The sequence below is a fragment of the Ahaetulla prasina genome, chromosome 1 (assembly GCF_028640845.1).
Source record: "Ahaetulla prasina isolate Xishuangbanna chromosome 1, ASM2864084v1, whole genome shotgun sequence".
NCBI lineage: Eukaryota > Metazoa > Chordata > Lepidosauria > Squamata > Colubridae > Ahaetulla > Ahaetulla prasina.
Genome location: NC_080539.1, coordinates 3592 through 146559, shown reverse-complemented (window position 1 = coordinate 146559; position 142968 = coordinate 3592). Strand labels below are relative to the sequence as shown.

General features: G+C 45.1%; 3 protein-coding genes and 1 non-coding gene across 6 annotated transcripts; 1 reads left to right on the top strand and 3 right to left on the bottom strand.

Moving 5' to 3' along the window:
• Positions 1–28227: 28227 nt before the first annotated feature.
• Positions 28228–28334, bottom strand: LOC131189437 (U6 spliceosomal RNA). Its single transcript, XR_009153042.1, has one exon. It is a non-coding gene; the product is annotated as a U6 spliceosomal RNA (small nuclear RNA).
• A 35352-nt stretch (positions 28335–63686) lies between these two features.
• MYO1C (myosin IC) lies at positions 63687–110868 on the top strand. Of its 2 annotated transcripts, XM_058163862.1 has the most exons (32): positions 63689–63945; positions 77076–77228; positions 78002–78117; positions 78614–78812; positions 79224–79304; positions 79535–79714; positions 79962–80060; positions 80173–80286; positions 80710–80781; positions 80927–81046; positions 87441–87526; positions 87641–87746; positions 87972–88052; positions 88391–88482; positions 89624–89718; positions 89825–89871; positions 89959–90039; positions 90126–90231; positions 90539–90656; positions 90911–91024; positions 91111–91187; positions 91274–91342; positions 91559–91643; positions 92109–92268; positions 92617–92700; positions 100661–100754; positions 100858–100913; positions 102151–102286; positions 103146–103216; positions 103438–103535; positions 109222–109321; positions 109435–110868. In XM_058163862.1, the coding sequence occupies exons 2-32, from the start codon at positions 77103–77105 to the stop codon at positions 109459–109461; spliced, it is 3090 nt and encodes a 1029-aa protein (XP_058019845.1). In that variant the 5' UTR covers positions 63689–63945; positions 77076–77102; the 3' UTR covers positions 109462–110868. The 2 variants fall into 2 exon arrangements, with proteins under 2 accessions (XP_058019846.1, XP_058019845.1); XM_058163863.1 differs by lacking the exon at positions 92617–92700 and having other exon boundaries at positions 63687–63945.
• A 2135-nt stretch (positions 110869–113003) lies between these two features.
• On the bottom strand, positions 113004–129931 carry YWHAE (tyrosine 3-monooxygenase/tryptophan 5-monooxygenase activation protein epsilon). 2 transcript variants are annotated; one of them, XM_058163865.1, is made up of 7 exons: positions 129718–129931; positions 126174–126373; positions 123631–123737; positions 121919–122125; positions 121444–121580; positions 115465–115510; positions 113004–114513 (listed from the first exon to the last, which is right to left on the bottom strand). In XM_058163865.1, exons 1-6 carry the CDS (start codon positions 129779–129781, stop codon positions 115503–115505), a joined length of 723 nt encoding a protein of 240 aa, XP_058019848.1. In that variant the 5' UTR covers positions 129782–129931; the 3' UTR covers positions 113004–114513; positions 115465–115502. The 2 variants fall into 2 exon arrangements, with proteins under 2 accessions (XP_058019848.1, XP_058019847.1); XM_058163864.1 differs by lacking the exon at positions 115465–115510 and having other exon boundaries at positions 129718–129929.
• Positions 129932–134344: 4413 nt separating this feature from the next.
• Positions 134345–140893, bottom strand: CRK (CRK proto-oncogene, adaptor protein). The gene is made up of 3 exons (XM_058163859.1): positions 140556–140893; positions 139283–139815; positions 134345–137253 (listed from the first exon to the last, which is right to left on the bottom strand). Exons 1-3 carry the CDS (start codon positions 140785–140787, stop codon positions 137116–137118), a joined length of 903 nt encoding a protein of 300 aa, XP_058019842.1. The 5' UTR covers positions 140788–140893; the 3' UTR covers positions 134345–137115.
• Between the last annotated feature and the right edge of the window lie 2075 nt (positions 140894–142968).

The following is a 142968-nucleotide window of genomic DNA, read 5'->3' as shown; positions in this document are numbered from 1 at the left end:
ATCTATCAAAAGCTTTTCAGCATCCAAAAGAAGCCGCTGAGACTTGGTTGTTTTGTCCAAATATTCAAGTAATTTTACTATTTGCCTGACATTATATCTCATGTACCTACCCTTAAATCCTGACTGATCATTATGAATTATTTGATTCATCACTGGCATTAATCTATTAGCAAGTATCTTGGCAAATATCTTATAATCAGTATTTAAAAGTCATATAGGCCTATAATTCTCTGCTTTAATACCATCTCGATCTTCCTTCGTATAAAAGGCTGTCCTCCATGAAGGGGAACATCTCCCATTTGAATTTTATTAAATAACTCTTTAAGTGGTTCAACCATCTCATTTTGTAAATTTTATAATAAACAGCTGTTAAACCATCTGTACCTGGTGCTTTAGATTTGTTGTTTAATTGCTAACAAAATTTCCTGAAGTAATTAATTGATTCAGTTCTTCTTTGATTTTCTGTAAGCTCACAAATATTTTGTTGTTGTAAATATCTTTCTATCTCTGTATCATCAATCATATCCCTAGTATATAACTACTATAATACTCTAAAATGCTTTTTAATCAAGTTCTTTTGATAAACTTCTTACCCCTATATTCTATTTTATCAATCGTGATTTTCTGTTTTCCTTATTAAATAGGCCATCTTCCTGGCGTATTGGCATTATTAAACGTATTATGTTTTACATATTGTAAATTAATTGCTACTTGATCTGCCATCAACATGTTAAACTGACCTCTTAATATATTTATTGATTCTTTTATTTTACTATTTCCTGGGCTATTTATCAATAACTGTTCTTTCTTTTAATTTCCTTCCACCTTTTTTTTTTCTGCAATTTATTTTTATATTTAATATTCATTTGTATAAGATTTCCTCTCATATAAGCCTTACTAGCGTCCCAAATCATCTCTATAGATGTTTCTTTTTTCATATTCATAATAAAAAATTCTTTCATTTGCTTTTTACATTCATTTACATTTTGTTTCATATTTAAACAAATTCTCATTCAACCTCCATGATCTCCTAGCCTCCTTTTCCTGATCAAATTCAATCCAAACTGGACTATGATCAGATAGAGTTCTTGAACAAATCTTAGTCTTCTTCACTCTAGAATACAAATCATTAGAAATCAAAATAAAATCAATCCTCGAAAATCCAAGTCCTCCATCATTTCAAAAAAAGCCTTTGGTAATTTCGCCCGGCTTGACATTTTCCTTAAACTTTTTTTGTCTTTTTGAGTATCCAACACACCATTCCAATCACCCATTAATATATATGATTTATAATCCCAAAATACTATTCTTTTATGTAAAAACTTGAAAAAAAATTCTTGTTGTTGATTCGGAGCATAAACTCCTATTAATAATATCTTCTTTCCCTCCAACAAAAGTTCAATAGCAATGTATCTTCCTTGCTTATCCACCTCAATTAATTTTGCTAATATATCCTTCTTTATATATATAACTAAACCGTGGTTTTTTTTCCCAAAGAGGAGGCAACAAAATGTACTCCTAGTTTTGAGTTTATCAAATATTTCTGGTCTAAAGATCTAATATGTGTTTCTTGTAAACAGGTAATGTCATTCTTAAATTGTTTCAAATAATGAAATACTTTCCTTCTTCTGTGAATTCAAACCATTAACATTCCAAGATAATAGTTTAATTGCCATTGGCCAAAGGAAACTTTTGGAACACTAGCAGATCACATTTTGCTTTAGGCCTTGCCTCCCACTGTTTCCAGTAGTTGCCAGTTGTTGTGCCTTCATCTCTTGTTCCTTGCGTTAGCAGCTCTTGTCAGCCTTTGTTCTTTGAATCTGACCCACAGAGGTATTTCCAACACTTGTAATAAATCTTCTTCCATCACAATCTGTTCTTGTACCTGCTTCACTTCTTTCCTTCACTTCAGCCTCCTTCTTCTAGCTTCCAATGGGGAAGACTTCCAACTTTAATGCCTCAACATAAAATTCTCTTGCTTTTCCAACTGTATTGAGATGATGTACTTTCCTGCATAATATACTATTATACCAGGGAATATCCCATCTATATTCAATCTGACGTTTTTTAAGTTCATTCACCAGGAAGGCAAATTCTTCCTAGCCTTAACATTTTGGTGGAATTTCCTTTAATATTAAAATATCTTGACCAGCAATGAATCTTCTCCTTATATGAGGCTTGAATCTGATTTCACTGTTCTTTGTAAACAAATAACAACATCCCTTGGCAACTTTTTTTTCTTTGCAAGAATTCACGATATATTTTATCAATTTGATAAGCATCTGCTGGAAGCTGCTAATATCTCAGCAAATGAAAAAATTTTTAAATTATCTCTTTATTTTCTTCAATGATTCTAGAGCAAATTCCATATTTCTATATTGTATCAAAACTATTTCATCATCTGTTTTTCCATTTTACTTTGAAATTCATCCATTTTATTTTCTAATTTTGAATTATGTTGCTTAATTTCTTCAACTCCTCTAATAAAATCACATTTGTTGCCAAACTTTGTACTGCAATTACAAATCCTTCCTTAATTTCTTTTATTTCACTTGAATTTCTAATATCTGCTCTTTCATTTCAGATATCAGTTATTACTTTAAATTTTTCTTGCATAAAGTAAGTTCTCTTACCTCTAATTCAATGTTCTAGTCTAACTTTAAACATTGATCAAATGGAATTAGAATTAAAATCAAGATTATAAGTTAAGAGTTTGCAGATTTGTTTTATTTATTCAACCAATATTCAGCTGTATATCTAAAGGACAATTGATCAGTATATATCTAAAGTGAATCAACAGAAGACAAAATGATAATTAAAATATGCATACACATCAAAAAGAAAACTAGAAAGAATAACTGATATGAAGTAGTTAAAAGGTTAAATTTAGGAGTATATATTACAGCATCGAACAAAATTATATAAAATAACTATGAGGTATTGTAAAAGTAATTAAAGAAATGGAGAATTAAAGAAATTATCATGTTAAGAGTGGCAGCTATAAAAGAATGTTTCCTAGATTTTATTTTTGTTTCAAATGATCCAATATTGAAGAAAGATGCAAATTACAGAATGGCAAAGGATTAGTAATTTTGTATGGAAGGTAAAAACTGAAAATAAAGTTAAAATAATGCAAGATGTAGGAAAGAGGGGTTTAAAATGCCTAATTTGAAATTGTATTATGAATGTCACCTTATCTTTAATTTCTGATTGGATTAATTTAACAGAGGAAAGGGTTTTGAATATAGAAGGTTATGGTTTGTTATATGGTTGGCATGCATATATGTATTATATGATAAGAAAATTGATAAGATATTTAAGAATAATATGGTTAGAAGTGCTTTGTTGAGGGTTTGGAAAAATATCAATATAAGTTAAAGATACCAATATGGGCAATCCCCAGACATATGATAGAGAATATTATACTCCAAAAATGGAGGTTATACCTATAAAGATCTTTGATTATGGAAAAGAATTACAATTAAAATCTAGGAGAAATTGAGGGATGAAGGGAAATTATACTGGTTCCAGTATGGACAATTGCAAATTAGATGGAAAATAGATCAGAAAATTGGTATTAGGCAAAGTGATGATATCTTGGTAAAACAAATAAAAGATCAAGTTAATATATAAAGAGATTATATAATGTATGAAATTGATTCAGAAATGGAGTTGGTTAAAGATTAAAGATGGGCACAAAATTTTCAACAACCTATAATTTTAGAAACAGGGAAAAATTTGAGGAATGTTAAATTTACATAAGCACAAAATTTAGAAAATTTTATAAATTTTATAGATGGCATTTAGATCCAAAAACTGTCGTATGTATCCAAATGAAAGCAAAATGTTGGAGATGTGATTGTGAGGATGCTACTTATCATATGGTGGACTTGCAAAAAGTTAAAGCTTTTGGATTAAAATATGGTGGATTATGCATTTTGAAAAGAAGATCAAGTTTGTTTCACAGTTCTTTTATTAGAATAATTCCAGATTGCAATAGACACAAAATTGATTTTGAACTTAACTGCTGCGACTATTGATTGCACAATATTGGAAGAAAGAAGACTTACCACAATTGGAGAATGGATAGTAAAGTATCAATTTAGCAGAAATGGCAAAATTTCTGCCACTTGAAAGACATACAAGAAAATATATTTTGAATGGAGAAAGTGGATTGATTATATTCAAAATAAGTATCAGATTAAAAATACCAATTAGTTTTGAGTGAAGTTAGGATTTGTTTTGTATTAGTATGTTTAAGAATGAAGAATTGATATGTGAAGGTGTGAAAATTGAGGATTATGTTTTATATTATTTTAGATTATGTTTGTTAGTTATTATACCTGATTCTGTTCTAACTTATAAAAATTAAAGATTATAAATTGATTGAATGCCATTGTACAGAATAATTGTAGAACTAAATAAGTTGAAAAATCAGGCTGCTCAGCAACCACTCCAGAAAAAGGTAGAGAGAGGAGGAAAGAAAGAAGAAAGTAGGTAGGTAGGTAAAAGAAGGAGGGGAAGAAAGGATAGAGGAGGAGAAGAAGGAAAGGGTTAGAAAGGAAAAATAAAAATAAATAAAATAAAAGAAAATTGGAGTGAAGGAAAGCATGCAGATCATGATAAAGAACCAAAGTAAATGCAGAGATTAAAGAGGTAAAATTACAGAAATACTGAGCTTAATGTTGATAACCACGATAAATTACTGATCTGAGCCAGATAGAATGTGCAGTCAAGTCAGCCTTAGGAAATCTGAGCAAGAAAGCTAGCTGATTTATTAAAATCTTAAAACGATTAAATTTAGACTCAACAGCAAATTTGGAAAATAACAGTGGCAGAATTGAAAATCAGTTTAATTCCAATTCCAGAGGCAATGCTAAAGAATGTTCATGTTCAATATGCATATTGATTCATTTCACATGCTAGTAAAGTTATCTTATCCAAGCTAGAGCAGTATGTGGATTGAGAACTACCAGAATGTGCTTTTTCTTCCAGCCTAGCTCCTCCACCTCCTGGCCTTTCATGCTGTAGAACATTTTATTCACCTAAAAGAGGGGGTGGAGCATTTTACTCCATGCTGAGGCCTAGTCATCCAAGCAGGATTGGCTGCCTGTCTTTGTAGCACTTCTGTGGGTGACCATGTCAGCCTTAAAGTTGTCCTTCAGCTATTCTCATCCAACTTGGCCTACAAGAACACCTCAGAAGACATGCTAACTATGGCAGAAAAAAAGAAGAAGAAAGGTAGTCCGATCCTTGCTTCTTCTGGCTGGTCACTCTCCGCCTGCAAAGTCTGCCGGTAGCTGAGCCTTTGGCTCAAACCTCAAACCCTCCTTATATCTGGAGAACACCCCGGAGCAGCTGCGGTTTCAATCCGGTTTTAGCCCACTTTCCATTCTGACGCTCTGAAATTGCCAAAAGAAACCCAAGGAGCCCAGGAGACTATCAGAAAGTTATGATAAAGCAACTACATATTTAGTGTTACATATATTGACGGCAACAAGAATTATATATGTTAAATATTGAAAAAATATGAACACCCATTAGACAAGGATATAATTAGGAAAATTTGGGATTGTGCTTAAATGATAGACTAACTTTATAAATTAAAGATAAAGAAGAGTCAGAATATTATCGGACATGGAATAAATTCTGAATGAACAAGAGAAATGAGATAAGAGATGGATTGCATCCATCAAAGAAAACTGAGTTACTTAGCAACATTCACAGATTTTCTGGATAAACATTTAACTGAACAGTACAGAGAATTAACTGATATAGAAAATTTCTGTCCCCAGCAATCGAAAACTAAAAGGATTATCAGTGCATGTAACATAGATGTCTGGGTAAGACTATCAACCCTGCTATCAAGCAAAACCAAGCATTTAACAGTGCCACCATGTGCACTAAACCAACAGGTGGCAAGAAAGTAGGGCAGTCAACACAGGTTATGTAGACAGTAAACACAAGGTCAATCCAAATGGACTCAAATGTCTATACACCAATGCACAGAGTATGAGGAATAAACAGGGTGAATTAGAAATTCAAGTAAATGAGGTAGATATGATATTGTTGCCATTACGGAAACTTGGTGGGATGAAACTGACAAATGGAACATACAGCTAGAGGGATATAAATTATTTAAAAGAAATAGACCAAATAAAAGAGGAGGTGGAGTTGCACTATATATAAGAAATAACTACATCTCTACAGAATAGAGCACAACAATGATGAAAATCATCTTGAATGTATTTGGGTCAATATAAAGGGTGAAAACGATATTGCCATAGGTCTATACTATAGGCCACCCAACCAAACAGAGGAAGTAGATGAACTTTTGCTAGTCAGCTAACTAAGGTATGTAGGAAGCACATCACAGTAGTAATGGGGATTTTAACTACCTGACATCAACTGGGAAACAAACTCTGCACCAAGTGGAAGATCCAACAGGTTCCTAACAAACCTAGCAGACAACTTTGTTTCCCAAAAATAGACATAAGGGATCAGATATTGGACTTAATTCACTAACAGAGATGAAATGATAGAAGGTGTTGAAGCTACAGGAACCTTGGGGCAAGTGACCACGCAATATTGGAATTGACATTAAATAAGTAGTAGAACAAAGTCAAACTAGAGTCTTGGACTTTAAGAGCTAATTTCAATAAACTTAGAGAGCTTGAGAAGGATTCAATGGATGAGAATCCTCAGGGGAAAACAACTCAAGAAGCTTGGGAAATTTTGAAAAGTGAGATTATAAAAGCACAGTCTAACACAATACCAATGAAGAAGAAAAATAATAGATCTCAAAAGAAACCAGCATGGATGCATAAAGAACTATCTGACAAATTGAAAGACAAAAGGACAAATATAAAGTGGAAAGAGGGGCATACAAGGCAGAATATCAGCAACAGCCCGAGCCTGTAAAGATGAAGTGAGAAAGCTAAGGCTCAATGAACAAAGGCTAGCGACAAAAGTAAAAATAACAAAAAAGCATGTTAAAACAAGAAAAAGTCAAGGAAATAATTCTTGCTAGAAAGTCAAGAAGATGACAACAAGAAAGCAGTAAAACTCATAGAAAAAGCTTCAAGTCTCAGGCACATGTATAAGGCAATAGCAAGAAAAAGTCAAGAACAATCTGCCTCATTTTACCTAGGATGGAAGGCTGAGTCAATAAAACCTGCAGTAATTGCAGGCTCTGTTCAATAACAGGCTTTTGATTGTTTACACAAAAGGAAAAAACAATCCAACCTATCAAAAACAGCACTACAAAAAACAGATTAGAAAAACAAGTTAAAATAGGGAAGAAAATGGTAAGTGAACACCTGTCTACCCTAGACGAGTTCAAATCACCAGGACCGGATGGATTACACCCCAAGGTTCTGAAGGAACTGGCAGACGTGATCTCAGAACCACTGAACTATATCTTTCAAAGATCCTGGAGCACAGGGAGCTGCCAGAGGACTGAAAAGAGCTGATGTAGTTCCCATCTTCAAAAAGGAAAAACAGATCCAGGAAACTACAGACCTATCAGCCTGACCTCAATACTGGGAAGATTCTGGAAAAGATAATCAAACGAATCATTGAACACCTAGAAGCAAACAAAGTAATAACCAAAAGCCAACATGGGTTTGTCAAAACAGATCATGCCAGACTAATCTTATCGCATTCTTTGACAAAATGACAAAATTAGTAGACCAGAGGAATGCTATATAATTTACTTGGACTTCAGTAAAGCATTTGATAAAGTAGACCATAACCTACTAGATAAAGTAGAAAATGTGGTTAGACAGCACCACCACCAGATGGATTCAGTAACTGGCTGACCAACCGCACTCAACGTGTAGTCCTCAACGGAACTACATCCACATGGAGGGAAGTATGCAGTGAGTACCCCAAGGCTCTGTTTTAGGCCCAGTACTCTTCAACATCTTCATCAATGACTTGGACGAGGGATAGATGGGGAACTCATCAAATTTGCAGATGACACCAAGCTGGCAGGAATAGCCAACACTCCAGAAGATAGGCTCAAGTTACAGAAAGATCTTGACAGACTTGAACATTGGGCGCTATCTAACAAAATGAAATTCAACAGTGAAAAAGTAAGGTTCTACATTTAGGCCAAAAACAAAATGCACCAGTAGATATGTGGTACCTTGCTCAATAGTAGTACCTGTGAGAGGGATCTTGGAGTCCTAGTGGATAACCATTTAGATATGAGCCAGCAGTGCAGCAGCTGTTAAAAAGCCAACACAGTTCTGGGCTGCATAAACAGAGGATAGAATCAAGATCACGTGAAGTGTTAGCCACTTTATAATGCCTTGGTAAGGCCACACTTGGAATATTGCATCCAGTTTTGGTCGCCATATGTAAAAGATGTTGAGACTCTAGAAAGAGTGCAGAGAAGAGCAACAAAGATGATTAGGGGACTGGAGATAAAACATATGAAGATTGCAGGAACTGGGTATGTCTAGTTTAACAAAAAAGAAGGACTAGGGAGACATGATAGCTGTGTTCCAATATCTCAGGGGCTGCCACAAAGAAGAGGGAGTCTTGTTCTCCAAAGCACCTGAGGGTAGAACAAGAAGCAATGGGTGGAAACTGATCAAAGAAAGAAGCAACTTAGAACTAAGGAGAAATTTCCTGACAGTTAGAACAATTAATAAGTGGAACGACTTGCCTTCAGAAGTTGTGAATGCTCCAACACTGGACATTTTAAAGAAAATGTTGGATAACCATCTGACTGAGATGGTGTAGCGTTTCCTGCCTGGGCAGGTGGTTGAACTAGAAGGCCTCCAAGGTCCCTTCCAACTCTGTTGTTATGTTAATACTGTATTATTTAAGGTCCATCTGGATCTTCTCCTTTATTTCATCATCAGGGATTATATTGATTGGTTCCAATATCAATTTCTTCTATATTAGAAATCAATTCCGTTGTCATCCATATCATGTCTATTCTAGACCATGATAAATAGAATAGAATAGAATAGAATTTTTATTGGCCATGTGTGATTGGACACACAAGGAATTTGTCTTGGTGCATATGCTCTCAGTGTACATAAAAGAAAAGATACGTTCATCAAGGTACAACACAATTGATGGTCAATATATCAATATAAAACATAAGGATTGCAACAAGTTAGTCATACAGTCATAAATGGAAAGAGATTGGTGATGGGAACTATGAAAGATTAATAGTAGTAGATTCAGTAAATAGTTTGACAGTGTTGAGGAATTTGTTTAGCAGAGTGATGGCCTAAAAAATGTTCTTGTGTCTAGTTGTTCTGGTGTGCAGTGCTCTATAGCGTTTTGAGGGAGTTGAAACAGTTTATGTCCAGGATGCAGGGGTCAAATATTTTCACTCTTCTTGATTCGTGCAGTATACAGGTCCTCAATGGAAGGCAGGTTGGTAGCAATTATTTTTCTGCAGTTCTAATTATCCTCTGAAGTCTTTTTCTTGTTGGTTGCAGAACCAACCAGACAGTTATAGATGACAGACTCAATAATTCCTCAGAACTGAATCAGCAGCTCCTTGGGCAGTTTGAGCTTACTGAGTTGGCAAAGAACATTCTTTGTTGTCCTTTTAATGATGTTTTGCTGTCCATTTTAGATCGTGATATGATAGAACCTAGAAATTTGAAGGTTTCTACTGTTGATACTGTGTTGTCTAGTATTGTGAGAGGTAAGTATGGAAGGGTTTAAAGTCTACCACCATTTCTACGGTTTTGAGTGTGTTCAGTTCCAGATTGTTTTGAACAGTTTTCGTCACCTGCCTATATGGATTCCATTGTCTCAATGAGACCAATCACTGTTGTGTCATCTTAACTTCAGTAGCTTAACAGATGGATCTTGGAGATGCAGTCATTGGTATACAGAAGAGAAGTGAGAGCACACAGCTTAGCACAGGTATATTTGATGATGCTTAGCCACCTGCTGCTTCCTGTTTGTTGAGCAGATCCACTTACAAGTCTGTTCCTACCTGTAGCTGGTTTAGCTTAGTTAGAAGAATGTCTGGAATGATGGTATTGAATGCTGAACTAAAGTCAAAAAAGGACCCTTGCATAGGTCTTTGAGATTCAAGATGTTGTAGAGTAGAGGCATATTAACAGCATCATCTGTTGATCTGTTTTCTATGCAAATTGCAAAGGGTCTAACAGCGGATCCGTGATGGTTTTCAAGTAGGAAAACTATTTTCAAATTTTCACTACAGATGTTAGAGCAACTGGTCTGTAGTCATTCAGTTCCTTGATGGTGGGCTTCTTTGGCATTGGGATGATGGTAGATGTTACAACATCTCTAGTGATTTATTGATATGGGTGAAGATCCAATTGTCAGCACAGACTTTTAAGCAAGAAGGAGTTATTTGTCTGGGCCTAGCTTTTCCTGGCTTTTGTGAAATAGGTCAATTTCTTTTTCAGATCACTAGTTGTAACCCAATGAAATGTTGTAGGATTTGGCTGTTGTTATGTGTCTGAGATGGGTTGTGAGATGGCTGTAGTTTTCAAACCTGCAAAATCACAGGTCATCAGCATTTATTTATTTATTTATTTTGTACAAATCATACAAAAGATTATATAGTCACATATAAACATATGGAAGAAGAAAAGAAAACAAAGACAGAACTGCATTACGCTTATGCACTTTATGGTCTTAGAAATTGATCAAAGAAAGTTTTTGTTAAAGCTTGGATTATGGAAGAGACCACAGAGTAAAAAATATTCCAAGTTGATGATTCTGTTTTCAGAAGTCATATTTCTGCAATCCAGATTAAAGCTGTTTATTGTTTAAATCTATTGTTCTTTTTTATTGCTAATATCTTGACAGGAAGGACATTGTTATCTTTAAATGTTTTGGAAACAAGCACGCTGTTGATTGGTCCGTTAAACAGTATAAGGAGGTTTTTCCCAGCCATTGTTCTCACCTATACAAAAGATTGTCACTATCTCCAGCCTGTTCTGAACTTAACACTGTGATTTAAGGTGGGATTTTTTTAAGGAGACCAGAACTGATAAAGCACAAGAACCGAACCCAGCAACCCAGGGTGAAAGAGATGGCAGTTACATGAGTTGACCCAGCCAGAGAGAAATAAAACGACATGACCCGTTCAAGCTTTACAAACGAACTGCAAGGAGTTCCAGACAACCGCAAAGGGCATATTTGAGCCACTGCGTCCCGAGGTCATCGACATCGGAAGCTCTGGCAGAGCCAACGCTGACAATCGGTATCGTGGCAAACTCTGCAAACCCTGCTAAAACCATTTCGCGCCAGCCCAAACGTGTTTTGAATTTGGAGAGCAGCAGAGGGAGAATCCATCGGCGAACATGGCCGCTAGAAAGCCCAAAGACTGTGGGTAGAGAGGACGAGGCGCTGTTGAGCAACTCATCCGTCAGAGACATGCGCTTATGAGGCGGACAAAAAGCAATCTAACGCTGGCAAACGCCTGGACGAAGCCAGAGCATGAATGTCCAAAGCCGGAGACCCCAAAGCCACTCACACCAAGGCGAGCAAAATCAACTCAAGAAGATCCAGACCGAATCACGGTGAGGATGAGGAAGGGTTTGTCAACCGAGAAACGCAAAGAAGACCACGAATGCGGAAGTTGCAGGTCAACACCAGCGCCAACACTGCAAGTTCAAGGACGCTACATTGTGGAGAAGGCACCTAGCTCAAGTCTGTCGAGCCCCAACCTTCGTAAATAATCAGAGCGGATCGGCAAGACCCGTGATTCAAAAAAAAGGCGCAATTCAATCAAACGACGGTGATCATAGGTCAGCACTGGAGAAGAAGATCTTCAGCCAAATAGAAGGAGTGCCGTGACAGAAGTGGACCGGGTCAGCGATCACCATCATGTCCTGGGACACTAAAAGCTGCCATCAGTCGCAGCGCACCTGCAAACAACGCTACGAGTCCACGACTAAGGAATCGATCCCTGTTCGAGGGACCACCTCTGTCCGAGTCGAGCACGGACCACAAAGAAGACCCTGCCCATCACGAGCCAAGGACCCTGCCAGTTGTTGGGACTAGACTGGTTCTATTGGGCATGGGAGTGACTGGCATCTACAGAAGTGACTGTAACCTAAAAAGACACACTCATGAACGAGTTCAAGATGTCTTCAAGGACTGCCTGGGCAAGTACAAGGGGACCCCTATTTCCTTCAACTTAGACCCCAGGTAGCTCATTAGGTTAAAGGCAAGGAGAGTCCTTTGCCCTTAAACCTAAGATTGACAAGGAGATAGATGTTTAAAGGGGATTCTGCCAGTCGATCAAAAGTGGGACACCAATCGTCACCCCAGTAAAACCAGATGGGTCAATGACCACAACAAAGCCTTACAGAAAAGCGCTTACCCATTCCTGGTGCAACACTTGCTGCACTCTGGGGCAAGGGCAAGTCTTGCAAAGTTAGACTTGGCTCAAGCTTCAACAACTGAGAGACGCCAACACAGCCAAGCCCAAACGATTGTAACTCACAGAGGTGCTTTCAAGTGATTACAATTTGAGGTGGCACCGGGCTGTTCCAAAATTTAATGGAACGACTTGCTCCAGGGTAGTCTAGGATGTATTGATATCAGAAATTTAGAGGAATTGGGGAGCTTGAGAAAAGTTCTGGGCATTTTCCGTCAGGACTAAAGGTTAAAGTGAACAAAATGCAGATAGGTAGAATCCGAGTTCTTGGGCTACAGAATAGACAAGAAAGGAATTCACCCACTGAGAGCAAGTCAAGGCAATAAGAAAGGCTCCAGCCAAAAACAAAACAGAGCTACAGGCATTCCTGGGCTAGTGAATTTTACGCGGTCTTTTTAAAAACAATGCTGAGCTGCATAAGCTTCTGGAAAGAATACTGTTTGGTCTTGGGAAAGTCGAAGTAGGGCAAGCAGTAAAACCTACTCAGGAGCCTATTGATCCAGTATCATAGCTCATTATTGGTTTATATGCCTCCCACTGGGCTGTGCTCAGCCAGACTTCAAATGGCACAGAAGCCCTAGCTTCTACCCAGAACGATGTCCTCAGAGAGGAACTATAGCCAGTTGGATAAGAAGCGCTAGCAATTCAGGGTAAAAAGTTTCATGAATTTGGTAGAGACTTTGAAATTGTTACTGACCATAGACTGCTGTTAGGGATACTGGCACATCGCCAACGCCTGTGGCACTTTCCACGATTGACCCGATGGACTATCTTAGCCGCTTATTCCTACAAGCTGCAGCATCGACCGGAAAAGAAGTGGCATGCGGACGCTTTAAGCAGATGCCCACTACCAGGGGCATCAAGACCCACCGGGACGCCCATCCTGCTAATTGACTCTTTGACTCTGGCCCAGTCACATCTAAGGAGGTGGCTCGGCATCATACCGACATTATTTTGAGGACTGTACCGGTTGTACAAGAGGGTGGCCGCTAGGGCGAGCGCTGGGAATTTGTAAAAAACGGGGAACTTCGCTCAAGTGCCTGCTATGGGGAGATCGAGTGGTGATCCAGAAATTGAGAAAAGGTATTGGACCTCCACCAGGGTCACCCAGGGATCGTAGGATGAAGGGCTAGAGAAGCTATGTGTGGTGGCTAATGGACTCAGAAATTGCTGAAAGGGTAGGGAAATGCCAGGCTTGCCAAGAGTCCAGACCTCTACCCCAACGGCCCCAGTCAGGGAATGGGAAAAACCCCAAGGGCCCTGGTCAGAATCCACATTGATTTTGCTGGCCCTTCCACGCCAAACCTTCCTAGTGGTAGTCGACGCCTAAATGGTTAAAATCATTCTCATGAGATCCATGACAGCCGAGGCAGTAATCGCAGCTGCGGCACTATTTGCAACCCACGGGTTGCCCGGACGCCAGTATCCGAACGCCCGCACCACGGCAACCCAGTTTGAGAATACTTGGCAGATGAGGCATCCGATGCCCTCTCCTTTCCACCCCAAGGCCGAATTTTTGCAGAGCGTCCGTCCGAGCGCTAAGAGGCATTGTCCAGACTCAAGCCAGGCGACTGGCAAACAAAGATTTTTTCTGGCCGTCAGCACAGAACCCCAGCACTGCTACAGGAAGCCCAGCCAATTATTGATGGGACGGAAGCTGTGCCCACTGACGTTAAATCCCCATTACACACCAGAGGGTTACAAGGGGAACTGGAAAACAAGAGAATGGGCATAGGCGACGATGAACTATGGGGACGCCTGTTGGCTAGCAGGGCAAATAAAGCAACTGTCCAAAGTCATACTTGGTTGAGTTAAAAGACAACCAGTATGGAGGCGCCATAGATCAAATCAGAAAAGAATAACCAACAACCGATAATGAAACAGATGACCACATTATTTGAACCACAGCTGATAACCCGGGAGAGCAAGACTTAGCTGAGTCCCGAGGTCCAGCGACCATCAGGTTCCCTTGAAACAGCAGGGACATTTGCAATCCAAGGCCGGATGGCCTAGAAAGAACCTGTAATCCAGGGCCGGATGGCCTAGAGAAAGAGCTGAGGAGAACAGCCTCCGACCAGCTCAACCCACCCAGGACTGAACCGCAGGTCAAAGAATCAGGAGACAGGTTATTTGCGTGACTATGTAAAATAACATGTAAATATAAAATATAGGTAAAGTGTTTTCTGGGAGGGAGGAGTGTTATATCAAATGTTTTGGGAAACAAGCACGTATTGATTGGTTGCACTTAAACAGTATATAAGGAGGTTTTTCCCAGCCAGGTTGCTGTTCACCCTATTAAAGAGCTGTTGTCACTACCCTGGTTCCAGCCTCATTTTGAACTTAACAGACATTACAATAGATGATTCTGTGAGTTAAACTTATCTTGTCAAGGCAAGGAGTTCCAAGTTTTCTAAGCCTAGGATTTCAAGTCTGTATAATAATTTTGTTTCAGAGGACTGGAGAACTCTTCAAAATATTTCTGACAGTTCAATTGTATATTCAGAGATGTTGATTCCAAACAGGTGAGCTGTATTCTAGAATTCTAGCAAATGTTTTATATGCTCCTTAGTAGTTTTGGAAAAGAAGCAAGAAATTAGGTTTACAAAGAGCTTTTGTAGTTGCAGTCTTTTGGCACTTAGATCATTTGACATGAAAACCCAAGGTCTTTAACATGTCTCTGTAAGGTAATGTCCATCTAGTATGTACAGTTTTGGTTCTTTTTCCTATATGTAAGACTGAGCATTTGCTGGTTGAAATTTGAGCTGCCATTTTTCTCCAGATGGTCAATCTTTGAATGATAGAAGTGTTATCTGTGTTAAATAGTTTGACATCACAGCAAAGAACACAATTACTTGAGATATGGTCACAAAGATTTAATGATAGAATAAGAACCAAGGATGCCTTGAGGAATATGACAGGAACAGGATTTGATAAAGCATTGCCAATTTTGACCACTTGTCTGTTAGACAGAAAGCAGATATCCATTTGTAGTCCTGCCATAGGATGTTAGTTTAAGGAGAAGTTTATCGTACTACTGAGTCAAAAGCTTTGTAGAAGTCTATGTAGATTGCATCTATTGATTTGCCTTGACTAGAAAGTCCATATGTTTTGCAGTGGATTGTTACATGATAACTTTTCCTGAAACCAAATTGTTTGTTGGAGAGTAGGTTGTTAGTTTCATGTGAGGTAAATTGGTTGAGATTCCATGACTTTGCAGGTGACAGCAAAGGGAGATGGTCTGTAGTTTTCAAAGCTGGGGTCTTTTGAAGATGGGATGACTGTCAGACCAAAGTTTGGGAAGAGAACTGTAGAAGCTTATCAAAGATAATACTTAGTTCAGCCATTAATGGAAAGTTTTTAAGAAATATGCACATAGTCCATGGGTCCAATAGATTGATGGAAGTTGTGAAGAGCTTTACCAACTTGTCTTGAAATCTATATGAGTTAAATCATCATATGCTGGTCGTTGTGGAATGTTGATATGTGTTATCGAGACAAAACTGAGCCAAAGAAAATGTTGAAGAGGTTTGCTTTGACTGTTTCACATTGCATTTGTTGTTAGATCTTTTAGTGGTGGATGGATCTGAGTCTTAAGTTTATTGTTGACAAAAAATTAGGCATTGGAATTTGTGAGAAGGTTTTCTTCTGCTTGGTGTGGTAATTTGTGCATTCAGTTTTTATTTGGTTGCATATGTTTCGTATTTGAAGTTTGTAACATAGCTTTTTGTTTCTTTCCAGAGGATTTTTTTGATTGAAGCTTTTTATTGATATGGGTAGTTTGTTTTGGACATGGTAGTCATACATATAATTTAATGACTTTGATTTCAAGTAGGAAGACTTACAGGTATCAGCTTATGCAGGTTGCAAACAGATTTTGCCAGTTCAGAAATGAAAGATCGTTGTTTATAAGGAATTGGCTTTGAAGTTGTAGTTAGTTCTGTTGTTATGACATTTAAGTATGGACGATATTGAGACAAAATCATCATGCAGTGGTCACTGTTTGTGGTTCTTAATTTGTAGTCCAAATTGAGTTTGGATTGTTGCAGAAGATTCAAGGCAGTTGTTGAGTCTTGTATTGTTAGTTACAAGTTGTTCAAGACCTAGGTTTGTAACAGCATTGTATAGTGTAGTATGGATTGCCAGTTGAATATTCATTATTGTCCAGTTAATGAGAGGTAGATTTAAGTCACCCAGAAGATGAGATATGGGCAAGACCCATGTTATACTGAGGTTAGTATATTTGCGTAAAGATGGGGCTCTGTAGCATAGTAAGAATCAAGAGAAAACCAAGATAGGTGATACTATAGTTTCAGGAAGAGAGAGTTTATGTGTTTGATATTTTTTAGATTCAGTGTTTTTTGTAAAAGATAGTCCACCACCTCTTGGTTTTTATGATCGACAGACTTGATATTCTTTGTTTGAGATAATGGAGTCAGGAAGGATGCCAGCCATGTTTCACAAACAAAAACATTGTTGATTATTCAGCCTGAGATTTATCTGATATTAAGATTTTCACATGTTTGCTGGTTCATTGTGAAAACTGATTCAGCTTTTTCAGAGTAGCCTTTTGCTGCTCTGATCTTATAGATTTTCTGGCCTGATTGTACAGCATTTTATTTCTGAGGCTTCAAATGACTGCTTGTTATAACCAATTTGTTGTTACTGATATTCTTGTAGGTTTTTCTTCACAGACTGATAAATGATCTGTGAGTTCATCCAGGTCTGTGATATCTTTAAAATAAATCAGTGCAGTCAAAACATGCCTGTAGCTTTAATTTTGATTTAGGTTGATTTAATTATTGGTTTTGTGGTTTTAAGTCTTTCCTGATAGAAATTCAATTTGATTGAACCTTTGCATGAGTTAAGACATCTATATTATAGGATGACAGAATTTTAAATTTTAAATTGGTTTTAATGATATTTTATTGTGGTTTTATATAAATATATTTAATAAGTTTTTTAAATTTTTTAACTTTGTATTATATTTATGTTTTCTGAGCAAATTGATTTTAGATAGTAAAATGATTAAATAAATAAATAAAATGCAGGTACAAGGTGAATGCAATGATCAGATCCTACAGCTGCATGAAGACCAATAAGATTTAGTGTTGAGCAATGGTCTATATTCTTGTCTTAATTGACATGCTATATTTTGTAGCTCTTTCCAAGTTTGTTTGTTTAGATCTACAATCCAGGAATCATGTTTGAGAGACATTTGGTCAGCTAGATTAATGCCTTGTTATACATTGTTACATAAACAGCAATTAGAAGAATGAGGAAAATTCATTTTGAAATAGTAATTTTGCAGTTGATAATTAGAGTCTCAAATTATTGTCACAGAATTTGTAAATTATTTTAAAATCTTGACAAGTTTCTGAATATATACATAAGTTCCTTTCTTTTTACCAGATGTTAATTATCTTGTCTGAAAAATGTTCAGGCTGCAAATTGATTCATTTAATAGAATAGAGAATAGAATAGAATAGAATAGAATTTTATTGGCCAAGTGTGATTGGACACACAAGGAATTTGTCTTGGTGCATATGCTCTCAGTGTACATAAAAGAAAGGTACATCAAGGTACAACATTTACAACACAATTGATGATCAATATATCAATATAAATCATAAGGATTGCCAGCAACAAGTTATAGTCATACAGTCATAAGTGGAAAGAGATTGGTGATGGGAACTATGATTAATAGTAGTGCAGATTCAGTAAATAGTCTGACAGTGTTGAGGAATTATTTGTTTAGCAGAGTGATGGCCTTCGGGAAAAACTGTTCTTGTGTCTAGTTGTTCTGGTGTGCAGTGCTCTATAGCGTGCTTTGAGGGTAGGAGTTGAAACAGTTTATGTCCAGGATGAGGGATCAAATATTTCATGCCCTCTTCTTGATTCTGCAGTATCCTCAATGGAAGGCAAGTTGCAATTATTTTTCTGCAGTTCTAATTATCCTCTGAAGTCTGTGTTTTTCTTGTTGGGTTGCAGAACCGAACCAGACAGTTATAGAGGTGCAAATGACAGACTCAATAATTCCTCTGTAGAACTGGATCAGCAGCTCCTTGGGCAGTTTGAGCTTACTGAGTTGGCAGAAAGAACATTCTTTGTTGTCCTTTTAATTGTTTTTGATGTTAGCTGTCCATTTGAGATCTTGATGATAGAACCCAGAAATTTGAAGGTTTCTACTGTTGATACTGTGTTGTCAAGTATTGTGAGAGGGTATGGGTTTTCCTAAAGTCTACCACCATTTCTACGGTTTTGAGTGTTCAGTTCCAGATTGTTTTGGTTGCACCACAAGGCTAGTCGTTCAACCTCGCCTATATGGATTCGTCATTGTCTCGAATGAGACCAATCACTGTTGTGTCATCTGCTTCAGCTTAACAGATGGATCATTGGAGATGCAGTCATTGGTATACAGAGAGAAGAGAAGTGGGAGAGCACACAGCCTTGGGGCCTGTGCTAATTGTACAGGTATTTGATGTGATCTTTAGCTTCACCTGCTGCTTCCTGTTTGTTAGGAAGCTTGTGATCCACTTACAAGTCTGTTCCGTACCTGTAGCTGGTTTAGCTTAGTTAGAAGAATGTCTGGAATGATGGTATTGAATGCTGAACTAAAGTCTAAAAAGGACCCTTGCATAGGTCTTTGGAGACTCAAGATGTTGTAGGATGTAGGAGCCATATTAACAGCATCATCTGTTGATCTATTTGCTCGGTATGCAAATTGCGGGGTCTAGCGGATTCGTGATGGTTTTCAGGTAGGAAAGCACTAGCCTTTCAAAGGTTTTCATGACTACAGAAGAGCAACTGGTCTGTAGTCATTCAGTTCCTTGATGGCTTCTTCGCACTGGGATGATGGTAGAGCGCAAGAAGGAATAGCATCTCTAGTGATTTATTGAAAATATGGGTGAAGATGAAATTGGTCAGCACAGACTTTTAAGCAAGAAGGAGTTATCTTGTCTGGGCCTGGAGCTTTTCCTGGCTTTTGTCTGTGAAATAGGTCCTCCTTTTCTGTGATCACTAGTTGTGAACCCAATGAAATGGGGTCAGTTGTAGGAGGCTTGTTGTTGTGTGTCTGAGATGGGGTTGTGAGATAGGTGGCTGTAGTTTCCTTCAAACCTGCAGTAAAACTCATTCAGGTCATCTGCCAGTTGTTGATTACCTTCAGCCTGGGAAGGAGGTTTGCCATAGTTGATATTTTTAAGAGTTTTCCACATGTTTGCTGGTTCATTTGCTGAAAATTGATTCTTTAGCTTTTCAGAGTAGCTTCTTTTTGCTGCTCTTATCTCCCTTGTTAGTGCATTTCTGGCCTGATTGTACAGCATTTTTAATCAGGTTTCAGAGAAGCATAGGACTGCTGAATTGCGAAAATCAGAATAGTATTTGTTTAAGAGGAGTATTTCATCCATCTTATTTGACTTATTATAAATCCATCTTATTATTTCATCCATCTTATTAAGACTTATTATAAATGTCTATTTGAATAAAAAGTGTATTGTTTATTTTCAATATTTCTTTCTCTCCATACATCTTTAAAGTTTATTTCCTCAATCATTTTGAAAAAAGATTTCGAAAGGATCTTTCTGTTTTGTTTTGTTGTCTTTTGTGTATTATAATCTAATTTCTTGTTCACTGTACTGTTAAAATCTCCCATCATACAAATATTGTCGTAATCCAAGTCAATTATTTTCATATGTAATTTTCTATAAAAATCTTCTTGGCTATCATTTGGCGCATATATAGCTATTAAAAGTATTTTCATATTGTTATCTATTATTTCTACCATAAAAATTCTACCATCTTCATCTGCATATACTTGCTTCACCGAAATTGTATCTCTTATATATAAAGCTACTCCTCTTTTCTTACATTGTGGCAATGAGGTAAATATTTTACCTAGTTTTGGTTGCATCAATAATTGTTCATGTTATTTTTTAATATGTACCTCTTGTAAACAGATTATATCAAATTTTAATTTCTCTAATTTATGAAATATTTTTCTTCTTTTGATAGCTGAATTAAGTCCATTTATATTTATTGTTATCAATTTTTTCTCTTCCATATTCATACTTTATAAGAGGGATTTTTTGCTTTAGTCGATCTTGTTTCACGTTTTTCTCTAACTTCCAAATTGCCACCCACTGCACCTTCCTCTTTTTCAAGTATTAGTAGTAATTCTTCTTGTAATTCAAGCAATGAGACTTCTTTTGTTGTTTCCAATTCTTTCTCTCTAAAATAGTCTGCATAAAATGCTCTGGCTTTATCAATTGAATCAGTTCTGTATTTTTGTTGTTGCCATGTAAACACTAAGCCCTCTGGTATCAGCCATCTATAAGTCATGCCTTTCTGGAGCAGTATTTTGGTCAAAAAATGATATTCTCTTCTCATCTCTGTTAGATCGGGTGAATGAGGAGGCAGGAGACAGGTCGTGTGTAACAACAGCTCTTTATTGTATGATGTGAACCCAGCAAATAAACCACAGGAGAAGCTCTCCTTATATACTGTTCTGGCTGAGGCACCAGCCAATCAACAATGTGCATTTTCCCTCCAAATTTTCCCTCCAAAAGTCAAATACATTACACCCCTCCCTTCCCAGAAAACACTTGGTCAGAAATGTACAACTATTTACATACATAGTCACGCAGGTAACCAGGGTGTTCCCTATGTCTGGTTGACCTGTGCAACTCAGTTCTAGGCAGGGAGTTGTGCTGGTCAGAGGGACTTTCTGTTCCTCCCAGCTCATCCAACAGGCCCTGTTTATTTATTTATTTATTTATTTATTTATTTATTTATTTATTTATTTATTTATTATTTAAATTTTTATACCGCCCTTCTCCCAAAGGACTCAGGGCGGTTCACAGCCAGATAAAAAATACACAATAATACAATATAAATACGATTAAAATACAATTAAAAAACTTATTAAATTGGCCAAGATTAAAAATTTAAGATAAAAACCCATTAAAAACCCATAAATTTAAAAAAAACTAACCCAGTCCAGCGCAGATAAATAAGTGAGTTTTAAGCTCGCGACGAAAGGTTCGGAGGTCCGGAAGTTGACGGAAGTTGACTGCTCTTTTGCAGTGCTCTATTCAATGTCTCTTTGTAGTCAGCGCAGATGCGGACAGACCCGTCTGGTTTTACCAGGGTCACTATTGGCGTTTCCCACTTAGCATGATCGATTGGGATTAAGATGCCCTGCCACACTAATTTATCTAGTTCTTGGTCAATCTTTGGTTTGAGGAAAAGGATGTTAGCTTTTAATGCTACAATATCTAAACAAAAGAAATAGTACATACTGAGGCATTTTGAAAATCCAATTCCTATCTTTCAGGCTTCATTTTATCTGAATTCAAGGCTCAACCAGTCTAGTCAGGACTGAAATTTATTGAGATCTGACAGGCATCTTGTCATGCTCTTATTACACTTGAATGATGCTCTACAATTGATCTGTTAGTCTTGGACCTCATCTGCTTAGCTGGTTCTTTATTTGAACTGCTTTATTGCCCAGGTTAAATTGATGAGCTGTCTATGTATTGTACAGGAATGTTAATCTTGACCATCTGAATCTTTTTTCCTATCATCTTATCATTTGAAAAGCCCCAGAGTTGTATTTTGCACCCTTTGTGGTTGGCTCACAGAACATGCTTTGGCTGGCTTGTTGACAGCTCCAGTCTTTTCAAGTTGGTTTCTAAAAACAGATGTCCTTTCTCTGATATCAAATTGAATCACATTTTAAGTGTGAACCTCAACTAGCACAGCCATTTCATCTGTTGAGTTTTAAAATGCTTCTTATTGCCTTTGGGTTTCCTATGCACTTGAGTTGTTTTTAAATTGTGGTGGTTATCTCTGCATTTCAGCATTTTGTAGATAGTTATTTAGTCATCAGAGATATGCAAATAAATTAGATGGTAATATCTTGTAACAAATGTTATCAAATTATTTCTAAGCACATCATTGATCTGGTACTCATAATATGTCTTGCATAACACTGATTGTCTCCTCTAAAATCTTTGTCTAATTTGTAGCTGATTTCCACTGATGGTATCTCTAGGACCTCAGGGCACCACTGAATTCCTCAGAACATTCTATGTCAAAAACATGACAGTGTCAAGAAGTTCAGAATTGAATCGTTTTTAAAGATTTTCTGTAATCATTTTCATCAACTCCACACATGACTTTTCTGACAATTGTTGCCACTCTGACACTTTGTTCTGAAGCTCTCTTTTGGGGTCTCACTGATAATCCTGATCATCGCAATTTAGATTGTTCTGTTCTGTTTCTTCCCCAATACTCCCAGCAAAGAGTCCGTCAGAGGCCTTCCTTTTTTCCTTTTATTTACATAGATACATGTCCTGGCCACGTCTACCCACGCGCCTGCCAAGTTTCTGGAGATAACGAGGAAATTATAGATAAGGCCAGAATTACTCACGAATATATTCTTCCTCCATGAAATAGTTAGCTCGCAATTCTTTGTCCAAGACAAAACCAGGAAGTCCCGCCTCCTATTTATAGTCTCTGCAGATGTCACTGCATGACAATTATGACTTGGCTTTGTCCCAACTCTTCCGCTGCTGCGCACGCGATCAAGTCTTCGTAATCTTGCCACTCCAAAACTGTTCTTGGGGCGCTACAAATCAGAAGAAGGCCTGGAGAATCAGGCTTGCCGCCCCTCCTCCCTTTGAGTGGGTGCCAGGAGGAGAGCTCAAGAGAAGCAGGGCTTGCCAGGTCTTCTCCTCATTTTCTGAATCATCCGAGTCCAGGAGTCTGGGTCCAGGAACCTGGGTCACAACACTATCCTCACCGCAGGGCCCTTCCCCGGGCTGACGATCGGGATGCGGTCGGGCTGGGTTCTGCTCATGGAAGGCCTGCACCAGGTCAGGGCATGAACGGAGGCATCTACCCAGGAGAAATCAGTCCCATCCCTTCCACGCGATCAAATATTGAAACGACCCTTTAGCCAGCGAGAGTCTCGACGCTGTGGACTTCAGATTACCCGCCCTCAGCGACAGTGACGGTGCTGCACCGGGACTCGTGTGGCCTCAGGAACCAGAAGGGACCGTGAAAACGGGTGGATCCGCATGGATCGTGGCAGGTCAGTCGGTAGGCTACCGGGTTGATGACTGCCTCGACAGGAACGGGCCGATGAATCGGTGGTCCAACTTCTACCGCGGTCGGACGGGAGGTGTTTGGTGGAGAGCCACACCGGTCTCCAACTGCCAGCGGGGCGTTGCCCGTCGAGCGGTCGGCGGACGTTGTAGTCCTCCTTTGCCCGATTCAGCTGCTGACGATTAACTGTTGGACCGCATGCAATTCCGTCAGGAAGGTCTGCGCTTCGGGAACAGGAGAGTCCGTGGTGCCAGAGGGAAGAGCCGCGGATGGTACCCCACATTGGCAAAGAACGGGTCATCTGAGTAGAGGTGTGCTGAGAGTTGTTAAAAGCAAACTCCGCCAGGACAGGTAGTCGCCCAGTTGTCCTGTTGCTGGTTGATGAAGCAACGGAGATACTGTTCCAGTATACCGATGACCTTCTCTGTACCCCGTCTCCGGATGGTGCGATGACGACAGACATACCTGCACCTCCAACGCCCATCAGGCTCTTCCAGAAGCGGGCTGTGAACTGAACTCCGCGTCCGAAACCACCCTGTCCGTAGACCATGGAGGCGGAAGATGTGCTGCAGAAAGAGACGGCTGCTTTTGCGGCTGTGGGCAGTCCGCGCATGGGATGAAGTGTGCCATCTTGGTGAGCATGTCCACCACCACCAGCACTGGTGAACCCAGAGGACGGCGGCAGGTCTGTCAGGAAATCCATAGAGATCGCCCCCAGGGTCTGTCGGGTGTCGGCAAGGGCTGGAGGAGCCCGGGAGGCCCTGGGTCTTGGCTTGCCGCAGCACGCGCAGGATGTCACGAGGCATGTATATCATGCCGCACTGGGCCACCAAAAGGTCCGTGTCACCAGGTGGAGGGTCTTGAAGAACCCAAAATGTCCTGCTGCAGGGTTGTCGTGGCACTGGGTCATGACGAGGGCTCGGAGTGGTCCTGTGGGCACATATAATCGCCCAAACTTGAGTAAGTCCTCCTCCAAGGTCCAAGGAGACGTGGGGCCCACCTCCGCCTCCTTTGCTGCGACCAGGCGCCCTGGCGCTGCGCCTCGCACCTGGGCCCGCAAGTCCACTGGCTCCGTGCTGCGGCCAAGGCTTCTGCCGCACTGTCCGTGGAGGAAGGGGTCCTTGGCAGAGGTACTCTGGCTATGCGGACAGGGCATCCGCCGTTGTGACCGCTGGGAATGTAGGTCACGCGGAAGTTGAACCGGCAAAACAACGACCACCGGATCTGCCGCTGGTTCAACTTCCGAGCTGTGGTGAGGTGCTCGAGATTCCGATGGTCCGCTCGACCTCCACCTGATGTCGGGCCCTCCAGATGGTGTCGCCAAGCCTCGAATGCAGCCTTGATAGCCAGCAACTCTTTTCCCAGATAGTGTAGTTGCGCTCGGAAGGATTGAGTTTCCGGGAGTAGTAAGCAGGGAAAAGTGTGCCGCCATTCGCCGGAGCCTGTAGCAGCCGCTCCCAGAGCCACATTGACGCGTCCGTTTCACCACAAAAGGCCGGAGCGGGTCGGGATGCCTCAGGACGGGTTCCGTGACGAAGGCTTTCTTGAGGGCTGTGAATGCTTGCTGCGGGGACCCCACCGAATGCAACCTTCTTCCTGAGGAGCTGGGTAAGTGGAGCTGTCAGTGTGGCGAAGCCCGGATGAAGGTCCGGTAGTAGTTGGCGGCCCAGCAGGCGCTGAACATCCTTCACCCGACGAGGGCTTCCCAGCTACACAAAGCTTCTACTTTACATGGGTCCATTATGCCTCGGGCGAGATGATATGCCCGAGGAATTCTATGGAAGTCCGGAAGAAGACGATTTCTCCAGCTTCGATTGAGTTGTTGCTCCGCAAGCGTTGCAGAACCAGACTGACGTGTCAAGGTGGCTTTCCTGGACCGGGAGTAAATCAGGATGTCGCCGAGGTAGATAACCACGAACCGATCCAACATGTCTCGGAACACGCTGCTCATGAAGTGCTGAAAACGCGGGAGCATTGGTCAACCCAAATGGCATGACAGTGTATTCGTAGTGTCCGTAATGCCGCCTTCCATTCGCCTCCTTCTCGTATCCGCACCAGGTTGTAGGCCCCGGAGATCGAGCTTGGTGAAGATCGTGGCCTCCCGCAACCTTTCCAGTAGCTCCGGGATGAGCGGCAGGGGTAGCGATTCCGCACCGTAATGGCGCTTAGCCGGCGGTAATCACAGCATAGGCGCAAGTCCCTGTCTTCTTCACAAAGAGGACCGGGCCGAGAGGGACTTTGAAGGCCGGATGAACCTCGGGCCAGGTTTTTGTCCAGGAAGTCCCTGAGGGCGCCAACTCGGCCCGACATGGAATACAGGCGTCCCACAGGCAGTGGTGCGTTGGGCAGAAGGTCCACGGGCAATCGAGGGGCCGGCGTAGTCGGTCCGCCTCCTTCTCGCTGAACACGCCGGGCGAAGTCCGCCAGCTCAGGAGGCAAGGTGATGGCAGCGGTGGGGACGTTCTGGCCGGCACAGGTGTGGCGGATGTGATCGACGCACTGCAGACTCGGGAAAGAGATGGCGTCCACCAGGCCACCTGAGGATCGTGGGTCCAAGCCAGGCCAACCCAAGGACCAAGGGAAAATGAAGGTCCGCCGTGACATAAAACTGGATCGCCTCCTCATGGTCCCCAATAGCCAGGCGCAAAGGCTGGGTGGCGAATTTAATGGGGCCGGACACCAGTTCTCGCCCATCAATTGTCTCTACCGCATCGGAGGGTCCACCGGAACCACGGGACCGCAAACTGGGTCACAAAGGCCTGGTCCATAAAGTTTGTTGTGGCCCCTGAGTCCACCAGCGCATGCGCCTGGAGCCCGTCCGACTGGTTCCCCAACCATATCCGTGTGTCCAGAATCAGATGCCGAGGGGCCCAGAGTCTACTTCCGCAACGCCCAGTGGGGCTTAGTACGCCGACCTAGGGTTTCCAGGTCGGGCCTGCCCGCTTCCGATTGGTCACGCTGTGATTCGGGACCGCATGCGCCCCCACTTCGCTTTCTGGGGCAAGAAGCATGGCCGGGCTCCCACAGTACAGGCACAATCCCCTTGGCGCCCGGTTCCGCCTCCTGGGCTGTTAGGCGAGGTCTGGCTCCCAACTCCATGGGCTCTTCCGCAGCGGTTACAAAACGTGACCCTGGGTGCTGGTGGTGCAGGAAGTGGGGGTGCAGATGTCACGGAGGGTCCCGGGGTGCGACGGACGGTCGCTGCACGGGCATCGAGGCGGAGACAAAGGCACCAAGTTGTCGAGGGTCCGGCGCCCACGCGGGCCAGCTGCCTTGCAATTCCTCTGAGAGTCCCTCCTGGAACGCGTCCACCAGCGCTGCATCATTCCAGTCAGAGTCCTGGCACAAAAGACGAAATTGCGATGTACTCCTGCAGGGGCGCTTTCCTTGACGGAGTTCCTTAAGGCGCCTGGTTGCCGCCAGCATTCGAACGGGTCCTCATACATGGTGCGAGGTGCTGCCAAAAACGCTGTTGGTCCGCCAGCAGGGGCTGTCCTGGAGCAAGAGGGCGTGGCCCATCGAGCAGCCGAGCCGGAAAGAAGGTTAATCACGGCCACCTTGGGTCGCCTGGGAAATCCTCTGGCCTCATAGCCATGTAGAGCTGGCACTGTCCCAAGAAGGTCGGAACATCTCAGGCTGCCCAGAAAACTTATCCGCACGGTTATCGGGCACTTGACGAGGAGGAGGAGGAGGATGGGGGCTGCAGGCACATTCCTGGCAGCAAGTTGGCCTGCCAAGTGAGCCACTTGCTGCTGAGCTGTTGATTAGCCGCTTGTAGCTGCTCTAACTGCTGTACCTGCTGCTGGTCCATCTTTGGTGGAAGATGTTTTAGTCAGGTCTTGGACAAAATGTTCTGTTTCCTTCCCCAATACTCCCAGCAAAGAGTCCGTCAGAGGCCTTCCTTTTTTCCTTTATTTACATAGATACATGTCCTGGCCACGCCTACCCAGGGCCTGCCAAGTTTCTGGAGATAACGAGGAAATTATAGATAAGGCCAGAATTACTCAAATATATTCTTCCTCCATGAAATAGTTAGCTCGCAAATTCATTGCTTTGTCCAAGACAAAAAACCAGGAAGTCCCGCCTCCTATTTATAGTCTCTGCAGATGTCACTGCATGACAATTATGACTTGGCTTTGTCCCAACTCTTCCGCTGCTGCGCACGCCGATCAAGTCTTCGTAATCTTGCGTCACTCCAAAACTGTTCTTGGGGCGTTGCCAAATCAGAAGAAGGCCCGGGAGAATCAGGCCTTGCCGGCCCCTCCTCCTCCCTTTGAGTGGGTGCCAGGGAGGGAGAGGGCTCAAGAGAAGCAGGGCTTGCCAGGTCTTCTCCCTCATTTTCTGAATCATCCGAGTCCAGGAGTCTGGGTCCAGGAACCTGGGTCACAACAGCAGGAGACAGGTCGTGTGTAACAGCAGCTCTTTATTGTATGGTGTGAACCCAGCAAATAAACCACAGGAGAAGCTCTCATTATATACTGTTCTAGTTGAGGCACCAGCCAACCAACAACGTGCATTTTCCCTCCAAAAGTCAAATACATTACAATCTCTCTCACTCTTCTCGGAATTTGCTTCAGAATCACAATTTTCTTAACTTTGTATTTCAGTGTTTTATCTCTTGCGGCCTGAAGTATTTGTGCTTTAATCGATTTTTTAGTAAATCGTATGTGGACTTCTCTTGGTAGTTTATTCCTTGTAGCATATCTTGTGTATACTCAAAATATAAAAACATGGAACGCTTCATGAATTTGTGTGTCATCCTTGTGCAGGGGCCATGCTAATCTTCTCTGTATTGTTCCAATTTTAGTATATGTGCTGCCGAAGCGAGCAAGGTTAACAATTCTTAATGCCTTTTTGGCAATGCTGTTACAGTGAACTCTGGGGCTTAGGTTGTTTGAGATGAGTACTCCTAGGTCCTTGACAGAGTGAGGGTTGTCTACAAGGTCGTTTCCACCCAATTTGCATTTGGTGTTCTGATTTTTATTGCCAATAGAATAGAATAGAATAGAATAGAATAGAATAGAATAGAATAGAATAGAATAGAATAGAATAGAATAGAATAGAATAGAATAGAATTTTTATTGGCCAAATATGATTGGACACACAAGGAATTTGTCTTGGTGCATATGCTCTCAGTGTACATAAAAGAAAAAATACGTTCATCAAGGTACAACATTTACAACACAATTGATGGTCAATATATCAATATAAATCATAAGGATTGCCAGCAACAAAGTTACAATCATACAGTCATAAGTGGAAAGAGATTGGTGATGGGAACTATGAGAAGATTAATAGTAGTGCAGATTTAGTTAATAGTTTGACAGTGTTGAGGGAATTATTTGTTTAGCAGTGTGATGGCCTTCGGGGAAAAACTGTTCTTGTGTCTAGTTGTTCTGTTGTGCAGTGCTCTATAGCGTCATTTTGAGGGTAGGAGTTGAAACAGTTTATGTCCAGGATGTGAGGGATCTGTAAATATTTTCACGGCCCTCTTCTTGATTCGTGCAGTATACAGGTCCTCAATGGAAGGCAGGTTGGTAGCAATTATTTTTTCTGCAGTTCTAATTATCCTCTGAAGTCTGTGTCTTTCTTGTTGGGTTGCAGAACCGAACCAGACAGTTATAGAGGTGCAAATGACAGACTCAATAATTCCTCTGTAGAACTGAATCAGCAGCTCCTTGGGCAGTTTGAGCTTACTGAGTTGGCACAGAAAGAACATTCTTTGTTGTCCTTTTTTGATGATGTTTTTGATGTTAGCTGTCCATTTTAGATCTTGCGATATGATAGAACCTAGAAATTTGAAGGTTTCTACTGTTGATACTGCGTTGTCTAGTATTGTGAGAGGTGGAAGTATGGAAGGGTTTCTCCTAAAGTCTACCACCAGTTCTACGGTTTTGAGTGTGTTCAGTTCCAGATTGTTTTGGTTGCACCACAAGGCTAGTCGTTCGACCTCTCGTCTATATGCGGATTCGTCATTGTCTCGAATGAGACCGATGTATAGGACAGAGCATTTATTAATTGAGATTTGGAGTTGCCAAATACACGACCATTCTGACACATGGTCAAGGTTGATTTGAAGGGCAGCAGCATTGTCAGTGGTGTTAAATATTTTTATATCATCAATGAAGAGGACACAGCTGCTTTTAATTCCCCCGGAGCCATGGAGTACCAAAAAAACCAAACGATGAAAGCGGCGAAAGAGAGGTAAACGGGCTAGCAATAAAACTCCTCTACCTTCAATTTTCCTAACAAATGTACATTCACTTGCAAATAAGATGGATGAAATACTCCTCTTAAACAAATACAATTTTGATTTTCACAATTCAGCAGTCCCATGCTTCTCTGAAACCTGGTTAAATGAATCAATTGAAGATAGCAGCCTGCAAATTCCAGGGTTTCAGATTGAACGATCAGACAGAATTACAGAAACATCTGGTAAAAAGAACGGAGGAGGCTTATGCCTATATATTAACAGCAACTGGTGTCAAGATTTAACTGTAATTTACAAATTCTGTGACGACAATTTAGAGACTAATTATCAACTGCAAACCATACTATTTGCCTCGTGAATTTTCCTCATTTCTTCTAATTTATGTCCCACCACAAGCCTGTGTAAACAAGGCATTACGAACTCTAGCTGACCAAATCATGGAGGCTGACGCCAAATACCCTGATTCACTGGCCATTATTTTGGGAGATCTAAACAAGGCAAACTTAAGGAAAGAGCTACCAAAATACTTTCAGCATGTTAATTGTCCCACTAGAGGCAAGAATACTTTAGACCATTGCTACACAACACTAAAAGATGCTTATCGGTCTTTACCACAAGCAGCTGTAGGACACTCTAATCATTGCATGATTCACCTTGTACCTGCTTACAGGCAAAGACTTAAAACCACATAACCAACAATTAAATCAGTGAAGACCTGGACGGAGGAGGCAAAATTAGAGCTACAGGCCTGCTTTGATTGCACTAATTGGAATATTTTTGAACATACCTCTGCAGACCTGGATGAACTCACAGATACAGTGAGGTTACACGACAGGAGGTTATACGAGGCTGGCTACAGGGAATTGTCAATGCTTCCTTGATGGAGGGTGTCTTCCCTACCGCCTTGAAAGAGGCAGTGGTGAGGCCCCTCCTCAAGAAGCCCTCCCTGGACCCAGCTGTTTTGGGCAACTACCATCCAGTCTCCAACCTTTGTTTTGTGGCGAAGGTTGTTGAGAGTGTGGTGGCACATCAGCTCCCCCAGTACCTGGATGAAACTGTCTATCTTGGCCCGTTCCAGTCTGGCTTCAGGCCTGGGTACAGCACAGAGACGACTTTGGTCGCGTTGGTAGATGATCTCTGGAGGGCTCGGGACAGGAGTTGTTCCTCTGCCCTGGTCCTATTAGATCTCTCAGCTGCTTTTGATACTATCGACCATGGTATCTTGCTGCGACGGCTGGGGGGTTTAGGAGTGGGGGCACCGTTCTTCGGTGGTTCTTCTCCTATCTGTCTGACCGGTCGCAGACGGTGTTGGCAGGAGGGCAGAGATCGGCCACGAGGCACCTCATGTGTGGGGTGCCGCAGGGGTCGGTTCTCTCACCTCTTCTGTTCAACATCTATATGAAGCCGCTGGGTGAGATCATTCATGGTTTTGGGGTGCAATGCCATCTGTATGCTGATGGTACTCAGCTGTTCATTTCTACCCCTAACCACCCCAATGAAGCCGTCGAAGTGATGTCCCAGTGTCTGGAGGCCGTGCGGGTCTGGATGGGGAAGAACAGGCTTTGACTCAACCCTTCCAAGACTGAGTGGCTGTGGATGCCGGCATCCCAGTACAGCCAGTCGATTTCATCGCTGACTGTTGGGGGCAAGTCATTGGCCCCTATGGAGAGGGTTCACAACTTAGGCATCCTCCTGGATGTACGGTTGTCCTTAGAAGAGCATATGATGACCGTTGCCAGGGGAGCTTTTTATCAGGTTCACCTGATACGCCAGTTGCGTCCCTTCCTAGACTGGGATTCCTTATGCACGGTCACTCACGCCCTCGTCACTTCCTGCCTGGACTACTGTAACACTCTCTACATGGGGCTCCCCTTGAAGAGCACCCGGAGACTCTAGCTGGTCCAGAATGCGGCTGCGCGGGTAACAGAGGGAGCAAATCGAGGCTCCCATATAACACCTCTCCTGCGCAAGCTGCACTGGCTTCCGGTGGTCTTCCGAGTGCAATTCAAGGTGTTGGTTATCACCTTTAAAGCGCTCCATGGCATAGGGCTGGGTTATTTACGGGACCGCCTGCTGCCACCAACAGCCTCCCATCTACCTGTGTGCTCCCATAGGGAGGGCCTCCTCGGGGTGCCGTCAGTCAAAGAATGTCGACTGGTGACCCCCAGGGGGAGGGCCTTCTCTGTGGGGGCACCTGCCCTCTGGAATGAGCTCCCTCCACTACCCCCATCTCAGACACACCAACAACAGCCAAGCCTCCTACAACTGACCCCATCCCACTGGGTTCACAACCCCTAGTGATCACAGAAAAGGAAGTGCAGGACCTATTTCACAGACAAAAGCCAGGAAAAGCTGCAGGCCCAGCCAAGATAATTCCTTCTTGCTTAAAAGTCTGTGCTAACCAATTGGCCCCCATCTTCACCCATATCTTCAATAAATCACTAGAGATGCATCCCGTGGATGGCTCAACAGACTAAGACAGTCTGTTATTAATACTGTGCAATTAACAGACCAGTTGCTTTAACATTTGTAGTCATGAAAACCTTTGAAAGGCTAGTGCTTTCCTACTTGAAAACCATCACAGATCCGCTGTTAGACCCCTTGCAATTTGCATACCGAGCAAATAGATCAACAGATGATGCTGTTAATATGGCTCTGCACTACATCCTACAACATCTTGAGTCTCAAAGACCTATGCAAGGGTCCTTTTGTAGACTTTAGTTCAGCATTCAATACCATCATTCCAGACACTCTTCTAACTAAGCTAAACCAGCTACAGGTACGGAACAGACTTGTAAGTGGATCACAAGCTTCTAACAAACAGGAAGCAGCAGGTGAAGCTAAGCAGGATCACATCAGATACCTGTACAATTAGCACAGGGCCCCCCAAGGCTGTGTGCTCTCCCCACTTCTCTTCTCTCTGTATACCAATGACTGCATCTCCAACGATCCATCTGTTAAACTACTGAAGTTTGCAGATGACACAACAGTGATTGGTCTCATTCGAGACAATGACAAATCCACATATAGACGAGAGGTCGAACGACTAGCCTTGTGGTGCGACCAAAACAATCTGGAACTGAACACACTCAAAACTGAAGAAATGGTGGTAGACTTTAGGAGAAACCCTTCCATACTTCCATCTCTCACAATACTAGACAACACAGTATCAACAGTAGAAACCTTCAAATTTCTAGGTTCTATCATATCGCAAGATCTAAAATGGACAGCTAACATCAAAAACATCATCAAAAAAGGACAACAAAGAATGTTCTTTCTGCGCCAACTCAGAAAACTCAAACTGCCCAAGGAGCTGCTGATCCAGTTCTACAGAGGAATTATTGAGTCTGTCATTTGCACCTCTATAACTGTCTGGTTTGGTTCTGCAACCCAACAAGAAAGACACAGAGGATAATGAGAACTGCAGAAAAAATAATTGCTACCAACCTGCCTTCCACTGAGGACCTGTATACTGCATGAATCAAGAAGAGGGCCGTGAAAATATTTACACATCCTGGACATAAACTGTTTCAACTCTTACCCTCAAAATGACGCTATAGAGCACTGTACAACAGAACAACTAGACACAAGAACAGTTTTTCCCCGAAGGCCATCACACTGCTAAACAAATAATTCCCTCAACACTGTCAAACTATTTACTAAATCTGCACTACTATTAATCTTCTCATCGTTCCTATCATCTCTTTCCATTTATGACTGTGACTGTAACTTTGTTCTGGTAATCCTTATGATTTATATTGATATTGATTGTTCCTGATTGCTTATTTGTACCCTATGATTATCATTAAGTTTTGTATCGTTAAGTGTTAATTTTGTACCCTATGACCATCATTTGTGTTATAAATATTGTACCTCGATGAAGGTATCTTTTCTTTTATGCACCGAGAGCATATGCACCAAGACAAATTCCTTGTGTGTCCAATCACACTTGGCCAATAAAAATTCTATTCTATTCTATTCTATTCTATTCTATTCTATTCTATTCTATTCTAATATGATTTCATAGGTTGTTGATGTTAACTGAATGAATTACCACACCAAGCAAGAAGAGAACCTTCTAAATTCCAATAATAAACTTAAAGACTCAAGATCCATCCCACCACTAAAGATTCTAACAACAAAGAATGCAATGTGAAACAGTCAAAGCAAACCTCTTCAACATTTTCTTTGGCTCAGTTTTTGTTAACTCCGATAACACATATCCAACATTCCACAAACGAACCAGCAATGACTATGATGATTTAACTCATATAGATTTCACAGAAGACAACATTGGAAAGCTCTTCACAACTTAAAACCATCGCTTTCTACTGGACCCGATGGACTATGTGCATATTTCTTAAAAAAACTTTCCATTAATATAGTAGAACCCCTAAGTATTTTCTTTGATAAAGCTTTCACTACCAGTTCTCTTCCCAAACTTTGGTCACTAGCCACAGTCATCCCATCTTCAAAAAGGAGACCCCAGCTTAGTAAAACTACAGACCGATCTCCCTTTGCTGCGTCACCTGCAAAGTCATGGAATCTATCATCAACCAATCCACTACCTCACACTTAGAAATTAACAACCTACTCTCCAACAAACAATTTGGTTTCAGGAAAAAGTTATCATGTAACACAACTTCTCCACTGCAAAACATATGGACTTCAAATCTAGATCAAGGCAAATCAATAGATGCAATCTACATAGACTTCTGCAAAGCTTTTGACTCAGTAGTACGATAAACTTCTCCTTAAAACTAACATCCTATGGCATCTCAGGACCCCTCCACAAATGGATATCTGCTTTTCTGTCTAACAGACAACAAGTGGTCAAAATTGGCAATGCTTTATCAAATCCTATTCCTGTCAAGAGTGGCGTTCCTCAAGGCAGCGTCCTTGGACCAACACTCTTTATACTATACATTAATGATCTTTGTGACCATATCTCAAGTAATTGTGTTCTCTTTGCTGAGATGTCAAACTATTTAACACCACAGACAATACTTCTATCATTCAAAACGACCTTGACCATCTAACCGCTTGGTCTAAAATTGGCAGCTCAAATTTCAACCAGCAAATGCTCAGTCTTACATATAGGAAAAAGAACCAAAACTAAGTACATACTAGATGGACATTACCTTACAGATGACCCCATCCCATTAAAGACCTTGGAGTTTTCATGTCAAATGATCTAAGTGCCAAAGCCCACTGCAACTACATAGCAAAAAGCTCTAAGAGTTGTAAACCTAATTTTGCGTAGCTTCTTTTCCAAAAACACCACACTACTAACCAGAGCATATAAAACATTTGCTAGACCAATTCTAGAATACAGCTCACCTGTTTGGAACCCTCACCACATCTCTGACATCCATACAATTGAACGTGTCCAGAAATATTTTACAAGAAGAGTTCTCCAGTCCTCTGAAAACAACAAAATACCTTATCCCACCAGACTTGAAATCCTAGGCTTAGAAAACTTGGAACTCCGTCGCCTTCGACAAGACCTAAGCTTAACTCACAGAATCATCTATTGTAATGTCCTTCCTGTCAAAGACTACTTCAGCTTTAATTGCAATAATACAAGGGCAACCAATAGATTTAAACTTAATGTTAACCGCTTTAATCTAGATTGCAGAAAATATGACCTCTGCAACAGAATCATCAGTGCTTGGAATACTTTACCTGACTCTGTGGTCTCTTCCCAGAATCCTAAAAGCTTTAACCAAAAACTTTCTACTATTGACCTCACCCCATTCCTAAGAGGACCATAAGGCGTGCATAGCGCACAAACGTGCCTACGTTCCTGTCCTATTGTTTTCTTTCTTCTTCCTATATATATTATATGTTTTATATACTATATAATCTTTTTATGATGTTGTGACAAAATAAATAAACAAATAAAATAAATATACAGAAAAGTGAGTGAAGTCTAGAGGCTGCTTTGGAAGACACCGCTGTTAACTGGTGCCGGATTTGATAGGGCCCTCCCTGTTTTGACTACTTGTTGCCTGTTTGACAGGAACGCAGCTATCCATTTGTGCAGGAATACGGAAATGCTGTAAGAACTTAGTTTTAACAGTAGTTTATCGTGCACCACTGAATCAAAGGCTTTGCAGAAGTCTATGTAAATTGCGTCTATTGCTTTACCCTGGTCAAGATGTGTGGTCCAAATGTTTCTGCAGTGTAGGAGTTGCAGATTACAGGACAATTTTTTCCTGAAACATCACCCAGGATCACCATACTTCCTCAGGATCAATAAGCTTACTAGAAGACTTCACGTAGAGAAGCTCCAAAATGCTTTTGCAGCTACTGCCCGAGGCAGCCACAGAGTCAGGTAAAGTATTCCAAGCACTGATGATTCTGTTGCAGAAGTCGTATTTTCTGCAATCTAGATTAAAGTGGTTTACATTAAGTTTAAATCTATTGGTTGCCCTTGTATTATTGCAATTAAAGCTGAAGTAGTCTTTGACAGGAAGGACATTACAATAGATGATTCTGTGAGTTAAACTTAGGTCTTGTCAAGGCGACGGAGTTCCAAGTTTTCTAAGCCTAGGATTTCAAGTCTGGTGGATAAGGTATTTTGTTGTTTCAGAGGAATGGAGAACTCTTCTTGTAAAATATTTCTGGACACGTTCAATTGTATTGATGTCAGAGATGTGGTGAGGTTCCAAACAGGTGAGCTGTATTCTAGAATTGGTCTAGCAAATGTTTTATATGCTCTGGTTAGTAGTGTGGTGTTTTGGAAAAGAAGCTGCAAAATTAGGTTTACAACTCTTAGAGCTTTTTTGCTATGTAGTTGCAGTGGGCACTTAGATCATTTGACATGAAAACTCAAGGTCTTTAACGGATGGGGTCGTCTGTAAGGTAATGTCCATCTAGTATGTACTTAGTTTTAGAGTTCTTTTTCCTATATGTAAGACTGAGCATTTGCTGGTTGAAATTTGAGCTGCCAATTTTAGACCAAGCGTTAGATGGTCAAGGTCGCTTTGAATGATAGAAGTGTTGTCTGTGTAGTTTGACATCGTCAGCAAAGAGAACACAATTACTTGAGATATGGTCACAAAGATCATTAATGTATAGAATAAAGAGTGTTGGTCCAGGGCGCTGCCTTGAGGAACGCCACTCTTGACAGGAACAGGATTTGATAAAGCATTGCCAATTTTGACCACTTGTTGTCTGTTAGACAGAAAAGCAGATATCCATTTGTGGAGGGGTCCTGAGATGCCATAGGATGTTAGTTTAAGGAGAAGTTTATCGTGTACTACTGAGTCAAAAGCTTTGCAGAAGTCTATGTAGATTGCATCTATTGATTTGCCTTGATCTAGATTTGAAGTCCATATGTTTTTGCAGTGGAGAAGTTGTAAGTTACATGATAACTTTTCCTGAAACCAAATTGTTTGTTGGAGAGTAGGTTGTTAGTTTCTAAGTGTGAGGTAATGGATTGATTGATGATAGATTCCATGACTTTGCAGGTGACGAGCAAAGGGAGATCGGTCTGTAGTTTTCGACTAAGCTGGGGTCTCCTTTTTGAAGATGGGGATGACTGTGGCTAGTGACCAAAGTTTGGGAAGAGAACTGGTAGTGAAAGCTTTATCAAAGATAATACTTAGGGTTCAGCTATATTAATGGAAAGTTTTTAAGAAATATGCACATAGACCATCAGGTCCAATAGAAAGCGATGGTTTTAAGTTGTGAAGAGCTTTTACCAACGTTGTCTTCTGTGAAATCTATATGAGTTAGATCATCATAGTCATTGCTGGTTCGTTTGTGGAATGTTGGATATGTGTTATCGGAGTTAACAAAACTGAGCCAAAGAAAATGTTGAAGAGGTTTGCTTTGACTGTTTCGTCATTGCATTCTTTGTTGTTAGAATCTTTTAGTGGTGGGATGGATCTTGAATCTTTAAGTTTACTGTTGACAAAATTATAAAAGGCACGATTGGAATTTGTGCGAAGGTTTTCTTCTTGCTTGGTGTGGTAATTTGTGCATTCAGTTTTAATTTGGTTGCATATGTTTCTGTAACGGTTTCTGAAGTTTGTAACATAGCCTTTTTGTTTCTTTTCCAGAGGATTTTTTTGATTGAAGCTTTTTTATTGATATGGGTATTTTGTTTTTCTTGGACATGGTAGTCATTCGTGGTACATATAATTTAATGACTCTATTGATTTCAAGTAGGAAGATTCTATAGAGGTCATCAGCGGTTATGCAGGTTGCAAACAGATTTTGCCAGTTCAGAAGTGAAAGATCGTTGTTTATAAGGTCGTAATTGGCTTTCTTGAAGTTGTAGTTGGGAGTTCTGGTGTTATGACGATTAAGTATGGACGATATTGAGACGAAAATCAATCATGCAGTGGTCACTGTTTGAAAAAGGTTCTTTAATTTGTATACCGTAAATTGAGTTTGGATTGTTGCAGAAGATGAGGTCAAGGCAGTTGTTGAGTCTTGTATTAGTTACAAGTTGTTCAAGACCTAGGTTTGTAACAGCGTTGTATAGTGTAGTATGGATTGGGTCAGTTGAACATTCATTGGTTGTCCAGTTAATGAGAGGTAGATTTAAGTCACCAGGAAGATAAGTATGGGCAAGAGGTTGTCCATGGTAGCATTGAGGTTAGCATATTTGCGTGGGTAATGTCATAGTCGGGGGCTCTGTAGCATAGTAAGAATCGAAGAGTAGTGTCAAGGGATGGAGTCGCATACTATGGTTTCAGGAAGAGAGTTTATGTGCTACTTGGATATTTTTAGATTCAGTGTCTTTTGTAAAAGATAGCCACTCCACCACCTCTTGGTTTTCCGATCTGATCGATAGACTTGATATTCTTTGTTTGAGATAATGGAGTCAGGAAGGGATGAATTCAGCCATGTTTCACAAACAAAAATGATATCAAATGTGCCACTGTTTAATAAGAGGATAAATTCAGGTAATTTGTTGACTATGCTTCTTGCATTTATCAATTTGCATTTGAGATCTGATATGATTGGTGTTGAAGAGGTAAGGGGCGTGCATACCTAGTTTTGGGTGTTAGTAGGTTGGGGGTTGTGGACAATAGATGGTTGTATAGATGGTTGGATGGTAGTTTGGGTGTTTGGATGGATGGTTGTTTGGATGGCTGGTTGGGTGGATTGTTGGGTGGCTGTTTGGATGGCTGGTTGGATGGCTGTTTGGATGGCTGCTTGGATGGCTGCTTGGATGGCTGTTTGGATGGTTGGTTGGATGGTTGGTTGGATGGCTCGTTGGATTGATTGGATGGCTGTTGGTTGGATAGCTGGTAAGATGGTTGGTGGAGGGGGAGGTAGGGGGATGGGTACTTGGTTGAATACTGGGATGGCTGGTTGATTGTTATGGGTGATGGGGGGTTTGGAGGTGATTTTTTGATTGCAGGTTTTATTTTTTATGCAATCAGCATGGTAGTCGATGTATAGGTTGGATTCACCATTGTCTTGTCTTCTTTTAAGTTCTGTGCGAAGTTCACGAGGCGTATCCTTTAGAAAGGATAGGTCAGGGCGTGATCTAAGTTTACTGTAGGTAGGGTTGGATTTAGCAATTGAGTTTATAGTCTTTATGAATTTGCGTTTGCTGTCCTCATTAGTGCATATAACTCTACAAAATCTTGGTGCTGTTGTCCCATCGCTGTTTTTATTCTGGTCCATCTCTGGAGACAGCAATTATTTCATTTGGGAGATGGTTGATGAATTATAATTTCCAATGATGTTGTGAATCTTATTGATATCTGGTTCATTTGTGTTTTCAAGTCCAAATAATATTGCATTATTTATTTTGTCCTCTCTCCATTGCATCTCTGATTAGTTGATTAGTAGTTGTTTGTTGATTGGGTTGTGTTGTATTAATTTGATGTCTAGGTTGAGTTGTAAGTTGTATATTTTGTGGTGATAGATGAGTTTGGAAGAGATTTAGATCATTAGAGTTTTCATTTTTTAGTGTTGGAATTTGTTTTATCAAATCTGTGAAAATTTGTTCAATAACTGATAGAATTTTTTTCTAAGTTTTGTTCAATATTTTGAATTCTTTTTTCTAGGTTTTGTTCAATATTTTGAATTCTTTTTTCTAGGTTTTGTTCAATAGCTTGTAATCTTTTATCTATGTTTTGTTCAATAGTTGTTAATCTTGATGCTAAGATTTTATCAGCGTTTGATTTTCTGGCTGGCATAATGATGATCTTTCTTATTCCTTTGTTTTATTTTATTTTTATTTTATTTTATTTTATTTATTTATTATTTTATTTTAGTAATGATTAAGTGTCTGTCACTTAATCAATTTTCAATATCTTATCTTTATTGCTTTAAATTTAGTCAATTTGGCAGTTTTATGGTATAGGGCTGCAGTGTAGGAGTTGTGGCGGGAAATTTTGGTGAGATAGTAATAAGCTTCTTTGGGTGGCTGTAATGGCGGAGATCAAAAGTAGAGGCCGGAGACAGACTCACGAGAGAAGTCCAATGTAGTCCTGCAGCAGTGCCCTTGAGGCAGGGTTTAGAGTTGGCTTTTTCTCCTTGGTGGGAAATTTAAAGTTTGTAGCAATGTGGGAGGGCGATCTTCCAGTTGGCCTCAGTGGAGGCCCCATCCCAGCATTCTGAGAATAGTTTCACTTTCTCTAGAACATGCAGGATGTTATGGCCCTCAGTAGCTTTAGTGAATAGAATAGAATAGAATAGAATAGAATAGAATAGAATAGAATAGAATAGAATAGAATAGAATAGAATTTTTTATTGGCCAAGTGTGATTGGACACACAAGGCATTTGTCTTGGTGCATATGCTCTCAGTGTACATAAAAGAAAAGATACGTTCATCAAGGTACAACATTTACAACACAATTGATGGTCAATATATCAATATAAATCATAAGGATTGCCAGCAACAAGTTATAGTCATACAGTCATAAATGGAAAGAGATTGGTGATGGGAACTATGAGAGGATTAATAGTAGTGCAGATTCAGTAAATAGTTTGACAGTGTTGATGGAATTATTTGTTTAGCAGAGTGATGGCCTTCGGGAAAAAACTGTTCTTGTGTCTAGTTGTTCTGGTGTGCAGTGCTCTATAACGTTTTGAGGGAAGGAGTTAAAACAGTTTATGTCCAGGATGCGAGGGGTCTTCTTGGTGTCCTTTTAATTTCATGCAGGTGTTTCACTAACAAAGTAGGTCACATCATCCTTGCCTAGCCTGTTGGCAAAACATTTGCAAGGAAACAAGAACACCAAGAACTCAACGGTTCAGCCCTGAGTTGCAGATCTTCTCTGCCACTGAGCATTTTTCCCCTGCTGCCTGTTCTCTGTCCACAGCTGAACTGATGTGCTCTCTGGCTGACTGTGGCATGGGGGTGAGACCACCATCGCAAGATGGGACACGGTGGAACATGCCAGAATTTATATCAGTGGAATGGAGCTGCTTGTAATGGCAGTGAGAGAAGGGTTTTGTTCCGCAACCAGGAGGTGAATCCCTCCCTCTCCCTCCTTCCCTCCCTCCCTCCCTGGCATACAAGCCTTTCATTCTTTGGCCCTTCCAAAGTATCCTTCCAAGTTTATTTATTTATTTTGTCACAACATCATATAAAAATATTATATAGTATATAAACATATATATGAGTAAATATTGGGAGGTATAAGCATCTATATATATATAGGAAGAAGAAAAGAAAAACAATAGGACAGGAACGGTAGGCACGTTTGTACGCTTATGCACGCCTCTTATGGTACTCTTAGGAATGGGGTGAGGTCAATAGTAGAAAGTTTTTGGTTAAAGCTTTTAGGATTATGGGAAGAGACCACAGAGTCAGGTAAAGTATTCCAAGAACTGATGATTCTGTTACAGAAGTCATATTTTCTGCAATCTAGATTAAAACGGATAACATTAAGTTTAAATCTGTTGGTTGCTCTTGTATTATTGCAGTTAAAGCTGAAGTAGTCTTTAACAGGAAGGACATTACAATAGATGATTCTATGAGTTAAACTTAGGTCTTGTCGAAGGCGACGGAGTTCCAAGTTTTCTAAGCCTAGGATTTCAAGTCTGGTGGGATAAGGTATTTATAAGTTCTCCAAGTGGAAAATGGTGCCCACTTCAGCGGCCAGCTGAAGTTCCACTGGCAGCTCTGGAGGGTCTCTTAGATGTGCAAGTTGCTCTTGCAGATTTCTTGCTGCAGCAAATGGGCATCTTTTTCCCGCCAGGACAGCTGAGCCTTTCTGGCCAGAGAATCCTGACCCTCTTTGAAATAAGCAGCCCGGGAGAGCCCTGCCTTTCCCAGCGCAGTGCCAGGTAAACAGGAAAAGTTTCCAAGATATTCCGCCTGCTTTCTGGGCCCTAAATTTAGGCATTGATAAGAGCCATTGTTTCTGTCATTAGAGTTTCCTGCAACCTGAGTTATGTTTTCCTCTCAGAGAGAAGGATAAGCAGAAACGGAGCTTTGTCTCCCTTATCCTGACCTGAGGGTCCTGCAACAAGACCCAGAGGAGATGGGTCCTCCTAAGAGCACAAGGCATTGGCTCCTGCAGGTTCACTGACACACAGGAATCGGCTACACCCGCCTCAGCACGGAGCCTGGCTGAATTCCCAGAGAAAGCAAGGCGTCCCTGCAGGAAAAAGGGGGAGGAAGCCACGGGGTGTGGGGTGGTGGTGGAAAAGATTAGCAATGGAAATCCACATGAGGGGTGGAGGGGATGGGACAGGCGGAAGGAGGGAGGGAGGTTGGCCTTTTCACAGGAACATTGGTAGCTCTTTTGGGATTTGCATAAAACCAATAGAGACGAGGCAGAGGAGGCAGAGATGACAGGGACGTGCACAGATGATAAGCAAAAATAACAACAATCCATTCGATGTAGGCACCACCCAACTCCACGACAATTCTTGGCAGGTCACAACCCAGCATAAAGCCTTAAACACAAGAAGAATGAGAAAGACCCAGCTCAATAAAGACAAAGTGAAGAAGAGAACAAGATGTCAAATTCAGTCTAGGCAGACCCCCCCCTCCCTCGCCCGGGTCCAGGCCTCCGTAAGTGCCAGTGTTGGGCTAGGAGCCATCCAGGGCTTGGGGGCTGGGGGGTGGGGTGATGAAAGGCAACCCTTTTCACTGGCTCCCCTCCCTACACAGGATGAAGGCTTGCCTGGCCTCCTTTGTAAGACATTCCAATGCTGAGCTGGGAAATGGCACCGGCAGGATTTGTCTAGAAGTTGGCAGATTTTGATTTAATAACAGACAAGTTTATACATTGTACACTCAGCTGAAGGGCAACCTTGTTTGTTTCCAGGCCTGGACACAGCATGGCTTCTTCTCCAGCAAGAGCTGATGAACTTCAGGAGATCAGTGAATTTCCATAGGAAGAAAAAAATGACAAGTCTCAGTGCAGCTTTCTGATCAATAATGTATGTAGGCAACAAAGTCCTCTGGATTTCTAAATTGTTTGTAAATTTCAGTACACCCCCCCCTTTCTCATCTATTAAATTTATGCGTGACCCACCTCATGACAGTATCTCTGGGTGGCTAATATAATAAATTAAAATTATTATAACCTAGAAAAGGTATTACTTGCTATGAATTAAGTGGATTAATTTAGATCACCATGGAGAAAACCTCAGTGGTCACTAGGAGTAAAAAATGATGCTCTTTAAATATGAAGAATGGTTACATGAACTGGGCATGGCTGGTCTAGTGAAGAGAAGGACCAGGGGAGACGTGATAGCCGTCTTCCTACTTGGAACAGCAGTTGGGATGACAGATGCTTATTGGCTTGGACTTTCTGGGATTCTGGAGTTTCATGGAGGGTCCGTTTCACATTCTCCCAGGCTTTTCTTAGAGAGTCCATCCACTCAGCTAGAGCAACCGAGGAAGGTGGCTCCTGGGGAAACTCGAGCATAGGGACAGAATCCATCCCTGTGGTGATTTGGAATGGGGTGAATCAGGGGTGAAATCTAAATTTTTTTGCTACTGGTTCTGTGGCTTGGTGGCCGTGGCTCGGTGGGAGTCATGTGACTGGGTGGGTGAGGCTATATGACTGGGGGATCAAAAGACAGAAACTCACTAGCAATGTCCTGCTGGAGCAGGGTTGGACTAGATGACCTCCAGGTCCCTTCCAGCCCTGGATTATTCTCTGAAGCTGCCTCTAGTGCCAGATTTGTACTCCTTCCTTCCTCTCCTTCTTCCTTCCTTCCTTCCTTCCTTCCTTCCTTCCTTCCTTCCTTCCTTCCTTCCTTCCTTTCCTTCCTTCCTTCCCTGCCTCCTTTCTCTCTTTCTCAAAAACGAACCCCTCACACACCCCGTTTTTCCTCCCAGCAGGCTTCCCTGATAGCCAAACCAAAAAACGGGGGGTGGGGGGAGAGTCCGTTTTTCCTCCCAGCAGGCTTCAGGGAAACTTCAGGGAAGCTGGGGGAAAAAACGAACTCCCCCCTGTTTTTTGGTTTAGCTAGCAGAGCCTGCTGGGAGGAAAAACGGACTCCCCCCCTTCCGTTTTTTCAGCTGCTTTTTTTTTTTACTTTTAAAAGCATTTTTTCAGCTGAAGAAAAAATGCTTTTAAAAGTAAAAAAAAAACCCTCTGATGATCGCTCGGGTCAGCTGGGCAGGGATTTTTGCTACCAGTTCTCCGAACCACCCACTGCCATTGCTAACGGATCGGGTGATCTGGTCCAAACTGGCAGCATTTCACCTCTGGGATGAATCCTGTGCTGCTGTGCACCGCATTATTGTATGCCACCTCAGCAAAAGGCAGTTGGTCTGCCCAATTGGTTTGCTGATTGTGTTAGTCTGTTCCGCCATCCTATTGGTACTCGGATGAAAAGCTGAACTGAGCCCTTGGGAGGAGCCAGTTGACTTAATGAACTCCCTCCAGAATTTGGCGGTAAATTGAACGCCACGATCTGAGATGATTCTCTGGGGCATCCCATGCAGCTGGTAAATGTGCTTTAGGAATAATTTGGCTTGTTTAAGGGCTGACAGGAGACCGGAACAGGCTATGAAATAGGCTTGCTTAGCGAAGAGGTCAATCACGGTCCAAATGACTGTTTCCTCCACTCTCCAGAAATCCATGGCGATTTCCTCCAATGGACAGGATGGGTCAGCTACTTGTTGAAGGAGCCTAGGAGGGTTTCCTGGTTGTTCTTTCATCACGGCACAGTTGCACAACTTTTTTTTTTTTATTGAAAGAGTTTTAAAAAAAACAAAAACATTTTCCCCCCTTTTTCCCCCCTCCCTCCTAAAAAACCCCCCTTCCCCCCTCCCTTCCTCCCCCTGGCTTCCCGGGTCAATCACAAGGTATTATTATACATAAACCAAACATAGAATAAAATTTTCCCTTCCAATCCAATTAACCACATCCAAAGCTTTTCATCTCCCAACCCCTCCCATTACATAAAATAACTTTCTAATTATTCAAAGGCAATCTGATATTTCTTAATCTGATATCTGTTTTGTAGATAATCAATCCATTTTTCCATTCAATTAAATATCTTTCCTGCGTATTGTCTTTTAAAAACGCTGAGATTTTAGCCATCTCAGCCAAATTAATAACTTTCAATATCCATTCTTCTATTGTAGGTATCTCTTCTTTCTTCCAGTATTGTCCAATCAACAGTCTTGCTGCTGTTATTAAATTCAGAATCAATTTAGTCTCAATCCCTGTACAATCCGTTATAATTCCCAAAAGGAAAAATTGTGGCAGGAACTTTATCTTCTTCTTCAGTACATTTTGAATAATCCACCAAATTCTTATCCAAAAGACCTTAATTTTCTTGCAAGTCCACCAAATATGAAAATATGTAGCATCATCACAATCACACCTCCAACATTTCGCTTGGATATTAGGATACATACGTGATAATTTTTTGGGATCTAAGTGCCATCTATAAAACATCTTATAAAAATTTTCCCTTAAATTCTGTGCTTATGTAAACTTCATTTCTAACCCAGATTTTCTCCCATGTTTCCAACATTATTGGTTCCTGAATATTCTGTGCCCATTTTATCATACAATCCTTTACCAAATCCTTTTCCGAATCTATTTCAAGCAACACATTATACAATCTCTTTATATGCTCCTGGGTCTGATTTCTAATTTGCTTTATTAAATTTTCCTCCCTTTGCATTATACCAATTTTTTGATCTTCTTTCCATCTAGCACTTATTTGCCCATATTGAAACCAAGTATAATTCCTCCCTTCTTCATTTAATACCTGTAATGATTTTAATTGCAATCTACCTCCTTCAGCATACAAAAGTTCTTTATAAGTAATCATTTCCTGTTTCTGTTCTATATTTATATTCTCTATTGCATGTCTAGGGCTCGCCCATATAGGAATCTTGTAATCTAATTTATAAGAATATTTTTCCAGACCATAAAGAGCACTTCTCAACACATGATTCTTAAAAGCCCTATCCACTTTTTTTTCATAAAATAAATACGCATGCCATCCATATAACAAGTCATAACCTTCTATATTCAAAATTCTTTCCTCTGTTAAGTTAAACCAGTCACTTATTACTGAAAGGGTTACTGCTTCATAATATAGTTTAAGTTAGGCATTCTTAAACCACCTCTTTCCCGTGAATCCTGTAGTATTTTCATTTTAACCTCGCCTTTTACCCTGCCATATAAATTTATTAATCCCAATCTGCCAATCTTCCAAATTTTTATCCTTTTTAATTATAGGTATCATCTGGAACAGAAACAAAAATCTAGGTAACACATTCATTTTAATAGCCGCAATCCTTCCCAATAGGGATAACTGCAATTTCTTCCAGCCACTCATATCATTCTGAACTTTTTGCCATAGCAAGTCATAATTATTCTTATAAAGTTTCTTGTTCGATGAGCTAATATAGACCCTAAATATTTAACCTTTTTACTACCTCAAATCCTGTCATTTCCTCTAGTTTTTGTTTCTGTTGTATAGACATATTTTTAATTATCACTTTTGTTTTATTCTGATTTATTTTAAATCCTGATACCTTTCCATATTTATCAATTACTTCCAACAAAATCTACTTGAATTTATAGGATTTGTTAAAGTAACCACTACATCATCTGCAAAAGCTCTAACTTTGTACTCATATTGTCTAATCTTAATTCCTCTATTTTCATTAATTCTCGTATTTTATCTAATAATGGTTCCAGAGTCAAAACAAACAATAATGGTGATAAGGGACATCCCTGTCTTGTTCCTTCGCAATCTTAATAACTTCTGTCAAACTACCATTTACTATAATCTGTGCTGTTTGCTCTCCATAAATCGCTTTAATTATTCTAATAAAACAGTCTCCAAATTGCATTTTCTCTATTAATTTAAATAAAAATCCCAATGCAATCGATCAAAGGCTTTCTCTGCATCCAAAAAATAAGTGCTACTGAAGTATTCTTCTTTTCCAAATATTCCAATATATTAATAATCTGTCTAACATTATTCCTCATCTGCCTCCCTTTTATAAAACCAGATTGGTCAGTATGAATTCTTTGTTGTAAAACTAACATTAATCTATTTGCTATTATTTTTACAAAAATCTTATAATCATTATTTAAAAGTGAAATTGGCCTATAGTTACCGGGTTTAGAGCAATCTTGCTCCTCTTTTGGTATCAGTGAAATAAAAGATGTTTTCCATGACGGGGGTATTCCCACTCCTAATTGTATCTGATTAAATAATTCTTTAAGTGGGCCTAATATTTCATCCTGTGTTTTTTTATAATAAGTTGCTGTAAGACCATCTGTACCAGGGGTTTTCCCCATTTTTAATTGTTTAATTGCCTCCACTATTTCTCCAGTAGCTATCGGCCGATTCAGCTCCTCCCTCTGTTCTAATGTTAGAGTATTAACCTTATAATCTTTCAAATAATCATAAATGTCCCTATTCAATATTTTGTCTTCTGCATATAGTGCAGTATAAAATTCTGAGAATGCCTTTTTAATTTTATCCTGTTGATATATCTCTTTGCCTTTATATTCTATTTTTTGTATGACACGTGCTTTCTGTTTTTTCCTTAAGTTATATGCCAACCATCTCCCAGGTTTATTTGCATTACAAAAGGTATTATGTTTAGCATATTGTATATTCGTTGCCACCTGGTCTGCCATTAACATATTAAATTGACTCTGTAATATTTTTATAGCCTCTTTAAGTTTGTGATCTTGTGGGTTTTGAATTAATAACTGTTGCTTCCTTTGAATTTCTTCTTCCAAGTACCTACGCTGCCTTTGTTTATTATTCCTTTGCCTATTGTCCAAGTAAATCAATATCCCTCTAATAAAGGCTTTACTCGCCTCCCACACAGTTCCTATAGGTGTCCCTTTGTACATATTAAAATCAAAAAATTCTTTCAACTGTTTCTTACAATAATTTACATTATCCTCATATCTAAACAGATTTTCATTCAACCTCCATGTTCTACCACCTTTTTTCCCTTGTAATAATTCCATCCATACTGGGCTATGGTCAGTTAAACACCTCGGAAATATCTTCATTTTCTTCACCCTAGAAAGCAAGTCATTAGAAATTAAAATAAAATCAATACGTGAGAAAGATTGGTGCCTATCGGGAAAAAAAGTAAAATCTCTCTCATCTGGATTCCGTAACCTCCATATATCTCTAAACTCAAAGTCTTCCATCATTTCAAAAAAGGATTTTGGTAGTTTTGCATGTATAGGTATCTTCTTGGAGGAGGTTCTCTTATCACTTCTTGTATCAATTACTCCATTCCAGTCTCCTAATAAAATAAACGAACTATAATCCCAGAGGATCAACCTCTCGTGTAACATTTTGTAAAACTTTTCTTGTTGCTGATTAGGTGCATAAATACCTATCAGCAAAGTCTTTTTTGCATCTATCACCAGTTCAATAGCAATAAATCTTCCTTGAATATCTGCCTCAATTAACTTAGCTGGTATATCCTTCCTGATATATACAACAATTCCATGCTTCTTTTCCAAAGCTGATGCAACAAAATGTTTACCTAATTTTGAGTTAATTAAATATTTTTGGTCTGATAATTTTATATGTGTCTCTTGCAAGCAAATCACATCATTTTTAAATTGTTTCAAGTAATGAAATATTTTCCTTCTTTTCTGAGCTGAATTCAAGCCATTAACATTCCATGACAAAATTCTATTTGCCATTACTGGCCTCCTGAAGCTTTGAAGCAGAAAACGGCAGCTCCTCCTCCGGTATCTTTCGTCTAGCTCCTCCCACAGCTTCCATACTGGGATCCTGACTTTTACTTTGAGACTGTTGCTCTTCTTTACGCTTAAGAGCTCCTCTTGTCACCCTTTGCTCTTGTGGTTCCTCTGATACTGGCAGCAATGAAGGCTCTTGGATCACCACGCCTTCTTGAATCTCTTGAAGTTTTTCTATCACTTCTATTTCGACTTTCAAAACTGTAGAAAGAAAATCCTTTGCCTTTAAAACAGTGTCAATTCTATATCTCCTTCCTTGATAGAATACTGTCAGTCCAACTGGCACCTCCCATCTGAATTGAATCTGATGTTTTTTAAGTTCTTGTGTAAAGAAAACAAATTCCTTCCTATCTCTTAACATCTTTGAAGGAATCTCTTTCAACACCTTCAGCTCCTGTTCTCCAATTTTTAAAGTTGTCTGATATGAAACTTGCAGAATCTGATTTCTCATAGTCCTTTTCACAAAATAAACCACAATGTCCCGAGGCAGCTTTCTCTGTCTCGCAATCCAGGAATTAACTCTATATATTTTATCAATTTGGTAAGCTACCTCTTGGGGTTCCACTTCAATAAATTCAGCCAATGCTTCTGATATAATCTTTCTTAAGTCTTCTCCTCGCTCTTCTTGCATACCACGGATTCTAAGAGCTCCTTCCATAAGTTTATATTGTAATATCACAACCTGATCTTCATTTTGATCCACTTTTTTCTGAACACCTTTCATTTTGTCTTCTAAATGCTTATTTGACTGAGAGATCTGTTGCATTTCCTCTTCCAATCCCTCAATTTTTTTACTCAGTCCTTGAACTGCCATAAGAATATCTTCTCTTATTTTTGCATTAAAATTCTCCATCATCTCTTTTTGCCTATCTTCAGAAAGTTTTAATTGTACTTTCAATATATCCTCAAGACTTGGTTCAGATCCCCTTCTTCCAGAAGGCTTTAAAGGTTTAGCTGCCATTCTGTCTTCAAAAGAATCAGGAATTTAAACTTAACAACTTTCCTTCACTCCTTTCAGTATAAAAGAACTCCGTTTGTAACAATCCACAGATAACGCTGCTTTATCGTACTAAAAAATTTTACTTTCACTTTCAGACGCCATTTTAAAAGTCAATTAATCAAAGACAAAGAAAGGTTTCAGGTTTCAGAAAGGGAGTCGGTATACTTGCCGTGCTGATTCTACATCAAAGATCGAACGCTTGTGAAATTCCCGTCTGCTTAGAAAATCAATCAATTTAATAAGTCCTTTTGAGCAGAAATGACCACCTACTCCTTTTTCCTGAAAAAAACAGGAGCGTGTTTGAAGTTGGAGATAGTGGAGTTCGGCGGGACCATAAATCCAGGAAAATTCGCTCTTAAGAGCAAACCCCCTGTCAGGTCTACCACTTTTCCACAACTCTGCATAACCCTTTCATTCCCAAAGGGCATGCTAAGCTCAGTGAACAGTGATTTTTTCTGTTTCACTGACTTTTACAATCTTCTAACACAGAGTGCTCTATTAGAGCACCCAGCAGGAGCGGTGACGTCACTGGAGCCCCAGTTGCACAACTTTTTACATAGCTTTTACATCCCTTTTCATCCTCGGCCACCAGAATTTCCTCCTCACCAGATGCAGAATTTTCACTTTGCATCGTGGCTTTCCTTGAGCACTAGAAGACGGAGGGTGTTAGGGACAGGCAGTTTCGAGCCCTTCTAGGCCGGGCCGCCCACCCTTTCTTCTTTCTCCCGCAGCAACTGCTGTTCAGACCAGGAAAGAGAGAGAAGTGTGTGAGAGAGAGAGAGAAGAAAGAAAGAGAAAGAAAGAGAAAGGGAGAGAAAGGAAGAGAAAGGGAGAGAAAGAAAGAAAGAAAGAAAGAAAGAAAGAAAGAAAGAAAGAAAGAAAGAAAGAAAGAAAGAAAGAAAAGAAAAAAAGTAAGTAAGTGACGTGAGTGATGCCATGTTAGCCATGCCCACTTGGTCACGTTACCATCAGGCCACACCCACCACGCCCACAGAACTGGTAGCAAAAATGTTTAGATTTCACCACTGCCTAGAAGGCAGTGGGGCTCGTGATTGGCGGCCTCTACATTCAGCTTTTGGCCGCCTCTCCCCAGATCCCCGACACATAGCAGCTGCCTGCTTCTCCCTCTCTGCCTACTGCCCACCCTGAGCCCTGCACCGAAGTTTGGGAAACATCAGGGAAAGTTTGTGCACCGCACTCAGGGCAGGAAAGCAAGCCCCCACTGTCACTAGCATCGTGGAGAGCAGTCCATCCGGGTTAGAGGAGACCGCCTGACCAGCTCCCTGCTCCTCCGGCAGCTTGCTTCTTCCCCGGAGAAGGGACGGCGGCATACAGCAGAAGTGCTCTCGGCCCCAACAGGGAAGCTCCAAATGCACGACTTGCGTGGGCTCCTTTCTGCTGGTAGCCGCAGGCTGCAGGGTGAAGGGCAAGAGCAACTGGCTCAGGTACATGGGGCTGCATTTGCTGGCTGGGTGGCTGGCTGCCCCGCCTGCTGCTCCTTCCCCGGCATTGGCTCGGACAACGGCACAGCAGCGGGTGTAGTGGGGGTCGGGTGATGAGCCCAACCGCAGGCAGTGTAGTGGTGGGAGTCGGGTTGGGGTGCTTTGCCGAGCCAGGGAACGATGGTTCCCAACAGGGAAGGAGGCCAGGCAAGCCATGCGTTCAGAGCTCACTGGCTGCTGGTCTGCCAAAGCCCTGCCAGCTGCACCTACTCCTCCTGCGGCTCCCAGCAGGGAGGAATCCAGGCAAGCTGCGCGTTCATAGCTTCCCCGATGGGGCTGAGAGAGCAGCCATCAGCCAGGGAAGGGCAGTGAGAAGGAGCCCAGCAAAACTGCACATTCAGAGCTTCCCTGGCAGCGCTCTCAGCCCTGACATCTTGGCAGCGCCATGCGCTGGCCAGGGAATGGCAGTCTCACCAGGGAACAGGCCGGTACCTAGTTGTCCTCCGGTGAGAGGTATGCCAGCCCTCTTAGAAAAAGGGGCATTTTCGTGGGGTGCACATGCGCAATGTGGTGCATGGACAGGGAGAGCATGGGAGGTATTATTTGCGCATGCGCAAATAGGGGTGCGCATTGCATTACGAATGCTGGCACACGGGAGCGCAGGAGCGCTCGTGCGCTCAGACTTTTGGCACACAATGCCAAAAAGGTTAGCCATCACTGCTCTAGGGCCTTTTTAAATGTCTCTGTTATTCTGGTAATTGAGCTTTTTCCAAATATTGTTTTGTTTTTTCTTCTGAGATTATCTCTTTTTTTATATAATTTTTCATAGTAGTAATGGATCATTCCCTTTTTCTCTTCATTTCTGTAGTGTAAAGTCCCTTCCTCATTGATGAATTAGCTCAGTCTTTATGCCAACCATCTTCCTGGTTTATGTGCATTTTCAAAAAAGTTTTGTTTGGCATTTTTATGGTTAGGGTTAGGGTTCTTCTTTTCTATTATCTTCTTTTTCTATTAAGCTTAGTTTGTTTTTCTTCAAGTCCATTTGATTTTTTTATGTTCTTTTTTTGTGCGTCTTTGTGTAGTTCAATCTCTAGCTTCTTATACTCCTCTTCTAATTACTTTTGAGTTTGTCTTTTCTTTTTTTCCTCTTTCCCACATATGTTATTGCCAGTCCTCTAATGCATGCTTTTGCTGTATCCCATACATTTTGTAATGATGTTTCTTCAAGCCAACTCTTTCCATAAATTGTATAATTGTTGCCCTGTCATGATGGTGGCGATGGCTGGAACTTTAGTGCAGGAGTGAAGCGCCCCTGCACTTGCCAAAACAGCATTCCACCTTCATCGCGGTGCATTTGCTGTTGCTACCTCCATAGCCTGTCCGCCTTGTGCAGCACAGTAAAATTTAGCGCACTTCACAATGGGGGAGATGGGGTCTCCTTCTTCTGGATCCCATTACGATGCAGAGCATCATCATCGGCTCGCTCTCACCTCTCAGATGTCAGATCCTTTTACTGCAGAGCAACCAGTGTTGTGATGCCCCACCACCCAGCTGGTCTTCGACTTTCTGCCGACCAGCTGATCATCGGCGAGCTGCTCCTGGATTCATCGTCCTCTGGACGTCAGATTCCCACCACCCAGCACCAGTTCAGGGGTGCCTTTCCCCCACTAGGGAAGAGAAAGAGAAAGAGAGAGAGGGAGAGAGAGAGGGAGAGAGAGAGAGAATGTCTCATATGACTGGGTGGGGAGTGAATGACATCGAGTTGGCCATGCCCACCCAGGTTGTGTGGCTCCCGGATTTTTCTTTTCTGTAGGAAACAGGTCCAAATGGCTCGTTGAGCGTTTAAGGTTGCAGACCCCTGGGTTAGACATTTGGCCGCTGGATGCCCTTGGTGGCCACAGTGGAAGCACTTGATGGGCGATCCTGAGGCTCCACTGGAGGGATCCACGGCTTGTCCAGGGGTTGGTTGCCTGCCCAGTTGGCTTTTTTTTTGGCTGGCCTTCGGGTTTTGCTCCGTGGCTCTGTGCTTTTTCTATTGCTTAAGTTCGAGGTCCATTGCCACCGCCATCCCATACCACTTGTGGATCCAATCAGAGATTCCTCCGCAGATGCACGCATGAAGTAGTTCGCGTGTCAAGCCCAAATTTGACATATGTGTAGCCATTTTATTTAGCTATTATACTCATTTATTCCTTTTCTTTCTCTTTACTAATAAAGGGGGTTTCCGGCCTTGCCACATTCTTGAGGTGGAGGGAAGGAGCAAATAGATAGCGAGTATTGTTTGGGCTAGGTGACTTTCTTTCCTGTGGGAACAGAGGCTGCTCCTGGTGAGAATAGAAGGGGGAGTTTGAAGACACCAGGGAATGTGGATTGAGTGTTTATTGGAGAAAGTGGCTTTTGAGGAATGTTTCTAACTTACAATATTATGTGGTGTAATTCCGGTTTGTGTCAGATCTGGAATTATAACAGATTTTGCCAATTTGATTCTTATCTAAATAAAAGAATTTTGTTTTGGAAGATGGACTTTGCCTAATTCTTTTTTGAATGGGTTTCATCACTTGGAAACCTGACATCATGATCCAGGCCCTCCTTAAAGAAGCAGACTGGTAGTCTCTTGCCGCAGCTTGCCAGCCACCCTCCGAATTTCCCGGACATACTCCTTGGTGGGTCTGCCCCTCTGCTTGAGCTCTCAGATTTCTATTTCAGCCTGCAAGTGGCAACGTCTGGAACCCTAAAGTCTAGTATGGTATGAAGTTCAGTTTTGGAATTTCACTCATCGTGTGCCAGTTTCCTCATGCTAGTAAACAACTCTGAAAGACAATGGCTTCTGAGTTTTTTTTATGCAGAAGAGGTTTTTCTGGAACCTTGACAGTAAGGCCTGGAAGTCATTCTTAATTCTTGAAGGAAGGTATCTGTCAGCCTGCCCCAGATCAGTGTTTGAGAAAATAAAAACCCAACTCCATCACGTTGAAGAAATTGGTAATTTATATCATACAAGTCTGGATGCAGTAAAAGCAAAGCTGGAACTGGAAGTAAATCTAAACCCCAGATTCATATTCTCTCCTGAACCCTCCCCCTACTAGAGGTCAATGCAGAAATAGTCCAATGTCTTCTTCCTCCTCAGCCACGTGTAGTTTCACTTCTGATATTCTCCCTCTGTCAGTCTTCTGGATGGAATGTGGAGTCAGCAGCTGCCGTTACATTCACGTGCCAAAACAATTCAAACATCTATTTTAAAAAGGGCTTTTCCCCTCTCCCACACATGCAATGTCAGCCGACGCTGGGAACAGTGAAAACCTCCCCCCTCCTCCATAAAGCATGTAAGACATTCAGTAGAGCAAACTTTTAACAAGGTAATAAAACAGTCAGATAATCTAGTAGGAGAAATACACTAAATTAAAGCGGAGGCTGACAGTATCGATGTTTCCCAGCTCTGGCGCGCCCTCGTCATAAAGCTGGGTCACCCACTCTGCTGCCTTCCCCTCCAGATTTTCAGTCACCACCTGAATCATCGCCTGGTGCATGGTCATCCAGGTAAGCCCACACCTGATTTAGAAATAATGCATAGGGTGGAAACGATATGGTGGGTTGGCTCAGGATCACTCTGGGTGGTTCAAACCAGCACACCTATCCCATCCCCTTAATGCTCTTCTGGTTGAATCTCTCCTGCAGGTTCTCCACTGTCTGGCCAGAGAGGGTGGTAAGATATCGCCACTACCCCAATTTGTCCAACTCAATGGGTCTCCTTGCTCTCCAGCTTGGAGTGAGAGCAGCCAAGTCCTGCGTGGATGTCAGCAGGGACCCCATTCCAAATCCCTGCCCTGAGCCCTGGCATGTGAGGTCCTACTCAGCTCAGTACAGATCTCCAGTGCCCAGGGGCCTCCTTCCGGACCTTCGGCCAGGTCCCTGCTGAGAGTGCAGCCTGTTTCAGCAGTACCGCAGTTTGTGGGCTCTCTGGAGGGACAACGCTGGTGCTGGTGGCCCCCTCTTGCTCTTTCTCCATCTTCTCGGTCTGTCTGAGTCTTCTCTGCCCCCTCAAAAACTGGGTGGGCAGCCAGGGCTCAGGACCCTGGAAACTGGCTCTGGATGGAGCGGAAAGTTAGCAGAGTTGGTTTAATGTCAGCATACTGAGTAATGCATCCAAAGAAATCAGAACCCGAAGGCAGGAACATTCCTCAGAGAACATGTTTATTATAGATCAATTACATCAATGTAATTAAATGAGCAAAAGTTTCTCTCCCCAGGTGTCACAGGTCACATTGTCCAATCAAATCAGGTGGCGGGCTCCCTCAATCACTTCTGCTGCTCCTCCAACTGTCACCTGTTGGCATGACCTTGGTTCCCATGGGAGGGCTCTTTATTTTGTCTATGATACAAAATCTAGCTATTTCCCCCTCATCCTCCCTTCATATTGCATGGCAACTATGAAGCAGCAAAGATGGCTTCATCCAGGTTTGATTCAGAGTTAACAATTTTTAAGATCACCCTGCTTTCAAGATAAGACAAAGATCCTGAGCTCCTTTGTATTGGATTTTTATAAGACAGCATTTAAAATGGGGAAAATAGCAAATTAATTTTATAAAGCTTACATGAGACTGATTTTAAAACTGAGAAAAGATTCCAGTCAATAGCCCAGTAGGCTATTTACAGTTTGCACTGCCTTCAGGTCCTATAGGCTTACTTATTGACTTGTTAATAATAATACAAAAGAATTTAAGCTGCAGATCATAATATACAAGATGCTGCAAAGGTCTTTTATATACTGCAGCTCATGCTATTTTCTGAAACAAGTCATGATTAGATATGGATTCCTTGCATCCATTCTTACATGGACATCTAAGAGCAAAGTCAAAGTGTCAGCAAAGGCTACACCTAGTGAGCAACAGTGAGAGGTCACCCATTTCGAGAGCTTTGCATTTAGTTTATGGGGGAAATTCCTGGTCACATTCATCAGCTCAGTCACCAAATATAAAAACTTCCAATACTTTTACAAGCAAAAATAAACTACTGGTATTTTTGGAATGCTTATCTCTGGGGTAAATATTTGGACAGCTGCAGTACACAAGACAGCTCTTTCCCTTGTCTCCGTTCTCCTTTTCTCTCTGCTCTGCCCTGAAATGTTACTGAGTTGTTATGTTTGCAAGCTGCTTTTTGTTATTCCACTAATGGGTGAAGGTATTAATAGGTAATAATAATAATAATAATAATAATAATAATAATAATAATAATAATAATAATAATAATAATATCAGAGTTGGAAGGGACCTTGGAGGTCTTCTAGTCCAACCCCCTGCCCAGGCAGGAAACCCTACACCATTTCAGACAAATGGCTATCCAACATTTTCTTAAAAATTTCCAGTGTTGGAGCATTTACAGCTTCTGCAGGCAAGTTGTTCCACTGATTAATTGTTCTAACTGTCAGGAAATTTCTCCTTAGTTTTAGGTTCTTCTCTCCTTGATTAGTTTCCACCCATTGCTTCTTGTTCTACCCTCAGGTGCATTGGAGAATAGTTTGACTCCCTCTTCTTTGTGGCAACCCCTGAGATATTGGAAGACTGCTATCATGTCTCCCCTAGTCTTTCTTTTCATTAAACTAGACATACCGAGTTCCTGCAACTGTTCTTCATATGTTTTAGCCTCCAGTCCCCTAATCATCTTTGTTGCTCTTCTCTGCACTCTTTCTAGAGTCTCAACATCCTGACAGGCATCAGGAAGAAAGAATAGCTGCTTAATTCATTCTTTGTTTTTGTCTTCAAGCAAAAGAAAGAAACAGTCCAACCTTGCCTCCCAAAGTCGTGGGGGCTCCATCCCTGGAGGTTTTTAAGATGAGGCTGGACAACTACTTGTTCGGAATGGAACAGGCTCACCTGCTCGAGCTTCAATCCTTCAACTTGTAATTACAAAATACTCCAAACAGTCTCTGTGGTTTTAAGCCATCACTTTCCTTGATTAAAGTTTTAAAAATTAAATCCCATTTCTTTTAGTTTAGGAGTATTCCATGCTTTAATGATGTGATGGAAAGTCCAGTGAGATTTTCTTGTCCCACTGTTGAACATTTGCATGTTTTTATTGATCTTAACTTCAAGAAGCTACATTCTCTACTAGGCCATTTCTGGGCAGTTAACAAATTTATAGAGGTATTAAAAGATGAGCTTGTCTTCATAAGCTCCAGGACTCCAAGACTAGAAAGTTTCTTAAATTGTTTTGAAAAATCAAGCTCACCACATAAATACTTCTTGAACATTCTGATTCAATGTCCACTCCAATTTTATACCTAAATCTCTTATATTTTCTTCTGTAAGCTGTAGATATCACACAGAAAGCCAAGGAGACTGTTGAAGGAAAAGCGCCATCAAGCACCAGGAGGTGAAACTCAGTGGGAACTTGGCCAAGTTGTGTGAATGGTGGTGCATTGACCTAGAAATGGTGCAATCAGTCCAGACGCAAAATGCTGCCGAAAGGCCCTTTCTTCAGCAAGCCTGAGGGTCAGGAGAAGAAGGATGGGGGTGTGGGGACACACACGACACTTTTGTTTCTGCAGCATTTACACGGCAGAATGCACCTCCGTGTCCTTTTCCCAGAGCTGCTGGCTAACGAGGCTGGATTCAAAAGGACATTGTGCCCAAATGAGCCAAGTACAATTTTCCATGTGGCAGTGCCAACTGCAGGACCTGCCAGATGACCTGGGGAAGTCAGATCACAACCATAAACGTTCCCAAGAACACAAAGAAGTGCCAAAGGACCACCAGGGGTCTCGCCCAACACCGGATTTCTGCTGGCTCAGAGCTCCTGGTCAGTGGGGCCTATGGTTCAATGCAGGACCAATGGTCTTCCTCCCTTCCCCCCCCCTCCAGGTTTTGCAGCTCTGTCCTGCCGCACTTGCAGGAACTGGGTATGTCTAGTTTAATAAAAAGAAGGACTAGGGGAGACATGATAGCAGTGTTCTAATATCTCAGGGGTTGCCACAAAGAGGGAGTCGGGCTGTTCTCCAAAGCACCTGAGGGTAGAACAAGAAGCAATGGGTGGAAACTGATCAAGGAAAGAAGCAACTTAGAACTAAGGATAAATTTCCTGACAGTTAGAACAATTAATAAGTGGAACAACTTGCCTGCAGAAGTTGTAAATGCCCCCAAACTGGAAATTTTTAAGAAGATGTTGGATAACCATCTGTCTGAGATGGTGTAGGGTTTCCTGCCTGGGCCTAGAAGGCCTCCAACTCTGTTGTTGTTGTTGTTGTTGTTGTTATTATTATTTCCTTCCAACTTAGCCACAGTCCCTTCCCCCACAGGAGCAGACAGTTAACCTCCAAACTTGGGCTGCTGCTCAGCTTGGATCCAGGGGCAGCCCATAAAGACCCGGAAGTCAGCACCGTGTTTCCCCCACATCTCCTGGCCATCCTTTGGGCTTCAGCTCCTGTGCTCGCCTTCGGTTCCTGCAGTCCTGCCAGGCATTTCTTTCCCTTTCTAAAAAGACATCTTTAGGTCGAAAGCACACACCGCAACGAAGCTATGTAGTTTCTTTGTTTTTACCGGCCGTAACTGTCAGTTCTTCATCGCTACAAAGTTTCTACCGATCCACCCTGGAAAAAAGGAACAAAGTGTCCCCTTTGCTTTAATCAAACATCACCGGCAAGGAGTGTCGAAGGAGAATACCCAGGAAGAGGTATGACCGCCCCCCCACCCCCCACCCCCACCCCCACCTTATCCAAAGATCTGAAGGACCAGGGGGAGGGGAAAGGATCAGCCCACGCGTGGCAGCCAGTCAATCAACCAACCGGCCTTCCCCGCCTAAATGGGACGGATCAGACGCAGGAAAGGGCCAATTGGCCCCGCAGCCTGGGTCGGACTTGTTAAGCCGGTTTCGGGATCTTCAGGAGCCGCCTGGGAGGTGAGCGGCGCAGTTGCTCCACGCAGCTTCCCAAGCAGAGAATGAACAGGGGGCAATTTGAGGTCGAAGAAAACAGGGTCCCCCAGCCCATTGCCTCCCGTAGCATTACTGAGTGCGCCCCCCTCCCCATTCGGGGAACATTCGGCTCGGAGGAACATGAGACCCAGACTGATTCCGCCAGTCTGCATGATCGCTCCCACGGGCGTCTCCTGGCCTAAGTCGTGCTCAGGGATAAAGGCCTCGTTTCAAACTTCGCTAGAAAAACTTCGCTGTTACAAATGCTGCCGTCTTTTGCTTTGGTGGCAGGAAACCTAAAAAGTGACCAGCGCTTGACTGCTACCTTTCTACATCCAGAAAGTAAATTGTCATTCTTTGTTCAGGTGACTCATATCTGGTTCAGGATCCCTGGAAAATATTTAGTAGCACAGGAAGCTTTTAAAGAGGACTTCTAATTGCAGATACCAGGGTTTTAATCATTCATTCTTCTTGGTAAGAATTTATTATATTCAATATTCCATAAATGCTCATTCATGAATGGATCCAACTGCTATAAGACACTATGATCTAGTCAATACAGGAATTCAGCCAGGATGTGGCTGCAACAAGAATATGGCTCTAAAACAGAAGCCTACTCTCCAAATTTCAGAAAGTACCTGTAATTGATTGTTTCTCTCCCAGCCCCCACCAGGAATAGTGCCCTGTTGTTACCAAGCAAAACAATGGAACATATTATCAAGGAAACTTTCGTGAACATGTAGAAAATAATTAATTTCTTGGCAGGAGCCTGAAGGCTTAATCAGGAACAAGTTATGCCAAGCCAATGCAAACTCCCTGAGAAGATATTGACCAGAGAAATGCAGCGGGTGTTACTGCTGCATGTCTGGACTTAGAGCCACCTATACGAGGAGATCTAGCAAGTGCGATCCTAATAGAGAAGGTGGCAAAATTTGGGCTGGACTTAAGCTACCATCAGATGCATCCAGTACAGGACTGGTTGGGCAAGGGCATCCAGGGCGTGTTTGTCAAAGGCTGGATGTGAAAACACAAGAGAGTGTTGAACAATGCACTGTAAAATGCATTTCTAAATAAGTGTTATTCAATACATTTGTAAAAGGCTCAGAAGTTAGTGCTGTAAAATTGGCAGATGCCACAAGGATAGCAGGACAGAAAACAGTTTTCAAGGCTTCAGCGTGACCTTCCCGAGCTCAAGCAATAAGCAGAAAATGAGTGTTGCGAACAGCTAACAGACGTAGGAAAAGGACCTCTGGGTGCTTGTATATACACTTAATATTGTAGTATACCTACATAAGAAAACCCAAATGCACAGCTATAGAACAGGTGGGATTAGGCTCAACAGCAGTAACTGCAAGAGGGATCTAAGAGTCCTAATAGACAATCGCTTAAGTATGAGCCAGCAGTGTGCTGCAGCCTCCAAAAAAGCCAACGCAGTCCTAGGCTGCATTAACCGAGGAATAGAATCAAGATCACTTGAAGTGTTACTACCACTTTATAATGCCTTGGTAAGACCACACTTGGAATACTGCATCCACTTTTGGCCACCACAATATAAAAAAGATGTTGAGACTCTAGAAAGTGTGCAGAGAAGAGCAAGAAAGGTGATAAGTAGTCAAGTGGAGGCTGCACAGTGGCCCAGGGAGTTAAGAGTTGGTCTCCAAGCCTTGGATCATCCTGGCAGCTCTTCTGAGGAGCCACTCCGGGTTCTCCTGTTCCCCTTCAAAACTCCACACAGTGGTCCAAGGCTGGTCTAACCGGAGCAGTGGGCAGCGAAACAGGGATCGCCCATGACCTGGATGCTTCTGTTCACACAGCTTTTAAGCTGAGAGAGAGAAGCACATTCACACATACTGGCATGCACAATCTCCACGCCACTTGCCAGGCAACTGATGGTCAAGTGGGCATGTTCAGGAGGGTTGAAAGGGCCCCCATCTTCCACCTCTTTCTACAGGTAGTCCTTGACTTAAAATGGCAATTAGGAGTGGAATTTGCACCACTAGATGATGTGACTGTAAAGTGTGAATCCACTGCTTAACAACAGCAGTCCCTGCAGGCCTGGTTGCCAAAGTTAACTGAATGCCATGGTCATTAGGCGAGGCAACTTTCTTCAGCTTCCACCGATTGAAGTCACTGGGAAAGCTGCGTGTCCCAGTCCGGGCTGTGGGGGGGAGGGCAGAAGGAAGGAGGGGGGGAGGGTTAGTTGTGTGGGGAGACCGTGTGAAGGTGTATAAGAGGCACCATGTAGGCTAGGGAGGGTGTGTATGGGGTGAGAGGCACCATGTGGGTCAGGGAAGGTGTGCAGGGCTGCAAGGGGGCACAAAAGAGGGGCCGGGATAGCTCAGGCAGTAGAGAAGCCTGTTATTAGAACACAGAGCCTGCAATTACTGCAGGTTCGAGCCCGGCCCAAGGTTGACTCAGCCTTCCACCCTTTATAAGGTAGGTAAAATGAGGACCCAGATTGTTGGGGGGGCAATAAGTTGACTTTGTAAAAAAATATACAAATAGAATGAGACTATTGTCTTATACATTGTAAGCCGCCCTGAGTCTTCAGAGAAGGGCGGGGTATAAATGTAAACAAAAAAAAAGAAAAAGAAAGTGAGGAACCGTTACTGCTAGGGGAGTGAGGCACACGAGAAGCATGATGTGGCACTGGGAGGGTGCCCAAATGGTGAGTGAGTTGTGTGTGCGGGGGCTGGGGAAGAGTCTGGGGGAGGGAAACACTGAGCAACGTATAATCATCCCTGCCATTCCCCCATTTGACTTTCTGGGAAGCCAGCATAGAAAGTTGCAAATGGTGATTACAAGAATGGGGGGTGCTTGGCAACCGGTCATAAGTGTGAATGGACTGCCAAGCATCTCTACCTCAATCATGATCCTAAGGGTGCTGTGACGGCTGGAACTCTGAGGACTGGTCAAAGCCACCATTCATTCAGTGCCCTCTAGCTACAACTGGTCCTGAATGGGGTGACTTTGGTTCCCCCACATTTCACCACTGGCTCTGTTTCTTTCCAGATTTGGATAGAGTTGCTACTTATCTATCACCTTTAAAGCCAAGAATGTCACAGAGCCTGGTAATTGGCAGGTCAACCTCTCCCAGGTTGGAGAGGGAAGGTGTGCTCTAGGTCCCTCCCTCGAAGGTGGTGTGCCTTCTTCTCCCTAGCTGCCCTGACCCTTTAGAGATCCAGAAGGCCAGGAAGATGGGCTTTGGCTTGGAGGGGCCAGTGGTGGTGGAACTGATGGGGAAGATGCTGCTTTGTGCACAGCTGACAGAATTGTTTTACTGTTTTGTATGTATTGGTTTTGTTGTGAACAGCCTAGGATTATTGTAAAAGAGGAAGGAAGGAAGGAAGGAAAAAAGAGAAGGGAGGCTCACCTAGTTTTGGCAGAAGTAACCTCCTCTCTTACCACCATTGTGAGCTTTCAGGAAATCCCCCGGGCTCGAGGTGCCCAACCGCAGGGGGGCTTGCATCCCTCCTTTTTATTTTTTTATTTTAATTATTTATTAACAGCATATATAAGCATAAGTATGAAGTATCTATATAACATATAAGTATATATATGAGTATAAGCATGTAATAATTATATAAATTGTATATAATGAAAGGAAACAGTAGGACAGGAACGGTAGGCACGTTTGTGCTCTTATGCACGCCCCTTATAGACCTCTTAGGAAAGGGGTGAGGTCAATAGTAGTTTTTGGTTAAAGCTTTGGGGACTTTGAGAAGAGACCACAGAGTCAGGTAGTGTATTCCAAGCATTAACAACTCTTGTTACTGAAGTCATATTTTCTGCAATCAAGATTGGAGCGGTTTAAATCTATTGTTTGCTCTTGTATTGTTGTGATTGAAGTTGAAGTAGTCTTCAACAGGAAGGACATTGCAATAGATGATTATGAGTTAAACACAGGTCCTGTGGGAGGCAGCGGAGTTCTAAGTTTTCTAAACCCAGGATTTCAAGTCTGGTGGCATAAGGTATTATTGTATTCAAAGGAGTGGAGAACTCTTCTTGTAAAATATTTCTGGACACATTCAATTGTATTGATGTCTGAAATGTGGTATGGGTTCCAGACAGGGGAGCTATATTCAAGAATTGGTCTAGCAAATGTTTTGTAAGCTCTGGTTAGTAGTGTAGTGTTTCTGGAGAAGAAGCTACCTAAGATTAGGTTTACAACTCTTAATGCCTTTTTTTGCAATGTAGTTGCAGTGGGCTTTGGCACTTAGATCATTGGATATGAAGACTCCAAGGTCTTTGACAGGGTGGGGGTCATCTGTAAGATAATGTCCGTCGAGTTGTATTTAGATTCTTTTTTCCAATGTGTAAGACAGAGCATTTGCTCTGTCTTACACATTCTTCCTTGGCAGCGGGGTTCAGAAAGGCACGCAACCAAGGCCGCGGAGCGGAGCCTAGCGGTTCCCGGAGGCGCAGCACAGCGCATGCGCTTGGGCCCGACCGCGGCGGCCGAGGGAAACGTCCTCCGGGGTCCCGTCTCTGCGATCACCCTGTAGCGGGAGTAGCCGCGGCCTCAGAGAGCTCCGGGCCCAGGCGGCGCTGCCGCGCCTGCGCGCTCCGCCCGTCGCTCCGCCTGGCTGGGACGGCCTCCGAGCCGTCGCCGCCCGCCCACCGCCCCGCGTGCCCACCTCCCCGCCGGGCGCCTCTGGCCGGCGAGAGAGAAGGGCGCGGCGGGCAGAGCGCAGCTGGACCTCGCGCGTCTCGCCTCCCGGACCAGGTAGGCCGCGTCGGCGGGCGAAACCCTGTCCCCGGGCAGGGCAGCAGCCCCGCCCCTCCACGTGCAGCAGCCGCCGCGGCGGTCGGGCCGGCCGCTCGGCGCAACGTCGCCCTCGGAACCTCTGCGGAGCGGGCCGAGCAGTAGCCGGCCCCCGAGGCCTTCCCGCGTCGTCCGGGGAGGCCCCCCTCGCCCCAGCCAACAGCTGGCCCGCGAGCGGCGGGAGGAGCCTGGCCGCCGCCCTGCCCGAGCGGTGCCCATCCCTCCGTCGGGTGCTCCCGCCTGGTTCCGCCTTGGCCGCTGGGCTGCTCGCGTGGCCGAGGGGACTCGTGGCGAGACCTCCCTCCCGGCTTCTCCTTCTGCTGCCGCGTCTGGCGGGGCTACTCCTCCCGCTGGGCCTGCAGGGGCCGCCGCTCTCCGAGCCCGGCGGCGGAGGGAGGCCGGCCCGAGCCTGCAACGGGGTCCGCCCGGGGCGAGCGCGACCAGCCGAGAGGCGGGCCGCGGCACCGAGAGCCTTGCCGGTGGCCGCAGCGCGGAGGAGAGGCTGGCAATTGTAGCGCGGCCCCGTCAGCCCTCTGGGTCGTCCGGGAGAGCGAGCCACTCTCTCGCTTGTTCTCTCCGGCCAAGCAAGGCGGCGGCGGCGGCCTCCTCCTCTCTTGCCCTGCCAGCCTTTTCTCGCAAAGGCAGCGATGAGGGTACTCAGTTTGGGCGCGGGCGCCTGGCCGGGTGCTCTACTGGGGATTTGGCCGTTTCGCATCTTTGGGATGGAGCAGAAGCCGGGCCTTGCCGGACCGAAGCTCCGGCCCATCTTTGCCAGCGGTCTCTCTCCTGGCGCCCGGCACCTGCTCCAGGAAAGCTCCCGGAGTCTCCTGGCGGAGGGCTGCCGGCAAGGCTGCTAGGCTTCAGACTGCTGCCGGGGGAGCGCCAGGTGGAAGCGCTCGGTGCTCTGGCTGGTCTCGAGGGGCAAGGCAGGCAATGGATGCCAGAGCGACGGGAAAGCCGTGGGCGGTGGGCTCGCTGGAGAAGGTCGGAAAGTGTTCCTGGAGAAGCGAATGGCGCCGGTGAAACTGCGGAGGAAGAGTCATCAGGGCTCCCCTTGGCTGGCGATTGTGGTCTCACCAGGAAGTTTGGCACAGACTAATAGGATGACCCCGGCTGAACTCTTTGCAGGGTGCCTCTAAGGTTAAGCTGAATTTCACCCTGAATGTTAGAAAGAGGTTGGGCAGCATGACCTCCGGGTGGGTTAGCTTCATCACGGACTGAATGTCTGGGTGGGGAAATTCTGTGAACTCTAGTAAGAAAGATTCAGGCCACCACATGCCCCCCTCCCTATTTTGGGTGGGAATGCAAAGGAAGCCTTTGCCACCAGGGTGTGGGTCTAACTTCCTAGTAGCCCAAGTGCTTGGGGTTCCCTGGTGGTCTCCCATACCAGGGTCAGCATGGGGATTGTTGTTGGTTTTTTGCTTGCAAGTGAATTACTTGTCCTGTTTTTTGAGCACCACTTGAATAGTTCAGGTGGAGGGAAGAGAGCCAGGGAGGGTCACGGAGGGGAGGAAGGAGGGGAGGAAGTCCAGTCGGCTTCCAGACTTTCTCCCAGGATGAGCCAAATAGTCTTGTCTTCTGGCGGGAGCCCCACCCTGTTGGATTCAGGCAGCCATGAATGGGATCTCTGGCTGAAAGGACCAATGGCAGCTTTGGTGGGGCTCCTGGCCCTCCAGGCTGGGGTGATTGGGGAGAAAAGTGCCCTGTCCCTATGAGGAAACCTTGGATGTGTGGGTTGAGAATGTGGGGTGAGCAAAAGACTGCCCCCCTCCGGTGGACCTTGCCTGGAATTTGACCCTGCCCAGGGTTTTGGGGTGGGGTGGGGGAGGAGGAGCTGGGGTTGCTGGGTGTGGCTGTTGCTGCCTGTGTGCTGAGGCAGGTTCAGCATTCCAGTGGACCGCCCCAGAGCTGGGACGTTCTGACTTTAGTAAAAGCAACCACCAAGTGGGAGGGAAGGTGGCTCTCCTGAACCCTTGCCCCTGCCTTTCCCTGCTGTTCCTTAAGATCCCCTCCCCATCTGCTCTGTGCTCTGGCTCAGCCTGACAGTGAGCGTGGCAGCAGCCATTTTTCCTCGGACAGAGTGCCCCACACTTGCTCCTTGGTGGATGCAGCAGCACCTGTGTGAGGGTTGTGCCCCAAAAGGGAGGTTGCAAGGATTTCTGACAGCCCCTCTTCTGCCCACAGCCTGCCCCCAAGGACTTGTGCACCTGGGCTCTGCTCCCCGCTGCCTGTCAAGTGGCCCCTGGGCCGCTCCCCATCTGATTGGAGAGTGGGATTAATGTCAGCCGGCACTATGGCCTCCCCCCCCCACACACACACCAGGGAGGGAGGAGGCGGCTGCATTCCATGCGTTCCAGGGGCTTGGCTTGCGGGATTTGCTCTGGCAGCAGGAAGGTTTTTGTATCTCATCACTCAGTGAGGCGCCCAGCAGCTGCTTTCTCTGCCCGTGACCAGCCCAGGACTTTGCTATGCCAGGGAGGAGCCCCCAGCCACTGCCCTGCATGAGCTGCCCAAACCATGGCTGTGTGTGGGGGGGGGGTCGCAAGGGGCTGGCCAGGAGTTTGGCAGGCTCTTGGTCTAGCTCAGTGGGATGGGAGAGACTTGAGGCCCCTTAGAAAGGAAGAAGCCCCCATCCTCCATGCCTGTGCTTAGGCCAGCAGAGGCCGTCCCTGGTTGACACTTTTATTCAGGCGGTGCGTCATCTTTGTGGGCAGGGCAGGTGATGGTTTGGCAAACCCTTCAGGCTGGTGATACATGCAGTGGGCAGGGCCCTGATGAGTGACAGGGGGCGGGACATCCAGTCTGTTCTGCCTCTGAAGTGCTCTAGCAGCAGGGGGCAGCACTGGCTCAGAAGTGGACTGCCTTACCCAGAGATGTCAGGAAGCTCTGTGGGTCTCATGGGGGGGTGGGGGGAATTGGTCCCCATGGCCGTCATGCCCTGAGCCACCATGCCCCGCCCAGTCTTCCAAGTCAGAAACACACAGAGGCACCCCTGCAATCTACCTCTGAGTGTGAATGAGAAGTGACCTTAGAGAATCTCCCCCCCTCCACAACTGGAATCTCTCTGTCCATCAGAGGGTGTCCCTTGTCTGTTGGAAGACTTGCGGGGTGGGGGACCACCTTCACACAGTCAGGAGGTCCTTCCTGACCTCTTCAGACCCTCTTTCCTTCAACTGTTGTGTCTGGTCCTGCCCTCTGGGGCGACATCTGCTTCCTGTGCCGAGAGCTGAACATGAACCAGGGCAGAGCATAGAGGGACAGTTGCTCTCTGCTCCCAGTAGTGCCTCCCAGGATCGCATTGTTCATTTTAGCAGCTGTGTCACAGTCCTGGCTCACAAGGGAACCACATTCCTTCCTATTGCTGTCGAAGTGCTGTCCCGGTGCCTGGAGGCCGTACGGGTCTGGATGGGGAGAAATAGGCTCAAGCTCAATCCCTCCAAGACAGAGTGGCTGTGGATGCCGGCATCCCGATACAGTCAGCTAAATCCGCGGCTGACCATCGGTGGCGAGTCATTGGCCCCGATGGAAAGGGTCCGCAACTTAGGCGTCCTCCTGGACGAACGGCTGTCTCTAGAAGACCATTTGACGGCCGTCTCCAGGAGAGCGTTCTACCAGGTTCGCCTGGTACGCCAGTTGCGCCCCTTTCTGGACCGGGATGCCCTATGCACGGTCACTCACGCACTCGTGACGCCTCGCCTGGATTACTGCAATGCTCTACATGGGGCTCCCTTGAAGGGCATCCGGAGGCTGCAGTTAGTCCAGAATGCGGCTGCGCTGGTGATAGATGGAGCCCTCGTGGCTCCGTGATAACACCCATCCTGCGAGGCTGCACTGGCTACCTGTGGCTTTCCGGTGCGCTTCAAGGTTTTGGTGACCACCTTTAAAGCGCCCATGGCATTGGGCCGGGCTACTTACGGGACCGCCTACTGCTACCGAATATCTCTCACCGACCCGCGCCTCACAGAGAGGGTCTCTCAGGGTGCCGTCGGCGCGGCAATGTCGCTCTGGCGACGCCCAGGAAGGGCCTTCTGTGGGGGCCCCCACCCTCTGGAATGAACTACCCCCCGGACTTCGTCAGCTCTCGGACCTCCGGACCTTCCGCCGCGGGCTTAAAACGTATTTATTTAATTGTGCAGGGCTGAGCTAGATTTTAAATTATTGGTTTTAAATTGGGTTTTATTTGATATTTTAATTCTAAATTTACGGGCTTTTTAGAATCAGTTTTTTAATTGTTTTATATTGTATTTATATGTCTTTTAAATGCCTGTACACCGCCCTGAGTCCTTCGGGAGATAGGGCGGTATATAAATTTGAATAAATAAATAAATAAATAAATAAAAATTGCGCTGCTATCAGTTGAGTATGTATTTGTGGGATTCTCAGTGCCCTCCTACCCCCCCCCCAGCCAGGCTTGGGCCTATGGATTCTGTTTGCAGAGAGGATCAGCTGTCTGCAGAGAATTGGCCTGAGCCACTCAGAGGTGAAGGGATCTGTTGGACGCCAACCCTGATGGATGGCAGGCTGAAGGACTAGCCCTCTCTTCCCCTGCCACATGCTGCCTCTTTCCACTGCTCCCCATTGGGAAGTGGGGCAAAGGGGGCTATTCCCTGACAAGCCTTATGTGGCTCAGAGGGTTGGGGCCCGGCCACTGAAGAACCAGGGACAGTGGCTGAAGGGAAGCGGTCAGAAGAGGAGGGCTGCGGTCTGGGTGTTTTCACAGTTGCCCTGCCTAGGTCTTGCATTCAGGAAGCCCCTGGCTGACTGGGAGAAACCACATCTTCTCTTCCAGCAGGTATATGTAGTCTTCAACTTATGACTGCAATTGGGATGGGAATTTTGGTCATTAAGCAATGTGGTAGTTAAGTGAATCATCGTGTGACCAATCTTGATTTTACGACCATTTACTGCCACCTTTAAGCAAAATTAGCTCCCTCCCATTGACTTGGCTTGTCATCAAGCCATCTAGGAAGATTGCAACCTGCAGTTGCCTGCCTGGCTGCAAGCCTCTGCAAGCGTCGTAAATGCGACACAATTGCAGAGCATCCAAATCATGATCTCAGGCCTGCGGGATTGGTGGTTACTTCAAAGATGGATAATAAGTGATTTTTTCTGGGGCTGTTGTGCTTTTTGTTTGTCATTAATAGAATAGAATAGAATTCTTTATTGGCCAAGTATGATTGGACACACAAGAAATTTGTCTTGGTGCAGATGCTCTCGGGAGTACATAAAAGACGCATTCGTCAACAATCATAAAGTACAACTCTTAATGATAGTGAATAGGGAAACAGTCAATATAACTCTTAAGGATACCAGCAGCAAAGTTACAGTCATAAGTGGGAGGAGATATGTGATAGGAACAATGAGAAGATTAATAGTAATGCAGACTTAGTAACTAATTTGACAGTTTTGAGGGAATTATTTGTTTAGCAGAGTGATGGTGTTTGGGGAAAAAATGTTCTTGTGTCTAGTTGCTCTGGTGTGCAGTGCTCTATAGGGTTGTTTTGAGGGTACTGTAGTAAAAAACTGTCATAAATTGAGGACCGTCTGCAGTTGTCTTAGATCTTGCTGAAGAAGGCTTGGCCAGCAGGAATGGTAAATGAAGGTGGCAGCGCCAGCCGTCCTGGGAGGGGGCCTGTGTGGAGGTCTTCCAAACCACCAATCATGGCTTTGAGCCGGGAACATTTTCTGGGGTGCAACCAATTGACCAGCCTCTGGTCAGAGAGCATGGATATTCCTATGGCTTGGTCATGGTGTCTGTGTACGTGTGTGTTTTGTGGAGATAGATTTTGCGCACTCGGGTTGGTCTGCGTCTGGCTGCAGGCGGGGGCCCTAGGAGTTCTGGCCTGTGCCTTTGGCCTTCTGGTTGACTGGGGGCAGCTTGCAAAGTGGGACCTAAGCCAGAAGAGAGCCTGGGGGTCGTCTGGGACAGCCTCCCGCATCTCTGTCCGCTGCTCTTTAGAGAGCTCCTTCTTAGGCAGCTGAAACGTTTTATGTTCTCCAAGCAAAGTCTGCTTCCTTGCTGTTTAAGCCCAAGCTCAAGGCAAGAAATATTTCTTGTCCTGCTCTCTGAAGTAATTTTGAACCATTCTAGTTGCCTTCTATATAGCAGTTCCTTCAGAGATGCCATGGCACCTGTAACGTTTCCCTGCAGTCTTCTCTATCCCACGTTCAACATACTCAGAGCCTCCACCTGTTGTTCAGGTTTTCCCTGTACGGAATTGTGCTTGCTTTTTTTGCAGCTGCAACACGATTTTGGCTCACATTCAATTTGTGACCCATCAAGACAGATTCGCTGCACTGATCCCTCCCCTCTTCACCTTCTATGCCTTCTATGCTCCTGGCTTTGATTTTCCTATGAAAATAGGAAAATCAAATCAACTTTGCATTTGTCCTTATTGAAATTTGTCTTGTTGGATTTGATCAATTGTTCCAGCTTTTCCTGGTTATCTATAGAGATTCTCAGTCATCCAGGTCACGGTTGTCCCAAAGGTGCTTTTTCAAGAGGCAACTGAATCTGGATACTTTCTTCTAAGGAGTTTGCAAGTATGTGTCTTCTGCAAATTTAGTAAGTCATATTTCTAAATCTTCTTCCAAGTCATTGAGGGAGATCTACATGCCAACAAACATCATCTACAGCTTCAACAAAGCTCAGGAGCCATTCAAGAGTAGCACATTTTGCTCTCTTCTGTAGTGGGATCTCCTCGGAGACCTTCTTGACAGCTTTACTGATGTGAAGATACAGGTCTCTCAGCGTCACTCCCTGAGAAAGGAAAGGGGTTTGGGCTGATTTTTATTTTATTTTATTTTATTATTTTATTAATTTTATTTTATTATTTTATTTTAATTTTTTGCCTATCTCTCTGTGAGAGGTGTGTGTGTGTGTGTGTGTCGTAAAATAACAATTGCAATAAAAATAAGGTTATAACTAAAAGATGGGCGGAAGGGAGCTGGCTGGGGGGACGTGGGAGCCATTGTTAGTTGATCAACACCCCCCAAGACAAGCAGCAGAGCCAGGTCTCCAGTCAGGCAGGTGAGACTTGATCTGACCTTGCGGGGGAGGGAAAAGTGTTCCCATTTATTTTTATGAACGCACAACATAGCATGACACAAATACTGAAAAGCTGCCATGTAATGGACAGGTTGCAGTGGACTCCATTGAGGAGGCCTGTCTGAAGACCAAGATAAGTTTGTCTTTTTTTGGGCGGGGGGTGGGGGGGGGAGGGCTGTGCCAGTCCTCCCAGATCAGTCACAGTTCCACAAGCTGATTCATGACCAGCCCATCTCACTTTCCAGTAGGGGGTTTTCTCCCTAGAGGCGGCACCCTTCCAGACCTCCTGGGATCTCCCCTTCAGGAAGCAAAGCTCGCTGCCCCCCCCCCCCCGGCCCCCTCCTTGCTAAGCTCTACTCCAGTGGTGAAATTCAAATTTTTTTACTACCGGTTCTGTGGGCGTGGGTAGGTGAGCATGGTGTGGCTTAGTGGGCGTGGCTTGGTAGGCATGGCAGGGGAAGGATATTGCAAAATCTCCATTCCCACCCCATTCCGGCGGGATATAAATGTAAATTAAAAAAAAAATCCTGGGGGAAGGATATTGCAAAATCTCCATTCCCACTCCACTCTGGGGCCAGCGAGAGCTGGTATTTGCCGGTTCTCTGAACTACTCAAAGTTTCCGCTACTGGTTCTCCAGAACCTGCTGAACTTCACCCCTGCTCTGTTCTCCTTTGACCGTTAGGCAGGGTGGATAAAAATTGATGTCTTTTTTAAAAAAATATTTAAAAAATCTGATTTTAAAAAATGTAAATTAGACTTTTTAAATTTAAATCAGATTTTTTTGATTTTTATCAAATTTATTTTAATAAAATGCTTTTGGAGTAAAAATCTAAAGATAGTTTTCTATTTAAGATACATTAATAATTTAGTTTATTCAGCATGAAATGGAGTTTAATTGTGTAGCATGAGGCTGTATATTTTGCAATATTGGGACTGTTGGTGAGTCAACAGCAAGTCAGAGGAGGAGCCACTGCGGGACAGAGATGACAGTTGCTCTAAAAATTATGATTTAAATCGAGTTGATTTAAATCAAGCCTTTTTACTAGTGATTTAAATCGTGATTTAAATCCACTTGATTTAAATCAAATCCACCGTGCTTGCAGGCCTGCTACTTGCCGTTTCACAGGCTCTGAATTCCTGGTGGGGGGTCAAGGATGGGCCCCCAGCGGACCCTGAGTGACCTCAGCGGGGAGGGGGGCAGATGTGGGGGGGGGACGGGACAACACCCTGAGGGAATCCCAGGACTAAGCTGGGGAGGTGAATCAGGGTCTCTTTGGGAAACCGCACCCAACCGCTTCCCTGTTGTGGGCAAGGAAACTCCACAGATGGCTGGTGGAGCTCGGCTTCCCCTGTTGCTGCCACAAGGGTGCCCCCACCCCAGTCTGTCACCTGCTGCCTTTGCCTGGGGAGTCTTTTGGTGCGGGGGGGGGCGTGCCTGGCCGGGGTCTCCTGGGCTTCTCCACTCTGGAGATTTGGTTGTTTGTGTGGGTGTGGCTACCTTTTGTCTCCTGCTGGGAAAAGGCTGCTGGTGCTGAACAAACCAACCCTTGGGTGCCCAGAGGCGGCAGCTGATTGCCAGTCTCCACAGGGGCAACATGGCAGCTTTTGAGTGGGGCTGCTTGCTGGGGGCTTTGGAGAGGAGGTGGACTCTGGTCCCTGGAGTTCTAGCAGCCGGAGTGGGGAGGCCTCCCACATCCTGCCTGGATGAAATCTGGTATGTCTGCCGCACGAAGGGGGCCCCTTTTCAGAGCTCCCCTCTGGGCTGCAACCCTCCTGGCTAGGTGCTGGATGAGCCCTGGGCTGCTTCTTCCTGTGGACCGGAACCAGGGACCTCACCTTGCTCTGCTCTCCCCCCTCTCCCCGTGCTGACCAATGGCTCCTGCCCTCCCCCACCAGGAGGAGCCCTTTGCCGTCCTTGGCTGATCTGCCCTTATACAGCCATGGCTCTTCTTGGCACCTTCCCTGGGACTGTGCTGGGTGAGGAAATCCTGTTTCCTCCCATGGAAAATGCAGCTCAGAGTCTCTCTGGGGATTTCTTGTGGCCCTCCCTGGAAAGGAATGGAGGCTGCCGAGGGTGGGGGCGGGGCCTGGAGAAAGCTCCTCCTAACAGCTCAGATTGGTATGCCCCTCAGCGCAGCCCCAGGGACCTCAGGGGCGTTTGGGCCAGCAAATCCCCTTCGGTAGTCACTTTGCATCCCCCCCCCCGCTTGTCTTTGAGATCCTGAGGACTGGAAGTCATTTCATCCGATTGCTGGAGAGCCAAGCAGCTGAGGATCCTGCCGTGTGGGCTGCTGAGGACTGCTTCCATGGGGAAGGATTGCAGCCACGCAGAGTCTTCCTGCAAAGGCATTTTTTCTCCATAAAAGGAAAGTGTTGGCTGGCCAGGAGGGGAAGGAGGCGGCTCTAGCTCGGCCGGCTGTGCCACATCTGGCATGCCACAGATGACATTGCTGAAGATGGTGGCGGCAGCGGCTTCCGTGCTTGGCTAGGGAGCCTCAGAGGAGCGGCTGTCTTACAGAATCCTAGGCCGTATGAGTGAGCAGGACCAAGGAGGTCATCTAGTCCAACCTCTGCCCAGTACAGGAAGGAATCCACAGAATGTGGAGCTAGCCATCCAGAGAGGAACTTTACCGCAATTTTAGGCAGGCTGTTCCTCTGAGGAGTAGCTTGCATCGGACTGACTCCTCTCTTTTAATTTTATTTATTTATTGAAATAATTTCGTGGTTGCCCATATACAATATGATTAAAACCAACTTTTGGAAATAAGGATCCCCATCGCCCGAGTGAACTCACATTTCCGTCATCCAACCCCATCGCCAGCAGAGTTCGGCTCACCTCCTGGTGGCCAAAGGTCCCCCGGCTGGTGGTCCTACTGCTCTCTGGTCCCCTCTCTGACCCCCGGCCTTCTCTTCTGCAGGCTAGATCAGCTGCCCCCTCTTAACGCTGCTCCTGGAAGCTCTCCTCTGGACCCAGACTGTCTTCCTCGGTTCCCCTTTAAAACATGCTGCCCAGAACTGTGTTTGGCACTGGCAGTTTCATCTAACCAGCCTCGAGTAGACCGAAACGGGCACTTTCCACAATTTCGATGCCCACCCTGATCATTTTTGTCTTGCTAGTTGCTGCCTCGCAGGGTCTGCTCCTGTGTAGTGGGTGGTTCCCTCAGCCCTTCTCCCAAGGCAGGTTCCCTGGTTATTGCCTCCAAATGAGGAGCTTGTGGCTGATTAGCGCCAACCTATTTGATTTGGCCTGACCTTGAAGTCTGCAGAGGCCATTTTGTCATCTAAGCTGTTTTCTGCAACTCCCAGACGGCCCTTTGATTCGGCCTCTGGATGATTTGTAAAGAAGCTGAGTGGCCCAGGGAGGGTGAGGGTGCAGTGTGTTGTGTGTGTGTGTGTGTGTGTGTGTCTGCTCCACCTCTCTGCAGGGACGGACTATTAGCAGTTATTTGGGGGGGGCATAGGGTTCAAACATACGTTGACCTTTTGGACTGCAGCTGTTCTTCTGTAGCCTGTCACCAGAATATTGTGTCTGTGGCATGTTTTATGGAAGGTGGGCAGAGTTATTTAGATTATTGAAAAAGAGAAGGTTTAAATTGCAAAGCAGTGGCTGAGACCTCAGAGGGCCTCCTCTGAGCAGGAATGAAGGTTTTCCGGCCCACATTTGGGGCTCCTGAGTCGTGGCAAAGCAGGCTCTATGGAGCAAACCTTTGGGGTGAGCTGGCCAGTGGCCTGGCAGCCCTCTACTCCCCTCCCCCCAATGAAGTTGGCCGCCATCCTCTTGGCTTCTCTCAGTGGTTTGGGAGTTCAATCCTAGTCCAACCCTCCTCGTTACTTCCCTCCCTCCTTTGGGTTGGGGGGGTGTCCCTCTGCAGCAGCCCTTTTCGGCATGGTCTCCCTTCTCCAGAAGGCCACACCAGCTAGGAGTCCCCCTCTTGGGGGATGCCGGATGGGCACCCATCCTTCTCTTTAGTTGAAGGCCTCCAGAGCCTCTTTGGAAAAACAGGGCTCCTGATTGTCAGGATGTGGGTTTTGCTATTGATGGTTTATTTCAGACTGCTCTGATATCTAAACTGCCCTGGGCTCCATGCTGATGAAGTGCAGTTCCCCTCCCTGGGCCTCCTGGGGACTGCCAGAGACACCCTCGCTTCCCTTGTCTGCGGCGCATTGTTGCCTTCTGGGCTTGGGGTTGAGGTGCCAGCTTGAGTCAAGTGTTCCTGAGAGATCCTGGGGTGGGGGGAAGAAACCCATAGGGAGCTCACCTCCCATCCTAAAGGCCGTCTTGGTGGCCATTGAGAGCAAGGCGGCTGTGCTAGACTTTGGCCTGGAAGGTGGTTCAGATGTTGCTTCCCCCAATTTGCTGGGGAGGAATGGGGAGGAGACAGCAATGAGTCCCGCCCACTTTGGCAGAAGATGCCCTGGCACACCTGGGTGAGAGGAGCAACTGGGTTCCCAGCCCTCAGTGGGGAAAGCAGCTGGCAGATGGTGGCCTCTGTGAGGACCGCAGGTGCACCTCCTTCCCCTGAAGCGGCTTCTGGGATTTGGTGAGGGCAGGTGATGTGCTGCTCTGCACAGGGGAGGTTTCCCTCCAGGGCTGCTGCTCTGTGCCGGCTGCTTTCCTGAAATGCCTCCATTGCTGCTGGAACAGGGGAGGAGGAGAGACAGGCGCTCTCTGGGTGGCTTCTGGCACGGCCCTTGGCCATGGATGTGGGGGGCTTGTGGTCGCAGATCCAGCAAAAGCGCTCTCTGATTCCTTCTGGGTACCACTTGTTCCACCATGAGGTGAGCTGGGAGGGAGGGGGCAGGAGGGCAGGTGGTTGGAGTCGGTCAGCCAGGGAGGAGGGGACCTGCTGTGGTGTCTTGGACCTAGCTCTGCCTGCCTTGGGAAGGGCCCCCTCTGGCATTAGTGCCGGTTCTCTGGGGAGAGTGGGCCAGGTGGGGGCCTGATTCCTTACAACTTGGGACACCCCCCTCACTCTCACATTACAAGTTGTGGCTTCCCTTTAAGTAGTGCCCCCTTGCTTCACCATTCCTCCCCCCCGGGAGCTTTCTGAAGAAATGGAGGTGCCAGGTGCAGCCTCCTCATTGGCCTACCCACCAATTCACACAGAAGCTGGACAGAGATGGGGGTATTTGGCAGTTGGGGTGGGGGCTGGATGCCAACCTGGCCTTTCCTACTCCGGGACCCAGGAAAGATGTCAGGGACTGCATGTACAGTATTCAATCTGGCAGGGAGGGCATGTTGCAGGTCCCATCTGCCAGGGACTGACAGCTGATGGGTGCCAGGAGGCAGGCCTTCTCTGCCCTGGCACCCACCCCATGGAAGCCTCTCCCTGTAGTTGGGTTGCTCTGCCCCTGTTAATAGCAATAACGCTTAGACTTACGGTATATACCGTTTCACAGTGCTTTACAGCCCTCTAAGTGGTTTACAGAGTCAGCATGTTGCCCTCAACAATCTGGGTCCTCATTGTACTGACCTCGGAAGGATGGATGGCTGAGTCAGCCTTGAGCTGGTCAGAATTGAACTGCCAAACTGCTGACAATTAGCAGATGTAGCCTGCAGTACTGCATTGTAATCACTGCACCACCACGGCTCAGGAAATGCCTCAAGACTGGGTTTTGTCAGCAGGGCTGGGGGTGGTCCCAGGGAACCTGCCATATTTTAAGGTGTCTCCCCTAATGTGGGTGATAAGGGGTTGCTATATTGTTTACATTGTCTATAATTTTAATATTTAATAACTATCCATATTTTTATAATGATTGTTTTACTTGACTGCTGTATGCCACTCAGTTACTTCTGGTGAGATGGGTGGCTGTGTGTGGAATGGGTGCTCAGAGACGGGAGTGGCTTATGGGGAGCAAGGAGGGAAAAGTGGCCAGCTGGACCAGTGGGGGGCAAACAGGGAAGCCTGGGTGTGGGCAGAAAGCAGACCCATTTGGGGGCCTGGCAGCCTGTGAAAGGGGAGCTCTGCCTGGCCATCGTATCGGTCTGAGTGCTGGGCTAGGCTCTCATGTCTCAGCTGGGCTGTTCTGTGCCCCTGGCAGGCAGGTGACGGTGCCCGCTTGGCAGAGATGGAGAACGCCCTGACAGCCCGGGATCGGGTGGGAGTGCAGGACTTTGTCCTGCTGGAAAACTTCACCAGCGAAGCTGCTTTCATCGAGAACCTGCGCAGGCGGTTCAAGGAGAACCTCGTCTATGTGAGTGTGGTGTCTGGTAGCCACCTTATTCATTTTTTATTGATTCATTTATTCAATTCTATAGCTGCCCATCTCAGTCAATGACTGGGCAGCTTACAATTCAAAAAATACATTGCAATTAAAAATATTACAAACATTTTAAAACACTAAAAACATTCAGATTAAATATACATAGGAGCAAGATACTTGAGCAGTGAGCCATAGAGCCAGGAAAGACATTGGGGGCCTCAGGCTCATCAGAACAGAGCCGGCTCTTGAGGGCCTTACAGAAGGCTAACTGGGCTGGGCCCATTTTAATCTCCGAAGGTAGAGGGGTCCACCGAGCGTCTTGCCTGGCCTAGTGGGGGGAGGGCTCCTTCTTTGAGAGCCCCCAAATCAAAACTCTCCCTTGGGTGCCTGGGGTGGTCTCCCTGCATTGGGGATCAGGGTAAGAGATGCTCGGCTCCAGGGAGCCCCCTTGCTCTGAGTGGCCTGATGGCTGCTGAGGCTGATCAGCGCTGAGGGTCAGTGGCCCGGGGGAATCTTCCTGGGTTGTGGGGGGTGGTCTTCTTGGGGAAGGCAGCCCACTGCAGGTGCTGGATTACAATGGAAGCTGCTGCTGCTGCAGGGGAACCAAAATATCCTTATGGTGCCCAGATCACATAAGGAAAGGAGACAGGATTTTGGTCCTCAGGCTAAGTTGGGGGGCTGTGGGCCCCCTTGAAAGGAGCCCCACTGAGCCAGGGCACCTGTTGCCCCCTCCTTAACCCTCCCTGGGCTGGCTTCCTCTTCAGACATACATTGGCTCAGTTCTGGTCTCGGTGAACCCGTATAAGGACCTGGAGATCTACAGTAAGCAGCACATGAACCGTTACCGTGGCGTCAGCTTCTACGAAGTCTCTCCTCACCTGTGGGTATTTGAACAGGCGTGATATTCTCCTCACCCCCTTTCCCCCTCCACTGCACTGCCAAGGCCAGGTAATGGTGCAGAAGTGCATTTGCATCCCTTGGCCTAGCAGCTCAGCAGGAACAATGGGGAGAAGGTCCCCCATGCAGAAAGGGCGGGAAGCATCTGGCAGAAGGCTGCAGGTCAAATAGATGGGGGGTGGGAGGGAAGCAGTGGGGGAGTCCAAGCAGGGCTCTCCCTCCTGCTGCTTCAGCATTGACACCGCTGGGCTTGGTGGGAGCCAAACCCTGCCAGGCTATCCTGCAATTCTGGGCTGCTGCTTCCTGTGGCCCTTTGTGGCAGGAAAGACCTGGAGGTGTTGCTCCTGCCCTTGAGAATGCTAAGTCTGGGGGGGCGGGAGGCAGGCATTTGAACAAGTAGCCCTGAAACTGCAGCCAGAGCCTCTGTGCTCCTGGGGGAGAACAGAGCAGGCAGCCTCTTGCCCTCCCTCCCTCCTCAGCTACGCCATCGCTGACAACGCCTACCGCTCGCTGCGGACGGAGAGGAAGGACCAGTGCATCCTCATCTCGGGGGAGAGCGGGGCGGGCAAGACGGAGGCCACCAAGAAGATCTTGCAGTACTATGCAGTCACCTGCCCTGCGAGTGAGCAGGTGGAGACAGTGAAGGACAGGCTGCTGCAGTCCAACCCAGTCCTTGAGGTACTTCTCGCAGCTCACTGAGGAATGGGGGTGCTGGCCTTGCTTTGGGGGTCCCAAGGGTGTCGTGGCTAGCCTAAATCTTGACCTCCTTGGTGGCATGCACAGAGCAGGAGCTCACAGCCCCTGACAGCTCAAGAAAGCGCTTCCTTGCATGGAGGAGGGGGTCTCCTTCGGAGAGTGCTCCCTGCTTGTTTGGAGGGAACTGTGGCCCTTCTCCTGGCCTCGAGACTGGGGGACTCCAGTGTGAATAATGGCTTTGCATTCCTCCCCACCCCGCAGCCCCTCTCCTCTTCCAGGGAGTCAAGCAGCATGTAGTGCAGGTGCTTCTGGCCGGGAGGAGGGCCTGGGTCTGAGAGGGGCAGTGGGGCCGCAAGATCCCCATCTGGATTTTTCTGCTTTCTGTGTGACCAGGCTTTTGGAAATGCCAAGACTCTTCGGAATGACAACTCCAGCCGGTTTGGGAAATACATGGATGTCCAGTTTGATTACAAAGTACGCAAGTGGATGGGGCGCTGGGCTGACAGTCAGGAAGGGAGGAGGGAAATCCGGCCTTTGCTCCAGGGTGGGGGAATGTGCCCAATGACTCCAGTTCCCATCCCTAAAGGGCTCCCCGCCTGCCCGCCCGGCCTGCTGCTGCCGATTTGGCTGACTGTGGGACCCCTGCAGCCCCATCCCTGGGGCCTCTCGCCAGCAACACCCATGCCTTCTCTTGGGTTGCCTAGGGGGCTCCCATTGGGGGCCACATCCTGAACTACCTCTTGGAGAAGTCACGGGTGGTGCACCAAAATCACGGTGAGAGGAACTTCCACATCTTCTACCAGCTGTTGGAGGGGGGAGAGGAAGATCTGCTGCGGAGGCTGGGGCTGGAGAAGAGCCCCCACCAATACCAGTTTCTGGTGAAGGTAAAGGGAGCTGTGGGTGGTTGGTGGTGAGGCCCTGCCTCCCCTGCAGGGCTGCTGCCACCGGCTCTTTGCCACCTCAAACCATGCTGGTGGCGATCACAGAGGCTCCCGTGGGAATGTGCTTAGCGTGTCTCCTGGTCTCACCTTGCTTGTCTGACCTGCGGCCACCTGTGTATCGGGAGTGGGGGTGGGTGGGAAGCAGGAATCTGTTCTTCAGGAGCCCTTTCTGCCCCCCCTTTGCACACAGGGCCAGTGTGCCAAAGTCGCCTCCATCAATGACAAAAGCGACTGGAAGGTGGTGCGCAGGGCACTGTCTGTCATCAACTTCAGTGACAGTGAAGTCGAGGTAAGAGGCCTGGCCCTGCCTCCCTTCCCCCCTCTCTCTGGTGGGAGAAGCCTTTCCTAGGGATACCCCTGCCACAGGGCTGGATTTACAAGACTTTTCCTTCCTTTTCCAGGATCTGCTGAGTATCATTGCAAGCGTGTTGCACTTGGGGAATGTGCAATTTACAACCAATGAACATGGCAGTGCGCAAGTGACCACAGAAAACCAGATCAAATACTTGGCCAGGGTGAGTGACGGGACCTGTTCCAGGCCTCCATTTTATCCATGATACATTGGAAGTGAAATGTACCAACCGCCTTCAGAAGCGCTTTCGAATCTATTTTGAAATTTCTCAGAAATGTTTACTAAAGTCATCTCTGGTTCAGCTGAGGTTGGCTTAGGAGGCGAGTGCAGGCCATCTGTGATCAGCCGGCATCCCCTCCAGAGGGCCGACTGTGGTCTCTTGCGAGGAAGGGGGGCCTGAGGTGGGGCAAGGCAGGTGCAGGAGAAAGAAAGGATGGGTGGCCAGGTCGCTCCGGGAGCAGCCCAGCCACAGCAGCTCCCCTTCTTGTTACTGACTGACCTTCTCTGCCCAAGACTCAGCCCTGCGACCCGGGCGCAGGAGAGACCGGCTGGTGCTCTCACACGTTCTCTTTTCCTTGGTTTGAAGCTCCTGGGCCTGGAGAACTTGGTGCTGCAGGAAGCTCTGACTCACAAGAAGATCATTGCAAAAGGAGAACAGGTGAGAGAAGAGTTGCCAGCAGAACGATGGGGGTAGGGGGTAGCCTGGGTAGCCTACGAGGACCAAGCTCCTCTAGGTCCTGAGGAGCTTGGTCCTCGTAGCAAGAGTTCGGTTGGAGACTGGTGGCCTCTCTTCTTCCCTGCAGTTGATCAGCCCTCTCAGCCTGGAACAGGCCTCCTACGCTCGTGACGCTCTGGCCAAAGCTGTGTATGGGCGCACCTTCTCCTGGCTGGTGGGCAAGATTAACAAGTCCTTGGCTTACAAGGTCAGTTGGTCTCTAGCGCCCCAGTTGCTGGCCTTCGCAGGAGACTCAGTCAGGCCCAGGCAGTGCCTGCAGGTTCCCCACACTTATCTTGGGGCTTCTTCCCCATAGCCAGAGCTCACCTGTCATTGGTTCTGAACTCGGAGAGGAGATGTGAAACTGTGGTTGTTTAAACATCTCCGTGAAGCAGCCAAATGTCCCAGGCTGGAATCAGGATGCCCACCGGCTGCAAGGCCGTTGGTTTGCTAGCATGCAAAGGTTAGAACAGGTGCCTGGAACGGCAAGGATACCCCCCCCTCCCTGCAGACATAGTGGGCCACAGCCGTGCAGTGGCAGAGGGCTGGCCCAGAGGGGGCCTCCAGAAGGCGGCAGACTTTCCTCTCCCTGATGAGGCGGCCCTTGACCGCGGGTGAGAGGAGCTGCACTGCCTCCATCGGGTAGGGCAGGAGGCCAGGGCTGCTTGGCAAGGGTGCACGTTGTGTCTCTTCCTTGTGCAAGAGAAGCTGGTGCTGCCACTGCCACCAAGCCAAAAGGTCAAGGACTCACCTGTGAGGAAGAGCAGCCACCACGGTTAGTAGAGCTGCCGCCCGTGGGGTGAATGGGAGCCAGATGTTCCCTGAGGAGGAAGAGCTTAGATGGAGACCCTTATTTGGCAAGAACCACTTTTTCCAGAATGGGGAGATTGATGGCGGGCAGCCAGTGGAAGGCCATCCTGATGCAGCCTCCTAGGGAGCCCCTACTGGAAGGACTGTCTCGTCTCCAATTCTGGGCGGGATGATCCATCAAGCGAGGAGGCTACAGGCTGTCTTGGACATGGTACGGGCCACGTGGGCTGGTCAGGAAGGCCCCTGTAGTGCAGAAACCCAATGGGGGTTGAAAAAACATCTTCATCTGGCACACAGGGAATTTTTCTGAAATGCGTTGGGCTTTCTAGCAGCTCCCCTTTCTTGGGGCGGGGGGATGCTTTTCAGTGATTTCCAGGTGAGCCCCCAAAGGTGTTACCTTTAAAAACACTTAGCAGCTCACACTCTGAAGGAGACGCCCTTTTTCCTGGCCAGTCCCTTGGTTCCTCTTCCCCCTGGGAGGTAGGCCTGCTTGCTTGCCCGCCCGCAACAAAACAAAAATGCCTGCCAGGTGTGATTTGCCCAGCCGCAGGTGTGCCAGAAAGAGCTGCAGAGAGACCAGTCGGTTTGCTTTGCTATAAATTTAGTGAATTTATAGGCTTCCTTTGCTGCATTATTTGCTATGGCTAGTTTTCTCCTCTTATTGTCTTTATATGCTGCTTTCGTAGTTTTTAATGGGAAGTTTTTTATTTAAGTAGCAAGAACAATAAAGAAAAAAGGCACAGACATCAAAACCAAACAACCCCCAAAAGGTTGGGTAAAAACATGTTATTTAAAGCACTAAGCTACAAACCAGGAGACGGTGAGTTCTAGTCCTGCCTTAGGCTCAAATGTTCAAAGCCTTTATTGTCATTGCACATCATGTATATAACGAAATTGGTTCCAAAGCCAGCTGGGTGATCTTGGGCCAGTCATTTTGCCTCAGTCCTAGAAAGGAGGCAGTGGCAAAGTACTTCTGAAGAACTTTGCCAAGTAACTGCCCAGACTTGCCCCAGCAGTCTCGAGGAGGGAACATTGACTCAAGGGTGCGTGCACACACACACACACACACACACACACACATGCACACAGAGGTAAATGAAATAAAGCACAGAGGAAATGCAGATTCTCCCATTGTTCGAGCCTTTAGGGCTCCCCGGAGGAGCCCTTGGCATGCCAGAGCCTTACTAGTTCCAGAAACGCTGGTTCTCGGGCAAAGCCGCCGGCTGCTGTTGTATCTCTCTCTGGAGGCTGCTTCCCCCTGGTGCTGCTCTTTTTCCTCTGGGGGGACCAGATTGTGTTTTCCTTCTTTTCATCAGAGCGCTGCAAACTCTTAGTAGGCTGCCATTCTGTTCTCTGTTCCCTGGGGCTGCATCATGCAAGACACGATTGGTATTTTGAAATGGATTCCACCATTTATACCCTGCTGAGGCTGTATGTGCTCCCAGTCATTTTGGGGCAAAATCTGGCATGCAAAACTAATGCGAAATGCCAGCCTCTGCTGTGTTGCTGCAGCTGAGCAATTGCTGGCTGGCCTCAGGTCCAGCCTTCCGCAGCTCAGCAAGGGCCCCCCAGCCTTTTCTCTCCTCCCTGCCTTTTGCTGTGACAGGAGAGCCTGTCACAACCAAAGCAGGGAGGGACGCAGCAAAGACATCCCCTCTCCTGGCCAGGAGCACTCCGGGTCCAGTTCAGCGTGCTTTCCTGGAGGGGAAGTGGCTTTCACGGATCTCTGATAGCCCAGGAGCCCAAACCGTGGGTGGGTTGCTAGGGACTGCTAGGCACCTGCTGCTTTAAGGAACATTGTTTTCCACCTGGGCTTTTCTTTCACAGACTGCTTTTCCCAGGGTTTTATATATTGTTTTGACTTTTTGGGGGGGGGGCGCGGGGGGGGTGTCTTGCTTTAACTGTGTTGCTTGATTACGGTCATTTGATGGTTTTATCATTCTTTCCACCTTGCTGACTGCGAGTCTAAACAATTGTCAATTGATGGGAGAACTGTCTCCAGAAATGCCAGTTCCTGTCTGACTTGGTCAGATTAAGTGCAGGACTGGTGGCCGCCTTGCAGTTCTTGGGCTAATCCCAAAGGTGCTTTTTCAGGAGGCAACTGGACTTTCTGCTTTTTCTTTGAAGACATTTTCCATCTTATCCAAAAAGCTTCTTCAGCTCTGACTGGATGGTGGGGAATAGAAGGACCATCCAGTCAGACCTGACCTTCTTGGATGAGAAGCGAAACATCTTCAAAGAAAAACAAGGAAGTCCAGTTGCCTACTGAAAAAGCACCTTTGGGACAACCATGACCTGGGTGACAGAGAATCTCCATAGATACTCTTGGGCTAATGGGAGAAGTAGCGTCCACTGGGCAGCTGCAGTCATCTCTGGGGAAAGCTTGGCATGGGCGAGGGTCTTCCTGGGGCTTGGGCAGAGTCCTCTATGCTGGCCTGGGCAGCCTCCCCTTGAAAAAGGCACTCGGGCTGCCTTTGCTTAATAATAATAATAATAATAATAATAATAATAATAATAATAATAATAATAATAATAATAATAATAATAATAATAATAATAATAATAATAATATTTTAATTTTTATACTGCCCTTCTCCCGAAGGATTCAGGGCTGTGAACAGCCAGATAAAACAATACAATATATTACAATAAAAACACTATTAAAAAACTTATTCAATATGGCCTAAATTTAAAATAAAATACATAATATAAAATAAACCCCAGTAAAATCCAATTAAAAAACCTATTAAGCCAGTCCTGCTCGGAAGAACAAATATGTCTTCAGCTCACGGCGAAAGGTCCGGAGGTCAGGAAGTTGTCGAAGTCCTGGGGGAAGCTCATTCCAGAGGGTAGGTGCTCCCACAGAGAAGGCTCTCCCCCTGGGGGTCACCAGCCTACACTGTTTGGCTGACGGCACCCTGAGAAGACCCTCTCTATGGGAGCGTACCGGTCGGTGGGAGACATGTGGTAACAGAAGGCGGTCCCGAAGATATCCCGGTCCTATGCCATGGAGCGCTTTAAAGGTGGTAACCAACACCTTGAAGTGCACCCGGAAAACCACAGGTAGCCAGTGCAGCCTGCGCAGGATCGGTGTTATATGGGAGACACAGGTGGCTCCCTCTATCACCCGCGCGGCTGCATTCTGGACCAACTGAAGTCTCCGGGTGCACCTCAAGAGGAGCCCCATGTAGAGAGCATTGCAGTAGTCCAGGCGAGAAGTGACGAGGGCGTGAGTGACCGTGCATAAGGCATCCCGGTCTAGAAAGGGGCGCAACTGGTGGACCAGGCGAACCTGGTAAAAAGCTCTCCTGGAGACGGCTGCCAAATGATCTTCAAAAGACAACCGTCCATCCAGGAGAACACCCAGATTGCGCATCCTCTCCATTGTGGCCAATGATTCGCCCCCAACAGTCAGCCATGGTTGCAGCTGGCTGTACTGGGATGCCGGCATCCACAGCCACTCAGTCTTGGAGGGGTTGAGCTTGAGCCTGTTTCTCCCCATCCAGACCCGCACGGCCTCCAAACACCGAGACAGCACTTCGACAGCTTCATTGGGGTGGTCAGGGTTGGAAATGTACAGCTGGGTATCATCCGCGTACAGTTGATAACTCACCCCAAAACCACTGATGACCTCACCCAGCGGCTTCGTGTAGATGTTGATCAGGAGAGGCGAGAAAACCGACCCCTGTGGCACCCCACAAAGGAGGCGCCTCGAGGTCGATCTCTGCCCCCCTGCCAACACCGTCTGCGATCGGTCGGAGAGATAGGACGAGAACCACCGAAACACGGTGCCTCCCACTCCTAATCCCCCCAACCGCCGCAGCAGGATACCATGGTCGATGGTATCAAAAGCCGCTGAGAGATCTAGGAGAACCAGGGCAGAGGAATAACCCCTATCCCGGGCCTTCCAGAGGTCATCCACCAATGCGACCAAAGCTGTCTCCGTGCTATATCCGGGTCGGAAGCCGGACTGGAACGGGTCTAGATAGACAGATTCATCCAGGTACTGGGGTAACTGATGTGCCACCCCACTCTCAACAACCTTTGCCACAAAGCGAAGGTTGGAGACTGGATGGTAGTTGCCCAAAACAGCTGGGTCCAGGGAGGGCTTCTTGAGGAGGGGCCTCACCACCGCCTCTTTCAAGGCGGTGGGAACAACACCCTCCCTCAAAGAAGCATTGACAATCCCCTGGAGCCAGCCTCGTGTAACCTCCCGGGTGGCCAGCACCAACCAGGAGGGACACGGGTCCAATAAACATGTGGTATTCAGTCGCCCCAGCAACCTGTCCATGTCCTCGGGAGCCACAGGATCAAACTCCTCCCAGATGGTCTCAACAAGACTAGCCTCCGTAACCTCACCCGAAACTACCCAATTTTGGTCCAAACTGTCCCGAAGCTGAGCGATTTTGTCAAACAGATACCTGCTGAAATCCTCAGCACAACCCTGTAAGGAATCATCGCACCCCTCCTGGTGAAGGAGGGAGCGAGTCACCCTAAACAGGGAGGCTGGGTGGTTCTCTGCTGACGCAATGAGGGTAGAGACATAGGCCCACTTGGCCTCCCTCAATGCCACTAGATAGGTCTGGGTGAAAGACCTAACTAGTGTACGGTCAGCTTCAGAACGGCTGGATCTCCAAGCGCTCTCTAGGCGTCTTCTCTGGCGCTTCATCTCTCTCAGCTCCTCAGAAAACCAAGGAGCTGGTTGAGACCTACGCCGGGTCAGAAGCCGCAAAGGCACGACACGGTCCAAAGCGCCCACTGCGGCCTGTTCCCAGGCCGCAACAAGCTCTTCGGCCGAGCCGTGGGCCAGATCGCCAGGGAGCGACCCAAGCTCCATCAGGAACCTCTCCAGGTCCATCAGTCGCCTGGGACGGAACCAACGTATTGGTCCCATCTCCCTGCAGTGTTGAGCGGCGGTCCAAAAGTCCAGACGAAGGAGAGAGTTGTCTGACCATGACAAAGGTTCAGTGACTAATTCTCATACTTCCAGATCACTCAACCACTGTCCAGAGACAAAAATCAGATCCAGTGTGCTTCCCCCGACGTGGGTGGGGCCGTCAATTAGTTGGGTCAGGTCCATGGCTGTCATGGAGGCCATGAACTCCCAAGCCGCCGTTGACGACACACCGGCTGATGGCAAGTTGAAATCCCCCATGACCATAAGCCTAGGGGTATCAACTGCCATCCCGGCTATCATCTCCAGCAACTCGGGCAGGGCTGTTGCCACGCAGCAAGGAGCCAGGTACGTGATCAACAAGCCCACCTGCATCCTACTTCATGTAAAGGGATTCACAACCGGCTATCTAAGGAACAGTGGCCTCCATCGGCTCCAGACTCTCTCAAATAACCACCGCCATCCCTCCACCCCTACCTTGGGCCCTTGTTAGGAAGGCCCGTTCAGAGGAATTGGAGAGTTGCCAGGCTTGCCTTGGGATCGGGTGGGCTTGGTGTTCCAACTGCGGGCATTGCTGGCACGCCTGACACTTAACAGTTTCAACATAAAAGCAGAAGAAACGAGCTGTTACACTGTCCTCTACAATGAACCGCGGGGTCCGTCAAGCAAGGCGCTGCTTCTGTCCCACTGGAGAGGAGGGGGAAGCGCTGGGTTCAGGGCCCTGGTTGGGGTGTGTGTATTGCCTGCTGGCGTGATTGACTGGGCTCCTGTTGCCTTGGAGGAGGACCCCTTTCACAGAGCATACTTGAGAAGGGAGGAGGGGCCGCTTTTCCTCCCTCAGATCTCCAGAAGGGGAGAGCTGAGGGTTCCCATCTTTATTCTCTCTCTCCTTTCCTAGGAGACGGAGAACCTGGGCTGGAGGAAAAGCTCAACTGTGCTGGGACTGCTGGATATTTACGGATTCGAAGTTTTCCAGCACAACAGGTGCGTTTCCGGGCACCTTGGGCATCCCCTTTATCTGGGAACCCTTTGGCAGCTGGATTGGCAGCCCATACAAAGCTCTGCCTGACATGTGAAGCGCCCTATGCTTCCTTGCAGCTTTGAGCAATTCTGCATCAATTACTGTAACGAGAAACTGCAGCAGCTTTTCATAGAGCTCACCCTGAAATCCGAGCAAGAGGAGTATGAAGCTGAGGGCATCGCGGTAAGAGCCCGCTCCCCTCCTGCAGTGACCCCCAGGTGGGAGACCCCTGCAGGGGAGGCAAGCTCCCCCCGCTTTGGAGATTAGGGGTGGTTGGCGGCTTGGAGATTAGGGGTGGTTGGTGGTGCTTGGAAAGGGATGGATGGGGCAGCTCAGGTGGGCTGGGGCTGCGGAGGTGGCTGCCCCCTATAACCTAGGGGAATTGGATCTCTCTTTGTGAAATGGCAGTGGGAACCAGTTCAGTATTTCAACAACAAAATCATCTGTGACTTGGTGGAAGAAAAGTTTAAAGGCATAATTTCCATTTTGGTAAGTTCTCCTCGGAGAAGCAGAACCCCGAAACAACCCTGGGACAGCTGGGGAGCCCCACCCAGCCCAAAGGGGGCAGTGTAGCCTTCCCGTGGCCACAAGGTCCCTTCCAACTCTGTTAATCTGTATACCTTCTGTTCCTTGGGCCTTTTCACCTGCCCCACAAAGGGAGAGTTGGCCTGCTTCTGTGCCTGAGCTGATGGCCTGTTGGAGCTGTGGGGCACACTTGTGGGGAGCTGTCCCCCTTCTGGCCTTCTGCCAACACGGGCTGCTCATGAGTAAAGCAGCCAAGGAAGGCGCCTGACCTCCCCCACCTCCTCACTTGGCTTTGTCTGCAGGATGAGGAGTGCCTGCGGCCTGGGGACGCCACAGATATGACCTTTCTGGAGAAGCTTGAGGAGACCATCAAGAGTCACCCCCATTTCCTCACGTGAGTTCAGAAGAGATCCCCCTCCCCCCAGGAAGAGAAGGGGATAGCACAGTTTTCAGACCAAGGATGGCTCTTTTGCTGTTGGCTTTTGATTGATTTAATTATTATAGCTGCCCATCTCACATACTATACGGACAGCTTACAAATTCAAACATGAACAACACACAAAAAATTTAAAAATAAAATAGCCATAGGAGCTTGAAAAGTACAAAACCGTGCAACCCACTCTGTGGGAGAGCACAGTCCATTCAGGAAGAGTTTTACAGGCTCCACACCCCCTGCTGTCTGACTCCCCGCCAGCTGGCCAAGCTGGGGTCCTGTCCTTAGGTCTTTCTTCTTGTCACCATGGGCACCCCAGAGGGGAGGGGGGCTTGCAGTGGGGTGCCCCGCAGAAGGTACTTCCCAAAGAAGTAGGAGAACCCAAAGCCTTTGGCATTAAGGAGACCCTGACGATTAGAACAATTACCCAGTGGAACAACTTGCCTCCAGAAGTTGTGAATTTTCCAACACTGGAAGTTTTTAAGACAAGATTGGACAACCATATGTCTGAAATGGTATAGGGCAATGGTGGCAAAACTTTTACTCACTGTGCCGAACAGGTACGCACTTCACATGCGCGGGTGCTATCTGCGCTAACACTCGGTTCCATCTGCGCATGCACATGGGTTGCACACACGCCCCCGTGCGCTGTGCATGCAACCATACAATTTGCACATTTGCACAGCTTTTGTGTGCACAATGTGTACAAATGCCATCTACACATGTGCATGTTACACGCAAGTGCTCGCACATGCACAAGAGAACTCCGAAGACCAGCTGGGTCCCCTAAATTGCACACATGTGCACTGGAGGCCTGAACAGCAGTTGGGAGACAACTCGCGTGCCTGGAAAGATGGCTCTGCGTGCCACCTCGGGCACGCGTGCCATAGGTTCGCCATCATGGGTATAGGGTTTCCTAACTGAGCAGGGGATTGGACTAGAAGACCTCCAAGTCCCTTCCAATTCTGTTATTCTGTTACCCTATTATTGACCCCCTCCCCTTTTGCCACAGGATTTTCTTCACCCTCCCTAAGTCCTTGGCTGAATTATTCTGGCCAAGCTGCAGGTGCGATACTGACCCTCTGCCGTGCTTTCTCCGTAGGCACAAGCTGGCCGATGCCAAGACCCGGAAGTCGTTGGGGCGGGAAGAGTTCCGCCTGCTGCACTATGCCGGGGAAGTCACCTACAACGTGGCAGGTAAGCCTTCCTGCAGCACCGCAGGACTGGGACCCCTCCTCGCCTGGCCCCTGCACAGGGGGTCTTCCTGCTGCTCACCTTGTGGGTTTCTGACCTTCTTCCCTAGGTTTCTTGGATAAGAACAATGACCTGCTCTTCCGGAACCTCAAGGAGGTGAGCCTGGAGAGGCACTCTGGCTGAGGGGGGAAAACCCCCCCAGAAAGATGCAATCTCCCATGGTCTTGTTTGCTGCCCTTACAGGCGATGTGTGACTCGGAGAACCCCATCATCACCCAATGCTTTGACAGGACGGAGCTGACCGACAAGAAGAGACCTGAGACGGTAAGGCCTGGCAGAGGGGCTCTACATCTCCCTGCCTTCTCCCTAGGGGGCACTCAACCAACTTCTCTGGCCATCTCGTCTCTCAGGCCGTGACCCAGTTTAAGAACAGCCTCTTGAAGCTGATGGAGATCCTCATGTCCAAGGAGCCCTCCTACGTCCGCTGCATCAAGCCGAATCATGCCAAGCAGGCTGGTAGGTGGGGGGAGGTCAGCAGGGGTCCCCCACCCTCCCTCCCCCCACCCAACGCTTTGGGTTGGAGCCCAGGCTGAGAACGGCCACTCCTGTTGGGAGAAGGGCTGCCGCTGGCAACCCTGCCTGGTTCTCTTTGTCATGCACAATGGTGGCCGCTTCCTCAAGGGCTCTTGGCCCACCGGGGCCTGAATCATGGCTGAAGTTGAGGCTCGGCTGCCCAGGCCCCTATTCTGAGCTGGTGAGGGAGAAGGATGGCTGTCTGTCTGGAACTGGCTCTGGATTCCAAGACGATTCCATATTTTCCCAGGCAATTTTGATGAAGTTTTGATTCGGCACCAAGTGAAATACTTGGGCTTGATGGAGAACCTGAGAGTGCGCAGGGCTGGTTTTGCATATCGGCGGAAATACGAGGTTTTTCTGCAAAGGTACAGCGCTAAGACAAGTGTCCAGGCTGTGCTTCCAGGGTATTTAGATACACAGTTTTCAGAAGGCGCAAGTGGGTGGGTACAGTCTAGTGAGGAATAAAGAGATCTTTATTGGCTGCCCAGTCTCTGCCCTGGCACCTCTCCCACTCTTGCATCCAAGGTGCCAACCCAAGCCTCTTCTGAGGCTACCCGGTGGCCGCCTTAGCAGCAAGTCTTTTGAAGGCATTCTTTCCCTCTCTTTCCTCTCTGACCAGGTACAAATCTCTATGTCCTGAAACATGGCCCACCTGGAATGGGAGGCCTCAGGACGGAGTGGCAGCCCTCCTGAAACACCTGGGCTTCAAGCAGGAAGAGTACAAGCTGGGCAGGTAATGGTTTGACAGCGGGAGTTGCTGTCTGTCTGCGGAAGCAAAAAAGGGGCTCTTCTCTTTTTCATAGATGTGTTTATTTCCAGGACAAAAATATTCATTCGTTTCCCTAAGACTCTATTTGCGACAGAAGAAGCCCTGGAAATTCGCAAGCAAAGTCTCGGTAGGTCTGTCGGGCATTTTTAAGTAAGTCAGGCTGACCTGACCTGTTTGCTTGGCTTAACCCCCATCTTTTCTCCCCGATTTAAGCCACAAAAATCCAAGCTGCTTGGCGAGGCTTCTATCGGCGAAAGAAATACCTTCAAATGAAGCATTCAGGTAGGAAGGCAGCCCTTCAAATAACTTGTGGGGCACAGTGCAACTGGATGTCATGCCCAGCTTTGCCTTGGAAGGGAAAGCCGGGCTGGGCCTCGTCACTTCTCCCTATGAATGGGCCATGAGGGGCTGCTTTGAGACCATGAGGGGAATCGGAAGCAGGTGCAGGGTGGCTCTTGGCACTTAGCCCTTGAGGTTTCTTCCTGTTCTTTCATGCAGCGATCACTATCCAGGCCTGGTGGCGTGGTACTCTGGGACGCCGGAAGGCTGCCAAGAAGAAGTGGGCAGTGGACATCATCCGGCGGTATGTAAAAGTTGTGGTTTTGCTATAAGAGTGGGCCCTCTTTCAGGTCACAGAGACCCTGCACACTTGAGTAAAGGGTTGGGGGATGCAGAATCCTTGAGTGGGGGTCTTGAGTGAGTTTTATAGCCTGTATTTTAATTTTATTATTTTCATATTCTGAACTGCCCATCTCTCTCCAAAAGGAACTCTGGGTGGTGAGAGGGACTCTTTCCTATTCCTGACCCATCGGGGCTTATTGCTGAGCACAGTTGCTGGTGGGGGGGGGGGAGGAGGCAGTGGGGATATTTATGCACCTAGCTGGGCTGCTGCCTTCTCCCCAGAGACCCGCCTGTGCTGCATTCACTGTTCCCTCTGCCTGAGACCTCCCCCCCCCCCGGGCTGGTCCCCTGGAGTGGAAAGCTGGGGTCCCTGGAGTTTGTGTGGTGGGGGTTGAGCAGCAGCCTTCTTGATTGCTCCCACCAACAGGTTCATCAAAGGTTTCATTTACCGAAATTGCTCCCGCTCCCCTGAGAACGAATACTTCTTGGACTACATTCGTTACTCTTTCCTGATGAACCTAAAGCGCAACCTGCCAAAGACTGTTCTAGACAAGTCCTGGCCAGTGCCGCCGCCTTCCCTGCGAGAGGTAGGTGTCCAGCTGTGTGAAGGGATGGGAAGAAAAGAAGGCCTTGTAGCCTGATGGAGCGTTATCCCAGAAGTCCTGCTGGGTCAGAATGATGGTTGCTTAAGGAGCTTTTTCCTGTGAGTGGACAAACAAACCATGGTAAACTGCATTTAACACATGGATTGCAGCAGTGACAGCGCTGGGGTATCTTTGTCAGAGTAAAAAATGCCAATCCATGCCACCTGGTGTCTTTCTCATACGAAGCCTACCTCTCCTGTATGCGTGTGCTGACCCAGGTGGGGCTTTTCTGGCAAAGCGAGCCCCTCCAGCCTCAGTGGTCCTGCCTCAACTGCCCCCCTTCTTCTTCAGGTGTCCCAGCTATTGAGGGAACTCTGCATGCAGAACCTGGTTTGGAGCTACTGCAAGAGAATCAGCCCCGAATGGAAAGGGCAGGTGGGTGGCCATCAGGCTTTCCTCCAGGACCAGGTTGGGTGGGGGATGATTCTGATCAGCAGTTTTGTGGGTAGAAGGTCTTATGTAGTGAGTTTTATGGATGGTTACTGGAACTCTTGAATTCTGATGATAGCCAAGGGTATCCCCTGAAGGAACCCAGTGCTGTGGCCAGTCAGGAATTTCCGAAGAGCATAACAGAATGACAGAGTTGGCAGGGACCTTGGAAGTCCTCTATGCCAACACCCTGCCCAAAGAGGAGACAAATGGTTGTCCAGGCTCTTCTTAAAAACCTCCAATGATGGAGCACCCACAACTTCTGGAGGGAAGTCCTTCTACTGATTGATTCTTCTCCCTGTCCAGAAATTCCTCTTTAGTTCTAGGTTGGATCTCTCCTTGATAAGCTTCTATCTTGTCTTGCCCTCAAGTGCTTTGGAGAATATGTTGACCCCCTCTTCTTTGTGGCAGCCTCTCAAATACTGGAATATGCTATCATATCATCCCTAGTCTTTCTCTTCTTTAGACTAGACATCCTGCCACTGTTCTTCATATGTTTTAACCTCCTGCTCCTTAATCATCTTTATTGCTCTTCTCTGCACTCTTTCTAGAGTTTCTCAATATTTTTTTGTGTCATGGTGACCAAAAGTGGATGCGGTATTCCAAGTTTGGTCTTACTAAAGCAGTATATAGTGGTACTAATACTTCATATAATCTTGATAATATCCCCCTGTTGATGCAACCTAGGCCTGCATTGGCTTTTTTGCAGCTGTGACATACTGCTGGCTCACACTTAAATGGTTGTCCACTAGGACATCTTGATTCTTCTCACAGTTGCCACTATTGAGTCAGGTAACACCTTATATACTATGTCTGTGCATTTGGTTTTCCTTGTCTAAGTGTAAAATCTTACTTTTCTCATCATTGAATTGCATTTGGTTGAATAGAACCCAATGTTTAAGTTTGCCTAGATCAGGGGTGTCAAACTCAATTTTATTGAGGGCTGCATCAGGGCTGTAGTTGACCTCAGAAGGCTGGGTGGGTCTGGCCGAGTGGGCGTTGTGGCCAGCTTGCCTCCACTTACTGGGTGTGGCCGACTGGGTGGGCGTGGCTAGCCTGACACCACTCCCCATACTGCTGCAATGTGTTCTGTTTCCCCCTCCCAACACTCCCCAACAAAAAGTCAGTCAAAGGCCTTTTTTTTTTTTTTATTCAAAAAGTTTTACAAAAAATTTTTTTTTCCCCTTTCCCCCCAACCCCTCTCCCTTCACAAACCCCCTCCCCCCTCCCCCCCTGGCTTCCCGGAACAAACACAAGCTATAGTTAAAAATAAAACAAACATATGCTAAAAAAAAAATTTTTTTCCCAAAACTATTATACCAATTCTCCCTCTCTAGCTCTGACTTCCTCCTTACATAACCAAAATCCTTCAAAAAATTAACAATAAACAGTAATAAAATATATAGATCAGTAGAACAAATTAATCCTAAAATATTTAAAACCAGCTAAAGCATAAAAATCCAATCCAGTTCAGAGAATATCTCCTTATAGCTTCTATAACCATATAATTTTCCCCAAGTCTTTCTTACATAAGATCTTTCGAGAATATTCTATTTAAAATTCAATACAACAGATTATAAAATTTCAATACAGGGAAATTACAATATCTATTCAACTTTAGTCCTTCCTCGTCAAAATCCAGTATAAATCCAAATATCTAGTCTTTTATGATGGTTATAAAACATATAATCAACCCATTTCTTCCAAATCTTCCTTACGTATTGTCTTTCAGAAACGCTAAAATCTTTTTCTGTTAATATTTAAAAAAAAAAAAAATTCTTTCAAAAGTGATACTTTTGTCTCTTGCCATTTTTGATGCATTAGTCTCTGTCTTTCCTTCATTATTCCTTTTGAAAAGTCAGTCACAATATTTCCTAATAGTTCCTTATGTCCAAGAATCCACGAGTTACTGCCGTATATTCCCTCAATCCAAAAAGAGAACTCTTGGAAAGCATTAACCCTGTGAATTTTTCCATTTCGGGAGACAGCCTCCTGTAGCACAAATTCAGGCTTTTCATCCAAACTTTTTAAAAAAGGCTTCTTTACATCCATTCCATATTCCAAGTCCTGATTACTTTGGTTAATTTCCTCCAAACTCTCATCCAAAACGCCTCCATTTTTTTCCAATTCATATTGTTGAGTAATTAAATACATTCTTTCTGTATAATCCTGTATAAAGTCATGAATCCATTCTTCTGAAAAAACCTTCATGGCAAAGTTCTTGCTGAAAATCCCCTTATAAAATACTTAAACAAACTAAAATAATCCAACAATCCACAGTCCAGTACAATAAGATAAAATCTCCATTCAGTTTCACTTTCTCAACAAGTAAACGCCATTTTATTTCATTGTGTTGATTGTAGATGAGAGAAAAAAAAATTTTTTTTAAAAGAAAAAATAGAAGTCAGATTTAATACTTGCAATTTAAATGACTGATCTCCTGTGTTTTATTCCGTCTGCTTATAAATATCCATAACAATCAATTGAAGCAGAAGTGGTCGCTCTCTTCTCTGTCTGCTTAAAGCAGAAACACGCTGGGGCTGGAGCTTTGCAGAAGGAATTCCAGGGAACTTTCCCTTTCGAGTTCCCCAAACGGGGCCTCTAGAGAGAGCTCTACCTTTCCTTCTTCTTGCTCTTTCCCTTCCCCTTACCGGGGAAGGTACTTTCAGCCGTTGATTTCGCCGGCTTTTACAGAATCCCAGCGCGGGCGCCCTTAGGGCGTCCTTCAGAGAGAGCGGAGCCACCAGAAGCCCTCAAAGGCCTTCTTCAAGTTTATTTACACTTGGCTGGATTCCTTCTGGCACAGAGATGTTCTGGCCACATCTCCCCACGCGCCTGCCAAAATCTCTGGAGATAACTAGAAAATTATAGATAAAGCAAGAGTCACTCACGAACAGATTCTTCCATCCATGAAACAGTTTGCCCGCGCAAATTCATTGCTTTATCCAACGCAAAAAGCCAAGAAGCTCCGCTTCCTGCTTTTATCCCCTGTGGGTATCGCTCCCTGACTCATCATTCCCTGAGCCTGTCCCAAAGCTTCCTCTGCTGCGCGCGCCGGTCATGTCTGCGCAGTCTCGCATCGAGCCAAGATTGTTCTTGGGGCATTGCCAAATCAGAAGAAGGCCTGGGGGAATCAGGCCTTGCCAGCCCCTCTTTCTCCTCCTGGGTCGGTGCCAGGGAGGGAGAGGGCCCAGGGGAAGCAGGCCTTGCGAACTCCTCCTCCTCACTCTGAATCATCCTCCTCCAGGAGTCTGAGTCCGGGAATCTGGGTCACAACACTATATTTCCACATTGGGTAGACCGGGCCAAAGCGATGCAGGTAGACGGGGCTGAAGCAATGCAGGCCAGACCCTTACATTTTCCAGGACAGCCCTGTGGGCCGGATCCGACCACATCGTATGCCAGATGATGCCCGTGGGCCTTGTGTTTGACACCCCTGGCCTAGATCCTTGTGGATTTGAGCCTATCTTCTAAAGCAGTGGCCCCAACCTTTTGGGCACCAGGGACTGGTTCGGTGGTGAGAAGGTTTTCCTTGGACCGGAGTGGGCATGGTTTCCTGTGCTGCCTGCATCCCATGGATAGTGCTTTGCTTGTTTATGCAGCCTGGTTTCGGGCATGCCACGGCCTGGTGCCGGTCCACGGCCTGGGGGTTGGGGACCCCTGTTCTAAAGTATTGACTATTCCTCCTAGCTTGGTGTCATCTGCAAATTTGATGAGTTCCTCTTGTATCCCCTCATCTAAATTGTTTAAGAAGATGTTGGAGTACTGGGCCCAAGACAAAACTTTGGGCCCACTGCCTACTTCTCTCCTTGTAGATGTAGTTCTGTTGAGTCTGATCGGTCACCTGGTTACAAATCCATCTGGTGGTGATGCTGCTTACCCACTTTCTTCTATCTTACCAAGGAATAAATTGTGGTCTACTTTGTCATATGCCTTATTGAAGTCCAAGTAAATTATATCCATAGTATCTCACTAGTCCACTAATTTAGTCACTTTCTCAAAAACTGCAATAAGGTTTGTCTGGCATGATCTGTTTTTGACAAAGCCATGTTGACTTCTAGTAAGAGTTTTGTTTTCTTTTAGGTGTTTGCAGGTCTGTTTTTTTATTATCTTTTCCAGAATCTTTCTAAGTTATTGATGTCAGGCTGTAGTTACCTTTATTCATTCCCCCCCCCTTTTTTTATTAAAAAAGTTTTACAAAAATTTTACCCCTTAATTCCCCCCCCATCCCCCCCACCCTCCTCCCTCTCCCTTTCCCCCTCCCCCCACCCTTCCCTCCCCCCCGGACTTCCCAGAGCAGAATACAGGTTATTGCATCTATCAATGATAAGCATCTATTATTACACCAATAAACCATAATCTCTCTTCTCCCTTTAAAACCTTAACTCCCCTTTCCCTTATGAACAAATACATTAATACGATACAATTCTTACAATCACTCTTAAACTATTTAACACTTCAATCTAAAATTTGGCTTAAATGTAGTCGATCATTTTTCATTCCAGTGTATATCTTCCTTGTAGATTCTTTGAGTACATTAAAGTTTCTGTTTTCTTTCTTAAGTCCATTAAAATCCAATCTTCAAATCCATTAAGTCCATAAAAATTAGTCCAATCTTCAAATATAAACAGTGTAACATCTTCCAATATATCAGTAACAAAAGTCCAAATACCAATATTGGATTTAAAGTCAATTTAGTCCTTATTATTCTTCAAATTAATGTCTTATATGAGCCACCAAATTTATTATTCTGTCACACTTGTTAACAAATAATATCATTTTTCAATCCTTAATATTCCATCTCTTATTCTATTTTTCTCATTACCTTATTTAATCAAGTTTTATTCTAAATAATTTTTATAAATTCAAGCAATACCATTTAACTTTAATCCAAATTCTTCCCCATACTTCCATCACTTTGTCACTTAAAATTATTAATTCAAACAATACCATTTACATTTAATCCTAATTATTCCCCCTATTTTCACTATAAATTCCCAAGTATTTTATAACCATTTTTCATACATTCCCTAATAAAATTTTTCTTTCTATTTTTATCAAGACTCTCCCAGATCAAATAATAGAGTTATTAACAATTCAACCATATATAAACCAATAACCTCACATTACAAGTTCAAACAGATACATATAAATTTTTAACAATTATCCAATAACTATCCTTACAAAAACCATATATAACTTAACCTTTCTTATGTTATATTCAATTTCAGTTATAATTTATCCTTTTCCATAAAAAAAACTTCTGACATAGCGCCGTTTTTTATTTCCTCTTTGTACCTTTTTAGTGGTTACCCACCCCATTTGTTCCTCTACTTCACCTCTTTTTCCTATTATATTTTCTTCAGCAATTACAGGCCCCTCTTTACCTTGTATTTGTTCTACTTCCTTCTCCCACCCATTTGCCTTCTCGTCTTCTATTCTCATCTTAGCTTTTAACAATAAAGGATTTCCACCCTCTAGTACATTAGTGTAAAAGTCTCTTGCTTTGAAAACTGTACTAAGACAAAACTTTCTTCCCTTATAATTCACTGTTAATCCAGCTGGAACATCCCATCTATCCTGTATCTGATGTTTCCTAAGTTCTTCCACCAAAAAGGCAAACTCTTTTCTATTTCTTAACATTTTAGAAGGAATTTCTTTCATCACTAATACGTCCTAATATTTGAATTTTATTTTTATAAAATGCTTGTAAAATTCCATTCCTAATCTTCTTGTTCGTGAAATAAATCACATCTCTTGGTAGCTGCCTTTGTCTAGCAATAACTCGATAAATTTTTTCAATATGAACTTCAAATTCTACTGGATGCTCTCTGTTTATGCCTGTAAAAGCCTGTACAAAAATTTCTTTTAAGTTCTTCTGCTTATTTTCCTTCAATCCTCTAACTCTCAAGGCATACTCCATCAATTTATATTGAAATATAACAATTTCTTCGTCCGCCCTATCCATTTTACTCTGAACTTCCTCTATTTTATTTTCCAAATTCAAATTAAGTTGATTATTCTGGGGTTCCTCTATTTCCGTTTCCGAATTCAAATTAGCTTGAGTAATTTCTTCTATTTTTTCTTCCAACTGAATTATATTTTCTCCAATATATCGCACTGCTGCCAGCACACTTTCACTCATATTATTCCAAGGTTCCACCTTATTTTTAAGTTCCAAGATTGCTTTTTCAGTTCTCTCTATTTTATTTCTTAAATTCAAGTTAATTTAATTATTCTGAACCTCATCTATTTTCTTTTCCAAATTCAAATTGACTTGATCAGTTTCTTCCATTCTTTCCTCCAAACAAATCATATTTTTGGAAAGACATTGAGCTACTACCCCCACTCTTTCAGTCATATCTTTATTCTGAACTTCCAATGTATTTTTAAGTTCCAATATTTCTTTTTCAGTTTTACTAAATTTTTGATCTATTAAACCCTTTAGATATTCTTTCATTTCTTCTTTTAGTTTATATATTTGAACTGGTAAAACTTCAACATCCTTAAAAGCACTTGACTTAGTTTGTTTAAAAGCCATTTTTGTTAAACTTTAAGCTCTTCAAAAGGAGGAAAAAAATCTTCAAATCTTCTCTTAATCACTGTAATTACATTAATCAAATCATTTAAAATCATTCCTTTGGCTTAGCCTCTTCATGTAACTCCGGCGCTGATAGCTTTAACGAGCATTTCCTTAACTTTCGTTTTCACGCCTTGTTACATTGGAGACGCCATTTCCTTCCTTCTTAGATCATTCCAACCAAAGAAAAAGAAAAAAATATAGTAAAATAACTGGGGAGTTAAAAATTGATACTTGCAACTGCCAGTACTCCTGATTTTGCTCTGTCTGCTTATTAATCCATTCCAGGTTAAAAATTGGTAGCAGATGTGGACACGGCGTTTTGCTCTGCCTTCTGCAGAGGCCTCCCGGATCCGGAGCTTTCCTGAGCTTGGGAGGGAGCCCTCGCCCTCAAGCCCAGTATCATTCCTGGGGCTTTCCGGGGGGTTCTACCTCAGCTCGGTTGCTCACCTCTCCCTCTTTGCCCGGGGGAGAGGTTTCCAAGCCGCCAGAGAGCTGATTTGTGCTGTCTGAGCGGCTCTACAGATCACGGGGCTGGCGGTCTAAAAAAAGACCGCCGTCAATGACGCGACGCCACAGGAAGTCCTATTTCCCCCCCACTTTTTTTTCCAGAGGACTGGAAAAGAACATCAGTTCTTTTCCAGTCCTCTGGTAGTTCCCCAGTACTCCAGGATCTTTGAAAGATATTGTTTAGTGGTTCCAAGATCACACCTCCTTCACAGCTCTGGGATATAATCCATCTGGTCCTGGTGATTTGAACTTGTCTAGAGTGGATAGATGTTTTCTTACCATTTTCTTGCCTATTCTTACTTGTATTCCTAGTCTGGCTCTCACAGTATTGCTTTTGGAAAGTTGGACTATTTTTGCCTTTTGTGTGAAGACAGATGCAAAGAATGAATTAAGCAGCTCTGCTTTCCCCCGCTACTGGTCACCTCCTTGCCATCTTCTCCCATTGGGGGATCAGTTGTTTCCTTAACATTTTTCTTGTTTTTTACATGTTGAAAGAAACTTTTTAAAAATTATTTTTTTACATTTGTTGCAAGTTCATTCTGAGCCTTAGATTTCCTGACTTCATCTTTCCAGATTCAGACTATATGCTGGTATTCTGCCTTAATTATGTACTCCCTTTCCATTTTTTATACTTATCCTTTTAGTCTTTCTGTTTATCAGATAATTCTTTGTGTAACCATGCTGGTTTCTTCTGTGAGCTCTTGTTTTTCTTTTTCAGTGGTATTGTGCTGGTTTGGGCTTTTATAATCTCATTTTCAGAATTACCCAACCTTTTCCCAACCCTGGTTCTTTTGTCTTTACCTAATCCCCCTACAGCTCGAGCAGAAGGTGGTGGCCAGTGAAATATTTAAGGGAAAAAAGGACAATTACCCCCAAAGTGTTCCTAGACTTTTCCTCAATACTCGTCTTGGTAAGTACTGTTTAATCTGGCCAAATGTCACTTTTCTCGTAAGTCACTCCTAACTTCTTTTTTCTTTTTTTCTTTCCCTTTCCCTTTGGGTGGGGGATGACAGGTACTGAAGAGATAAATGCCAAAATCCTTCAGGTGCTGGGAAATGAGGCGCTTAAGGTGAGTGTCCATTCCTTCCTTCCCTCTTGTCAGTGGGGAGGGGGACAGGATGCTGAGAAGCCTTTGCCAGCACAGTTTCTGCTTGGGTTCAGTGTGTATCTAGGGTGATTTCTTGGACAAGTAAGAGAGACCAAGGGTCCAGAAAAAATAATCCTATTAAGTTTGTATCACCTTAAAGATTTGCAAGGCATACTATTCTGTAAAATATAATCCACTTTGCATTATTTTGATGTCAGGAAAATGTATAGACATGTGGTTGAGTTGGGAATAATACTAACTCGTTATTATTTTACATAAATAATTGAAAATGTCAAACATACCTAAACCTCCTTTTTCCTATTTTCCTCACAACAGCCTTGTGACGTTGGTTAGCTTGAGAGTTTATGCCTAAATCAGGACTAGAACTCACCTTCTCCTGCTTATGTAAAGCTTCCTGCTTTGACCACTAGACCAAACTGGCTCTGTATCCGTAGGTAGAGAAAGAATGAAATGATATTAAACAGCGAAATGCAGTGGAGATGAAATGCAGAAGGTGCAGTCTATAGATTTAAGAAAAGGTAGCCAGTCTCAAAATGGTGGTTACTGATCACCGAGACATTCTAGTGTTGGTGAACTGATTGCCCTATACAGTATAAGCCTCTTAAATCCATAGCGAGTGAAATTTGACTTTTTATTTGGACTTTCCAAGGTAGCAGTTTATGATGGGATTATTCTTGTGATCTCCTTGAAGATCTCCTGTGAAATAGAATTGTACCTGCCACTTTTTGTTTTGTTTGAATGTTTATTGCTTTTCCTGAGTTCTCTTGATCCTTTATACTAGTGGCCCTTAACCTTTTGTGCAGCTGGGACCAGTTCCATAGAGAAAGGGTTTTCCGTGGACCGGAGGGGGCATATTTTTTCATGCTGCCTGCATCCCACGGATGTGGCTTTGCTTGTTTACACAGACCAGTTGATGGTATGCCATGGACCGGTGACAGTTCACAGAATGGCGTTTTGACTGGGTGTATAAAGCAGACCCCTGCTTTATACAACAGAAAGCACTTTAGAGAGGGGCTTCAGCTTCCTGGGCCCAGAGAATCTATTTATAGCTCTTCATCTTCCTAAAGTTTGACACATTTTCAAGGTGGCCAAGATTCTTGATTATCTCAGGGTACAAACTATATACCTTTTGGAAAACACTGTTGGCAGTTTAAGCTCCCCATGAAAAACGTCGTTTCGTGCTCTGCCATCCTTTTAGTATGCCGTTCCTGTGATCAAGTATGACCGCAAAGGCTACAAGGCCCGTGCCAGGCAACTGCTGCTCACCCAGAATGCAGCTGTGCTGGTTGAAGAGTCCAAAGTCAAGCAGCAGATCGACTACGGCAACCTCACAGGTAGGCAGAGGAAGCGACCCTTTTGGGCCAAGACTCCTTCACTCTCTCTCTGAACTAGACACAATTGGGGATCCGGTCAGAGGGGAAGGGGAGGAGGAAGCAGGGATGGGCGGTCTCGGCTCAGCCTGGGAAAGAGGGGCTGCAACCTCTTCCAGTTGGCCTTGGCCCTATTCTCTGCCCCCCCAGGCTTAACTGGGACAGGAGGTCCTCAGTGATCTCTTACATTGAGCCCCCATTTTACATTTGGCTGTGCAGGATTAAATTCACCCAGCCCATCATAAGGTGGGAACCCTCAGTCTGGCATTCCTGGTCTTCCTAGTAAAAGAGCTGAAGGGAAAGAGCAGCTGAAAAAGGAGTCTTTCCCTTGTGAGGCCTGCCAGTTGCAAACAGACCTCTCCAATGCCAACTGGGTGCAGGTGCCAGGCCACGCCCCTCAAGTGTCACCTCAGCCAATGGGGAAGGGGACGGGGAGGCTGTGAAGCCGGCAGGGCTGCTAGCGCACCTGTGGTTTTGACCAAGCCCTGTTCTGCGATGGAGACTTTGCGCCCATGGGTGCCAGTCCCTGCTTCCAGATTGGCTGGGTCAACTGCTGGACGATAGTTCATCTGACCTGCTGGACGAAGTGGTGACTGCTGTCCCATGAGATTCTTTGCACGAGGCTTTGCTGGAGTCAAGGGACATTGGCTCCCCAGCACATCCAGAAAAGGAGAAAGCCAAGGCAGAGGTGCCTAGCCTGTCCTCACCTGGCCAAGCCACATGACTTGTGGAAAAACTCGGTTTGCTCTCTGGGAAAAGGCAGCCGAGAGCCAGGGGATGCGTGACCCAGCTTTCCATACATGCACCCCTTCATCTTTTGCAGGCATCTCAGTTAGCAGCCTGAGCGACAATCTTTTTGTGCTCCATGTGCTTCGTCAGGACAACAAGCAGAAGGTAGTTCCTCAGTGTGCCCTGGAGCCGCCACAGAGACTGGGGGGTGGGGTGGGGGCTCGAGTTGTAGTTAAATCTTGGCAATTCCCTTTGATGAGGAGGGGCATCACCCATTTGACATGAGCTTCTGCCTGCCTGCCTAGGAGCACCTCCCCTACCTGGCTCCTACCTAGTCATACCAGTAACGTTTTAAAACCTCTTTCTTGGAACTTTTTTCCCTTCAGGGAGATGTTGTGCTGCAGAGTGATTTTGTGATTGAAACTTTGACTAAAATTGCCATAAGTGCCAACAAAGTCAACAATGTTAATATCAACCAGGGCAGGTGAGTTTAAGCAATAAAAACCTGTCCTTCATGAATACGGTTCTGCGATGGTGGCTGCATTTGGGTTAGATGCTGCTGCCCCTTCTCCAGTGCTCCCAGCAGGGATCGGCACCCGGCCCTGTTCTCAAAGCAGCTCACAGCTTCTGACACAAACAAGTCCCAGGGAAGCATTTTATTTGGACTCCGAGGAGCTGAAGCCTGGGCCTGGATTGCTCTTGCACTGGGACTACCAGGCCTCCTCCTCCTCTTGGGCTCTCTGGATCAGCTGCCTTTTGGTTCCAAGGAAGATGGAAGGGGCAGCAAACTGAAGCTCTCATGCCTGTAATAAAGCAGCTAGGGATCTGGTTTTTATTTCATCTGGCTCAGAAATGAAATGTTTTACGCCAGTGAGATTATAATCCTTAGAATAGAATAGAGCTGGAATGGACCTTGGAGGTCTTCTAGTCCAGCCCCCTGCTCAAGCAGGAGAACCTATATTATTTCAGATAAGTCACTGTCTAGTCTGTCAGAGTTTCTTGCAAAAATCAAATCCAGAAGCACACACAGATAAACTGATGCAGCAGGACTCATTAACTTCTTTATATACACAATCATACAGGAAGTGAGTTTACAATACCAACAGCAGATTCACAGTTTCATTTAAGCTCAGATCAGCAGTCAGCATGCGCAAACACTGATTTCAGGATCAGACGGGTGTTCTCTTACCATTTTTTTGCTTATTTTAATTTTTATTTCTAGTCTGTCTTTTACAGTTATGTTTCTGTGGGTTGGGTTATAGTTTCTTCTTGCGTGAACACTGATGAAAAGAATGAGTTAAACAGCTCTACTTTCTCTGTACAGCCCGTTACTTCCTTGCCTTCTTTCTCTTTAGTGAATCGACTGTTTCCTTGACTTTTTTCTTGTTATTTATATGCTGAAAGAAACTTTTAATATTATCTTCGACTTTTGTTTCAAGTCTTTGTTCATTCTTGGATGACTCCCATCTTTGCAGGTTCGGGCTATCTGCCGACATTCTATCATGGTTATGTCTTTCCATTGTTTGTACTTATCCTTTTTGTCTATTAGAGTTTATCAGAGATTGTTGTGAAACCATGTTGATTTCTTCTTAGATTTCTTATTTTTCTTTTTCAAGTGATATTGTAATGTATTAGACTTTTTATGATCGTATTTTTCAAGAGTTTCCCATGCTTCTTGAGTTATTTTCCCTTTTAGGATTTTTATCCATGGGGTTTTTCTTAGGCTGTCTCAGTTTGTTAAAATCAAACTTTTAAAGTGTAAAATGATATTGGATGGATGATATTGTATTGCTTGTGTTTGCTTTATATTAAATTCCAATATGACGTGGTCGGCAACCTCAACTCCCTCTATCTCTTCTTCTCTCTTAGTAAGAATTAGGTCCAGTATAGCTTTTCCTCCCATTCCCTCCTCTACCTTTTGAATGACAAAGTTAGCAGCTAAATTAGTTAGGAACCTGTTTGATATCTCACTTGCTGCAGGGTTTGTCTCCCAGTTGATATCAGGGTAAAGTGGTATGTTTCCTATATACATTTGTTTATTTTATTATTTATTTTTATTTATTTTATTAGATTTATAAACCGCCCTTCTCCCGAAGGACTCAGGGCGGTGTACAGCCAAGGTAAAAAGAAACAATGTACAATTAAAAGTAAATTAAAAAACTTATTATACAGTGTGGCCGAAATTAAAATGGTTAAAAATCTAAAAACCCCAATTTAAGACTTAAATAAAATTAAAAATTTGAAATCTAGACAATTTAAGAAAGCCCCGCGCAAACAAACAGATATGTTTTCAGTTCGCGGCGAAAGATCCGAAGGTCAGGTATTTGACATAAACCAGGGGGAAGTTCATTCCAAAGAGTAGGAGCCCCCACAGAGAAGGATCTTCCCCTGGGGGCCGCCAGCCGACATTGCCTGGCGGACGGCACCCTGAGAAGACCCTCTCTGTGTGAGCGTACGGGTCGGTGGGAGGCATGAGGTAACAGCAGGCGGTCCCGTAAGTACCCAGGCCCCAAGCCATGGAGCGCTTTAAAGGTGGTAACCAAAACCTTGAAATGCACCCGAAAGGCAACAGGAAGCCAGTGCAGTCTGCGCAGGAGAGGTGTTACATGGGAGCTACGTGAGACTCCCTCTATCACCTGCGCAGCTGCATTCTGGACCAGCTGAAGCCTCCGAGTGCATCTTAAGGGGAGCCCCATGTAGAGAGCATTGCAATAATCCATGCGGGAGGTAACAAGAGCATGAGTGACTGTGCATAGGGCATCCCGATTGAGGAAGGGGCGCAACTGGCGAACCAGGCAAACCTGGTGAAAGGCTCTCCTGGAGACGGCCGCCAAATGGTCTTCAAACGACAGCCGTGCATCCAGGAGAACACCCAAGTTGCGCACTCCCTCCTTTGGGGCCAATAACTCGCCCCCAACAGTCAGCTGCGGCTGCAGCTGACTGTATCGGGGTGCCGGCATCCACAGCCACTCCGTCTTGGAGGGATTGAGCTTGAGCCTGTTCCTCCCCATCCAGACCCGTACGGCTTCCAAACACCGGGACAGCACTTCGACAGCTTCGTTGGGGTGGCCCGGGGTGGAAAAGTACAGCTGAGTATCATCAGCGTACAGCTGATATCTCACCCCGAAGCCACTGATGATCTCACCCAACGGCTTCATATAGATGTTGAACAGGAGGGGCGAGAGAATCGACCCCTGTGGCACCCCACAGGTAAGGTGCCTCACGGTCGACCTCTTCCCCCCTGTCAACACCGTCTACGACCGGTCGGAGAGATAGGAGGAGAACCACCGATAAACGGTGTCTCCCACTCCCAACCCCTCCAACCGGCGCAGCAGGATACCATGGTCGATGGTATCGAAAGCCGCTGAGAGATCTAATAGGACCAGGGCAGAGGAATGACCCCTGTCTCTGGCCCTCCAGAGATCATCCACCAACGCGACCAAAGCTGTCTCCGTGCTGTACCCGGGTCGGAAGCCGGACTGGAACGGGTCCAGATAGACAGCTTCATCCAGGTACTGGGGTAGCTGCCGTGCCACAGCACTCTAGAACCTTCACAATAAAGCGAAGGTTGGAGACCGGACAGTAGTTACCTAAAATAGCTGGGTCCAGGGAAGGCTTCTTGAGGAGGGGTCTTCAAGGCGGCAGGGAAAACTCCCTCCAACAAAGAAGCATTGTTAATCCCCTGGAGCCAGCCTCGTGTCACTTCCCGGGAGGCCAGCACCAACCAGGAAGGGCACGGGTCCAGTAAACATGTCGTAGTGTGCAGCCTCCCCAGCAACCTGTCCACGTCCTTGAGAGAGACAGGATCAAACTCATCCCAAACAATATCCACAAGACGCGACTCCGCCCTCTCACCTGGATCATCCCAATTTCGGTCCAAGCCATCCCGGAGCTGAACGATTTTGTTGTATAGATAACCACTAAACTCCTCGGCACGGCCCTGCAACGGGTCATCCCGCACCTCCTGATGCAGGAGGGAGCGGGTCACCCGAAACAGGGCGGCCGGGCGGTTATCTGCCGACGCAATGAGGGTGGAAGCGTAGGAACGCCTTGCCTTCCTCATTGCCACTAGGTAGGTCCTAGAATAGGACCTAACTAGTGTTCGGTCAGCTTCGGAACGGCTGGACCTCCACACACACTCTAGGCGTCTTCTCCGGCGTTTCATCTCCCTCAGCCCCTCGGAGAACCAAGGGGCCGGTCGAGACCTACGCCGGGTCAGAGGCTGCAAGGGCACGACACGGTCCAAAGCTCCAGCCGCGGCCCGTTCCCAGGCCGCAACTAGCTCTTCAGCCGTGCCGTGGGCCAGGTTAATTGCCGTGTTAATTGATTAGCAAAGAGTTCATATATTTCTTCTGCTTGGTTGGGTGGCCTGTAGTATATGCCTATAGCAATGTCATTTTTTCTCCTTTTATATTGACCCATATGGATTCTAGGTTTTCACCCATGGTTTTGTGTATTTCTGTAGAGATGTAGGATCTTTTATATATAATGCAAGTCCACCTCCTCTTTTGTTAGGTCAGTTTCTTTTGAATAGCTTATATCCTTCCATCAGTACATTCCAGTCATGAGTTTCATCCCACCCAGTTTCAGTAATGGCAACTATATCGTATCTGCCTTCATGTACTAATACTTGAAATTTACCTTTTTTCCCCTAAACTTTGAGCATTAGTGTATAGGCATTTCAGTTCTTTATGAATCTTGGATACGTTTCTTATATGTCCTACTTTGTTACTGGGATTTCTATCCTTCCCATCACTCTCTACTTCATTATGTTTTTCTTTTTTTATTTCTTCTTTCTGTTTACTCCCTACCTCATGTGATTGGCTATAGTGACTTTTGCTTGGAATTAGGTTCTAAAGGGTCCTGAAGATTGCCCCCCCCACTTCAATTTTAGTTTAAAACCCTTTTGATAAGATGAGCCAGTTGTTTCCAAATATATTTTTTCTAGTTCTTGTGCTACTAATTCCAGTTGTGCTCCCAATTCTTTAACTTTCTTCCCTAGCTGTTCAAAATCATGTTATTGTTTTCAGATTCATTATTGTATCATTGGTCCCCACGTGTAGAGAAAAAAGGGGTAGTAATCCGTGGGGTTTATTATTTTAGTAGTTAGTTACATCTTTGATTTTTGCTACAGGCAGACAGTATACCTCTCTAGATTGAGTGCCTGGTCTGCAAACTATAGTTTCTATTCCCCTAAGAATTGAATCCCCTATCACCAATATTCACCTTTTTTTTCCCTTAGGGATGTCTGGGGTGCTTTTCTTCCTGTCCCAGGAATGCTGTTGTGCCTCTTTTTTTTTTTTTTTTAGAAACTATTGATGAATGTTCTTTTGTGGGTGTCTGCCTATTTTCTTCCGGGGGAGGCTATGAAAGTGACTGTTCAGTTCCAGATGGGCTTCATTGGAGTGGGCTAGGACAGATAGTAAGGGATTTGTGCTTGGTTGTTGTTTTCTTCTAAAAGTGACATGTTTCCCTCGGTCTTGCTCTTTAGGTACATATGTAGAGTTGTCTTTTTACAGAAGCTGTGTTCCCTATTGTGTTCAGTTTGGGGATATTGGTTTTCTTCTTTATGTTCATATATGGGGTCATTTTTAAGAAGCTGTTTGTTCTCTAATGTGTTTTATTTTGGTGTAGTCTTTTGTTTTAAGGTTGGGATTTCTCGCTTTGTTTATTGAGTTTCAGAGCATCTAGATTTGCTTCTAGACCCTTTTTTTTCTTTTAGTAATTCAAGTAGTTTACATTTGATACATACATAATTTGGGTCTTCTGAAACATATGGTACACTTTGCAAGACACTATACTATCAGTCTCTATTTCCATGACTTTTTGTTTTGTTTAGAAATTAAAAATGTCTAAAAATGCAATATTTACCCTGTTGTATCAGTTTACAATACAATTACAATACAATATTTTACAACCACAAATTCACTAATGTAATGTCAAAAGACTAGTTTGCAGTCTAAGATTATAGTGACCTGATTTATATAATTGCACACATTGCTGAGAACAGGTACAAATGTTGAGTTGTTCATTTTGCCTTTGATCATTTTTGAAGATAGTGCAGCCCTGAGCTGGCATGGCTATGCAAATTAGGCTCTCCTGGGGTGGCATATGAAACTTTTTCTTCCTGGCCGTTGAAATACCCTAATTCTGACTCCCCACTTCCCCAGCATCAAATTCATAGTTGGACAAGGCAAGGAAGGCATCATTGACTTCACCTCAGGATCTGAGCTGCTGATAGCCAAAGCCAAGAACGGTCACCTGGCAGTCGTAAGTAACTATTTGCTTGCCAAAGCTGAAAGCAGCCACCTTCTTCCCTGGGCTGGGCCTGTTTCTGAGGAAAAGACCCCCACTGTCTCTTCCTGCTTTTGTCTGCATTTCAGGTGGCTCCTCGTTTGAATTCTCGATGATGGCGATGGACACTTCTCTACAAGGAGCCATAGACTAATTCAGTGAACATGGACGGAGGTTTTCCTTGCCTCTGTTCTCTGGCCACCAATGACCCTCCTTTAGTTCTGTTCTTGGTTTTCGTTCTATCCATACCCAATCTGCCGATCGGCCCTAAACAGACTGGCGGCCATGGTGCCCACAAAGAGAGTGAAGTAACCTGCAGAGTTGCCAACAAATTCCAGTAAAATGCCAAATTTTATATGAAAATATTTTATAAAGAAATCCTCTCGTTTTTGGGTGCTTTGTATGAAAATATAAAAAGCCATAATGTACAGATGAAATATTGTAGATATTTCCTCCTTGTATGGGATGTTTGCACTATGGAAATTATTTTCTTATTTCTAATTGGAGAAATTATGATAATCCAAGAAATATCAGCATTCTTGGCATTTCTATATTCTTCCCCTTTCCTTTCCTGGAAATTTCCCAACACTTGACAATTGCTAGTTTGGATGGATTACTTGTATCTGCACTTTGACTTTGCCAAAGGGAGTTCAGCAATATCTTCTCCACAAACTGACCCCTATTAAAAACGGGTTTTCTATTAGTCTTCAACACAATATTTCTGGTTGCTATGAAATATCAAGAAAAAAACAAAACTATAAGAGCTTAAAAATTACTGAAATCATTTCTGAAACCAGTGATTTAAAAAGTGGTAGAATCTTCAGATTGCGAAGTTCTAAATATTTGGGATTATTTTTTTTTAAAAAAGTGTATCTAGTAACACTAAGTCTGCCTTGTAACTTTTGACTATGGCTTCAACATTTTCATGCGACACCGACAGCTTCAAAACTAGAGTTTGCATATGCCAGGCAGTTTGTTGCTTGCTGTCATACGGACAGTTAGTTACATTTTGATTATCTTTCATGAAAGCTGTTTAAATGATTATTGCTTCGTGTGCAAGCTTCCTTTTAAGCACTGGGCTTTTTTGCCCAATTCAGAATTTTAAAATTTTTAATCATCTTACTCAGCTTGCTTTTTTTTCTAGCTTCAGAAATCAGCTGTTCAAGGAGCCAAGTTTGTTTATTGTCCTCTGAAAACTACACTGATTGAATTCAGATTTCTGAATTGTAAAGGAACATTTACCGCACAAAGATTTGGGAACAAGCTGCTTCAGTGCTTTTGTCTGTTGATCTGAAATAAGCCTTTTGCATTACTTACATAGAATCAGTATCATTTTGTTTGTATGTGCTTTATTTACTGCTGCCCAGGTTCAAAGGGGAAATTTTCCTTCCCTACATGGTGACAAATGTTTTACATCATTTCTAAAATGGGGCCTATGCTATAGTGTACATAAGATTTAAGGCTCTGTGCAGTGTGCAGTATGAATCAAGATATATATGCCAAATAAATTTTTACTAAAAATCCTTAAGTTTCTTTGGTTTGTTGATTTGGGCCCTTTTAAACTTGCTTTCCCTCTCCCTCGGTCCACAGGATTGCAGAACAAGTGCTCAACCTGATGCCCCACAGCCCAGTGCTTGGGGACAGTGAGAAAATGGAAAACATGGAAGGTGCCTGGTATTTTCAGGACATTCTGGGCTGGCAACTAACTGGCCATGGTTGGATAAAACTTGCATTTGTTAGAGTGCATTTTTCAAAATATTGCCCAGTCAAACATCTAAACCCAAAGGCTGCACTTTCTCACCCTTCCAGATTGATCTGAAGAAGCAAAACCTGCAAAAATCAGTTACTGCCTCATATGTATCAATCTACAAGTCCAGTGTCTTAACCACTAGGCCATTGAAACCCCCGCCCCCACCACTACTCAGGGCACTAGCAACTGAAATGAGATCCTTAGTTGTGCAAATAGGACCTCTGAATGATGGGACCATCTGTCCCCAAGCTGGCTTTCCAATGGTGCCCCCATCACCGCTGTAACTAGAGCCCATCTATCCACCTTGCTGCTGGTTGTCCCTTTTTTCTTTCCAATTTTTTTAAAGAGTTCAAGATGCAGACAGGGTTAGGGTTCTGAAATCCTCAAAGCCCCATGTAATAAAATTACCAAAAATTCACACTAAGCAAATACAATATATAGTGCCCTCAATTGGTCCATTGAAACTGGGCAACCTTTAGCAAACACAGGTGCAGAAGTAGGTCCTTTCTGCAACTCCCCAAGTTACTTGCACTCTTGAATGTTCTGTCATGCTGTGGTCTTGAATCTGAAGTTCCCTGCACCTTTTGAACTTGAGCATGAAAAAATGAAGGCCAAAAAACCATGCACTCCACCTCCTATCAGCAGCTGCAACTACCCAGGTTTGCCCCAAGTCATGGGGTGCTTCTCCTGATAAGGGTACCAGGGGGAGAACCAGTAGTGGTGCTGTATAAAGCAATCAGCAGCATTCTGGTCAGTGGCAACTGTAGTGATGAGAGAGAGGTTTTTTGAAGATGGGGCTTCCTGGAGGCTATTTTGCATGAACAGAAGGCATGCCCCCTCCTTTTAGTCTGTCACTTCCTCTCTGCCTCACTGGGTCAGGACAAGGCGTTTGAGTAAGGATAGCTCACAAATGGGGCCAGCATCTGAGGATGTTTTATGTCCACCGCTTGCAACTGGGAACTGATTAAGAGGACCAACAAGGGCTCAGTTGACACCTGCCTGCCTGGCTTGAGTCAAGCCTCTGAAGACAGAGTAGTGGCTTCAGCCTGTTCTCTGGCTCTGGCAGCCTGCATAACCCCTGGCAGAAACATAGCGTGAGAGCCGATCACCCATTCCACCACTTGAAAGGAGAGCTGCACCCACGTCTCAACTGGTCACCCTGCCCTGCCTGCCCATCAGAAAGGGAAAGAAATCCTGTAGGTATTCAAGCTGCTGGGTAAAAGTTCTGGAAAACCTGTCTATGGCAAGCTGCCCTCTTGGCCCATCCACCCTTGGAAGACCTAGGCAGGAGCAGTCCAAGCAGGGCCCTGGGCGACACTCTCCTCCCATTACCCAGAATGGGCTTGGAGTCCCCCTCAAGACATAGAAGCTCTAGGTCTCGTCACATGCACAGGGTCCATGGTTGAAAGGAGGGAGGTGGCACATGGGAAAGCTGCTCGTGCTCCAAGCGAGAGGCTTTGAAACTGGAGTCCCCAAGGTGGCCCAGATGCAGCAGACTGCTCCGCTGGCACATCCCCTCACCCTGCCCAGTGGGATCTCGACATTTTTGGTAAAACCAGGGATTAAGAAATGGTATCCTAGAAGCCGGAAGGCTCTTCAAAGAGTTTTTTCCAGGAAATAACTACCCTAAGGAATGTGTAAGCCGTTTCAGCAAGGCCAAACTCCTCTCTCTCTCTCCCAGGAGGTGGGGGGGGAGGTGGAGGAGAAAGGAAGGCTTCCATGGGATCAGGGAAGCTGCCTTCTCAGAGGTGCCATTTTTTGTATCTGCTCTCAGACAGCACTCAGGACACACACTCTGGGCCCCCCCAATGGCGCTGCTCTCGTAAGAGGCAAAACGCTTGCTTGATGCTGGGTGACGGCTGAGATTTCCCACTTTTGAAAGGCTTGTGCAGAGAGGGCGCCGAGGTGCAGAATCTTTACACAGTATTTTATTTATCCAACAGACTTGCTGCTCACTCCAAAGGGGAATCCCAAATGAAACTAAAAGGCAAGGATACAGGTCAGACCAGAGGTATGTGATAAGGCATTCACAGACAAAAAAAAAAAAAAAGAGCCAAAGCACTGAAGGAAAATGTTTCTGAGTGTATGTAAAATTACCACAATCCCTCCAATATTTACTAGCCTGTGGCCTAAAGAAATGAACAAGGTATAAGTTGAGTTGAACACTGAAAGGAAGCAGCTGCTGAAAGTCAGAGGGTGAGAGAAAGGAAGAGGGAGGGGGAGACAGGGGTGGGTGGGGGTGGAACACGGCTTGATTTTCAGAGGTGCTCTAGCTCAACCTGACCCACACTGTTTATCTGCTTAGAGGGTGGAAGCATCGCCTCAAGTTGCCATCGTTAAGCAGATACAATCTTCAGGGTGGAAGAGGGTGCTCTGTATCCAGTCACAAATTTAGATTCACAAATCCTGGCCGAGGCCATCTAATGGAAATTACAGCCACCGACTGTCCATAATCTCTGTTTTTCCTGCTACTTGTTCTGCCTGCACCTCTTGCTGAATAGGGACCAGGGTAAAGTAGCAGTAGTATTTGGCATCATTTTAATTTAGGGTTGTTTTATTTAAGTTTAATGTTAATTCCATGCTGTGTTTCAGTAAGAACAATACAGATCCTGTATCTGTGGCTCCAGTCAGATATCCAGTAGTACAAATTAGGTTCAAGTTACACATACTGAACAAAAGAGGTTGAGCTAGCAAAGAGGGCAGGAAAAGGGAGAGAAAAATATTCAACACACATGCAGGCTTTTCAACGCCACCTTCAATGCTCACCTGCTTGGAGGGGAAGTAAAGAGAAGGCAAGAATGAGCAGCCACGGATTGTGAACCGTTACCAGCACCCGTCACCTCAGCAGTTTTGGGTTTTCGCTTTGTTTTACAGCAAAACCATTACAAGAACTGTTCCAATGAAACCTGTAACTTCAAGCTAAACGCCCAATTTTAAACACTGGTATAAAATTGTTTAAACAATTATAAAAAATGAAAAATGCCACCATCTGCACTTCACAGTGCAAAATACTTTCCCTAGAATTCTAATGGCTTCCAGATGTTACCTCCAACTGACAGAAGACGCACAATAATTCAGAAAAAGCCTCCATGTAGCCAGTCCGGTTAGTGTCTTAAAGAAACTGAAAGCTGGCACCAGTAAAATCCACAGACATTCACTCTTGCCTTTTAAAGAACTTTTCAACTGTGTAAAAAAAAAAAAAAACCAAAAAAAAAAACCCAAAACAAAAAACAACAGGGTAGGAACCTAAATTCTGGGGCTCATCACAACGTCAGATAAGATGGCTCCCAGGGAGACTGAGGGACTTTGAGGGAGGATGGGGGAGAAGGGGAACAAAGATGGGGTCTTTTATTGGCCTTGATGTCTCACTGGGTCTCGTCTTCCACATCCTGCAGTGCTTCTTTACTCTGTTCTTCACCTGGGAAGAAAAATCAATACAGTTAGGCCCCACCCAAGGGAAGCAGTGTCACCACCCTACCTTTAAGGATCCCAACCCCCATGAGCAGGACAGTCCATAGAGTCCAAGACACAGCTGAGGGGCAGTGACCAGAAGGCCCAATCAAGGAAGCAACCCCCAAGAAGCATCCTCTCCCTTCCTTCCACACAGAAACCGAGTGAGGATGAAAGAAGTCGTTCCAGGGTCAACATCTCATCGGCAAGACTAGTTAGTTCATCTTGCAAACCTATCCCATCAAGAGCAAATTCTGGTTACTTCACAACCCCAAATACAAGCAACTGTGGCCAAAAAAAGACTCAGGATCCTTTTGACCACAGATGTTTCCATGCTTCTCATTAATTTGGAGCCCGACCCAATCCAACTGAAGCATGCAACAGAGATGGGCTGCTCCAGTGCATTCTGCCACCGGCAAGCTGCCCCTAGGTCTCTGCACACAAGCACACAAGTCCCAAGATTAGGAGACCACACGTCTAATATGGCTTGACATGCAATGGTCACATCAACCAGCAGAAAAGCTTGGCTTTCGCAATGCCATGGTCCTTTTTGGACACTTCAGGAATCGTTCTTGTGCCAGGAAAAGTGATGCGTACAACTTCTGCCCAACTTGCTGGTTCAAGAAAGGCTAAATTCAGAGGAAAAACAGGCTAAGTTGTGACTCTACCTTTATGGGATGCAATGAAAGGACTATCTGTGAAGTTGTAAAGTAAAGCATCCTACTTGTGGGGTGGGGGGGATACCAGATCTATTGTATTCGTGGACCTTTACTGCGGGTGGGGGTGGGGGCAGGAGGGAGACGAGAGCTGGTGCATAGCCCTGGCATGAGTCAGAGATGCAAGCATAATGCAAGCTTGATTAGTGAGTGACAAGGAGGGAAAAAAAACAGTATTCTCCAGGGTCATCATGAAGACTTACAAAGTAGAGTATTAGAAAATGAACAGGTGGAGTTCCTTTTAAGAATCTACATAATGGAAAAGGAAGGGAGAAAAATAGGAGTTAAGAAAAGGAAACCTATTGACTTTGACTATGATTAGAAAAAAGCATGAGAAGGGAAAGAACGTCAGCCCAAATTTACTTGTTGAGCACTGAAACTGTAAGGCATCAGAAAACAGGAAAGCAAGACACACACACACACAAAAAAAAACGTGAACAAGGACCCCTGCATTCTGCCCCCCTCCCCCCAGAACCCTTAGCCTCAACCCTTTAGGAGGACAGGGATTCTGCAAACAGGACAATAACCAAGAAACCCAAGCCTATCTTCTCATCCTGTATTCAACAGCCAGCAAGATACAAATTCTTGCACTTCCCATAGCATCAGGTTTCTGTTGGGCAGCACAAACCAAGAACGGCAGCATCTAAATGATCATCATGCAGCTTCTCCTAGATGAACATTTAGGTGTTATCGTTCTTGGTTCTAAGGACTAGCCACGATTCAGCATCTGACTGGGAACTGTCCACTGAATTCAGCAGCTGGCAACCTTCTAGGTTTGAAATCAGGGGAGGTGGCTGGAGAAAACATGTGCAGAACTGCAGAGACTGAATAAATAAATTCTGTTGCCAAGCAACAGTGTGTTCTCTTTAGGTAAAAGCCGTGAGAATTTCCTTCCAGAAGCTTGGTGTGCACTTTCTTTCTCTGTGCTGTCTTTGCCGAGACACCCAGTTATCACCAAGCTCTCCCATTCCAAGAAGAGGACAAGACCAGGTATACCTCACTCTCCGGCTGATGGAGATGACTTTGGGAAATCAGAGTGGAAGGCAAAGGACAAGCTCCCCAGCCTCCCCTTTCACCAGGTTTGGGATAGAGAAAAATCAATTTTGATGAAACTAACTGGGAAAGAGATGTGATTGGCCAGAACAGCATTAGTCAAGGCAGGGAGTTTGTCCTCTCTTCGATTCAGTAGAAAGGAGAAAATGCTCTGCGTGTTGGCTGGCAGCATTAAATCTGCAGAGTTCATCATACTCCTAACAGGACAGAAACCGTGCACTGGCAGCCTCGAGGTTAGATTGCAATGCAGTCCCTTACTGTGTGACAGGTCTTCAAGATAGTGGGCTCAGAATTAAAGCTGCATCAATGGTGAGTAAAACACCGTAGGAGATATGTTGCATCAGGGCCCTCTGTGTCAAGCGAGAGGCATCAGTTGCCACTTGCTTTCCAAGCCCAATTCCAGGTGCTTGTCCTACACACTTTAGACCTAAAGTAACTGCAAGACCCCCATAGGGCGTTCTTTGCACTCCTGGGTCGTTGGTGGGAACCCTTTGCAGCTCTCGCCAGGGGCATATTCAGCGAGCTGTTTTCTCTTTTGACATGTGAGTCCCATACATTGGAATCAACTGCCCACGGAGAACTTAAAAACTACTTTAAAAAAAAAAAAAAGAATTTCAGACATTGTATTGCTTGTTTCAGTTTCCAAAGTGATAAATGCTTTTACATCTTTATATGCAATATACATAGTCCTGTGAACTGCCTCAAGCTATTGGAATGAATGTCAGCTAAATGTAATAACAAACAGAGCAATAAACCCTGTGTCAAGCACAGCTCCAGCTCGACACATAACGCTACAGGGGTCTGGATCATGGGAGCAACCCCGAATCAAAGATCCAGAAGGATGAATTGTCAAAGACTTGTTTGAGGGGTGCAGGGATCTGCGCTTGGGAAGTATGGGAAGGAGATCAACACACTGGTGGCCGGGGTAGAGGGAGATGAAGGCTGGGCATCATGAAAAGCTGCTTTAGTTCCAGGATTTGGCAGATGACATGGCAGCTGAGGGTGTCAGGCTAGGAGGGAGAGAGCGGCCGGCGTCCAATCAACGGAGCAGTTCAGCTATGGGGCGAGGCATGAGCAGCGCGGGATGTTTAAAAGTGGCTGAGAGGCAGAAGCTCTCAGCACTGACTTTATACAGAGAGAACTCGACTTTCACCGAGACCCGGTTTGTAGTAGACCCAATAAACAAAGTCACTATCAGAAAGAAAACCAAGTTGGCTTGTTTCTTCTCACGGCATCTGACACAACTGTGGCTGAGCAAGCTGAGACCCTGCTCATTATTGATGAATGTGGGACCCAAGGGAAAAGAGGTGAAAGAACTTTATACTGTCAGCTTCCTATCAGATCAAAACTATGATACTCACCGGTACATACATAGGATACCAATCTGGTTTCTCACCAGAGCCGTTTGGTGAACCTTTATGTTACACCTTCCAAGTACTTTGTCTCAAGTCAGCTTCAATTTTCGAATTACAAAACTTGCTTATTCACCTACCAGCTTTTCTTCTCAAAAGTGTTGCGAGTCCTATGCTTATCTATTTATAGTTCTCTCCCCTGCTATTCAATGTGACTTTCTTGGAAGTAAGCAGGTTTAAGTTTAACCTTTACCTCATGATAGACATCTTGCCTGTTACTTTTAAATGAATACAGAACACCAAACAAAAAAGCTCTGAAATAAGATATAATCCTGCAGTAAAAACTGCATGAGAACATGCACGCGCACACACACCTCTTTTGAACCTCTTAGTATGTTCAATATTTCTGCCGGAATATGACCTAAAACATGATCTATTCTCCACACTAGAACTAGACAAAGAGAACCCAAACAAACGTTAAAAACATACTTGGTGTCAAGTATCATTTATTCACTGAAGAAAATTATCTAAAACTACATATTTATGTGTGGGGAAAGTGTCTGTATCTCTAGGGCTACCAGTTCATTTGAAGGGAAAATTAGGATCTAGGGGGTTCAATCAATGAGATGATGATGATATATTTATTTATTTATTTATTTCGATTTTTATACCGCCCTTCTCCCGGAGGACTCAGGGCGGTGTACAGCCAAGTAAAAATTCAATATATAAACATTAAAAGAAGTTAAAAAGAAATATTATAATGTGGCCGAAATTTTAAAACCATTTAAAATCTTAAAACATAAATACCCCAATAAAATTTCAATCCAGTCCCGTTTGAATAAATAGGTGCGTTTTCAGCTCACGCCGAAAGGTCCGAAGATCAGGCAATTGACGTAAACCGGGGGGGGAGGGGGGGGGAGTTCATTCCAGAGCGTAGGAGCTCCAACAGAGAAGGCCCTTCCCCTGGGGGCCGCCAGCCGACGGCACCCTGAGAAGGCCCTCTCTGTGTGAGCGTACGGGTCGGTGGGAGGCACAAGGTAACAGCAGGCGGTCCCGTAAGTACCCGGGTCCTAAGCCATGGAGCGCATATACCTGTGGGAAATCCTGCCTTACCCAAAGCACAGAATTTTGGGTATTGTCCCAAAGCTTTTTTCCAAGAGGCAAATAGACTTTCTGGTTTTTGTTTGAAGACGTTTCGCTTCTCATCTGAGAAGCTTCTTCAGCTCTGTCTGGATGGTGGGGAATGGGAAACCAGTCAGAGCTGAAGAAACTTCCTGAATGAGAAGCAAAACGTCTTCAAAGAAAAACCAGGAAGTCCAGTTGCCTCCTGAAAAAGCACCTTTGGGATAACCATGACCTGGATGGCAGAGAATCTCCATAGACAATTCTGGGTATTCACTCTCTAAGCCTGATCTTCAGAACAAGCAAGCTATGTTGAAGTATGTCATGGCTTTGACAAAGATTTCTGAGAATTTCCCAAAAACAGTTGTTGATGTTGAGCAGGCAAGAAAAGGCTGCAAAACTATTTCCAAAGAGTTTGGACTCTACCAGTCTGCCATTAGCCAAACTGTGTACAGATGAAGGCAACTCAGCACCATTGTTGCTCTCCCCAGGACTGGCTGACCAACCAGGATCACACCAAGACAATGCCTTACTCAGGAGTCTCCAAGAGCCCTGATGTAACCTTAAAGGGACTGCAGGCCTCTACTGCATTGATGAATGTCTGTGTTGGTGAGGCCACCATTGAAACACTGAAAACAATGGTGTGTGGAGCAGGGTTGCAAGGAGAAAGCCCCTTGTCTCCAAAAGGACACTGCTGCCCCTCTACAGTTTGCAAAAGGCCATGAGGGTGAGCCAGAAGGCTGTTGGGGGAGCCTCCTGTGGATGCAGCTAGACAATGACCGGAACACACCAGTCGTACAATTGAAAAATGGTTAAAGCAGAAGAAAGATAATGTTTGGGAGCGGCCAAGCCAAAGTCCGGACCTTCATCCCATAGAAATGTTGTGGGAGGGCCTAATCCAGGCAGCTCACCAGCAGCCTCCCAGTTCAATCTCTTCTCTAAGGATGTGGGGGGTGGGACAGAACGCCAAAATCCCTCCGAACCAATAGGCAGGGACTAACTGTCCCTGGAAAGAGTTAGTTGTAGTTATTGCTGCTCCAAAGTGTGGGTGGGGGGCCTGCACAACAGTTCCTAAAAAGAAACGTTCACATATAAAATAGGTAGCTTTACTTTGCTTTTCTATAAACGTTTTTGGTTCATTTGTTTTAACTGAGTGTGATCTTATCTAGTTTTAGGACTTGTGGGAAGTCACATTTTAGGTCATCTTTGTGCAGAAATATTGGAAATCCAGAAGGTTCACAAATGTTTAACCATTACTATTCAACTGCCAAACGATGCTTTAATTAGCCAAAATTTCAGCAATGCTCAGGAGATGAATGAATTCCAAAAGAGGTATTAGGCTTGAAGGATTTAGAATAGTTTTATCTTTTAGATACTAATACAGTAGGTTGAAAATAATAGTTTACATTAATCCATTCCAACTATTGTTATTCTCAGGTAACAACATGGACACAATTCTCTGTAACAGAATGAAGTTTGAAAATAAGATCAGAAACTAGACAAGTCTGCACTAACATTTTTGTGCAATGGCTCAAGATCCTTCCCCCTACAGTACCCATTTCTCAAATTTTGAAATTACATTGCAAGAAAGATTTTCTATACATTTTAGAACCCATGGCCAAACTGAGAATCGATTACAACTCTAAAAAACAAAAATAAAGGGCTCTCCAGGCCTCATAAGAGCTTAGCACAGGAGTGAAATGTAAAATTTGTTACAACTGGTTCTGTGGGCGTGACTTGGTGGTGGTGGGTAATGTGACTGGGTGAGCGTGGTCAACTTTTTTTTAACTTTTAAAAGCATTTTTTCTTCGGCTGAAAAAATGCTTTTAAAAAAAAACCCTCTGATGATTGCGTGGCTCAGCTGGGATTGTTGGAACCTTTTAAAAGCATTTTTTACAACCTCTTTGGCTGAAGAGGTTATAGAAAAAATGCTTTTAAAAGTTAAAAAAACCCACCCTCTGATGATTGCGCGGCTCAGCTGGGCGAGGGGGGGGAGAGAGGGATTTTGGCCACCAGTTCTCCGAACCACCCGCCATCGCTACCGAATCAGGCGATCCGGTCCAAACCGGGAGCATTTCACCCCGGGCTAGCATTACATCCTCATATGGGGGTCATTTCAACCAAAGTAAAGGTATTGATTGGCATACCAGAGAGAACTCCCCTGGAACACAGAATTCAAAAACTAACGTAAAAGAAGCTCAGTTCAAAACCCAAAACTGGTCTCCAGAATGCATGGTTGGGTTTCTTCCTACTTTCCCTATCCCTTTCATAAAAAATGAAGCAGTTTGCAGAATCTTCCCAAAAACAGTTTATTGGCTTCTAAATACTTGGCCAAAGTCAGACTGTGTGGATCTTAATAACAAGCCCATTTGGGGGGGGGGGGTATGTACTTGGTGTACTTAAGTCCCGACAGTTCCTCTGCATGTCTGCTGAAGAGGGAGCTCTTTTTTTTCCCATTGGTGAACTGCATGCCCAAAAGGACTCTGGGGCTGCTTCTTTTGCCCGACAACCCCACCGGGCGAAGGAAGTATCTTTTATTCCTCTCCCTACTGAGCCCCTGAGCTGCCTAGACTTACACACAGAAGTATGTTCCTATTCCGTTATGCTGTGTGCCATGAGGTCGCAAGGGAGGCTGGACCTGGCGGGGCTACTCACCATCACCCTGCATGTCTGAAGTCCATAGTGTCAGGTTATCACGTAACAACTGCATGATAAGTGTAGAATCCTTATAACTTTCTTCGCTCAGCGTATCCAGTTCTGCAATTGCGTCATCAAAAGCGGCTTTCGCCAACCTATAAGCAGAAGATGACTATGGTAGCAAAGCATGTCAAGAGAGCCAACTGCTCCTGCTGGTGAAGACCTCAAGCCTTGCAATATTCCACCCCCCCCCCAGGTCTCATAAGTTTTGCAGCAGCCTGCCTTTTGAGAGCCAGCTTGGTCCCTACAATACCTATGGCAGGAACACCTTTGGGGAAACTGACATTTCCTTCTTCCTCCTCTGGTGATATTCCAGACCAATCCAAGGGCAGCAACAGTCTGGAGTTCCCTGAGGCACTCATTCACGGAGGGCTCTAAGGGACGATGCTTCCTATTAACTCGTTTCTTTTATTACTCTGTATGCCTCACTTACCTGCAGGCACGATCAGGAGAATTAAGAATTTCATAGTAGAAAACAGAGAAGTTGAGGGCAAGTCCTAAGCGGATGGGATGTGTTGGCGGAAGTTCTGTCATTGCAATATCACTAGCAGCTTTATAAGCCACCAAGCTGTTCTCGGCAGCTTCCTTTCGATCATTTCCTGTGGCGAATTCAGCGAGATACCTGTGGTAGTCCCCTTTCCTGGACAAGGGAATAAAAAGCAATCAAGAGCAAGCCCAGGCCTTAGATGCGCAAGATGACTTATTGCTGGAGTGGGTTTCAATTTCTCTGGGCTGCTGTTATTTCTAATTAATGGGATCAAAATTGTATTTTAATATTTTAAACACGCCCACTTGCTCCTCAAGATTTGTGCAGCACCCTCTAGCCTAGTGGTGTTTCAAAAGCTACCAAGATCTGGGTCTTTGCTGAAGCCTTTGGCAAATGTGATTGAAATTTCACTGGGAATCAGGAGGCACATTAATTTAATAAATTGTTATTATTATGTTAACCAGCTATATTTGCATGGCATAATGTGAGATTCTTATGAATCATGATTTGCCAAGAATGAACTTAGGCTCCCACATATATTATTGTACTCTCGATTCCCCCACCCCAGCAGCTAAATACTGCATTGTGATTAAAATAAATGAGGCAGGAGGGGAGGGGGAAGCAGAGCAAATCTGTCTGTCAATTGAAAGCCCAAACTGCATTTTTCCACCACTAATTATAAGCATAAACTTTTTAAATAATAAATAGACCTGATTAAGGCTGTTTGCCCAAACTGAATATCTTAGCTTATTTCTCTCTTTACGGGGAAAAATGGAAAGCCGTACTTATTTTAGTTCAATTCCTCTTCAGTTGAAAAGGAAGCACAAAGCTAATGCCAAAATGAATTGCTCGCTTTTGCTTCAAGCCACTACTCATCGTGGCCATTTCCTATCTATTTCCCTCTTCCTTCGTTCCTTCCTTCCTGGTATAGATGGCCAGGTTAGAATAAAGACTTAATACTGGAAAGGAGGAAAATGACAAACTTATCCAACGCAGAAATCCTTCTAACTGTGGCTGAAAGGACCCTATATATAGAAGTACTGTTTCTAATTTTAAATAATGTATGGTCAGATTTGCAAGAGTTGGTAAAACTTAAGTTCCATACTCAAATATTTGATTAAAAGACTACCCTTTTAGTTTTAAGACTGCAGTGTTACCTAATACAGAGTACTTGTACAAAACTATCTTAATTACTGCTCCCTTCATAAATCACATTATAATCCATCTAATTGGTATAGCACCATGATTGCAAGGTTCATAAAAGATAAGTTGGGACCAGACCCAGGACACTCTCTTTGAGGGCTAAAATGAGAGCATGAACACCCACAAAGATAGAGCAGCCCCCCCCCCAGGATGCATTTAGGAACTAACTGGCTTATATGGGTTGAAAAACAGTTACATGATGTAAAGAATGCAAGAACGGTTTCTTTATTCTTTGTCTTTTGCTTCTCCATCCTGCTTGTTTTCCTGCCTAGCCAGATGCAAGCTCTGCCCATTTTCTTATCTCCAGGGGTGTTCAAGGTCTCCATCATGGTAGAAAAAAATTACTTTCCATCATTCAGATTTGTTTCTTAGGAGAGAGGATTTCCACAAATAAGTAGTTTAGTTAAGACACACACACTCTTCCACACACTCTATGCCTGCAATCTGGTACCTACATTTTATAATAGAAAACCTTCGATTCACCAGTGTTGGCTGCTGGAATGAGGTGTTTGTCCAGTACATCCAGAATATCACAACAGATTAGTTTCAATTCAGTCTCAACCTTGGAAGGGAAAAAAAAAGGTTTTCAGAGAACCTAGACCATTTGAACCTGAATTCAAACAACAATGTGTGAGAAAGAAAAAAAGAACCACCACTCAAATTATGCCCAATATATTCTCCTGCCTCTCAGAGAGGCAGCTTTGGAAAAGGATGCTCCTGCCACTCCCCCCACACCACACCCCCGCAGCAGCACCTACAGGAGAAGGTGGAGAAACTAGATGGGGACATCTTTCCTCTATATGTTATCAAAATTCTCACTTCTGTAACTTTAACTGTGTGAAATGGGGTATCGTAGGGCAAAATTTTGTGAACCAAAATATCTCAAATGGGCCTTACAAAATGTGTCCAAAATCTGGGACCCATGACTTCTGTGGAACTGAAATTTGGCAAACTATAAAATTTTATGACATAAAATGATCGTAAAACAATTTACGATATAATACAAAATATCTTAAAAATTTCCTGTACTATACAGTTCAACATGACTCATGGCAGATCCATCTTAGCGTATTCCATCTTTTCAAGCGAAGGTAGTACATTCTGTTATCGTGGAAAGTGTTGAGGAATCTGGTAAGGAAGTTTCTCTACAATGGAAATCAGGGGTACTTCATGACTAACTAGTTCTTCTTGTATCAAAGCCAGGACTCTGAGAAAGCAATGATTGGGTTTATTTCTGGGCACCAATTTCATTAGATGGCATATTCAGGTGGCATATTGATCCCAACATGTAAAGGTGCCACAAATTCCGGTCAAGTCTTCCCAGCTAATCTTCCCTTATACCCTGAGCAGAAGAGCAAGACATCCTGATACAAGGCAGCTCTGTGAGTCAGATGAGGCCTGTTCCAGTGCCCATCACCATATCACATCCGCGTGGATATACTACAACTCACCAAACAATACATTCAGCTGCTTGGACTAACCAGCCCAATCTTTTTTCTCTTAGGAACTGTAGATAGTTAAAACACCAAAATATCTGGAAAACCTTTAAGGAGGGGACACATCTACACCATTAAGGCAAGTGATCAAGGCACATAGAGCTACTATGCAGCTCTATTGCCCTAATGTAGAACTCTGCATTCCTTTCAGAGAAAGAAACCTCGGATTTTGCCTCAAAAATCAAATCCAGGGAGCCCCTCACTGGATTCCAAACCCAAGAGGCTTTGACGCTAACCCCACAAAGGTGTGTGTACATACACGCACACAAGCTTGAATGGCCTCTGTAAAGCCTAAGTGATCATGGCAGCCTCCAATGCAGACCAGTCTCCCCCAGGCTCAATCACCTCAACATGGAAAGCTGCATTATTTAGGATAATTAAAGAAGGACTAAGGAAAATACTGCCAATGTTGTTAGTGTCCAGATTGAGGCTTAAATTATAAGACTAAAAAAATTCCGATATATTTGTGAAGTTCAAGTTTCTCATTAGCATGCTTAGAGGCATTCTTGTGAAAACGACGACTGAGGACAGGCAAGGAAGCAGAGAACAACAGCTATTATGTGCATTTCAGTTTTGAGTTTCCTGGAATCATTTATCTACTCTCTGCTCCAAAGCAAGAAGTGATATTAATGGGTCAATTTCGCTTGACCCAGCAAATGGGGTGCAATTGTTTGGAATCTTGCCTCCAGTGCCATATAACATTTTTTAGGATTAGAGAACTTTACCGTTCACAGAGAGGAAAGGTACAAAGAATCTATCAATAGTCTGAGAAATTAGATCGTTCTAAGTATCTCAGATTTCTATTTAAGGCCCCCAAAACTTCATATGTATTGAGAATCTCCCTTACAATAATGAAGACATCCGTTTCCTGAATCTATTTTAAGAATCTGGGAGTGCCTCCTTCCCCAAGGGTTAATGGTTGCCTCTCCTAAGCCAACCCAGTATCTGAAATGGAACTTAAAATTCCTTTTTCTTTATAAAGAAGCAAAACCTATGAAATTATATTACAGTGTGAAATGCTCTTATTTCCTTCCATTTCTTTCCCGTCCTCAACAGTTACCCCGTAGTCAGTAAATGTGTTCAAGTAAAGTGAATAATTCCGTTTCACCCACACATAAAGCCATGCTCAAAGGACTCAAGCCTCTAGTAAGTAATCTGTCTTTTGGCAACTCAGTGCAGTTTACTAGATCACTGAAAAGAGGATACATGTTGGAGGACACACTCCAAAAGCCTCCAGACAGTCTCTGCAGCTCCTTTCCATAGCAATCCATGCCTGTCTTCAGAAATAGAGCTATTCAGCCCATTGGGGAGAGGAAGAGAAAAGAAGAGCTGGGCCAGAATGCCACAAGAGCTACAAATGCTGTGGTGCACACACCCAGGACCGTAGAAGGAAAAGGATAAAAAGGTAGCTCTACTCCACCCAGATGTCACTGCTATACAAATCTGGCAAACGAAACACAGCCACTTCCAAGCATGATTCGGGGGACTGAGGAGGTACTCACCATTTGCCGATACTCCCGGATCATCTTCAATTTGTCTTCCCCACCTTTGTTCTCTTCCTTCTGCTCAATGCTACTAATTATTCTCCAGGAGGCTCTTCTGGCACCAATCACATTTTTATATGCAACAGAGAGCAAGTTTCTTTCCTCGACTGTCAGCTCCACATCCATTCCAGCCACTTTCTTCATTGATTCAACCATTTCTAAAATATATATACACAACACACCGACTTACGTGTCAGGCTTCTCGTACCAATTATGGGAATAAACTTTATAGTCCTCCATCAAAAATGAAAGCAACATTGACAGCTCAAACCCAGAAACTTATCTTGAGCAACCGGGGTGGGGTGTGCGTGTGTCTACCGGTATGACTGTCAGACAAACCAGGCTACAATGCCAACAGGCCCCCGTAAGAGCAAATGTAAATGCACAAAGCAAAACTCTTTATGACACATATTAACCAAAGCTTTCCGAAGTACCAATGCCGCAGCAATGCCGAGCAGCCCTGAGAGCAAAGCTGCAGCTGTGGCAACTGGAGCCCTGAATGGCTGAGATTCCAAATGCAGCCAGCTCCACTGACTGCTTCTTGCAATCACCTGAAGACCGTCTCCCCTGTACAGTAGCATGAAGAAATGGGGTTAACATATGCTATAGGAAAGTATGGAGGACACGGAAGGGAACCTCCCATCACAAGAGGAGGACTGCTTAGCAAATGTAATTCAGAAACCCTTAGCCATAAAGTTTTCACTTGTCCATTCCACTAGAGCTGTGATGGAGAATTTATGGCACACGTGCCCGAAGTGACATGCAGAGCCATGCTGTCTGGCATGCACTGTCACCCGTTCCTCTTCCGGGTTTCTCGCGCACATGCGCACACAGTGATCAGCTGGCCTTCGTGCGTGCAGCAGTGCCGGAAACTGGACGAGCTGGTCTGATTGTGCGACTATCAGCTGATCGTCGCACGCACCAGTAACCGGAAGACTAGCTGGCCGGCATGCATGTGCTCGCTGGAAAACAGAACTTCATTTTCTGGTGTGCGCATGCCCCCTGGACAGCTCCTCTTCTAAGTAGCGGTCCTGACGCACGTGCTCCCTTATCGGTACTTGGTGCTGAATAGATTTGCCATCACTGGACTAGAGGAATGTTTATATTCAAGAGAACCAGTCAACCCACAGCTGTGCTTTCAAGCAATACTACATCCCATACTTTTTGGGCACGAATCAAGTCAATATTTTAAAATCATTATTAAATTATTATCCTGACTTTTTCATATTTAATTCAAAGCAGTGAAAATAACTAATACGTAACAACATGGCATGGAGATTTGGCTTGGCAGCAGGACAGCTGAAAGGGATTTGGGTATCCTTATTCATCACAAGTTACCTACAAGCCAGCAATGGGATGCATTAACTGAGCAGGTTCCAAATTACGGACAGTAACCGTTCCCCTCTATTCTGACCTGGACAGACCCCCACCTGGGGTCCTGGATCTAGCTCTATGAACCATGGTTCAAAAAGGATAGCAGGAAATTAAGAATTTGGATGACGACAATCAAGATAGTGATTGGCTAGAAGACCAAACCCCATGAAGAAGAGTTACAAATTCTGGTTGTTTAGCCCATAGAAGACAAAACTGAAGGGAGACATAATAGCAGTTGTGGAACATCTGAGGGACTGCCACACAGATGCAGTGGAGTGATTCTTTGTTGCCCCAGAAGGCAGGACCAGAAGCAATGGATTCAATTTAAAGGAAATAGGTTCAGGGTAGATGTTAGCAGAAACTTCTGGACTGCATGAATAATGTCAGTCAGTGGACATGAAGTGAAGAGTTGTCATTCAGTCGACATCTTTGAGAGGATGACTGGTCAACATCTGCCAAAGATGACTTGGTGGATCTCATGCTGAGCAAGGGGCTGGATTTGATATGTCTAAAAACCCTTAAAAAGTCCATGACCACAATCATCTCTGCCAATATTTTGATACTTTTCATTGCAAGACCTCGTTCACGATATGCCCTCTTCTACGAACCTAACCCAATACAGAAAGTTCAGCACCAGGTAAAGCTATTCCACATCTCCCATGTATTGCAGAATTTAAATCATAAGGTAAGCCCTTCTGATATCTACAGAGCCACTTCAGTATCTGTGTGATGCAAAATACCTAGGTTTAGGTATATAGGAAGGATTCTGATTTTTTTCCATTAAAATGTGTTTTCAAAATACGTCTTTAATCCCATTTTACAATTTATCAATATTTTAAATGGGAAGCACATGCAAACCATAGCAACAGTGTTCGGTATTTAGGGTTCCAAAATCCATAAAGGATTTTGACTCCTTCCTGGCTTAGGTCCAACATATGGGAATGACTGTTCCTAAATTCATACTTTATTGCTGTGTTTACAATTAGTACTGTTGATTTTATTATATTCTTTTTAAGGTCTATGCCCAGAGAATATGTGCACCATGTGGACCCATCATACCCTTGGGGAACTTGAGGGGAGCTGGTCCAGGAGCACCAGGACCAGAAGTACAGCGCTTGCACTGTTCTTTTGCTTGTTCCCATGTATTGTGAATTGGGTGTGTGTGTCCGTCCCAAAATAAGTGTTGTTCCCTTATGAGGCGGCCCTAAACCTCTTCCCAGGCAGCTTCTGGGCCTGCTCACCCACAGGCTTTTGCTGATAGACACAATAAAAACAAACAACCGGGGTTTAGTCTATCAAATGGGTTTGTCTCTTGTTCCCCCCACAACGTGGCTTGGCTTTTTCCTGCTTTCCCAGCTCTTGACCTGCTAGGCATGGATCCACCCCGGCTAGGGTGAGATGATGGGGAACAGCAATCCAAGTATTCCTGAGGCCTTCCGAGAAGGAACAGCACTTTATTTGCGATTAGGCGCGTGCGTGTGTGTGTATATATGTTTCCTATTTGGGAGAAAAGGTGCAATTTCAATGATGGAGCCAGAGAAGAAAAAAAGGCAAACGGCGTTGCCCGCGGGAGGAGGCAGGCGAGGATCGGCCGAGGCGCTGGGCTCTGTCTGTGGCAGCCCGGCCTCTCCTGCCCGGCATGCGAGCCGAGCGGGGCCGTCGGGCTCCTTCACGTACTCCGCGCTTCCGGGCTCGGCCCTTCGACCACCCCCACCGCCCACTCCCCGAAAGAGAGGCCGCGCCCAAGCCTCGGCGGCTTTCCGCCCCCCCTCCACCCGCGGCCTTGGGGGAGGGGTCCCGATGGCCGGAGAGGCCCCGCGCGGGTGAGGGGGGCCTCCTCTTATTCCCCCACCGCCTGCCCCCACTTCTTCCGCCTCCTCCCCCCGTCGCCCGAGCGCGCCGCCGCCATTTTGTCTGCGCCCCCCGCCCGGCGCTCCCGCCCTGCTCCCTCCGCCTCCCTCACCGCCCGCGCCGCCATTTTGTCGCCGCTGCCCCGCCGCCCGGCTCCAGTCCGCCGCCGGCCGCCTCTCCTTGTTCCGGCCCGGCGACCGCAGCCTCGCCCCCGCCTGGCGCACTGCCCTGCCCTGCCCGCCCCTCCCTGCTCGTCTCCCGCCCCCGCCCCGCGCACCATCGTAGCGCTCGGCCTGCTCGGCCAGCTTAGCCTGGTAGACGAGGTCCTCCCGGTCGTCCATGTCCGTGGGGCGAGGGCGAGGGCGGCGACGTGGGGCGGATGGAGACCGATGGTCCGGCGGCGGGGGGGCTCAGCCACGATCAGCTCTCACTGCTCTCCGGGCAAAGATGGCGGCGGCACCTCCTCCCGCTACATCCGGGCAGTGCGAGCGCCGCGCGCAGGCGCTGCCACACCTCCTCGCCCTCCTTAGCAACGGCCGGCCCTTAGCAACCGCCGGGCGGACGCGGGAGGCGTCCCTGCACAAGCTCAGAGAAGCGGAGAGGGCCCCGGAGCCGGGCTGTCCAAAGAAGCGTCGGGGGCATCCCCTTTTCCGGGGCGCCTTGCCCAAGGGAGACGCGACTCCTGCGCTGAGCGGGCCAGGCCCTTGATCCCAACCCGGGGCGGCCCTGCGTGAACGCGGCCGGCCTTGGAAGAACTCGGTACCCTCCAAGCCGCCCGTTCTCCGGCAGGGCCGGACTCTGGTGCTCCGCTTCGGCCCCCCTTCTCCCCTCTGACCGCTTCTCCGGCTTTGTTCGTCCGCCAACTTTCTATGCCGCTTTGGCCTTTTCTCTGACGGGGACCCAGCACAGCCCCGCGGAGCTTCTCCGGCAGCTTCAGGAGAATCCCTCGTAGCCCCCTTTTCCCTTCTGGAGGACGAGGAGAACTTCAGGCTGCACTTGGCCAATGAATGAGGAAAGATCAGGCTAAGCCTGGTCCGATCCTGTTAATTGGAGCAGGCGCAGCCCGTTGCTCCTAAATGCCCAGCCTGCTGTCTTGGACCAGGATGATCAGGCAATCTAGGTCTTCCTCCTTCCCCTTTTGGAAGAATCTGGCTCTTCACCAATCTTCTGGAATGTCTTAGGTCCTCCAGGACTACTACTTTTATCATCTTCACTACAAGTAGTCCTCACTTAACAACGGCAGTTGAGATGGGAATTCCAGTCGCTAAATAGCACAGTTATAAAGCATGACATCACATGCTTTGCAATAGAAATTCCAGGTTTTAGTTGCTATTGTTGAGCGAATCCTATGCTGCTGTGGAGCAAAGGCTTTGTATGGTAGGCATTGGCAACCTGCCAGGAAACCTGCCAGGAAACTGGCAAGGGAGATGGACAATGGCGACCCCATGATGCTGCAGGTTCTGTGGGATGGAGGGGGATAGTTAGGGAGGGGGTCTGGACGGGAAATGGGAAGGGCCACTCTTGGGACATGTGCTTTTGGTATGTTGTTTCAGTGGCAGGTGCCAGCCCTTTGCTCTCAACTCTTGGCCCTGCTCAGCAGCCCTTGGACAGTCTGGTTTTGATGGCTGTTGCCTGGGTGGTCTGTAATAAAGCTGTCCATGTCCTTGTCCTTGACCTAATCATAGACGAGAGGGCCAATCTGGTATATATTACCAGCTGAGTTTTGAGGCCTGTGTTTCCATCTCAGAGATGTGCCCAAGTGGGTTTTGAGCATGGCATCCGCTGTAACTCTTAGGCAGGGGTGGAAGTGCCATAGTTGTGTGACACAACACTTAGGTGGCTTCCAGAGGCAATGCAGTTGATTGCTTGATGTAAGACCCTGTGTGTTAAGTTGGGTTCCACAGTTCATTCAGGTAGTCTACTTTCAATCTACTGCAACACCGTTTACATGGCTGCCTATCCTTGGTTCTGTGGCAGGTTGGTAATGAAGTTCCCAGGCTTACAGGCAGACTCGGATATGGGACTGCAATGGCTCTAATCTCACTTCTAAATCGCTTGTGGGAGAGGGGCAGGATGCAGTTGCCATGTTTGGACCTGCTGTTCTTGAATCAGATACCCAAGTTAGTGACCTTGATTCCCTTCGATCCTGATCTCCCACTGGACTGGCTCTTAGGTTTGGCAACACTGTGCTGTGCTCCTCCCTCTGGGGTCGGTTGCAATGGGTGTCTATGGAGACTCTCAGTCATCCAGGACTGGCCCCAACCTTCACACCCTCCAAGCAGCTGGAAGTGCCTTGGCGTCTTCCTCTTGCTCCTTGCTCAGGCTTCAACTGTCTGCGCTGTGGGGAGGCAGTTATCCCATGGGTGGTTGGGACCGTCATTGGGAAAGGGCCATCAAGCAAGGCAAATGGGCACATTGTAGAGATTAAGGGGATGGTTTTGCCAAACAACAGGATGGCAGACAAATAGATCTTTAGAGCTGTTTGGCGTCATTTCTAAAGTCACTTTTTCTAGAAATGGGTCATATAAATACGATGAATGAATGTGCTTTGGCAGAGCAGTCAAAGAAGGCAATTGTAGGTGCTAGTTGTTGCAATTAGTTGGCACAAATGTTCAGATTTGTTTGTGTTGGGATTCCATATGGACAGGGTCTATAATGATGAACATTTTAGCAAATTATCTGGGATTCTTTGTGACCTACAATCTGAGGGGAGACGGGGGGATCTCTAGGATGTCCAATTACTGGTTTGTCCAGGGGTGTATCTGAATGGAGCAGTTCTGTCAATTAAAATATTCTATTTCTTCCGTGTTCAAAATTGTTGCTATCTCTTCTATCTTTTTGTCTACTTCTATCATTTTGGGAATTATCTGGACAGGGGGTTGGACTATAAGGCCTCCAAGGTCCCTTCCAACTCTTTTGTTATTATTATTATCTCCTCTATTTTTTCCTCAACACTTTCTGTTTTCTCTATTTTCTGAATTTTTTGTTCATTTTTTATTCTTGCTGGGGTTTTCCTAATCTCACAGTATTTCGCATCAATTCCATTATCTCCTTATGATTCCTTGTTATATCTTTATAGGCTGCATTTGTTTTCTCCTTTAAAATCTTCAAACGGCTCCCTAATACTTCCAGGCAATCCCAGAGGGTCTCCTGGCAAGCAGGTATCAGCTGGATTTCGTGAAGCCCCCATGAAGCTTTGTTATCCCATATCCGTCCCACTGTGACACTAACTGGTTTCTCTGTAGTGGTCATTTCTAATAGGAGTAGGTTGCACCTGTATTGCAGGCTCCACATTGACTGCCTGTAGGCATTTAAAGACCTGGCATTAACCTGTGTAGGCTTGGCACCAAGTTAACTGCAGGCTGCCATTCAGCAGCTACAATTGGCACAATCTATTTGATCATGCTGAAAAAGCAACTGGTGGAGCCCCACTATTGCCAGGTGTTGGGGGCTAAGATCGGGAGGTGACACTTACCACTGGCCCTCTAGAATGGCCTCCTAATCTAATGGACCTTAGATGAGCCCTAGCTTACTGAATTGTTTGAATAAGGTACTTGCTTATTTATAACTTATTCAATTTAATATAGCTGTCCATTCCAAAAGATTCTGAGCATACAAACTCTATTAAAAATAAATCATTAAAGCTCATAAACATAGTCAGCCAGGACTAAAACCACAAACAGTACAAAAAGCCATACAACAGGGGCTTGACCAAGCACACCCACGTTAACTGAGGGAGTGTTAATACCACTTTACCACTCGGTAAGGCCACACTTGGAATACTGCATCCAGTTTTGTTGCCACGATGTAAAAAAGGTGTTGAGACACTACAAAGAGTGCAGAAAAGGGCAACAAAGATGATTAGGGGACTGGAGGCTAAAACATAAAGAATAGTTGCTGGAATTGGGTATGTCTATTTTAATGAAAAGGACTTTTTTTTTTGGTTACATTTATATCCCGCCCTTCTCCGAAGACTCAGGGCGGCTTACAGTGTATAAGGCAATAGTCTCATTCTATTTGTATATTTTTTACAAAGTCAACTTATTGGGGTGACATGAATGTATCTTCCAATATTTGAGGGACTATCAGAGAAGGGGGGCGGTCAACAGATTTTCCAAAGCCCCTGAAAGCAGGACAAGAAGCAAGAGGGAAACTAATCAAGGAGAGAAGCAACCTGGAATTAAGGAGCAATTTCCCTGACAGTGAGAACAATTAACCAGTGGAATGGTTTCCCTCCACAAGTCGTGAATGCTCCAACAATGGAAGTTTTCAAGAAGAGATTGGACAACCATTTGTCTGAAATGGTAGTTTCCTATCTGAGCAGAGGTTGGACTAGAAGACCTCCAAGGTCCCTTCCAACTCTGTCATTTTATTCTATTTTATTTAAGAAGAGCTAGGATCAGCATGAGTTGCTGGCCCAAATTTATCATGTACATCTTTTGTCCGACAAGGCACAACTTTGTTAATAATCATGTGGCATGTCCTTTATAGCATCAGTCATAAAGGATTTCCGAGCTATGTTTAGCTTGATCCAGCTTCTAAAGGCTTTTACTATGGATTTCAACTGGCAGTGCTTTTCATATTGATTGACTAAATCTTTCTTGTTCTGCAGCAACTGATCTTGTCATTTACTATCACTCAAATTTATAATTGCATTAGATAGCTATATAGAATTGTCACTATTTATTATTAAAATATTTTTATTGTTTTTCACTTTTTTAAAAAGCATTTTTTCTTTGATAGTGTATGTATTTTTCTTTGTTTTGTTCTTTTATTTCTTTTTGTCACTATTCTAAAAACAAAAGAATTTAAAAATGTTTCTTTGAACAATATGGTGCATCTTTAGAATCAGCCCACCCATTGCCTATCCAAGCACTTACATTGTTAAGGCAATGAATCACAAATTTCACTTTTGCAATTTTTATTTACGCCACATATTATACACAAGTTGATTACAGGCTACAAAAAATAACTGTCAAAGTGTGTAGTGTTATATAATACAGGGCACATTTTATATATGCTTTTGCTTTAGTTTGTGTATAGCATTTTTCACCCTGACAGCATGTTATTAAAATGATTAAAATACTTGCAGTTATAATAGATTAACAAGTTTTGATCACATTAGGTTTTATTATGAAATGCTGGGTTTCACTAAAATACTAGCTAGGAAAAAAATCCCATTTAAACTGAGTAGTGTAATACTATGCAAAAATGCATCTCAAAATGAAAATAGTGACCAGTGGTGCTCTTATCACACTAATTCAGGGGAAAGTTAACTACCCAAAATGGATTGCCTAGGAGGCCTTCAACAAAGCAGTTGCTTCATTCGAGTAAGAAGCAAATCATGAAATGCCTCTGATACCAGATGAAGAGAAAGGGTGATAACATACTTTGAAAACTGAAATAGTGGTTGAAATATGAATATTGCAATAATACGTTTGCTCTTCTGTAGTTGATTTGCTGAATTTGCTGAACTCCATTGGGACAATTCACACATTAAACCAAAAGCAAAGCATAATATATGAATATTGAATAGTTTTACATACTATACTGTCAGGGTTTAGTGAATAAAACAAAATTGATTAGTTTTATAATATACAGGTAATATGGTTTATAAATCACAATAGCTGGTCAAAATTCAACAAACCACAGGGTCTATGTGTCATTCCAGAAATTCTGAAGGATCAACATTGCAGAATTGGTCAAGGAATTTCCAACATTACTTACAATAAAAACATTGCCCTTGTGTTTCTAATGCTGCCAACTTGGCAGAGCCTAAGCAGAAATGTATTATAATAAACTATGTTTCTACTTAAATGCAGCGTATCCTGTTAAATAAAACGTCTGTATATCTCTTTAAGAGGTACTTCCTGCGAGAATACAGAAAATCAACCAACCTCAATTGGAGAGATTCTGTGGTTTCCAAGAATACTTTAGGATCTGTTTCGGAAAAATCATTTTCAGGGAAACAAATCTTACAATCTCTACTGAACTTCCCATAAAACAAATTCCCATAGCAAGCCATAAAAGTCAAAAAAGGCAACTGGTGGCATTACTGCCTTTCCTAAGACCTTGAGAAGTGTAGTTGAGGCTTTGTGCCAAGCACTCGGTTCTCAGAACAAATATAGTCTCCCAGCCTTGATGACCCATTGGGCAGCAGTGCTTTGCATAGTGTCACCAATGGATAACGATTTTACTAGGGAATGGACCATTTCCATCTGTGGAGCCAAACTCCCATTATGTTGAAAAGCTGACTTAACAACTAAGGATGATCCACAGCCAACTCCCCTGCAAAATACTTAGGCCCAGCCCTTTATGGGTAATGCAACTATGTGTAAATATGATTGACCTGTGCACTGCTCTGTTCATATTCTAATTGATTATTTGGGGGGGAGGGGTGCATGGGACTTCCCTGACAAATGGGATCCAGTCATTTCAATATTCTTAAAGCAAGAACAGAATGGCACTATTGCATAAGCACTAAAGGACATTTTTCTCTTTTATTAATGGGATATGAGATGGCGTATTATACACCTGAAGTTCATTCTTGGGAAGAGTATCGGGCAGGCACATTTTGATAAGCAAAGGAAATCTTGTTGGTTCAAGGTTATTTTTTCCCCCCAGCAATATTAAGTCAAAAAGAAACTTGGCAACAAGCAGTCTGGGAAACGTTGGTAGAAAAAAATGGTTTTTTCAAGTCATGAGTAGTGGAAATATATTGTGTGTGTAAACTATTCATGTTTTAGAATCAATCCAAAAGCATTTTAGTATTTTTATTAGTTTATTAAAAATAAGGTCTTCATGAAACCACCATCAGATTGCTTTGCAGATGGAACCATAGTTTGAAAGGAACCATTTATAGAAGGAAGCATTTGGCATTTTCATTTATCATGGCAATATTTGCCTTGCTATATGGAGTAAGTAGAAAGTACTAAAAGGAAATTTTCAGGCACTCATCTCTTTTTATAACTGGCTAATGCTTTGGAGTGTAGTGCTCAGGTAAGTCGGCAATTAAAAAGTACAATGAACACAGTTCTCTGCACTTTAAGGGAAGCTTAACATTCCACCAATATTTAATATCCATTAACATCTACCTCTGAAATTAAGTCAGCTACTTGCTATGTCTGTACTAAAGACAAATTTTTGGAACTCACAATAATGAGCAAACTTCACCCTAACCATCCAAAATACAATCGTTAAGCTCCAGCTATCCCAGTATCAAAATACACTTAGAAAATAGACCAGGGCAATGCATAGTGTACTCATTTTGCAACAAGCAGTTATGAGACAGAAATTACAATATATCAGATCCAAAGAGAGAAATATTTAGGCTAGCAAGCTGTGAGTGTCCTACCAAGCCACTCGGGCTATCTACCTACAGAGAAAGCCATGCAACTGACAAAGCCTGAGCTCCATAGCCCTGGGTAGCATTCTCGTCCTACTCCGGGGTTGGGGTGGGGAATGTAATGTCTTTGACCTACCTCTTGGCACAGAAGCCGTGCCCTGAAAACACAAGCACATCATGAGTGTTGTGTCCCAGGGACAGTTCATCTTCAATACCAGAATGCTGGCAGAAACAACCCTGCTTTGACTTCTCAAGAAACAGTCTCCATTGCTGCAGCAATGAAACTCCGTGTGCTTGCTCCCATCGGTAAGCCGAACAGTAGGGTCCTTTTCAGCTGAAGTCCTCTTCAGGATTTTGTTGATCCAGCATCCGGACATGTGTGAATGGGAAATGGCCGCGTCTGCCATTGCACTCTCCTTCCCACTGGCCACTCATGTTAATCTTGGTGACCTTGACTAGTTCACCAACCTGCAAACCAAGAAACACACCACTGTCAACTCTGTGAATGACTCTTCAATTCCTTGGGCAGGTATCCAAAGAGGCATATTCTGGGAAAGACCCCTGGCTAACAGTAACACGTTCAGTGGAAAGCAATATGGTTAAACAAGGAACCGGTGATAGCAGCTGCTCCTAGCTTTGACAGCAAGAACTACAGCTTTCCTCCTTTTCCACCAAGGGGGAAATACAGCATGCTATTTGAATCTCAGGTTTTGTTCCAAAGGATGGCAGGGCTGTGCAGTAAAGTTCTTTTTATTCCAGAAAGCAAAGAGCCGAAACAGATAATTTGCCTTTGCTATTCAATGAACTTTCGGCACAAATTATGATCTAGCTCACCCAAACACCTATAAAAAAGAACTCAAACACAAAAGCAGGGTGGATAAAAACCGATGATTTAAAAAAAATAATCAGTTTTTTTCATTTAAATTGATTTTTTTTATTTTTATCAAATTTATTTTAATAAAATGCTTTTGGAGTAAAAATTTATCTAAAGATAGTTTTCTATTTAAGATTTATTCAGCATGAAATGGAGCTTAGTTATGTAGCATGAGACTATAGTTTGCAATATTGGGACTGTCGGTGAGTCAACAGCGGGTCAGAGGAGGAGCCGCTGTGGGACAGAGATGGCAGTTAGGGTCATTAAACTCGATTTAAATCAAGCCTTTTTACTAGTGTTTTAAATCATGATTGATTTAAATTAAGTTGATTTAAATCAACTCCACCCTGCACCCAAGGCTAAGAATGACTAGAAATTTGCATAGTCATTTTGTATACACGTATGATTTTCTTTATCTCTGGAGTGACATCTCCAAGCCTCCCATGTTGAAAAGTCAGAACTCTGTTGTCATGCCTCATTGTTCTGGCAGTTCTGCTTAAAAGTAATGACTTCGGAAACAATTACAAACAATTCCAGCTTGAGAACAAAGTAATGTCTTGGGAACAAGGGTGTGTTACCCTTTAAATATATAAGCCAAGATTGTCACAATTAGTGTTCCTCAATAGCCCATTGTGGGATTCCTCCCAAGGCAAGGCAAAGGCATCAAAGAGCTATACACTGAGCTGCTACCGGTAATAGGCAGTTACGGTGTTCCATGTAAGTATAGAAGCAGTTCAAGCATCACAATCTGGCTAAGGAGACGTAACCAGAGGTAGTCCTTCACTTACAACAGTTTGTTTAGTGACTGAAGTTACAATGGCACTGAAAAAAGTGTCTATGAAAAAAGGACGTTTCCATTTATGATTGTAGCATCCCCATGGTCATGTGATTTATATTTGGATGCTTGACAACTTTATGCAGTGTCTCAGAGTCATGTGATCCTCTTTTGCGACTTTCTGACAAGCAAAGTCAATGGGGAAACCAGATTCACTTAACAATCGTGTTAGTAATTTAACGACTGTAGTGATTTACTTAACATATGTGGCAAGAAGAGTCATAAAATGGGGCAAAACTCAACAAATTTATCACTTAAAAACATAAATTCTGGGCTCAGTTGTGGTTGTAAATTATAGACTATCTGCAACATTAAGGCAGGACCTTCTGGTATCAGTTCCCAAGTGAAGTAACACCCCAACCCTCTTCCAGTGCCATTTTCTGCCTTATCCTGTTGCTTTAGAAGAAATCAAGCTGGGATACATTTAGCTGACACCCAAGAAAATAGTTAATGCGTGTCAAACCTCTAAGCAGTATAACCCATGACCTTGGGCATGAAAGGCCAAACTAGATTTTTTCACTATAGTAACTTTTCCTCTGAAACATGCTTCAGACAGAACTTAAGTAATCAGTGAGCTTCTCACAGAAGAGACAAACACACACACACAGCACTCACAACACAGAAATACTATCCATTTCAAGATCATCATGCTAGTCTTTCTGCAGGCTACATTTGTGGGGAACCTCAGCACCAGTGGCTTGGAAACCGTGCTGCTCGCTGGGTTCTCCGTTCTTTTCAAAACAGAAGAATCTGAGTGAGAATTCTCTCTGCACTGCGCCACTACATACCTCCAAGGCCAAGGCTGTCTTGTCATAAGCATTAGGGACCCGCTTCTGGATGACACGGGCAAGTATTGGCCCATTTTGAAGATTGGGGAGTGGCGTATTGATGCTAGGCTGGGCATAGGGGCCTGGTTCTGGCCCACCCAATGCTTGTGGGACGGTACTATCCTGGTTACTTCCAATCGGAGCGGATACTGCAGCAGAGGCAGGCTTATACTTCTCGACATAAGGAACTGGTATCATGCCTCGCCTGCCGCCACCGTCCTCTGCATTCCACCACTGTTCTTCAGGCTTTTCCCAGATCCTCAGTATGTCTCCTTTCTTAAATGGGAGATCTTCCTCATCATTGCCACTAAAGTCAAAAAGAGCACGTACATATTCAGCTTCTTCCTGCCTGAGCTGTGCATCATTGTTATGCTTTGATTTTGAAACAGGCTCTATCAATGTTGTAGTGTCCAAGTAGTGTATTTTGTAGAACTCCAACAAAGCTGGTAAAGAATCAAACTCTTGATCACCTATCCGAAACTTAGGAGACAACCCTGCAAGCGGGGAAACAAAACAAAAAAAAAGGAAATAATGAAACAAAACAGGCAACACCAAGAATAGCATTCAACCAATAATCCATTTTGTTTCTTAAAAATGAAAAACTAAATAATATCCATTACTTTACAGTACCATTGAGTCTGTACATTTAGCAGTAACTTATGCACAAATCCACTTTGTAAGTAGCAAAGTTAAGTAGCTCTTCAGAGGCAATACACAAACTCAAAAGAAGATATCAGCTCCTTTAAGTAAAGGGAACAACCACAAACCTAAATGCAATTACACAACATGACTTGACCTGCCTTTTTTAAGAAAGAAGGGGCCTGTCTTGAGGAATCCCAGGGCTCTAGAGCCACCACAGGAAGGGTCCCAATCCTCACCATTCAGCCCAGGGACAGGCAACCGACTGGGTCTTCGGTTGCCTAAAAGGGCTTTTACAAACAGAACACTCAAATTCTGCCTGGCAGAGCATTTTATTCAACTACACGGAAGTGGCGGCGACACCGGCACATCTCAAACAACACAAGCAGCCGGCCCTGCTTAGTGCGTGGATGGGAGACCACGAGGGGATTTTAGGGATGGGTAAATCGAAAAGCGATTCCACCAAAATTGCAGCCAGGACGTTCCGCTCGGCCGCATCCCCAGGACATCCGGGCGAAGGAGAGATTTCCCAGCCGCTCCCACGGCCGGGGTCGGGCGGCGGGGCCAGAGGCCGGAAAAAGGTGGGGGAACTCACCGGGCGCCGAGGGGGCCGCCCCCGCCCCGCCCCCACCCTGGCTGTTGACGATGTAGTGCGAGACGCGCGAACTCTCGGAGACGGAGAGGACGAAGTCGCCCAGGATGCTGCCCGAGTCCCGCACCAGGAAGGTGCCGTGGCGCTGCCCCTGCAGAAGCTCCACCGCCTCCGCCCGGCTCAGCCGCCCCCAGTACCAGCTCGCCTGGTCCTCCGCGTCGAACTGCCCGGCCATGGCCGGCGGTGGAGAGCGGCAACGTCGCCGCCGATCGCCCGCGCCTACCCGGCCGCCGCCTCCTGCAGCCGCCCAAGATGGGGGCCGCCGCGCCTCACTGCCCGGAAGTGACGGCACTCCGCCGGAAGCCGTTGTAGCGGCCCCCGCGGTGGTGTCATCGGAGTGCGCCGGTTGGGAAGGTGGCCGAGCCTGACTTGCCTCACAGCCTCTCTCGATGAGGAGCGGAACGTTTTTCTTGGCTCGGCCCGTTATGCCCCGCCTCTCCTCCCGCCCTGCCTGTTGGCAGTTGGGACAGTGGGAGCGTCCACGGGGAGGTCTCGGATCGCGAAAAATGATCCACGCGTTAGGTTGGCGCTTGACGGCCGCTCTTATAACGTCTGTGTGGACGTGATTCTCCCTTGTAGCGAATCTCCCCGCTCGGAGGCCCGTGCGGTGCAGCACAGCCCCACCCTGAACGAGGAGCGGCGAATCTCCGGAACCAGCAGGCCGGGGGCGGCAAGCGATGGATTCCCGTGAAGCAGGGGCGGAGAGAGACTCGCGTGGGACCCTTCGGAAGAGGGACCGAGGGCCCCTGACCAGTATGACGTGGAGGCACGAGAAGGGTTGGCAGAAAGCAGCGCTGCCCCCTCCAGAGCCTCCTCCAAAGGATACCCTGGTGGGGACGGTGCTGAAGACTGAGGGGCCAAGAAGGATGAGGGTTCCCATCGGAAGGCATGCACAACTGGCCCTGTTTCAATTCCAAGCCTGAAGCTTCCCGAAAAGGGTCCAGATAATCATCTTCAGGATCCTTCCATGCTGTTGTGCAACCAGGTTCTCAACATCCTTCTCTAAGAAGAGAAGGTTGGATACAGTAGGGAAATGATCTAGTATAGTTTGGTCTAGAGGGGATAAATCAGCACCTCAGCTGGCAAAGAGACAACCCCGTCTCTCAAGGATTTACTGCTGTGACAACCCAGCCACACATCATCTGGGAGGCCTTTGCCAATTGGGAGGGATGTGGGGTAGGTAACCAAACTTGAGAGGATTCTGGCCCAACAGGATCAAAGTCATCCCAGGTAACAGGGCATGGCACGTGTCCCAGATACCTTCATAGGATCTGTACCAAGGCTGGATTCCAACTGGTATAGATCCAAGCAACTTTGCCTGACAAATGCACTGCATATTCCTCCATGTGATTCTGCAGGTGAACTTCTTGGCCCTCCTTAAACAGGAGAAGCTGAGTCACTTTGAATAGGGTGGCTGGACCGCCCTCCACAGATGCCGTAAGGACAGATGTACTGATGCTTTGCCATCCTTAAACTTTTTTTTTTTTTTTACATTTATATCCCGCCCTTCTCCGAAGACTCAGGGCGGCTTACATTGTGTAAGGCAATAGTCTCATTCTATTTGTATATTTTTTTACAAAGTCAACTTATTGCCCCCCCCAACAATCTGGGTCCTCATTTTACCTACCTTATAAAGGATGGAAGGCTGAGTCAATCTTGGGTCTGGTGGGACTAGAACCTGCAGTAATTGCAGGCAGCTGTGTTTAATAACAGGCTTCTTATAGCCTGAGCCACACCGCGGCCCTATAAACTGTTACAAAATAAGCCTTAGTAGTGCTTCTAAGCAGTGTTAGGTCACGTTTGCTCTTTGTCAACCTCCAGCAGTATTTCAGGCACTTTTTCGTCTGCTTCATCTCCCTGGTGAAGAATGAGAATGTGTGAAAAAATTCTCTTTCCTAGGATCACAGATATCTCAAAGCAATGAATGCTGCTCAGAAATAAAATGTCGGATTGTATTGGGCATATAGCAATGATGAACATGAGCCAAATATGGAAAAGCAAGCACATCAGTCTGGCAACCAAATATAGCTTAGTTTGCTCTCCTGTGTTCACCATAGCTACCTATAGCTGTAAAAGTTGGACCTTAAAAAAAGAGACAGGAACAAAATTGACTCATTTGAGATGGGGTGCTGGAAAAGACTCCTGTGTATTCCTTGGACAACAAAGGTTGACTAAGGAATATGTCCTAGAGCAGCGGTCACCAACTGGTGGTCCATGGACCACTGGTGGTCCATGAGAAAATTTTGGTAGTCCATAGAAAAATTATTTGCATTTTTAATATTGCACTAAATCAAGGGTCCTCAAACTACGGCCCCTGGGCTGGATACGTGCAATGAACATTTGTGTTACTGCAGAG

Coding starts and splice junctions, on each gene's coding strand:
- CRK (XM_058163859.1), bottom strand. CDS start 140,787: ATGGCCGGGCAGTTCGACGCGGAGGACCAGGCGAGCTGGTACTGGGGG. Junction 139,816..140,555: donor GGCGGCCCCCTCGGCGCCCG/GTGAGTTCCCCC, acceptor CCCCGCTTGCAG/GGTTGTCTCCTAAGTTTCGG. Junction 137,254..139,282: donor AGACAGCCTTGGCCTTGGAG/GTATGTAGTGGC, acceptor CTTGGTTTGCAG/GTTGGTGAACTAGTCAAGGT.
- MYO1C (XM_058163862.1), top strand. CDS start 77,103: ATGGAGAACGCCCTGACAGCCCGGGATCGGGTGGGAGTGCAGGACTTT. Junction 79,715..79,961: donor AATACCAGTTTCTGGTGAAG/GTAAAGGGAGCT, acceptor CTTTGCACACAG/GGCCAGTGTGCCAAAGTCGC. Junction 103,536..109,221: donor GTTAATATCAACCAGGGCAG/GTGAGTTTAAGC, acceptor CCACTTCCCCAG/CATCAAATTCATAGTTGGAC.
- YWHAE (XM_058163864.1), bottom strand. CDS start 129,781: ATGGACGACCGGGAGGACCTCGTCTACCAGGCTAAGCTGGCCGAGCAG. Junction 123,738..126,173: donor TCCGGGAGTATCGGCAAATG/GTGAGTACCTCC, acceptor TTCCCTTCCAAG/GTTGAGACTGAATTGAAACT. Junction 114,514..121,443: donor TTCAGACATGCAGGGTGATG/GTGAGTAGCCCC, acceptor TTTTCTTCCCAG/GTGAAGAACAGAGTAAAGAA.